General features: G+C 35.8%; 1 protein-coding gene across 1 annotated transcript; it reads right to left on the reverse strand.

Annotated features, from left to right (window-relative positions):
* Nucleotides 1-28,083: 28,083 nt before the first annotated feature.
* On the reverse strand, nucleotides 28,084-100,064 carry LOC131151971 (prolyl 4-hydroxylase 1). Its single transcript, XM_058103506.1, has 12 exons — nucleotides 99,843-100,064; nucleotides 98,489-98,536; nucleotides 83,152-83,217; nucleotides 82,599-82,642; nucleotides 77,854-77,919; nucleotides 65,130-65,204; nucleotides 48,190-48,264; nucleotides 37,485-37,555; nucleotides 37,340-37,391; nucleotides 36,872-36,961; nucleotides 35,140-35,232; nucleotides 28,084-28,340 (listed from the first exon to the last, which is right to left on the reverse strand). The coding sequence occupies exons 1-12, from the start codon at nucleotides 99,904-99,906 to the stop codon at nucleotides 28,233-28,235; spliced, it is 852 nt and encodes a 283-aa protein (XP_057959489.1). The 5' UTR covers nucleotides 99,907-100,064; the 3' UTR covers nucleotides 28,084-28,232.
* Nucleotides 100,065-144,179: the final 44,115 nt, after the last annotated feature.

Raw genomic sequence — 144,179 nt, forward strand, 5'->3', positions numbered from 1 at the left:
AAATCTAATGAGCCATGTTACTTGTATTCCTACTATTTGAAATTCCTCGATGAGTTCTTGGTGAATTGTTGTTGGAAATTTTGAAGTATTGTTTAGTTTCAAAAGAACTAGAAGAGAACTATTTAGTAGAAAAAGGCAAGAGTTGTGAGAACATTAGAGGGTTAAAAGCCAAGTATTTTTTGAGTGAAACACGAGTGTAGAGTGATTCACATTCTTGAGTGTAAATACGTACGGGAGAGAATTGTGAGGTTTTTTTTTTTCTTTCTAACTTTAACCTGCAGTAATCATGTCTCACAATAGTGCTAAGAGCATTGCCGAAGATGCTACGGAATTGGCTGATCCAAAAGTGTTTATGGAGGCCATGATGAGTGAGATGTGGCATGTGATGAGGTTGTAATTGGAGTATATTCACGAACGAATAGATCAAATGGAGAATACACGTGAGAAGCAGCCACAAAACGCCCCTAATGTGTGTAGAAGGGAAAGAGTTGAACCGAGGAGAGTGAGGGTTGAAGATGAAGAGCATTATGGGGCTGGTTTTGATGAAGAAGATGATCGGGATTCTATTGTTTGTAATAGGAGACATGGAGGGCGGTTTATAGAAGCTAGTAACCGAGAAGATAACAACTTGGGTAGAATTAAGATGAAGATTCTGTCATTTCAAGGTAGATCCTACCCTGATGCATACCTTGAGTGGGAGAAGAAGATGGATTTCATATTTAACTGCCACAACTATTCTAAAACAAAGAAAGTAAAATTAGCTATGATTGAATTTTCTAACTATGCTATTACTTGGTAGGATCAGCTTGTTATAAATAGGAGGCGGAATAGAGAACGACCAATAAAGATATGGGAGAAGATGAAAACAGTGATGAGAAAGTGGTTCGTTCCAAGTTACTACTACCAAGAGTTGTAGAAAAAGCTACAAGGTCTTAGCTAGGAAAGCCAAAGCGTAGAGGATTACTACAAGGAGATGGAGATTGCTATGATCCGGGCTAGTAGAGGAAGATCGAGAGGCTACAATGGCTAGGTTTTTATTTGGATTAAATCTAGAAATCCAAGATAATGTAGAGATGCAACATTATGTGGAGATGGAAGACATAGTGCACATGGCCATCAAAGTGGAGCAACAACTCAAGAAGGGGGGTGGATCACGTGCAGCCCATAACTCCACTTCTACCTCTTGGAAACCGAGTTATACCAAGTAGATGGACAAGTCACAAATGTCCAAAGCCGAGCCCAAATCCACGAACACCCGCCACGTTCCTCAAGGTAAAACTGACACTTCTACCTCTAGGAATCGTGATATTAAATGTTTGAAATGTTAAGGCAGGGGACACATAACAAGTCAATGTCCAAATGAACAGATCATGGTGTTGCAAGACAATGGTGAAATTGTGACCAACAATGACGATTCCAACACCGACGACATGCCACCATTGGAGGACATTTCCAAGGAGGAATATTTAACCCCTAATGCATTAACATTGGTGGCGAGGAGAGCATTGAGCTTGCAAGAAAAAGGAGTTGATGAAGTGTAACAGGAGAACATCTTTCACACTAGGTGCTACGTCAAAGAGGTATGTAGTGTGATTATTGATGGTGGTAGTTGTACTAATGTTGCAAACACAATTATGGTGGAAAAATTGGGACTACCTGTGTTGAGGCACCCTAGATCGTACAAGTTGCAATGGTGAGATAAGGGTGAACAAACAGGTGTTGGTTGCATTTCGAATCGGTAAATACGAAGATGAAGTGTTGTGTGATGTAGTACCGATGCAAGTGGGACACTTATTGCTAGGGCGTCCAAGGTAGTTTTATACGCATGTGAAGCATGATGGCTTTACGAATAGATACTCCTTTGTACTTAATCAACGATCAATCACTCTTGTACCATTGACACCACAGTAAGTATATGAGGATCAAGTGAGATTGTAGAAAGAGAGTGATCAAAAGAAAGAGAGTGAACAAATGAAAAAGAGTGAAAATCAGAGAGAGGCTAAGAAAAATGGGAGAGAAAAAGAAAATTAAAATTCAGCCATTGAAAGAAAATCAAAGAGAAAACAAAAGAATTTCTATGCAAAAGTGAGAGAAATTAAGTGAGCAATGTTTTCAAATCATCCAATGATTGTACTTTTGTACAAAGAGGCATGTCTAAACACTATGAACTTGACCTTGCTTTGCCTAGTTCTGTTGTTTCTCTTTTACAGGAGTATGAGGATGTCTTTCTCTAGGAAACAACACATAGGTTACCTCGAATCTGAGGGATTGAATATCAAATTGATTTTGTTTCTGGAGCAACAATTTCAAACTGACCAGCCTATAGATCCTGAGGAAACAAAGGACCTCCAATGGTAGGTAAGTGAGTTCTTGGAGAAAGGGCACGTGAGGGAGAGCATGAGTCCACGTGCCATTCCGATTTTACTTTTACCTAAGAAGGATGGGACAAGGAGAATGTGTGTGATTGCCCGGCCATCAATAACATAACGATAAAGTATCGTCATCCTATTCCTCGCTTAGATGATGTCGTGACATCCCAAAGTGCGAGTGCCCCAGGGTGGCGAAATAAAAATGTTGGTTTAAATTTTCAAGCACAAAAAGGAATATTAGAGTTGCCACTAACCTTTTAGTGTGGTTAGAACACTTAATTACTATCCCGTTAAGGGTAGAATGGGTCTACGTTACCAGAATTGCGGTCAGGAGTTCGGTTACGCAAGAGGAAGGTACGAGCACCCCCTATGCGCCCATTCTTACGAACGGTACCTAATTAATTTGGAATTATCCCTAAGTTAATTTAAAAAGTCTTTAAAATTACTCCTCTAGTGAATTTACCAATACACGTGCAAAATAAATAAATAAATAATACAAAAATACACATAATATATAAATATATACATATTCCCTCATAACTAATGGTACGTGAAGCCCAAAAGCTCATACCCTCGTTAAAATCATAGGGATGAAATCAAGAAAATAATTTATAAAAATAAATGTCGTAGTACATATAAGGCCAAATAACGAAAATACTAAAAATAGTGATAACAATATTAATAATGATAAGAATGATAATATTAATAAATAATAATAATAGTAATAATAATACTAATATTAATAGTAATAATAATAAATACCGTAATGATAACAATAATACTAATGATGATAATGATAATAATAAATAACAATAATAGTAATGATAATATTATTAACAGTAATAATAATAAATATAGTTAACTAATAATATACATATTTTAATAATATGATTTTTAGCTTAATATTAACACGTTGTTAAAGATATGCCCAAGACACACCTATGCCAACAATTAATTAAAGAAACAAATCGAACTTAAGATTATCGTATGGAAACCAATGAAAAGGGCAAGAAAATAATTGAACTTACAGAAACAAATTATTTCTAAAATTAATGTGTACCTATTCAATATCGCAATCAAAATTAATACACCACCCTAAATTTACAGTTATTAACATAAAATGAATATAATAACAACCAAACACCCTAAATACACACAACAATGAATATGGCCTAAAACCCTAAATACCAATACGGAAATAATATGGACTTCCTAAAATTAGAAAGAAGAAAAATACTGCAATAAAAACAAATTGATATATATATATATATATATATATATATATATATATATATATAACTTAAGTAAATATTATTACAAAAAGGAAGAAAAATCTTGCAAAAGAAATAAATTGATGTCAGATATATACATATATATATATATATATAAATAAGAACGATTAAATGTACAACGATCTACAATTACTATAATAATAATAATAATAATAATAATAATAATAATAATAATAATAATAATAATGATGATGATGATGATGATGATGATGATGATGATGATAATAATAATAATAATAATCACAATAATAATACTACTAATAATACTATACCCACCATATAATATTAATACTAATATAATTAATATAAAAATACTAATAATAATGAGCCAACAGAATAATAATATTGCTAATGATAGTAGACCCATTATGTAATAATAATATTAATGATAATATACAAACAATATAATAACATTATGAATAATGACAACAATATTACTAATAATAATATATAAATAATAATAATAATAATATTACTAACAAAAATATACAAATACTAATATGGTCAATATATATAAATACTTAAATATAACACCTACAAGAGAGAACTGAATTTTAATAATAATAAAGAATGAATAATTGGTGTGTGCATGTATGTGTGGCGGGTTATGGGCTCAGGTGTGTGTGTTTAAACTGTGAGATGGTGTTTTGTGTGTGTGTGTGTGTGTGTGTGTGTGTGTGTGTGTGTGTAGGCACAGCATGCAGAGAGGCAGGAGACTCACCGAGGGGCGCCGGAATCCGGGAGCTGCCGGGCATTGATGGTGGTGGTGGTTCGCAGAGGAGAGGAGATGGTGCACGGGTGGCAGGCAGCAAGGAGGATGGTCGTGTGTCTATGGTGCTGGAACATCTAAAGTGGTCTGAGGATGGTGGCTGTGCGGCTTTTCTGCTGTGCGCGTGAGCTCCTCGTCGGAACGTCATCAGGGTTGGGTGGCTGGAATGGCAGGAGGGTCGACTGAGAGTTGCAGTGGTGCTCGGGCCTCGGCTGGCAGCAGACTCGGTGGTTGCACGGGGAAGTGTGGCTGTAGCTGGGTTGCTGGAGAAGATGGAGACAGCCGGCTGGGAGTCTTGGGTTGGTGGAGCAGGGCTCCAGAAGAAGAAGAAGAAGTAGAAGCAGAAGCCGATCATGCCTTTTTGAAGGCTTCACCAAAACCCTAAACCTACTACACCAACTAATAATAATAATTAGTAAATAAAGTAATAATACTAATATTAAAAGTAATAATTAATAATAATAATAATAATAATAATAATAATAATAATAACAAGGATAATAACATTAATAATAATAATAATAATAACAAAAATAAGATAATCATAATAATAATAGTAATAATAATAACAATAATATATTAAAAATAATAATAGTAAAGTAATAATAATAATGCTACTTGAAATGAAGAATAGCTTCTCAAGAGGGGGGGTGAATTGGAAATCTTTTAATTTTATTTGATTTTTAAGTTTTCTAATTTTAATAACCCAACAAAATACAATATATAACAATACTTAAGAAAACTGGAATTTAAAATAATAATTCAATCAATGTAATCAATCAATCAATCAATAACATTTAGGCTTCTGTTGCTTTCCCTGTAACCTTTTATTATTCACTTTACTTGATTAAGATTTCCACAAATTAATCAATGTACTCCCCTTTTGGGTTTCCATAAAAGATTAATCAAAACGTACTTTCTATTGATCAAGAACTTAATTTAAATCCTGCAACCTGCACTTATAAATTTTATAACAAAAGCGAATAAAGTATGTAAATTAAAGTAGAGAGAAGGAGACAAGAGTTTTTACGAGGTTCGGCTTCAACACAGCTTACGTCCTCGCCTTTGGCAAAAACACTAAAGGATTTCACTATCTCAATTCCTTTACCTGGTGGAACAATACCAACTTACAATGCACTCCTTCAATTAGGCTAGAGCCCGCCTCTCCAAATAACAACCCCTTATTTGGTTCAACGATTCAACAACTCAGAATCGTTTAAAAAAGATAACGAAGGAATATGTGTACAAAAGAGAACTCTCACAGTAGAGTGAATAAATACACTAATCAGCTCACTTTATACCTTAAAGTAATTTAAATATAAGAAATTTCAAGCTCAATTACTTGGTATGGATTGTCAAATAATTTTCCAAAGAAGATAAAAATTTTGATCGTTGGAAAATTTAATTTCAGAATGTAAATCGATTTTAGATCAGAAAGTTTATCTTAAAAGAATTTCAGATCCTTTGAAAACAAAATTTTGAATACTCGAAGATTAGTTGATCTAAAACCTTTAAAAAAAAACTTACTTTGATCTAAAAGTCTTTGAATATCTCTGGATCAGAAAAGTTGTTGAAAAGCACTTAATCTGGAAACTTTAGAGGATTTCTCAATTTCAAAATTCTTTTGAATATTTCATCAAAGTTCTTTCTCTCTCTCTTTGTACTTTCTTTTCTCTAATTCAAAATGTTTGAGATTAGAACTATTTATAGAGTTTTTTTTGAAATCATCCATTACTCCCAAAGATTCCTAAAATTCATTTCCAAATTTTTTGAAATAAATATGTTTAAAAACATGGTTTAAAAAATCTTCTCTTTTTAAACCCTTTTTATTTATTAAAAAAAACTTTTTAGAGTATATATGTTTAAAAAAAATATTTTTGATTTTCCAAATATTTTGAAATAAATATGTTTAAAAACTTCATTATTTCAAAAAAAATTTCTTTTCTTAAACCCTCTCTTTTTATGGATTTAAGAAATATTCTTTAGAGTATATATATAAAAACATATTTTTGAATTTTTATGAGCTTCAAATTTCTTTATACTTAAGATTTACTTTGAAGTACTTACATTTGAGAATATCCTTAAAAGTATAATCTAGTCTTCAAAACTTGTTCTTTCACCATCTTTATAGTTGCATTCTTTCCTTTGAGCTTTTCATAATATGACTTCATTCTTCATGCTCTTTGTAATCCATGAACTTTCTTATACACTTGAGCTCTGTTATTTTCCTGAACACTTTTACTTGAAATATATTAAATATATTATTTCATTTGTTATCATCAAAATAAGAATTGTAAGCCTTATTATGCCAACAATATTGAAAATTTTGACTGTTGGGGACCTACTAGGGATTATTGAAAAAGTTTAATGACATTTTAACCAATTTAACCCTGTTTAAAAAATATTAACTACGGTAAAAAATTAGGGCAACCCGAGATATTCGGTCGACCAGAATAGGTTCGGTCGACCAAGTCTCATATGGTTCGGTTGACCAGGGGACTTTTGAATTGAGGTCTCGGTCGACCTGGAGAAGCAGACTTCCCAATTTTTTGAGATTCGGTCGACCAGGCCATTTTGAACTAGTTGGTTCGGTCGACCAAACCGCTGGAAATTCTCCCGAGGACCCTCCGATCGACCAGGTAGTTGGAGAACAAAAGTGCTCGGTCGACCAGATCGTCAAATGTTGACCAAAGAGGGTTTCGATCGACCAGGTCTCTTTGAACTACCTGGTTCGGTCGACCAGGTGGTCAAACTTTTGACCCAGGGAAATTTCGATCGACCAGGGCCTTTTGAACTACCTTGGCTGGTCGACCGAAAGTGCACCATGTGTGCATTTCGGTCCCGTTTCGAAACATACAAGCCCTATTCAAGTGCCTAATAAATAAATGTGTAAATGTGTGTGTCCTAGAGTCACTTGGGGTCCAATTTGAAGACACCGAAAAAGTCTGGTGTCAGTCGACCGAAGGGAAAACCCTAAGGTTTTTCTAAGGTCCTTTCTTATTCATGGTTTGTTTGAGCTTACGTATTATCATACATGTGATGTGTGTGAGCTTATTACAAACCAGATAGCCCTAATTAATATTACATACCAATTACACAAATGAATTACATATTACAACACGACGTAATTGGGTCTTCAATCTTAGCTTGCTTTGTGCACATCTTGATCATAGCAGTTTTGGTTCCTGCACAAAATCTCAAACACTCCTTAGATACAATGAGTATTTGTCATAATCAAAATTGGGCATGACCAATAAGGTCAACACCCTAAACTCTAAATCCTAAACCCTAAACCTTAAACCTTAAACCCAAAATCCTGTACCCTAAACCATTAAACCCTGAACCCTAAACCCTTAAACCTAAGCCTTAAACCCTAAACCCTAAACCCTAAACTCAAAACCCTAAACCCTAAACACTAAACACTAAAAACTCTAAACCCTAAACCCTAAACCATAAACCCTAAACCCTAAACCACAAAACCCTAAACCCTAAACCCTAAACCCTAAAACTCTAAACCCTAAACCCTAAACCCAAAACCCTAAACCTTAAAACATAAAACCCCAAACCATAAACCCTAACACCCTAAACCCTAAACCCTAAACCCTAAACCTTAAACCCTAACCTTAAACACAAAACCCTAAACACGAAACCTAAAACCCTAAACCCTAAACCCCAAACCCTAAACCCTAAAACCCAAGACACTAAACCCTAAACCCTAAAACTTTAAACACTAAACCCTAAACCTTAAACCCTAAAACATAAAACCCTAAACCCTAACACCCTAAACCTTAAACAATAAACCCTAAACCCTATCCTTAATCCCTAAACCCTAGATCGGAAACCAGTCGTACCATTGCTTTAGAAATTTTTTGCTACCCCAAAATAAAAAAACAAAATCGTCCAAATCAGAGTTCAAACGAAGAAGTTATGCCTTCTTCATTTTCCAATAATATTTAAAGTTTGATAGACCTTAAACCTAAAACCCAAAACCCTAAATCCTAAACCCTAAACCCTAAACGATAAACCCAAAACCCAAAAACCCTAAATCCAAAACCCCAAAACCCTAAACCCTATAACTCTAAACCCGAAACCCTAAACCCTAAACCCTAAACCGTAAAACATAAAACCCTAGACCCTAAAAACTAAACCCAAAACCCAAAACCCTAACACTAAACCCTAAACCTAAACCCTGAACCCTAAACCCTTACCCCTAAACCTTGAACCAAAAATACTGAACCCTAAACACTAAACCCAAAACCCAAAACCCAGAACCCTAAACCCTAAACCCTAAACACTTTTACTTGAAACATGTTAAATATATCATTTGATTTGTTATCATCAAAATAAGAATTGTAAGTCTTATTAGGCCAACACTACTAATAATAAATAAATAATAAAAGTAATTATAGTAAAGTAATAATAAAATAAAAATAATAAAAATATTAATAGTAAAGTAATAATAATAATAATAATAATAATAATAATAATAATAATAATAATAATAATAAAAATACTAATAATAATGATAATAATAATAATAATAATAATAATAATAATAATAATAAAATAAAGTAATAGTAATAATAAATGAAATAATAATAATAATAATAATAATAGCAAAATAATAATAATAATAATTGTCGCAACGTCCCGGCTCGCGTGTGCCCAGGGGTGGCGTAATAAAAATCATTTTTAATTTTCAAGGAAAAATAAAAATATTGGAGTCGCCACTAACCTTTAGTGTGGTTAGAACACATGATTACTACCCCATTAGGGGTAGAATGGGTCTACGTTACTAGAGCTGGGGTCGGGAGTTCGGTTACGGTAGGGGAAGGTACGAGCACCCCCTACGTGCCCGTTCTTACGAACGGTACCTAATTAATTTGGAATCATCCCTAAGTTAATCTAATAAGTCTTTTAAAATTTCTCCTCTAATGAATTTACTAATACATGTACAAAGTGGATAAATAAATAAATAAATAAGTAAATAAATAATACAAAAATATATATAAAATATAAATATTTACATATTCCCTCAGAACCAAAGGTACATGAAGCCTGAAGGCTCATACCCCAGCATTAAAATCATTGGGATTAAAAATCAAAAATAACTTTATAAAATACACTCCCAAATTTTAGAAATCTTATCAGTTTTCCTAAGTATGAAAATACTAGTTTGGGAGGTTTTGGATAATAGATATAATAATTTAAACATATTAATAAAAATAAAAAAAATAGTAATAAACTAGAATATTAGGATACCACAATACATACTAGTCAACATATATAATACAAGCTAAAATACTAAAACTAGCACAATACAAAAATACTAGATATAAATATATGATATTTGCTAAGATTGTAAACATACCAATAATAGTAGAATATAAAATATACAATATAGACTAAGATAATGAACATATCATAATATTAAAATACTACATGTATGTTATAAACAAAAATACTCAAACATACCATAATAATAATAATAATAATAATAATAATAATAATAATAATAATAATAATAATAATAATAAATATCCACAAAAACTATAATACGTAACAAATTACTATAACACTATATATTCTAAACATATAATATGATAGCATGATACCAAAACACCAAATATATTATATTACCTAAAATATTAAACTTAGCATAATAAATAATACCTTATATATTAAAATACTAAAAGTATCATAATAATAATAATAAATATATAGTATTACTTAAGACACTATATTAAAAGTTACCTAAAATACTAAATTAGATGTATGATTTTACTTATAAATCCTAAGTTGTTAAATACATAATATGACTAACATTCTAGAATACTAAATACACATACAATTATTGTTCTAAAATACCACATATACTACAACTAATCTACTAAAAATCCTAACATGATATATAACATGACCAAAATTCTAAAATACTAATAATATAATACAAAGTTAACATTCAATATAAGCACGAATAAAATAATAAAAAAAATATCTTACACATAAGAACCACAACAAGATAACAACCCGAAATCTAAGAATACATATTACACATGTAACTTGAATGTTGCGCACTAAAAATATGACAACAAAAATTATTACATTTAAATATTACAAATGAAATCTTACCTTGGCAATAAAAAGAAAAAAAAAATCCTACAATAATGAAGATAAACAAATTAGTATTTATAAATATGGACATTAATTATTAAAAATCCTAAAACAATAACCAAGCAAAATTTAAACTTTACAACCAAAACGTGTGTGTGTTGTGTGTGTTTTACTATGTGTGCAGTGTGTGTGTGCAGTGTGTGTGTTGCTGTGTGTGCTGTGTGTGTGTGCAGTGTGTGTTTTGCAGTGTGTGTGTGTGTTGTGTGTGTGTGTTCTCTGTGTGTGTGTGTGCAGTGTGTGTTTTGCAAGATATACACACAGATGCAGAAGCAAAATGAAAAAAAAAACTTAAACTTTATATAATAAAACACAAGTTGAATCAATATATGTATATATTTGTATGTGTGTGTATGTATATACAGCAGAGGGGTAGGGAGGTACTTACAGTGGAGGTACTTGCAGAGAGGGGATACTGTCGGAGAACTAGGGGATCTTGCTGGGAGCAGGAGTGGGTTTGTGCAGCGGTGATGGTTGGAGCAGAGACTGGCCGTGAGGTTGGCAGAGAGCGGTGTGGCGGCTTGCTGCATCAAGAATAGAGGCGGTGATGAGGATGGGAGTGCTCTGCTCGGAGGAGGCCACAGTGCTGTTGGCGGTGGTTGCTGGTGCTAGTGGTCCGAAGAGAGGGACGGTGTCGGCTATCTGGGGCGGTGACAGAGTGCTCCACGTGGCCGGAGCTGTGCAGAGGGGCTACAGAGCTGCGTGGCTTTCGGCTGTGGTGGCTGGGAGGATTGTCAGAGCTGCGTGGTCGTGGGGTTTGCTGGATGTTGGTGGAGTGTGAGGATGAAGGATTTTTTTTTTTTGTGTTTCCGCTGCGCGCCCCGTGTTTGGCCTCTGCACCCCTTGGCTCCTTGGGCCCCCCCCCCCCCCCCTTTATAAAATTTTTGCCAACCCTAGCGCCCCCTTCTTTTCCTTTTTCATTTTTTCTTTTTCTTTATTTTTTATATTTTTATGGTAATAATAGATATGGTAATAATGATGATAAAAATACTAATAATTAGTAAATAAAGTAATAATATTAATATTAAAAGCAATAATTAATAATAATAATAATAATAATAGAAAAATAATAAAAATAATAATAAAGTAATAATAATAATATATGAAAATAGTAATAATAATAATAATAATAAATATATCCAAAATAATAATAGTAAAGTAATACTAATATTACTACAAGTAATAATAATAAATAATACAAATAATTATAAGAAAATAAAGATAATAAAAATACCAATATTAAGAAAAATAATAAAAATAATAGTGATAATAAAATAATAATAATATTAATAAGGTAATAATAATAATAATGAAAATAAGAATATACCCCTTGTTCTATCTGGCTGGGGCAAAAATAGGGCGTCTACAATAATAATAATAATAGTAAAAATAATTTAATTGTATTTGGCCCAGGCAAAAATAGGGTGCCTACAGCTGCCCCTCTTTGTAGGTTTTGTTGCTTCAATATAACAGTAGGAACTCTCCTACGTTTTTTGTAGCAACAAGTCTGCAAAGATAAAAGATACCTATTTTAGTCAAGTCATACAACTCCCTAAGGCTTTTCAGATTAATCAAGTGTTGTTTATTTCTGCCAACCAGGGATGATATGCACTGAATGTAAGAATCCAGGCAAGAGTACACAACAATGACTTGCACTAGATGTAAGAATCCAAGCGGTAGTATGTAGACTTGACTTGCACTGAATGTAAGAATTCAGGCTGAGGAACACAGGGATGGCTTGCACTGGATGTAAGAATCTAGGCGGTAGTATGTAGGCTTGACTGGCACTGAAGGTAAGAATCCCGGCTGAGGCGAATATGAGGATCTGAGCCATGGGAAACATTGATGGATTGCTTCGAATGTAAGAATCCGAGCCGTAGCGGATACAATGATCCGAGTCATTGGACACAATGATGGCTTGCTGCGAATGTAAGAATCCGATCCGTAGAAAATATGATGCTCCGAGCCATGGAACACAATGATGGCTTGCTGCGAATGTAACAATTCGAGCCATAGCGGATGTGATGATTTGAGCCATAGGACACAATGATGGCTTACTACGAATGTAAGAATCTGAGCCATAGCGGATACGATGATCCAAGCCATGGGACATAATGATGGCTTACTTCAAAGGTAAGAATCTGAGCCGTAGTGGATACGATGATCCGAGCCATAGGACACAATGATGGCTTGCTGCGAATGTAAGAATCCGAGCCGTAGCAGATACGATGATTTGAGCCATGAGACACAATGATGGCTTGCTGTGAATGTAAGAATTCGAACCATAATGGATATGATGATCCAAGTCATGGGACACAAGGATGACTTGCTGCAAAAATAAGAATCTGAGCCGTAGCGGATACGATGATCCGAGCCATGGGACACTAGGATGGCTTGCTGCGAATGTAAGAATCTGAGTCGTAACAGATACGATGATCCAAGCCATAGGACACAATGATGGCTTGCTGCGAATGTAAGAATTCGAGCCGTAACAGATACGATGATACGAGCCATAGGACATAATGATGGCTTTCAGTGAATGTAAGAATCTGAGCCATGGGACACAATGATGGCTTGTTGTTTATGTAAGAATCAGAGTCGTATCAAATACAATGATCCAAGCCATTGGACACAATGATGGCTTGCTGCGAATGTAAGAATCTGAGCCGTAGCGGATACGATGATCCGAGCCATGAAACCCGATGATGGCTTGCTTCGAATGTAAGAATCTGAGTCATAGAAGATACGATGATCCGAGCCATGGGACACAATGATGGCTTGCTTCGAATGTAAGAATCTGAGCCATAAAAGATACAATGATCCGAGTCATGGGACACAATGATGGCTTACTTTGAATGTAAGAATCCAAGTCATAGCGGATACAATGATTGGATCCATAGGACACAACGATGGCTTGCTTCGCATGTAAGAATCTGAGCCATAGCGGATACGATGATCCGAGCCATGGGACACAATGATGGCTTACTTTGAATGTAAGAATCCGAGCCGTAGCGGATACGATGATCCGAGTCATGGGACACAATAATGGCTTGCTTCAAATGTAAGAATTCGAGTCGTAGAGGAAATAATGATCCGAACCATAGGACACAACAATGGCTTGCTTTGCATGTAAGAATCCGAGCCGTAGCGAATACGATGATCCGAATCATAGGACACAACGATGGCTTGCTTCGCATGTAAGAATTTGAGCCGTAGTGGATACGATGATCCGAGTCATAGGATACAACGATGGCTTGCTTTGAATGTAAGAATTTGAGTCGTAATCGATACAATGATCCGAGCCACCTCAACCAGTAACAAGGTGAGAAAGCAAAGTTTGGAAAATGGTTACTCTATTTGGAAAATGCACTTAGTGTAAGGTCTTGATGTCAATGAATGAATCCCCTTGTCTTTGGGATATGTTTCCCTAGTTTCAAAATAAATCAATGTGTTTCTGAGTTAGCTGCCCCAGTTTCCAAGTAAATTAATGTGCGCTTGGGATCAGCTACCCTAGTTCAGATATTAGCACAGCAGGAATCTCTCAATCAAGGATGTCAAACTATCATTCGAAAGCTTCTCAACAAGACAAGTGTGAAGGATGCTCTATTGCTGCTTGTGATTTTAGAATGCAATGATATGCTGCTATATGTATGCATGTTGCTAACTTATGATACTAGAATGTAGTGATATGTTGCTATTTGTATGCATATTGCTAACTTGTGATGCTAGAGTGCAAGGACATGTTGTTATATGTATGCATTTTTTTTATTTTTTATTTTTTTATTTATTTATTTATTTTTTTTTGTGCAATGCCTGAAATACATAATCATGCATGAAATGTATGGTAATGCGTGAAATGTAAGTTAATGCGTGAAATGCATGGCAATGCATGAAATGTAGGTAATGTATGACAATGCATGAATCTTTTCTCCCAACGCACCTGTGATCAACAATCTCATCTTTTATCTTGGCCATGTTTTCGAATTTCTACATGAAACTTGCCACATTTGAATGGATTTGTAACTGATCTTGGCTCAATTTTCTTGATTCATCTGGACATGGAGGTGATTGACTTGGCTCAAATGAAACTCGATCACAAAATCTGCCCCAGTTGAATGGTTCTATAGCTTTACCTTGTTTTCACATTCCAATCTGATAAGAAGGTTCTTGAATAGGTCCCACTAAAACTTAATTCTTTTTTAATAAGCAGATCTTTGAAACCTGACATGACATTTGCCCCAGCTAAACTGCTCTTTCTCCATAGGGATCTTCTTTGGATTGCATCTTTAATGTTTTAAAATCTCTTTAAAATTTAAATAAATAAGCATGCAATTAGATAACTCAATCTCAATAGGTATACGGATGGAATGCACAAACTTGCTTGTCTTTGCTTGATTTTCTATGCTTGTTAAATAGGAGACAAATTTTACTAGGACTTTGACACTAATGTAACTTTGCTAGCTTAGATAATCATATCAATGGGCAAACCTTTTTTTTTTCTTTTTTTTTTTTAACCTCATAACCATAACTCCTCCACTGTATCACCACTTAGAGATTCTTTCTTACTTATTTCAAGCTTATTTCAAACTCCCTGTCTTGAATTATGACTAGTGCCGTATTAAGTAGTTTGATCAATATTCCAATCTCAGGGTGAACTTTAAGACACGGGACGAAATGTAGGCTTAGGATTTAGGTTTTATCAAGAACAAGGAAACTAAGGCTCAAAAATCCCATCCCTTAATAAAAATTTCTGCTCCAATTTGTGGTGCAGTATTCGCAAAGTATTGACCGAACTTATCATTTGAACAAGCTGTCTACGTACCTTTTGCAGGATCAGATCATTACGTAGTTCAGACTCATCATTGAGTCTGACAAATCATTTGAGACAACAATGTATACCAATCTGGTCAGAACTTTCATTGGGACCGTAATGTAGGCTAAGGATATGGGTTAAAGAAAGAAAAATTTAAATAAGGCTCAAAATTTGTCAATCTTATCACAAGTATTCACTAGTCAAAGATCACATATGAATCATGTCCCTTATTTTTCTTTCTTCTTCCTTTCCTTCTTCTTTCTCTTTCTTTTTTTTTTCTTTCGTTTTTCCATCTTATTCTTTTTCTTTTACCACAACTTTGGTTTTTTTCCTTTTATAAAAGAATCTTAACTTCATTTTCATTTGAACTTCATTTGGGATTGATCTTTTTAAAAATGCCATAGTGTGGGATATGATCCTTTGACGGGTTGATTAAGAATTGAATTGTTCAGGCTCAAAAAGGGTTTGTAAGGGATTTCTTCTTTGACTTTCTTTTGGGTAGTAGAAAAATGGCCTACCATCATTTTGGTAGTGATCATTGCCTTAAATGACTTGTCAAACACTATGAAACCCAAACCCAGGTCGAATTTTTGATGAACTAACTTTTAAGAAAAGATTGGTTTATCATTCTGGCTCGAATGGGTTAGCAAGTGGTAAATCATTATTTGGTTCTTTAAGGAATACTGGTCGTCTAAAGATGACCACCCCTCATTTGATCAAAATATAATCATCATTCCTTTAAGAAACCAATCATAACTTAGATAACAAAGACAAAAGACTTTTTCAACGATTTCGTCAAGAAAATGTAGGACAAAGGTTGATAAGTCATTTTTGTATATTTCTCCTATGACTCTTCATCATTTTGAAATGCACATCCCACAAAGCTCCTTGACAACATCTTGAAGTGGCGTTCTTACTTAACTTCATCTTGAAGGCTTTTCCTTCATTTTTTTTTTAATTTTTTTTATCTTTTTTCTTTTGGCCCCATTGAATAGACTCTTAAAACCAACTATTGGCTCCAAGTCCTTTGTACTAACAAAACTATTTCCTATGTCACTTTACACAAAATGCAAGCAAAAATAGGTGAAATTTGGCATAGGGTGATGATCCAAGGAGGATAGGATGATATGAGACTGAAAGACATTCTTATTTCATTCAATTTCAAAATGATTTAACTGAAAAGTATGGATGCATTCCTCTTGTTATTACCCTTAGGTGATCAAGCACCTCATTTTTGTATCATGTGAGCTCACTTCTGAAGTTGAATACCAATCAATCTTCTAACCCAATGGCATTTATTACATTCCTACTGTGATTATGCAATGGGTTCCCATGATCCTAACCTTTCTCTGTAGAGAGATCGTCTTGTTCTACGCAATACTGGAATCCCGGATCTTAACTCTACCACCTTGGACTGTGATTTTGCAAACAATTGGAATGTGATTATTGACCAATTGGAAATGACTATGCATGCATGGTTATGGAATTGCTCATGGAATGATTATATTATGCAATGGGTGTTTATGCATGGGTGTAACTAGTGCCATCATATATACAAATAGAGATATGAACATGCATGCAGCCAATCATGCATCTCTATGCATGAAATTATGCATGAAGTGCATGAATACAATGCAACCTAAATGACTACTTTGCCAGAATTCTAGAAAAAATCCACTAATGAAAGATTTCAAGATCAAGACAACCATTGATGGGCCAGAATTTCAATTCAATTCTTCCCTTAACCATTCCTTTCCTTGATGATGGTCCATGTACCTTAGGTCCTACGAAGGGTCAGATTATGATCTGAGTTTGGGGTTGACCCATGCTAGTCAATCCATTGGATTTGTTCAATGTAAGCTTGTGGACTTTAATGTGCACTTGGAACTCGAGTATTTTAAAATATGGGATTCAAGCTATTTCATGATGGGATAGACCTTAGTTTAAAACGAGTTGGGCTTGGATTGCTTAGAAAATGTTGGCCTTGATTTTCAGGTAATAGGGTCGAGGCCCACTTTTGAAATCTGGGTTTGGCCTTTTTTGGAAATCAGGTCTGGGCCGAGTTTTTGCTTAGATTTAAAAATAAAAAATAAAAATTGGGCCCGAATTATTTGAAAAGGGTCAGGCCGACCCATATTTTAAAATGCTTGGACAAAGTGCTTTGTTTTTTGAAAGGATGGGTCATGGTCTCATTATTGGGCATTTTTTAGAATACTAGTTAAGTAGTATGCATGTCTAAAAGGGATGCAAAATGCATGACATATTACAAAGTATTTCAAAACATATATACAAAAGACACGGATTAAGTCACATGGAGAAGGATGTGGCTCCTCTCCTGACCTAGGGTAGGTATGTATATACAGGGTTCTTCATGGCTCTATCCTAGTTAAGGAAAACTATATACAAGTATATGTGGGTAGGCTCTAATCCCTATTGATAAAAAGGTTCCTAATCTAACCTCTATCCTCGCCTAAAGGGGTTTGGACAAAGTTTAAACTGAGCAGAGTGGTTCGCGGGTCCCCATAAGCCCTGCCACGTAGGGACAAACAATATTATACTCGTTTCTAATCTTAGTAGGTAAGGCCCGGGTATAGAGCGTGAAAGTGTGTGAATCCAAACTTAACCTAATCCTGCTACCCCACATGCATGTCACACGCTTATTCACAATTAATTACATGCTTATTCAAACACCCATGGAAACAAATATTTTTATTAAAGCAAAGATATTTTCAAATATGGAAACTAAATGTTTACATTACATCTAGGATATTTAAAAATATAGTAACAAACATTCACATTAAGTCAAGTATATTCACATATATGGGAACTAAATACATTAATCACTGATATCTACATACATGATAACTAAATATTCACAACAATCAAGGACATCTACCTATATGGGAACTAAATATTCACATTAATATAAGGTATCTACAAATATGGGAACATTAATTCACATTAATCAAGGATATCTAACTATATGGTAACCAAATATTCACATTAATTAAGGATGTCTACATATATGGGAACATTAATTCACATTAATCAATGATATCTACATATATGGTAACCAAATATTCACATTAATTAAGGGTATCTACCTATATGGAACCAAATATTCACATTAATTAAGGATATCTACTTTATGTGGGAACTAAATATTCACATTAATTAAGAATATCTACCTATATGGAAACTAAGTATTTATATTAATCAAGGATACCTACCTATATGGGAACTAGCTACTCTCATTAATCAGGGATATCTACATATATGGGAATATTACTCAAGGATATTTACAACTATTAACTCAAAGATATCTACAACTATGAAAACATATGTCTTTACGAAGTCAAACATGTTATCATTTTAACAAATTACTTTATTCAAATATAGGGGTATTTTATTTACAAAAGAAAGTGGAGTAATTAAAAGACTTAAAAATTTACATTGGGATAATTCCTAATTAATTATTGGCTTGACTCTAAAATGTCCCCAGCGGAGTCGCCAAGCTGTCACGACGTCCTGGAGCACGGGTGCCCCGAGGTGGCGAAATAAAAATGTTGGTTTAAATTTTCAGGAAAAAATAGGAATATCGGAGTTACCACTAACCTTTTAGTGTGGTTAGAACACTTAATTACTACCTCGTTAAGGGTAGAATGGGTCTACGTTACCAGAGCTGGGGTCGGGAGTTCGGTTACGCGAGGGGAAGATACAAACACCCCCTACGCGCCCGTTCTTTCGAACGATACCTAATTAATTTGGAATTATCCCTAAGTTAATTTAAAAAGTCTTTAAAATTACTCATCTAGTGAATTTACCAATACACATGCAAAATAAATAAATAAGTAAATAAATAATACCAAAATATATGTAATAAATAAATATATACATATTCCCTCAGAACTAAAGGTATGTAAAGCCCGAAAGCTCATACCCACGTTAAAATCATAGGGATGAAAATCAAGAAAATAGTTTATAAAAATAAATACCGTAGTACATATAAGGCCAAATGAAAAAAATTCTAAAAATAGTGATAACAATATTAATAATGATAAGAATGATAATATTAATAAATAATAATAATAGTAATAATAATACTAATATTAACAGTAATAATAATAAATACCGTAATGATAACAATAATACTAATGATGATGATAATAATAATAATAAATAACAATAATAGTAATGATAATAATATTAATAGTAATATTAATAAATATCCTTAACTAATAATATACATATTTTAATAATATAATTTTTAGCTTAATATTAACACGTTGTTAAAGATATGCCCAAGACACACCTATGCCAACAATTAATTAAAGAAACAAATCAAACTTAAGATTAACGTATGGAAACCAATGAAAAGGGTAAGAAAATAATTGAACTTATGGAAACAAATTATTTCTAAAATTAATGTGTACCTATTCAATATGGCAACCAAAATTAATACACAACCCTGAATTTACAATTATTAAACATAAAATGAATACAGCAACAACCAAACACCCTAAATACACACAACAATGAATATGGCCTAAAACCCTAAATACCAATACGGAAATAATATGGACTTCCTAAAATTAGAAAGAAGAAAAATCCTGCAATAAAAACAAATTGATATCAAATCTAAATATATATATATATATATATATATATATATATATATATATAAAACTTAAGTAAACATTATCACAAAAAGGAAGAAAAATCTTGCAAAAGAAATAAATTGATGTCATATATATATATATATATAAACAAGAACGGTTAAATATGTTGAAGATTAAACTTGAATAGTGGGACGGTGGCAGCAAAAATTTGATTGCAGCAGCTTCATCAACCGGCAGCCCACCTCTATTGAAATTGGGCAAGATTCGGCCACGAACCTCACAAAACCAGCCACAATCGTTGATTATTTTGATTTAGAATTTTCTATAAATAGGTGTGTGTATGTAATGTATTTAGTGGAGTGTTGAGAGTGAAAAACCAGTGAGCGAGAAAGTGAGAGTTGTCCTTTGAAATTTTTCTTTATTTATTTTTCCATATTGAAATACATTGTTTGGTATTGATTCTTACTGAGTTTCAGTTACAATTAGTAACTGAGTGTCCCTCTCCACCCATTAGTGGTATCAGAGCATCCAGGTACGCCAGAATTCGCCAAACAGAGGCGAACAGAGGAGAAATTCAATTCTCATCCCATTTTTGAAGTTGCTCAAAATCCAAAATTGAGCCTACCATTGTGCAATTCAACTCGAGAAGATTTCAACGGTGGAAACCACATCGTAAACGGACTTTGGGAGGCTTCGCACGCGCTCAAATGCCCCATCGGCGACACGCGCTCCGCACGCGTCTTCCTTGCCCGGTTGGCGAGATCCGACCCGGCCAGCAACCCGCAACCCGGATCCGTGACCCATAACCAGGATCCGTACGTGAGCCCCGACCTGCTTCCGACCAGCGTCCCAACTGCCGACACGCGGCACACGCAGACACTGCCACATGTCCTAACCGTAAGCTTAACGACGTTAACCAACCGTTAAGTTAAACTAGCTAATTTAAAAACCACCCAAAAATTCCTGTAGTTGGTTCAGTGATTTTTGGACCGGTTCTTTGCAACTCAAAACCGGTTCCTAAGGCTTTTCAACCTTTTAAACACATTGGTGGCATCAGATTTTCCAAAATCAGTCCCCATTTCTCTGTTCTTATATATTAAATTCGATGGCTAACGGTACTACCCAAGCGGTCATTCCAAAATTGACCCGAGAGAATTATGACAACTAATCAATTCAAATGAGAGCCCTTCTAGGTGCTCAGGATGTCATGGACATCGTTGAAGATGGGTATAGAGAAATCTCATAAAAAAAAAGCCAAAGCAACTATGTCGGAAGCTCAAAAAAAGACCTTGCAAACCAATCGAAAGAAAGATTGTAAGGCGAAGTCCATAATCTACCAAGGCCTTGATGAGGCCACGTTCGAAATCATCACCTCTGCCAAGACATCCAAAGAAGTTTGGGAATCTCTCCATTAAACACACAAAGGTGTAGATAAAGTGAAGAAGATTCGTCTTCAAACATTGCGAGGTGAGTTCGAATCTCTAAAAATGAAATCTACTGAATTTATTGCTGATTACTATACACGAGTTATGGTAGTATCAAATCAATTGAGAAGAAATGGAGATACTCTCAATGATGAGAGAATTTGTGAGAAAATTTTGCGATCTCTAGATCCAAAATATGATTATATAGCTGTGACCCTAGAAGAAACAAAAGATTTGGAAACAATGTACGTATGAGAACTTGTGGGCTCACTCCAAGCCCATGAGCAGAAAGTCAACAGAAGGAGTGATGATAAAGCACTGGAGCAAGCCCTCCAAACGAAGTTGTCCCTCACTGCAGATACATACGAAAAAAGGGGGATGTCACAGCAAGGAAGAGGACGAAGCTGAGGATCTCGTGGAAGAAATTCTGGAAACTTTGACTCTAGAGGAGGTGGTAGAGGTGGAAGAGGTCCCATTAGAGGAGGAAGAAATCAACAAAACTATGTCCCATGAGGCAAAGGACAAGGTAGAAGAGGAGGAAACAATAACTGCTCGAATGTAGACAAAAGAAACATTTAATGCTACAACTGTCATAAGTACGAACAATATAGCAATGAGTGTTGGGACGACAACAAGAAAAGGTTAGCGAAGAGGCTAACCTTGCTGAAACTGAACATGCAAATGGAGAGTCATTGATGCTGATGGCACACAATTCAACTCCCCAGGACCAAAGTGTTTGGTACCTTGATTCTGGAGCCAACAACCATATGACTGGTAGAAAGAACTTATTCTTTGAACTTGATGAGAAAGTTTAGGGGTAGATCTCTTTTGGTGATAATTCTAAAGTCCCAGTCCGAGGGAGAGGAGATGTTTTGATCAAATAGAAGTCTGGAGATCATGCTTACATCTCCAACGTCTACTATGTGCCAGCCATGAAGACTAATATACTTAGTCTCGGACAGCTCGTGGAGAGAGGCTATCGAATTAGCCTCAATGATAAGCAAATGGTGATAATAGACGCTCGAGGAAAGCTTATTACTCGAGTTCAAATGGCAAAGAATCGAATGTTTTCGCTTGTCATCCAACATGATACGCCAAGGTGTTTGAGCGTTATCATCAGATACAAAGACTGGCTATGGCATCTAAGGTATGGATATCTTAATTTTGAAAGTTTGAAACAATTGGGAAGCAAGAAAATGGAGAAAGGCTTACCCAATATCCACCATCCAAATGTAATATGTGAAAACTATATTCTGAGCAAGCAACATAGAAACAGTTTTGGAAAACAAGCCAATTAGAGATCTACCATGTCGCTCCAGCTAATACACACAGACGTGTGTGGTCCACTAAGACCATTTTTGAATGGACAAAATCGATACTTCCTAACCTTCATCGATGACTACAACAGGAAGACCTGGGTTTCTTGAAAAGGAAGTCAGAGGTGTTCGATAAGCTCAAAGAGTTCAAAGCTCTTGTGGAGAAATAGAGTGGCTACCGCATCAAGTCACTCCAGCCAAACCAAGGAGGAGAATACAGAGACGAAGATTTCCTAGAATTCCTTAGGCAACAAGGGATTCAAACACACTTCACACCAATTTAACCTACACTCCCCAGTTGAATGGTGTAGCCGAAAGGAAGAACCGCACAATCCTTAACATGGAAAGAAGCATGTTAAAGGATAAGAATGTGCCCAAGAGTTTTTGGGCAGAAGTAGAGTTATGTGCAGTCTATCTGCTAAATCATTGTCCTACGAAGAGTCTTGATACAAAGACACCATATGAAGCCTAGAGTACTCACAAGCCCAGTGTGAGTCATCTTAGGGTGTTTGGCTCCATTGCCTACGCCAAGATCCCAAAAGCAAGGACAAAGTTGGATGATAAAGGAGAGAAGTGTATCCTTTTTGGATATGGTGATAGCATCATAGGATATCGACTCTACAATCTCATCAACAAGAAATTTTTTCATAGTCGGGATGTCATCTTTGAAGAAAATGAATCCTAGAAATGGGACCAGGCTGAATATTCAAAATATGCGGAATTAACACTTGAAGGAGAAGAACCTACACAGACAAGAGAAGTGGCTACCGAACCACAAGTTCCCAAGCTACAGACACCTCCACATGGTTCACCACCAATAAAGCATGAAATCTTAGACATGAGACCTAGAGGAGCTCAAAATCTGGCTGACCTGTATGAAACTACAAAACCAATAGAAGAGTATGTTACTCTATACTGTCTGTTGTTGACCAGCAACCCGGTTAGCTTTGAGGAAGCTAACGAAGAAGACAAATGGAGAAAAGCGATGGATGAGGAGATTCAATCCATCGAGAAGAATAAGACTTGGGAGTTGACAAATCTTCCAAAGGGCCGCAAAACCATTGTTGTGAAATGGGCCTACAAGACCAAGAAGAATGCTCAAGGAGAAGTTCAGAGATACAAAGCAAGACTTGTCGCCAAAGGCTACAAGCAAAAAGAAGGGATTGATTATGGTGAAATCTTTGCCCCGGTTGCCAGACTTGAAACCATCAGATTATTAATTTCACTTTCAGTATAAAATGGATGGAAGATTTACCAGCTGGACGTGAAATCAGCATTTTTGAACGGTTTTCTGGAAGAAGAGATTTATATCGATCAACCACCTAGATATGTGAAGAAGGGCAAAGAAGATAAAGTGTATAAGTTGAAGAAAGCACTCTATGGCTTGAAGCAGGCACCTCCTGCGTGGAACATGAGAATTGATGACTACTTCCAAGAGAATGGATTTGAGAAGTGTCCCTACGAGCATGCGTTATACATAAAGATGAAGACAGATGGAAGCATGCTGATAGCCTGCCTATATGTTGATGATCTGATCTTCATCCGCAACAATCCAGAGATGTTTTCCGCTTTCAAGAGGAGCATGGTCAAAGAATTCAAAATTACAGATATTGGCTAGATGACTCATTTCCTTGGCATAGAAGTCGTGCAAAGGGAGAAGGGAATCTTCATCTCCTAGAGTTACTATGCAAAAGAAGTACTGAAGAAGTTTGGGATGCACAAATGCAACCCTGTGACAACTCCGGTTGAAACGGGATTGGAGTTGAGAAAGAATGAGCAAGGAGATGTTGACCCCACATACTTCAAGAGTTTGGTTGGAAGCTTGAGGATTTTGACATTCACTAAACCAGATATACTCTATGGAGTTAGACTTGTCAGAAGGTACATAGAGACTCCTAACCAGTCCCACCTGAATGTAGCAAAAAGGATACTCCGATATATCAAGGGTACCATCACCGATGGTATGTTTTATTCATCAAGAGGTGATTGCAAACTTATCAGCTATTTAGATAGCGATTGGGGAAGAGATCTAGATGAAAGGAAAAGCACGACGGGATTCACATTTTTCATGGGAGATACAGCGTTTACATGGTCTTCGAAGAACCAACCCATCGTAACATTGTCATCATGTGAAGCTGAGTATGTTGCAGCCAACTCATTTTTAGCACATTTAATTACTCAAAAGTCTTTAACCACACTCCCTTAACCTCCCATTTCACTACTTAATCAATGCACACATGTACTAAAATAAACGTACACACACACATACCCTATTTTTTTCCCTTGAGCATGACCCAAACCCTCATACAACCCACACCATACCCCCCTCTTTAACCTTGGAATCTAACCCCCTTTGCCATATGGTATCATCTCATTTTTTTTTTACTTAAAATAAACATAAAATAATGGTAAAATAATTTCTAATTTGGGGATTCCCTCCAATGAATTGCAATATTTTTTTGAAAATAAAATTAAATAAATTGATGGGAGCCTATTTAAGAGTCTTGGAGGAAAATTTCAAGGGGAGCTCATTTTGGAAGTGTTAAGATTTGAAGGGGAGCAAAAAGTTAGAATGGCAACAAATTATTGAAGAAATTGAAAAAAAGGTCCATGCTTAAGTTTAAGTTCAATTAATGCAATATTGATGGTTAAAGTTGGACGCTATTCCCTTTGGTAAATAAGTTTGAAAGTAGATGGGTATTGAAATTCAAAGTAGGTATCAATTTTTGTGTTGTTGTAAAGCTTGAAATCAAAAAATAATGGAAATAAATAAATAAGAGCTAAAGAGAGAGGAGTCGTGAGGAGAGAGTAAATAGTTGGGGAAAAGCACGGGGAAGAGAAAACAAGTAGAGATACTAGATACCCAGGACTTGGGCGCAACAACTTGACTTATCCAGATAGGAGGGGCTAGAAGGGTGATCGCTAGATGAGAAAGGGAACTAAGAAACAAGGCGGAGAATAGAAAGCTGGAAAAAAAAAAAAAAAAAAGAGTTGAAAGAGAGAAAATGAAAATAAGAGAGAGAGAGAGAGAGAGAGAGAGAGAGAGAGAGAGAGAGAGAGAGAGAGGGAGGGAGGGAGAGAGCAGAATTCAAAGTAAGAGGAGTGAGATATAGAGGACTTAGAAAGATATTTGAAAGAGAGAGAGAACTGGGAGAGAGCGGAGCTAAGGAAGTGAAAAATAGAAATATAAAGAGAGATCGAGGTGAGGGAAAAACAAAGAGAGAAAGCCAGAGAAGAAGAGAGAGAGAGAGAGAGAGAAAGGAAAAGGAAAGAGAGAAATTGAGGGGATAGGGTAGAGGAGAAAGAGGAAAAAAAAAAAAAAAAGACAAAGGAAAAGGGAGTCAAGGAGAGAAATCCAAAAGAGAGAAAAAAAAAAAAAAGCAAAAGAAATGCAAAGGATAGAGAAAGGGAAGAGTGATCAAAAAATATATATAGAAAAGAGAGAAGGAAAGAAAGAAAGAAATGGAGAAAAATAATTGTTGGAGCTTTGACGAGCTCTAGTAGAGTCGGCAGTGGCCAGGGGCCCGACCAAGGGTGGCGAGAACTGTAGCTACTTGCGAGTACCCGCAAAGGAGCGACAACCATGGTGTCTACATGGTACCCCCTCTTTTTTCGTGCATGGAGCAAAGGAGAGGAATGATGATGCAGTTAGGTGAGACGTGGCACTCATTATGTGTCACCATTTAGTTCACCCATTAAAAGTTGTTTTCCTATCTTTTTTTAAAAAAATTTGACCAAGTTGACTGGTTTTAAAAATTTCAAGAAAATAAAATAAAAATTTAAAATCAAAAAAGAATAAGAAAAGTTTGGAAATTTGCTTTAAAAATCATTAAAATTTGTTGAGAATCCTAAAAAGTAGAGAAAATTAGGGAATTTTTTTAGGACCTTTCTTGTCTATTTTTTATCATTTATTTTTAGTGTATTTTGACTTAAGATGACTTTTTCTTGCATGTTCCAAGTGTATTTTATGTTGAAATGCGATTGCAGGTGTGTGTGTGTGTGTATGTGCGTGTGTACATGCTCCTATGAGGAGGGACTTGATAAAACGAGGTTATGTAGTCCTTAAATATGTTGTGCATGTTTACTTGAAACTATGTTTGTATGTATGACTAATTGCATGGTTTTTTTGTGCATGTTGCATGTCTGTCTTGCAGCTTAGTTTATCTTGTTTGCTTGCACGTCTCTTTTATTTTTTACATGTGCTAGTGTCTTGTTTTCATCTGAATAAATCGACATCCATAATGAACTTTTCTCTGATCTTGGGGGTATGTTTTTGCATACCTTTGAGAAACTACAGGTGAGGGGAGTTTTTATTTCATGCAAGGCCTCCCAATATCTCTATTTCAGGTAAATAAGACATCTAAATGGAACAAAAATACAATAAACAATTAATTCCCATGAGGATCATTAGGCATTATGTCTTTGCATGCCTTTGGGAATCTTGAGGTGAGGGTAGTTTCTATCTTCTCAAGGTTATCCAATATTTAAATGGTAATTGAATAAAATGAAAGAACTTAAAATTCTGGATCAGTTGAATTTGAAGGAGATTTTAAGCTAATCAAATACCGTTCGATGAATGAGGGTGTGGAGGGTACTAGTACCTTCTCGCATAACTGACCCCCGAATTAGATTTTGATGACATAGAGACTAACTAATCAATTGTAATCTCCAACAATGGTACTACAGGTATAAGACCCAACAAGATTCCACTCCTAGGATAAGAGAACTCCAACATAAAAGAATATGATAGATAAAGAGCAGAAGCTCTTTACCAAAAGCTAAGCATATGGAAGAGATACAACTAGATACTCCACCTGTAAAAAGACCAAAAGAAATTTTACTATGGAGATCATACAAAAAGTCTTATCTAGGAAGGGGATGACAACTTCCATGAAAGTGATTCTTGATTTAATGAAATATCAATTTTACTTCTATTTGTTCGTTTCCCAAAAATCTCCTAAAATCAAGTCTAACCAAGCAACCCTAGAGTGTTCAAAACCCTACAATGGTACCTAGATCTAGTAAATAGGGTATCAAAATTAGCTTGGATCACAAAATTGTTATTAGAATCACTAACTGTGCTCCTTTCAATTGATACACCTCTTGATTTGATTAAATAGGGCTAGGATGCTCCTTTCAATCACAAGGGATTTCCGTCCAAAAATCATTATAAAACCAAATCAATCACACATGGCTTAGTATTTCAACTACTTGTTCCTTTTAGACAAGTATCATAGCCCAACATGCACTATTTGGATTACAGAATTATTATTAAAATGCTAGGAAAACTATTTTATCTTAGTTATAAGATTTAAGGATAAATTATAGTTAATAAGCTCTATTAATAAATTTTCATCCATAAAATTCTCACATGCACTAGCCTTCAAAATTATTTTTGCTAAGATCAAGAAGAAATAAATCTATAGAAGAAACCCAACATTCAAAAGGTATTTAAGGAATCAGGATGTAGTTCTCTGCCTCATCCATTTGGTAGCCGACCACTTCTCTCCTGCCAATACTTTACATCCTCCATGTATGCTGTTTGGGTCTGATTGTCCATCTAGCCCCTGAAAGAACGAAGACAAGTACATAGATGATTTTTCCAAAAGTGATAGTATTAATATTTGATCGCCTAAAAATACAATACATCAAGCAAAATAATCGTTGCACCTTTTTGTATTGCATTTACTAGTCCATATCTAAAAAGCATCATTTAGTAATTTTTTCAACAAAAAAACATTAAATTTTGGGGAAAAAAATATCCATGACTACAGGGGGTAGTAAAGCCAAGCAAAAGTTTTATTCAACCAGTGGGCATAAATGAAAAGAGTTTTCTCATCTCCTAAGATCTCTCTAAAATTTTCTTTGTTTTGTTTTTTACTCTGATAAAAATGCTATCAATGTTATGATGCCTTGATGGGATAGAAACATCAAAATCAAAGCGAACTTCTTCATGGTCACATGGACTATGGCCTGTGTAGATGTGGTTTTCGTCTGGGGACAAACTGATTTTACTATAATGAATGAAGTTTTACTTGGGTATGAAAAGTTATTAAAATATATAACTTGTGTTTTTCCCATAGAGTGACCCATTCATCGAGGGAGAGAAACCACGAGAACAAAGCATATTGAACCAAAAGGAATAAAGCATATGGAACCAATCGTACCATAAGAGGAACATTGCTTCCTTACTGTCATGAAGGGAAGGAACCCTTAGTATGTTGAGATTAGGACCTATAAAAATTGTCTGGTCTTTTTTAACTCCTATCATGGAGAGAATAATGGACAATTAGCTCTTATATCTCGACAGGAGATCCACAAGGTGCTTGTAAGAATTGTCTTATGTTTTCTAAAACCATTTGATGGTTTGGAACTTGATGGCCTAGGGGTGAGTATGCAAATAACAGGAAAGAAAACGGGTGGTTTTTGGCCTAGACAGAAAGTCAATGAGGACATTCTTCTTTCCTTGGATATATTTTACTTCAAAATCCCATTCAGAAAGCCAGTCTACCCATATGAGGCGTTGAGGGTATGGAAAGATTTTTGTATTGAATTGTAACATTCTTGGAAAGGAAGACGTGGTAATAATGGTTGTCCTAGTAGGTGGAATTGGAATTTTATATCTCTTATAACTGCCAAGATTTTTTTGAATGTGGAATATAAATGTATTCTAAGGGGTAGTTTGGTATCACTATAAAAAATTACATACACGAAAACAGAAATGAAAACCAAAAACTAGAAACATAAAATAAAAACCAAAAACAAACAACCTATTTAGTTAATATTTGTAAAAATAAAATAAAATAAAAACTTAATTAAAAAATTCTTATTTTCATCTTTAAATCAAAAAAATATTATCAAAATGTGATTAAAATAATAAAATACACATTGGAAAGTACTATAATAAAAATGAAAATTATTATAATTACTTTTACTTGCTTGCGATGCTTTCAAATTTTACTTTACAATAAAAATTTTATGTACATGACAATGGTAAAATAATAAAAATATTTTGTTATGGGATTTATTATCATTTTTTAAAATTTATATATATTTATTTTAATTATATTTAAATTCATATGATCATTTTATTTTTATTTGAATTTAAAAGAAAATGAGTGATCTTATAAAAAAAAATATTTCTGAATATTACAATTTCAATCAATAGGTTGTCAGACCAACTAAAAATCATAAAATCTAATTTTCGTTTTTTCACAAACAACTAAAAACTAACATAAACAAAAAACTAATAACATAAACATATTTTTATGGTCTACTTTAATATGCAAAAACATAAATAGAAAATAGAAAACAGTGATACCAAACAGGCCCTAAGTTTTTGAAAATGACTTGTAACCGCTATCCTTTTCTTTTGATTTCTTTGAATTGAAAGGCTCATCAATGTTCATCCTTGCTATCTATTTGTAAAATTTTGGTTCCTTCTGATGGGATTTGGAGGGAAAGTAGGTCTTTTGCCATTTTTTTGAGTTCCTACTTAACAATCCCTAAGAATTACTGAATTTGTATTATTGGAGGGAAAGCTGGCCATCAAATACAAAGAATTTGATTGAAGCTAACACTATCTTCTTCTTCTTTTTTTTTGTGAAGGCAATAATATACTACCTGACCATTTAAAAAGGTGAAATCATTAATAGCTCCTCATTTTCTTGGTCATCTTTTTAAGAAGAGGAAAATGTTATCAATGTATAAAAGGAATTATGGATGATTGGCTGAAGATCTTTACCATTGCCTTCTAAAAATATGATTGAGCATTTTTTAACCCAAAGGGCATAACCATCCACTAATAATGGTGGCTTGGTACACCAAACTTTGGCTTGTAATTAATAACCAATCTTAATTTCCCTCAAACTTGTTCTATTGTTTTGTTAACATAAAAGGTTGCACAAGCCCAAGTCAATGAAGTCTCCTTTATTAGCTCTTCATTTGAAGTTGCATCAATTCCTGCTTTGCCAACAAATAATGGGATGGATTCATGCCTATATCGTTGTCCTTGGTTGGACTGATGTCTTCATTTTTCTTGAAGGATAGTCTAACAAAGAAATCAAGGTTTAGCGAAAGGGCATTATTACATTTATGAGCTTAGATGACTCTTGTTGCATAATTGGGTTTTTATGGACTCATATGGCTAGAGTATGTCAATGAACCCTAGGACCAAGGGAGGAACCATTGTTGAGGTTTAATCATTCCTTTGAGCATCCAAGCTTTTGGGAGTTTATACAGTAGATCAAAGCAAGGTCATTTCTTATTAATGTGGATCCAAGGACTTGATGCTTTATAGTTAGTTTGGGGAAAATTCCAATAAGAATTGGTTTTCTAACTTTTTCAATGGCACATTTCTCTCCATTGGCACTGATTTGGGTAAAAGTGAAGGATTTAGAATTGTAGTGGGTTGAACCAATGTCAAAGAAGGTGATAACAGGAAGAGGTTTTTCATAGGTATTAAGAAGGTGGACCTAGGTTGTCGGGACAACTTGTGAGACTGAAAATTGGATTTCTATGATCATCTGCAATAGTTCTCTTTCTAACACAAGAGATGATTGATACTGAGGTTCTTCATTTTCTATTTCAGAATCTTTGAAGTATAAGCAATTGATTACCACTTTTGCGCCTTCTATTCTCAAATAAGGACTCAGTTTGACATATTAAGGAGTACTTCAATACCCGATTCACTACCTATATTTCTAAGTTTGGTATGATCAGTGAGTCAGTGCCCACACTCCATAACAAAATGGAGTTGTCGAGCAAAAAAACAAACATATTCTCGAAGTAGTCTTATCCTATTGTATCAAATGAATATTCCCAAAGTTTTTGGAGTGATGTCATGCTCACTGCTTACTCTCCTTTGTCCTTGGTCTTATATTTATTTAGTTTTATCCTTGGTTACATCCTTTGTTAATCAATTAAGTCCAAGAATGGATATTAGATCCTTGTGCTATTAAATGTATATTTATGTGAAACTCTTGTACTCAAAAGGCATATCGATGTTACAACCCTACTTTACATTGATTCTTTGTCTTCACCACCTTCTTTAAGCTTATCGCATACTATTTTGATTCCTTAAATCTTGCTGACTTTGATGAGTCCCTTCCTCTACCTAACCTAGATTCTATACCTAGTTCTTCTGCATCTTCTTCATCTTCTTGCCATTTGGATTATCCTAATTTGCAGGTGTACACATGATGACAATGCATAGGAGGAGGGCTCCTCCACCCTCCGCTTCTACGCCTCTTTTTCCCTTGTCTAATGATCCTATTTCTAAATGTGTTGATCTTCCTATTGTTGCCTCAAAAAGGTACACGCAATCGTACCCAAAATCCAATCTCTAGTTTTGTTTGTTATGATTGCTTATCACCCTTATATTACTATTTTATTAGTGAGTATCTTCTATAGCTCTTCCAAAATCTGTTTCTGAAGCTTTATACCATTTTGGTGGAGGACTGTAATGGTAGGAGGATGCATGTTATATAGGATAATGATACTTGGAAACTGATACCTCTTCGTTTTGATAAGTTTGGGTTTGTTGTTATAGTTAGAGAGGATGTATATTGTAAAAGTCAATCTAGATAGTTTAGTGACTCATTTTGTTTCTGAGGGATATACTTAAGTTTACATAGAACGACACATTCTCAAACTTACCTAAGTTTGTTCATTCATCTCCTTGTCACCATATGTCATTGGCATCTGCATAAGTTTGATTAGAATACGTTCTACATGGTGATCTTCAATAGGAGGTCTTTATGGAGGAATCACCTGAGCTTGTTATTCAACAATTTTGTTGGCTCAAGAAACTCTTGTATGGTAAGCAATCTTCTAGAGCACAGTTTGAGTGTGGTCTTCAATGAGGCACAATAGGTCACTCTATATTTTACCATCACACAACTTTTAATAGGATTCTACTTATTATGTGTGTGGATGATATTTTGATTATTGATGATGATAATCGAGGTATCCTATAGCATTTTTTTAGAAACTACTGCACCTCTACAATATAGGTGTATTTATTTGTATTTACTCTTTGAACTTACATTATTATATCTATTAACAATTTCTAAAGTTCCATAAAAGTATTTCATGCTTTACTACAAATTTCAATCATTTTTTAAATCGAAATTAAAATTGACATTGAAATCAAAATTTTCATTGAAACTTCCGTACTTTCAAACTTAAAAATTTTAGCCAAAATGAAATTTGACCTTGGATGAGACCAAACTATTGGGATCCAAACCAATCAATACACCCATAGACCTAACAACTTTGTGTCAAATGTGGGTGATTTGCTGGCTGTCCTTGGAAGATACTGAAAATTTTTTAGAAAGTTTCACCATTTCACAGTGACTTGACCTGAATCATCTTTCACTAGTGTTGTGACTTGTGAACTAGTTTCTTGATTCCTTAACAAATAATTGAGATGCAATCATTTGTATCTTGAGATACCTAAAAAGGAGCATCCAACAAAGGTCTCTTATATTGAGATTATTGGGTCATGATTATGTTCAAGAATATATAGATGCAAATTGGGCTAGGTTGCATGCCAACAAAAGATCTACAATAGGGCATTATATTTTTGTTGATGGTAACTTGGTATCTTGGAAGAGTAAGAAGCAAACTTTGATGGCCCAGTCGAGTGTTAAGTATTAGGCCATCACCCACACTATATGTGAGCTTATTTAGAAAAAGAACATGTTAGAAGAACTTGATTTTTCACATTATCAACCTATGGAGTTGATGTACTATAATCAAATTGCTCCAACCCCATGAACAAATGAAAAAAATTGAAGTTGATCATCACTTTGCTCAAGAGAATATGCAAAAAGTATTACAATGACTCAAATGAAGTTTGAACTCCAACTTGCTGATTTATTCACTAAAGACTTACAAGGTGCTCAAGAATCCATTTGTAACAAGTTGGAAGCATATGATGTCTGTGCTCTAGTTTGAGTGGGGGTGTTACTAGTTACTGTAGTTAATTAGGGTTACTACTATGTATGTTTTGTGTTATTGTTGTGTTAGTGTGTTAGTTAGTGCAGACCATTTATCCAATTCTTCAATGGTAACACCTAATGCACAAATCTCCCACCGCTGTAATAGGATCTAGGGATAGCATGACATACAATTACCTCCATATTTGACGAGGTCGTTTCAATGACTTGCACCTATGATCTTTAGGCTTGGCTGTGACACCTTATCATTGTAAGAAGCACGCATGCTAAAAAAATTAAAATTATTTTTTTCTCATTTAGAGAGAGTTTGTTAAGGTACCTAAGGAATTTCAATGGTGAATTTTAGAAAAAAAAATATGTATGTAGTAGGTATATGATGTCATTAAAGATATATATGATGAAGTAATGACTAGCATTAGGAATAAGGTGGGGGGAGTAGGGAATTTCCAATCACAGTAAGTGCACATCAAAGATCTAATTTGAGCCCTTGTATTTTCGCTCCAGTGATGGATAAACTTACTAGGAGTATCCAAATTGAGGTTTCATTGTATATGCAGTTTGCAGATGATATTATCTTGATTGATGAAATTAGGGGTTCAGTAGAATCTAAGTTAGTATTATAGAGAGAAGCTTTAGAATCTAGAGACTCTAGGATAAGTAGAAATAAGACAAAATATATGAAATGCAATTTTAGTCACAATAGGTCCTATATTGGAGAAGGTTGAACTGCATGGTGAAGAAATCAATAGAACTAGTAGATTTTGATACATTGGATCTATTATGCAAGTTGAACATAAAGTTAAAGCAAACTAGGTAAAATGGAGAAATGTTCTAAGTGTGCTACGTTATCGTAGAATACTCTTAAAATTAAAAGAGAAATTTTATTGGACGATTATAAGACCAGCTATGCTATATGAATCAAAATATCGGTGACTAAGAAAAAACATATCCAAAAAGTAAAAGTCGCCAAGATGAGAATGCTAAGATGGATGAGTGATACAACATTAAAAGATAAATTAAGAAATATATTTGCAATAAGTTAGGCGTAGCTCTTGTAGAAGATTAGATAATAGAGGGACAACTCAAATGGCTTGGGCACCTACAACATAAGCAAATAGTGAGCCAATAAGGAAGAGTGAGTTAGTTATTGTAAGGGAATATAGAAAGTCTAGGGGTAGACCTAAAATAACTTGGAATGAGATAGTAAGAATTTAATATTCCTGAGTTTGTCAAAAGAAATTGTCCACGATAACATAAATTGACAAAAAAGGATTTATGTGACCAACCCCACCTAATGAGACTTAAAGGCTTGGTTTGTTGTTGTATTTGATATCTACTTCTATTTTAGGTTGCACTAGGAGAACAAAACGTGCAATATCAATAGTAACTAAAGAAGAAAACAAACCATGCTCCAAAAAAGCACTGCATCTCCTTTAACTGGTTTCACGGACAACCCTGCCATTATCTCTCCACCACATTCACATTCTACAGAATCAACCTGAGATCATTGACAAATTAACATACACCATGGGATAAAAATATGTTCACAGCCATTTAATTAGGATGTAAAGGTACACTAATTAATAACAAACAAATTTCACAAAAGAAAATAGAGATAAAATTTAATTGTCATACAAATAGATTTTGAATATTATATTTTTTTATGATTTATTCTATAGATCCATTATATACAAAAAGTATTATCTAATAGTCATTTATTTAGAGTGTTTCATGATTTTATTTTGTATTGAGATGTTTTATGAATTATGAAGTTTTATATATTTTAGTAAAAATAATTTAGATCACATTTTGAGGTTTTGGAAAGAAAACATATGTAGCAATATATTTGTTAAAATAAGCTTACTAATAGAAAAATAAATTCATGGAAGTGACTACGCCTGTGAGGGTTATGATTATTACACCATCATATGTGCAAAAGCAATTTCAATTATCCATTAAAAATATGGTAGCATTGAGTTCACCTTATTTATCTAACTTAGTGCAGTTTTAATTGCTTTACAAATGAAAACATTTATTATATGCCATAATCATCCTAAACCCAATAGTTGCCCGAATTGAGGTAGTCATTTGAAGGGATCTGTGCTCAACAACTATAGCAAGTGCAATATTTTTATTTCTTGTTTAATCCATCTTTGGGATATTACCATTTTTTGCTTGATAAATATTCAATTGTTGCATGTGTTAGTGCTTTATAAAACACATTCTACAACACCAAATATTCTACTGCAATTTAAAACCATTTCCGTACCCTTAACCTAAGATGAATTTCAAATATACATTTTACAATGTATTGCAATGCTACTGACAAATCAATTAGCAACTATTAAAGTTTTTGTGCATCAAAATTTGGGGAATTCGAAAAAAATACTACTTTAATCCAAAGTACAATGAGATACATATGGAGAGATTTTACCGAGAACAAGATTGGTATTATAGACCCTAGACTGTAAAACAGTGAACAATAATATAAATCATGTCCAAGGATGGTGGTAATGACTAACATCTGCGGTTAAAATAACCAGGTAAATTCACCTGCACACACACAGGATAATTTTTTTACTTTCAATTCATTTGTTGTGTCACTGTAGTTTTTAATCATTTATTTTTTTTAAAAATATGCTTGCTTTAAGTTCACCATACACTTCTGAATTAATGTAATTTTAATCATCTTGATACATTTATAATGCCATGACCAACGAAGAGCCAATGGTTGGCCGAATTTACATGGTCCACTGAACGGGTCTGTGCTTGACAACTAAGCTATTGCAAGTGCAGTATATTATTCTTGTTAAATGAAACATCTTAGGTTAACCAATTCATTATTATCATTGAGCTTGAAAAATTAATTGTTGCATGTGTTAATGCTCCCCTTAAGACAACTTTCCACAGCATGAATATTCTACTGCTACTCTAATAATGTTCAGTGTCCATATCTGAGTGGTTTGGATCTCTTGCTGTAGATTTATAACTCCTAACGTGTGAAACAAGAGTTAGTAAATTGCATACATATTTATAACAGGCAATGGAACTACAGATTGTCATGTCAAATGCAAGTACATACCTCAAGAATAATAAAAACAACTGAACTTAAAAGCCAAAGTCCAAATTATAATTACCATAGGGAAGTAAGTTTCTCCCCCCTCAACATTGTCACTTAAATACATAAGCATTGTTGCAATTCGCTGACCACCACGCTTCAAGTTAAACTGTAATTTAAAAAATAATTGCACTCCTTTAGCATGGTGCTAAAACTGTTAAATTATATTAATTAATGACCAGTACAAGATTTCTATACTATTATCAAGTGAAAAAACTGATGTGCTGGACTTCAATTTTTGTTTCAGCATATTCCCTAGTCACTCTTCCAAATTGCAGAAAGGACTACTAATTAAAATGAACATCACTCTTCCAAATTTTGTTTCAAAATTGTACTTGGACTTTGTTATCTGAAAATACTCAACATTTTTCCATCATATTTATCTCTGTTAAATAAAGCTAAAGAGTCCCCGAAGCACAAGTGTGTACATGGGGACTAGTTGGAAATGATAATATATAGTAATCAAACTGTGGGAGGAGTAACTTACAGTATCCGAGAAGTAGTCATGATGTGGCTTGTAAAATTGATTTTTTTCATACCTGTGCTTCTGCAGATGTTAGCCTTGATACTAAAACAGATTAGTCTTCCTGTTCATAGGAGTTGATTAACAAGCAAATACATAAAATCCCCACCTTAAAACTTGAATAAGCTCTCCGTTTTCTACTGGTATTTGAGAATAGACAGAAATTCGCTTTTCAATTGCCTGCACATGCAGGAGACACAAAAATAAAACGTTTTATGAAGAAACTGTTTCCAACAAGGAGAAAATCTCAATGAATTTCTTGAAATGTCAATCATCTCAATGAATTTCTTGAAATATCGATCAACAGAACATGCTAAATCTAAGAAGTATAGAACATTTTTTTTTTTTCTTTATAGAAAAGATGTTTTATTGCAGAAGAGATAAAAAAACAAAAAAGGAGCACAAGAAATCTTCGTTATAAAAGATGAGAACTAAAAAGAAGAAACAGAGAACCCCTGAAAACAAACTACCATCCAATCACACAGAAGGCAAAAAATAAAAGCCCTTTTAAACAACCAGTTGCAAAGCCCACAACAATAAAATATACTGCATCCTATCCCAGAAAAGCATAGAACAAGACATCTTTTTTTCCATGAATGTACAAGCATTCCTCTCCAACCAAATATCCCACAAGACAGCAGACAGACCCAGCTCTCTCAACACAATCCAAATAGATTGTTCCAAAGCCTCCAAGAAAATGAACAATGAAGGACTAAGTGTGAAGCAGATTCTGAATTTCCAAAGCCAAGCAAGCAAACATCCAGAGATAGAGCCTTGAAAGGACTCCTACTAACACATTGAACTTAACTCTATTAAGAACAACTAACCAAGAAAGCCTTAATCTAAGTGTGAAGCAGATTCTGAACTTCCAAAGCCAAGCAAGCAAAGATCCAGAGATGGAGCCTTGAAACTTGAAAGGACTCCTACTCTGCAACACATTGGTCTTACTCTATTAAGAACGACTAACCAAGTACAGCCTTAATCTTCGAGGGGACTCTAGCCTTTGAAGTGACACAATGAAGCATGAAAGGAAGATTTTCAAGGACATACTCCCAAAACAAAAGAATTAAAAAGATTCGCAAGAATTCTCGTCCAAAGAGAACCCACAACTGAAAGTCCTCCCGGTGGACACACAAATTCCTTCCAAGCATAAAATAAAGAAGTAGCTCCAAAATACACTACCACAATCCCTGAAAAGAACATCTATATTAGCATCCCACCCATTAACCTACATGCCAAATTTACTTTTAATGACTATGCCAAAAGGAATTTTCCTTGCCAAAATCATTTTTACACATTAAATCAATGTTTTTAGACACCAAATTCCCAAGACCCCCCCCCCCTCCCCCTCCTTCCTAGACCTAAAAACAATTTCCCAGCTAATCAAATGATAAATCTCAACATTTTCTATCTGGTACACAAGAATCTTAAAAAAAAAACAATTGATAGCGAAGGATACTAGAGCTAGAAGACAAGCCTGAATAATGGTAATCCTCCCACCTAAAGAGAATAAAGCACCCTTCGAACCATCTAACCTCTTAGCCACCAAATCCACTACATAATCCAAAATCTAGCGGAACTAGGGTTACCACCCAAAGGCACTCCTAAATAAGTCAAGGCCAACATAGGATGACATATCCAGCTACTGCAGACAACTCCAAGGATCTAGACTCACTCAAGTTAATACAAGCTAAACCACCTCCCCAAACTGATGTTTAAACCTTCTCAAACAATTGTAAAATAGTGAGCACGTTTATAAAAGCCTCCTTATGATCTAAGAAAAAAATAGTGTCATGAACAAACTGAGGGTTAGAAACTACAACCCCCTCCCTGCCAACCCTAATCCCTCTCACAAGCGCACTATCTACAGCCTGATGAACCAATCTACTGAAGATATCCACCACAAGAACAAACGAAAAAGGAGAAAGTTGATCCCCTTGTCTAACCGCCATCAAATACCTAAACCACGACTTTAGTTCTCCATTAATAAAGACAAAAGAAGAGGCGTTCAACAACATCCCCTCATCCAACCCTGCCATCCCTCACAATGTTGTATTTTCCAGTACATCATTATGGATTGGGTTAATCTTTCTGGTGGGTATCCTTAATCCCCTCATCTCTTAAACCTACTTAATCTAAAAAATTCCAACTCACTCAAACATAAGCCTTTTCCTAGTCCACTTTAAACACAAAACCACTGTCTTTCAGCTCCAAACATCCCTAACTACCTCATTAGCTACCAAAAATAGCATCCACAATCTGCCTCCCATGCCCCTCCCTCCACAAAAGCACTTTGAGCCTCAAATATTGTATCACCAAACTCAGCCTATTAGCTACAACCTTAGTAATTAATTTTATAAAAACTTATAACTAGACTAATAAGGTCGAGAAGAAGTAACTTTCATATACCTATTCTTCTTAAGCACCCAAGTGAGATAAAAGTCGAGTTAATACTCTTACACAAAATCCCATTAAAATAAAACATGAAAAAAAAAATCCTCAAAAATCTTCATTAAATCCTCCGCAACCATATCCCAACAATTTTGAAAGGAAGCCATATTAAACCCATCTGGGCATTGCGCCTAGTGCCTTAACCCTATCCATCCAAACACAACCACTCTCAAAAGACATTTCCAACCAAACTATCTTGTCTCTACAACAAACTCCATTCTAACCCTCAAACATAGGCTACACCCATCCTCCTATGCAAATAAATTACCCCAAAATATATATATATATATATATATAAAAACTCATTAGCTATCAAACTAGAATCAGTAGTAATCTCCAATCAGTAAGTAAACACCATCAACCCCCCCCCCCCCCAAAACCCCCCGCGGCGGCACAGGGGCCTTTCTTCCTTCTTCAATTCCTCAATCATATACTTTCTCCTCTTTCCATTAACCAATCTATGGAAAAACATTGAATTACAATGAACCTCCCAACTCCCAAACCCATTTAAATTTAGTTTTAATTCCCAATTCCTTGTTTCCCTAAAAATCACCTCCTCAAACTCATTTTTTGACGACACCCTCGTAGACTTATTGCTCTTCTTAAGATTCCCTTCTTCTTCTTTCCTATCGAAAATATCAAGCTCATCAACATGCTCATTTTCTTGACCATAATATCCCAAAAATTTCAATATTCCATTTCTTTTACCCTTTTTTGAGAAACTTGAGATTTTTCATAAACCAAAAAACATTCCGAACCCTTCTCAGCTTCCTCACTCCAAATACTCCTAACTAGGGACTGAAAGGACTTGTGCCAAGTCAGATATTTCAAACTTGGATGGAGGAACCCCTTTAATTTTTCTAGAATATAAAAAAGGGAAATGATCCAACACTCCTAAGAGAGATGGGAAAACTCCCTCTTCCCACTCTTTACAAAACAAGAACCTATCTAACCAACTAGTAGCTGATCCTCATCCCCACGCCCCCCCAAAACCAAAAAAAAAAGAGAACGAAAAGAAAAGAAAAGAAAATAAAATAAAGCATTACCTCAAGAGAGATCCTGCAACCCACAATCCTTAATAAACCCATCAAAATTTTGCAAAATTCCAGTAATAATACATCCCCTATTTTTCTCACCAGGGAATCTCACCACATTAAATCCCTCCCAGCAAAACCCACCAAGGATAACAACACCCAAATACCGCATAACTCATCCCAAAAAAAGGACCTAAGAGCAGGCCTAATAGTTATGTGCTCAACACATAACCATGCATAAGAGAATTCTAAATTGCCATGACATCTAATATCATTGAAAACAAACTCTTCCACCCAAATTGATAGAAAGTGATGCATTTTTATAATGTAAAGATAAGAAGTCCAGCTTCAACAAACACATCCATATTTTCTTCCTCTCTTATGGTTGAGGCTTAAAAGTCATATATATGGGCAAACAGATTAAAAAAATGTATAACTGAATCAACCATACAAACGAGTAGAGCCTCTTGCCAAGTAATGTGAAGATAAACATGTAACCTTGCAAAGAGAAAAATCTATCCCAAAGAAATTAAATATATATATATAAAAGTATGTTTTAAATATTGTTTTGCAAATTAAGCAGAAAGGGTTTGTGGAGGGGAATTCCTGCTTAATTATTGTTAGTTTTTCATTTCTGTTTTTATGTTCTTTTTTATCAAAAAAAAAATCTTTTTTTTTTTTTTGCAACGGCTAGATTCAAAGCTCACTTTCACCATCAAATTTATTCAAGGAATGGGACAGCAAATCATTCCTAGAACCTTATATATCACTGGAACAATATCTAGGAGGTTGTTGTCTTTGATCGCTCATTATGTCAACATGAACTCTATCTTTTCCAAAATATTGGAAATTTCCCAGCAGTTGCCACTGCCGCTAAGGGTTTTCACAAAGATACGGTTGATTCCAAAACCCAAAGTTTACAAATATGTACAATTCACCTAGTGTCAACAAAATCAAATAACCATTGCAAATATGAAGTACACATATAAAGCTAATGATGAAGTTCTGCTTAGAGAAGTGCTATTATTAACTTTTCAGTCTAACTTCCCTACAATAGTTGGGGATCAAATCTTCTTTATATAAAATATTGTTATAATTAACATTCTGGTACCACATGAGTAGGCGCATGTTTTTTATTTTTTATTTTTTTTATTTTTTTACGTGGGGGAATAAAGGTATTTAAAAATGAAATGGCAATCAAGGTTTAGGAAAAGTATGACACTACGCTTTGCAAATAAATAATATTGAGTTCCTCATTCCAAACAAATTAACCACATCAATCACTCTAGTTAAAGTAGCACTGCAGAGGGAGAGAGAGCAGAAAGAGAAGACTCCTTCAAAAACAAAACATTCAGGGTGCCAACTAGTATGGATAGAGGAGATGCCAAAAAAGAAAACATTCAGGGTGCCAACTAGTATAGATAGAGGAGATGCCAATCTGCTATGTTTCTCTTGATGAATAATAAAATTCACACAAAAGATACAAATGGAAGAAACCTGTGTAAATAAGATATATATGTAAAGATACACTCCCTAAGGTCCAAAAAGGAAAAGAAATCAACAACTAGAAGGAACTAGAAAATAAAAGAAGGATTAATATGAGGGAAAAGATGGTTGAGTAGAGATCCAAATGAAAGGCATCAAGGGAAAAGAAGCCTGTGAACTACAAATGAATTTCCACAGCCTATGGGAGGCTATTTATTTATTCCTTTTAAGAATATTATTTCTTGAAGGAATTATTGAAATGATTTTGGAGCTTGCAATATATTACAACAACAAACCTTTAGTCCCACTAGGTGGGGTAAACTACAGAAATCATTTTCCGTCAATTCATACAATCAAGGGCATTTTCCTCGGACAAGTTAAAAGCTATTAAATACTTCCTCACTATCTCATTCCATATTATTTTAGGACTATCCATACCCCCTTCTACTAGCAATAACAGTAACTAACTCACTCCTCCTATGCAATATTTGCCTTGCTTTGTAGATGCACAAACCATCTAAGTCACCCCTCCCTTCTCTTATCAACCCATCCTATGTATAGCTTATTGCGAATATGTTCTTTCCTTAACTTATCCTTTGATGTTATACTACTCATCTACCTTAGCATCGCATTTTGATAACTTATACTTTTCGGATATGTCGTTTCTTAGTTATCCAACATTCAAATCTTTATAGCATGGCTGATAAATGTCCTATAAAAATTCCCTTTTAATTTTAAGGGTATTATATGATCACACAACACGCTCAAAGCACTTCTCCATTTTACCTCACCAGCTTTTAACTCTATGCATTACATTTTCTTCAATTTCTCTTTCAGATTGCATAATAGATCCAAGGTATTGAAATCTACTAGTGCTATTGATTCTTCACCATGAAGTTTAACCTTTTCTCCAATATTCCTCCTAGTATAACTGAAATTTCATTTCATACATTTTTGCCTCATTTCTACTTATCCTAAAGCTTCTAGATTCTAAAACTTTTTTCCATAATTCCAACTTAGATTCTACTCCACCCCTAGTTTCATCAATGAAGACAATATCATCTACAAATAACAAACACTATGGAACCTCATTTTAGAAACTCCTAATAAGTTCATCTATCACTAGATCAAAAAGATAAGAGTTCAAAGCAGATCCATGATGTACACCTATTACGAGTTGAAATTCCCTAGTCTCTCCACCTGTGTAGTCTTAACATTAGTTATTACTCCATCATACATATCCTTAATGACATTAGTATGCCTACTACATACACCCTTTTTCATAAAACCCACCATAGAACTTCCTAAATACCCTATCACAGTATTTCTCAATGGATTTCACTAGGTCAATAAAAATCATATGCAAATGCCTCTTCTTTTCTCTAAATTTTTCCATTAATCTTCTTGATGATAAATAGCTTCTATAGGACCCTCATAGGACCATAGTCTTCAATACCTTTCTAACAATTCATCGTATGTCTTATAAATTTAATTCCTTGATAGTTATCACAATATTAAATAACGCCTTTGTTTTTTTATATAGGTAATTCATGTGATTTTCCTCCATTCGTCTAGCATTTTCTTAGTTTTTATTATTGTGTTGAATAAACTAGTTAACCATATACTTCCATTACCCATAGGCATTTCCAAACTTCAATTAGGATGTTATCCGGTCCTATAGATTTCCCACTTCTCATGTTTTTTACGCCATCTTAACTTCATTAACTCTAACTTTGCAAATAAATCTTAGATTTTAGCCTTTTCCACATTTGTCACTTTTAAGTTTAAGCCTCTATCTAGTTTTCATTAAACAACTTATTAAAGTAGCCTCACCACCTCTCTTTATGTCTTCTTTTTTAACCAAGACATTATCATCCTCATTCTTTTTACATTTGCATTACCTAAGTCCTTGCACTTTATTTCTCTAGCTCTAGCAAGTTTAAATATGTCTCTTTCCCATTTTTGTATCTAGTCAAGCATATAAATTATCATAAGCTCTCTATTTTGCTTCACTAATGGCCTTTTTTTTGCATCTTTTCTTGTCTCCTCATACTTTTCAAAGTTTTCTATGTTTTTACATTTTTGCCATGTTTTATATCAAATTCTTTTGTCTTCATAGCCTTTTGGACATCTTGATCCCACCTCCAACATTCTTTATGGGCCAAGAATCTTCATCTAGATTCACCTAAAATCTCTTTGATATTTTTTAATAGAGCTAGCCACCCTACTCCATAGATTGTTTGCGTCTATCTTATCCCCTATTGTCCAATCACCCTCTGATAATTTTATCTCTAATTTGTACTATATATTTCTCCTATCAAATTCCACTTAACTAGTCCTCTCGCATTAATTTATGTTATTCTTTCTATTCCATTTGTTAGTGCATATATCTAACCCCAAAACTCTATGTTGTGTAGTCAAAATTTAACTATGATTTTTTAAATAATAAAAGAATGTATATTAAGAAAGAGAATGAACAATCATAGCAAAGATACTAAATCCTCAAAAAGTAAAGGAAACAAACAAATGCAAAAATAAATAAAATAAAATAAACAATACAAAAAGAATAAATAAAAACAAAACAAAAACATAAACTGCCAAAATCGGCCAAGAAAACCCCTCTTTAATCCCTTCCCATCTTAGTTCACCAAATACTTCAAATTAGCTAATTCCCTCTAACAATTCTTCACCTTAGATTTGCCCTTGTCAAGTCTAACTTCATTTCCTCCTTGATCAAACAACATGAGGCCCTAGTCATCAAGTAGGGAGTTTCAAGGTCCTTCCTAGAAATTTGTTGAACTGGAGCAGGCAGAATTCCATTCTTTACCTTCTGTTGTTCTTTAAGAACATCATTTTCAAAAATATTAGTTCGATCTAAGCCTTCTAAAGGAAAGGGAAGCACATAAGATAAATCCCCAAGGTAATCAGTAGAAGAATTGAAGAAAAATCCATGCTGATCCCAAATATGATCCAAAAGTAAACGCCTTTCACATTCAAATAACTACTCCCTACGCTATCCTCATCTAAAACATACCCCCTTCTCTTATTGTCCTTACTTGATTTAGCCCTCCCGATTGCCTCCTACACTATACTTACAACAACATCTTTGGAATCTCACTTGATAATTTTATGTGCTTTCTCACTAGGCAATCCTCCCTTATCTTGAACAAGTTTCTTGCATTCAAAACACATTTGCACTTCATTACGAAGAATGTAAACCTTTCAACTCCTCAAATTATTCGAACTGGTTCCCTTATCAACTGGATTTCCAACTAAGCTAAAAATAAAGTCCTAGGTACAAGAATTAAGATGCTTAGAAACAAAACCCCTAGATTCATCCTTAGAACCCTACTATTATCATTCTTCTCCTAAAGAGGAGAAGCATCATCCTCTAGAAAATCACAAAAGTTTTTAGAAACTTGCCTTTCTACTTCATCTCTTGCTCTTTATTGTTATCAGAGCATCTCTCCTCATGACCACCATGGATATTGTTTGAAAAGGAGCACAACTCTGAACTGATCAAAACATCATGAATCTTGCTCGAAGATGAGCAAAATTCATCTTGCTTTTGCTTTGAAAGACATGATCTCCCATAACCACACACGTCTTAAGCGAAAGGGCTTCATTATGATTGAGGATCTATAAATGCTTTTCGGCCTGCCCATTCATTTAGCCCATCTTTGTCCTACTTACTTTCTTCCTCACTAACCAAGCCCAATATAAAGTCATAAGATTGCTCTTGAGCTTCCTTGACCAATAAGCCCAACAAAGATTTCAGTAGGCTTTTATTGTTTTCAAACAACTAGCCCAAATCTATATTGATCAACAAAGACCCAGGCCCAACCCACTTGATCTTTGTCATCCCGTTAACCATGCATGGAACCTTAGCAGTCTCTGATCTCAACTACCCATCCAGAGCCTTTTCCCTTAGCACCGTAGATCACTCAGGCATGATGGACTAAAAGAATTCCACTTGCATTTTACCCCCACAATGAACACAAACCACCTCCCACACACTCTTAGAAATCAATCGACGTCCACTAAGCACCTATGCTTCATGATACTACCAGGCTCAAGGATTGATTCTCATAGGTCTTCTTACTAATGATTCCAATAGAGCCTGGCATAACAAAGCTCACCAAAGCAACAAATTCATCCCCAAATCGAGATCACCCATCACTTTTTGGTCCTTCAGGAACAGAAGTGGAATACCCTTTACCCCTCCATCCATGCCCTAATTCCAAGAACTTCCCTACTCTACTCACATGAATACCCATTCGATAATCAACATAAACCACCTGGAAGCTTCAAAATCCCTTGCTCGACCTAGTAGCTAGAGACGAGAATACCTAATAAAAACCATGTTGATGCAACTAAATAAAGTCGTACCCACTAATTGTTACAGTTCTTGTTAAGAACAAAAAGAGCTCCAACATTCCTTGCTCTATCCAATCTTAGACCAAAGGACATCCCTTTGATCCAAACTAAACAAACCCCCACCATCAATAATTAATGACATCATGGTATCAAGCGAAAATCAATGAGCAATTGCACAAGAGAGAATATCATCGCAAGAACCCCCTCTTTACATGATAAATGATCTCCCTTCCTAGTTAAGAAAAATCAATTTGGCTTTTATTTTGTCCACTCTTGAAGATTGTTAAGTGTTTTTATCTCTTATTAAGAGTATTCATATAACAAGAACATATGATATGGTGAAATCTAAGATCACATCATCGAGCTCATTTTTATCCGCACGTCCATGTCCTCCATGTATCATCTCTTATAACCTTTGTTGTCCTTTCAAATGTGTGCATTCCTCCTATAAATGTTTTCTCAAACCCAAGTCCTTTGTAAAATACTATCCATATTTTCCCAAAATTGTCCTTTAAAGTTTTCTGCTAAATCTAGTTAGGGGAGTATATGCACTAATATCAGTTCCACCTAAAAGCATAAGCCTTAAGGTTGTGGGCCGACAATGTATATCAAGCCTTAACAAAGTTGATTTGACAATTGGCATGTTTAACTGCTTGCAGTAAAATATAAATTTTAAGACAGTTCATACAGAACTGCAGAAGATGATGCATTGATAGTAATTAATGTGTTTAATAAATCAAGAACAATTTGACAATTGGCATGTTTAACTGCTTGCAGTAAAATACAAATTTTAAGACAGTTCATACAGGACTGCAGAAGATGATGCATTCATAGTAATTAATGTGTTTAATAAATCAAGAACAAACTCCTTGGGTCACTAAAAAGTAAAAACCTATTCCTGGATTGGAAGAATATCATGAGGCATTAAGGAATGGAAGTTCAATTGAGACATATCTACAGGGAAGGGTAACCAAGCTGCAAATCCTTAGCAAAATTAGACATTATATTAAAATAAAAGCGCAAAACAAGGATGAACCCCATTCTTTCTAAAGGATCTCGTAAGGTATCTTTGAAGATGCTTTGGCAAGGATTTCTTTAAGGTAGCATCCTGTCTAACAACCTCCCACCAAGATAATAATAATAATAATAATAATAATAATAATAATAATACTAGACAACACATTAACCAATGATTTAAAGGTTAAAAAGGAAATAAACAATGAAGCATAAAAAAAATCCAAACTATAATAAAATTTTCACTACCTAATAAAAGCATAAGCCTAGCAGTATTATGGCTACAACTACAATTGACAAAGAAGACACAGCACCACACCATAAAGAAAAGTGAAGTGCATTTTGCCTCTTTTTCAGCAGTTTAAGAAAACAGATATCCATCAAACATAAATGCATACATTATTAAAAAAAAATTAAGGGGATTAAAGAAATAAGGTAAAATCACTGTACAACCTGTACCATGGGATACTTCCTCTCCTCATGGCTCAAAAACATACCAGAGCTTGTCCTAACTTCACTCGTAATCCCCTAAAAGTAATAAATAATCAATTAGAAACTAAATATGAGACATTGGAAAGAAAAGTAAAAAAGCCCCTTAAAAAAATTCACATCGGATTGCAAAAGAACATGATTAAACACAAAATAACTCCATACGACTTTCTATACTAAGCATATAATAGTTTTATAAAACATCCTTATTTATTCAGCTTCACATCACAACTTTGTCAAACAACACCTTAACCAATATGAATAAAAGAGTGCAACTGCAAGATACTAAATATTTCAATTTCAATTTCAATTTCAATTATCCAGGATGCATACAACTAAAAATTAAAAATTAGGTTGACAGCAGTCCAAACCCAGCAAAGGTGCCTAAGAGCTGCAGAGTTTTTGTATACAAGGCAAACCATTCTTATTAACATCTTTTTCAGAAGACATCTTAATTAAATTTTTTCAGGCAGAAAAGAATTTACTGTAAAAAGAAGAAAAGAACCATACTCAAGATCAACAAGATGATACTGGCTCAAACTTGAAATTCCACCCACTGTCCAAAACTGGGGCCAATATACATGTTAAATTTATGTAAGTATATGCAAACTTCATGCCATAATATATAGACAATTTGCAAAGGACTGAAGTATCAGTGAAGAAAAACTGAATCAATATTGTTAGGAGGTTAAGTAGAAATATTTTGCTAGTAAATAGGTTAACTATTAAACAGCAGGGTGTTTATAGGTTAAAGAGTGATCAGTCTGTTCTCTCTCGTCAAGTTAAAAAAAATTCATCAGGTTAGAAAGGAATATACAAACCAGAGGATAAGAAATCTTCCCTTAAAAATGGAAGAAAAAAAAAAAAGAGAGAGAGAGACAAAATCCCTACAACAAAACAGCCAATCCCAGAGGCCAAGAAACATGTTCCTTTAAAATAACCAGCTGATAAGCCCAAAGGGAGAGAAACTCTAATACCATCCCAAAGCAATCATAAAGGCATCCTTTTCTCATGAAGATCCAAGTATTTTGTTCCAAACATAATCCCTGCAACACAGAAAAAACTACACCTACCCACAAAGCCTCTAAAAGAAATAGAAACAAAACCTACCACTGACTTTGACAAACCCAATCCTCACCAAACCTCCACACAAACAATCCATACCAAACACGCCAAGAAAAATTACAATGTGGTCAATAACTATCAAGACTTAAAGAATACATATCCAGATATGCTGCCTTAAAACGCCTCCTACTCAGCAACAGATTGTTAGTGTCAACTCCATTTAAGAACTAACCATATAAATATGCCTTAAAAAGGAAACTCTAGCTGTTCAAATTCAAAGATGAATACAGAAAACCCTACTAGAGCAAATCAAATGATTAAAAGGAAAAATCCTAAAGAATTCAAAACCCACACCCGAAATACATACCCATGGCAAAAGGATGACAACCCTCCAAGAAAGAAAGCAAAGAAAATCATTCCTCCACTTCCTGATCATTCAAATTTCTCTGACAATGGATATTCCAAAAGAACATATAACCATCAATGATCAAAAAATACGAAATACACTTTTTATGAACCATGGAAAGAGGAAAAGGAAGTGAGAAAAGATTAAATAGAAAAGTATCACCTGCTCAAATTTCCTTCCTATGAAAGCAACACACCTATAAGCAGTAAGCACTCACAAGAATATCATACCCATATCTGCATCCCAACCATGCAAAGTTTACTTACCTTTTGTGCCAAAGGGAGTTCAACTCTAAAGGAAACATCATAATTGTCTTCACCTTTTGACCTACAAACCACCTCCCACCTAACCTGATGATCTCTATTCTCCCCTACCCTGACAAAAAGTAATCTTTTCAATTTTACTCACTACCCTGAAGAGAATTCTAAACAAAGATAATAATAAGGAGGGATCACACAAGACAAGCCTCAATAAGAGTAATACATGCCTAAAGAGAATAAAGCCCCCTTCCACCCATCCAGATGCTTTTGACACTTCTTCTACAACAGAATCCCAAAAGACTGAAAGCCTGGGGTTGCCACCTAAAGAAACTCCTAAATATGTCAAGGGCCACTTTCTGAACCAAGGTTGATAGTAGGCTGGTAGCAGTCTCACTCTTTACTATATTAGCTTTAAGACCAAACACCAGCTAGGATCATAAGTACATATAAAAGACTCTTTCAACCTAAGTAACATGTGATTTGAAAAATTCACTATTTGCAATCATTGTTCACCCATTGCTACTGTTCACTGCTCTTCACAGATCACTCTCTACTTATAACTCAGGATGAAAACCTTACTGTCTGATCCTCACATTTTTGCTGTTTTTTTTTTCCATGCCTTTTTCTTTTAAGAGTTGAGTTTGGCTCCCCCCCCCCCCCTTTTTTGGTCAACTTCTCCTTTTTAAAAGTAAAAGCTGGGTATAATACATTTGGTAAACAGCTTTTTCAGCTTTTAAAAATCCTACTTTTAGCTTTTTGGGTGGACTTTTAAAAGCTATGGATTTGAAGCTTTTAAAAGATAAAAGCTAGCTTTTCTCCCAACAAATTATTCTATTCCATTGTTATTGTTAGCTTTTGCATTAATTACATGTTGTAAAAATAGAGATAGAGAAGAGAAGGAGAGAAGGAGAGAAGAAGGGAAAAAGAGAGGAAAGAACTGAGCAGTAGTTTCCTGGAGTTTACATACAGCTCTAGGTCTGCCCTCTTATAATAATAATAAAGTTTCAAGGACAAAAATACCCCCATTAACACAACCTAAATGTATAAACATCACCTAAACCCAGCTTGTGACAAACATTAGACAGCGCAGGCTTAAATAAAGGCTTTTTAAAAACACCGCCTAACTGATCGGTAGATTTCACAAAGGGAGTCCTCATGACCTTATTCAACACAGCATCCCTCACAAAATGACAATCTACTTCTATGTGCTTTGTTCTCTCATGGAACACTAGTTTGCTAGCAATATAAATGGCAGCTTGATTATCACAAAACACAACTATTGGCTTTGTTACCAAGAATCACATCTCTGACATACGAGACATCAGCCACATAAGCTCACTCATAGTATGAGTCATAGCTCGATATTCTACTTCAGCGCTAGATCTTGCTACAGTATTTTTTTCTTGCTATGCCAAGCAACAAGATTACCTCCCACAAATGTACAATATCCAGTAGTAGACCTCCAATCATCAACAAATCCAGCCAAATCTGCATCAGAGAATCCCACAATCTCACAATTTCTATTACATTTATACATCAAACCTTTGCCGAGAGCGCCTTTGAGATACTTCAAAATCCTACAAACAGCAACCCAATGTGGTTGTTTGTGATTTTACATGAACTGACTCACCACCCCCACTGCAAAATATCTGTTAGGTCTAGTGACAGTCAAGTAGATCAACTTGCTAACTACCTACCTATATCAACGTTTGTCTTCAAAGTCTAGTCCAACATCCCTAGACAACTTCACACTAGGATCCATAAGAGTATCAAATGGTTTAGCTCCCAGCAAGCCAATCTCACTTAGCAACTCCAACGTATATTTTACTATGGTCGCTTCTAGTGATGACGATATCATCAACATAACTACTAGAAGTACCACACCCATCTCCATTTTGTGAACAAAAATCAAATGATCAAAGCAGCACTAAATAAAACCAATTGCAAAAATTACATCACTAAATTTGTCAAACCAAGCTCAAGGATACTATTTAAGACCATAAAAGAAGGCATTCTTCACATTCAACCGATATAAAGGCCAAGCAAAATTAATTGCCAATGAGATCAATACGCGAACAAAATTTAATTGAGCAATCTGAGAGAGGGTCACGAAATAATCAATACCCTATGTTTGGTGGGCACCTTAGCAACCAATCAAGCCTCATGCCGTTTGATAGAGCTGTCAAGAAGATATTTGATGGTGTATACCAACGACGCCTAATCAACTCTTTAGCAAGAGGAAGATCCACCAACTCCCATGTCCCTCGAGTGGTTAAGGCATCTATTTCTACATCCATTGCATGCCCACCCAAGATTAGCAAGTGCTTCAACATGCAAGGAAGCGATAGAAACTGAGAAAATAGAGAAGGCAAAACAACGTATAGTGCTAGGAAGGTGAAGGACTGAAACATAATGAGCGACAGGATATGCAACTAAGGATTGTTGAGCACATCTTCGAGTACCTTTCTGATGAGCAATGGGTAAACCCAAGTCACATTGGGATGGACCTCTAAAATTATAATTTGAAATAGTGATGGGTAGAGGATGCACTTGCATGGTGGTAATGATGTTTGTGCTTGCTTTCCGTCGTTCATAAACCCTCCATTGTTTCTCTAAATCAATAACTAATGGATTTGGAAAAGGGGCAAAAACTTTCTCAAGAGGGTTAAGGGTGGGAATAGGAGGATCAACCCGGGGGGGGGGGGGGGGGGAGCATAAATCATTGATGGAATCAAAATAAATTCATGCAAGGAGGACGCGACACTAGAAAAATTGGGTGCCCACTCAAAAAAGATGACATAAGCACTAACATATTTCCTACAAGTGTGGGGATCATAACTTCGATGTCCTTTCTGAGTTCTCAAGTACCTATCAAAGACACATTTAATAGCATGGGGAGAGAACTTGTCCTAAACAGTATGTGGAACATGAACAAAACAAGTACACCCAAAGACACGAGGCACAACAAAGATAATGGATATTTGTGGTACACAAAGGAGAAGGGTATTTGTCCCCTAGAACATTTTATGGCATTTTATTAAGCAGAAAACAAGCTAGAAGAGCATTAGTCCAAAAGGTTTTAGGAACATGCATATGAAGGAGTACAGACCATGCTATGCCAAGCAAATATTTGGTTTTTCATTTAGCTAGTCCATTCTACTAAGGGGTATGTGTATATGATGTTTGATGAATAATCCCTTTGACCAAGCAAAAAATTGAAGCCCAATTTGAACAAATTCAAGTGTATTATTAGATTGAAAATTTTCAATACCAATGCCAAACTGAGTTTTTATTTCCTAGTAGAATTGAGTAAATACACTCAAAAATTCATAATTTGGAGTTGTTGAACTGTACAAAAAAGATTACTAAACTCCTCTTGGGACACAGTGGATGATGTACTCAACCCCCTGTGGAGTGGCTAGGTGCATTTGAAAGTGTCAATAGTAGAATAGCCCTTTGCAAGAGACTTATTAGCCCAAGCTAGTTTCCCAAGGAGATCCCAACAATGATTAATGGTATAATTTTCCTTGACAAAATGTGTGCAAATGCGAGAATTGCCACAATGAACTTCTTGTCATATTACACAACCACTATCACGACCACAATCGAAACCTCTCTCATCCTCCAAAGCTTCCATTACTACAGTTTGAGGTAGTTTCCATGGCCAACTTATCGTGGTGAGGAGCTTGAGTAGTCAGGTAGCACACACTAACACAAACAACACTTTCAGAACCTAAAAAAAATCCATAACTTGCAATTTCAAACTCTCCAAAATCCAAAACTTCAATAGGCAACTATGACTACAGAACTATGCTTACAAATGATGGGCACCATGGTGGACTGAGTCTTAAAGATCCCTTGCAAGTATCAAATGGGCCAATCACAAGGTCAAGAGCTAAGAAGATCAAGGAAGCAATACAAAAATTGGTGCAATCCACTTGGGCCGAGTTTGCAAATTTATCAAGCAAGACCCTAACATTCAAGATGAGCTTGGAAGAAGAAGAACCAGCTTAATCCATGTGATACAAGCTACAGAGGGGGGCCGCATAGCCTAGTGGTTTAGTGTAGACATTTTATTTCATTAAGTATAGGCATGTGGGCCTATTTAATTCATTAAGTGGACTTCTTTTATTAGCTATAGGCATGTAGTTTAGGGTGTTTTGGGCTTGAGATGTTCAGCCCATGTCTTTTAATTGATGTAGGCCGACCCTACAGTTTCATGGAGGGGTTTAAAAACAGACTTGTAACCACATTCTCCATAAGTTGAACGTGAATGAAGTTTTTCTGCATAGAGAATTTTCAGTTTTCTCTACTTGTTCTTGACTGAACTAAGAACTTATCAAAGGCAACCCCTTTGTGGTTTTCTCACCGAATCTAGGATCTTGAAACAAGATTTCAACGGGTCTAGAATATCTTGACTTGATTCTTGACTTTCTTGGGTAAGTTTTCAATTTGTTTGTGTTTAAAGGATTTCAATCCCACGGGTTCACATAATTTGGTATCAAAGCTTAGGCTCCAAATCAGGTCTAATTTATCCTTTTTAATTCTTGCGTTTGGGTTTTGTCTTAGGCGTGTTCTAGGGTTTTCTATTCTGATCTGCGATTCCTTCTTCATTCTTGTTAATTTCGTGTGTTTGAATTCAAATATGTGATTTTCACAATTGATTATTCGTGTACTTGATTCAAGAACTCGATTCAAGAATTCAGATCTGCGAAATTTTTAATTGATTACACGAATCTTTGCTTTAATTTCCCGATCTGTAATTTCCAAATCTGTAATTTTTGCTTTGATTCCTTCTATTTCCGTTTCTTGTTGAAATCAGATCAATCTTTTTCGAAAATTGCACTTATTGTTGCTGCTTGTGACCAAATCTGTAATAAAAAAAAATAGAGAAGGCAGCGTATTTAAAGGTTGCTGGATAGTTATTAAAAAAATAAAAACAACAATATGGACGGTTGAATTTGATGTTGGGGGAGGTGAGGGATAGGATGGATCAACAAGAGGTAGTGATTAGAAATCTGCAAGGTGGGCGAGATAGGAGGAGACGTGAGTCTAGTGTTGAAAATGAGCATGAGAACGAAGAAGATGATGAGGATGAGGAAGACATAGCATTTGAAGTTGGAATGGGTAGACTTAGAGGAGGTAGGCATGGAAGAGGACCTAGGAGAAATCCAAGGGGTCGAGATGGGGTAGATAGGAAACTTGGGAGCATCAAAATGAAAATACCATCTTTCCAAGGTAGGAATGACCTTGAAGTCTATTTAGAGTGGGACAAGAAAATGGAGTTGACTTTTGCTTGTCACAATTATTCAAAGGAGAAGAAGGTGAAGCTGGCGGTAATTGAGTTCAATGATTATGCAAATATTTGGTGGGATCAAATAGTGACCAATAGGAGGAGGAATCATGAGAGACCTCTAGAAACATGGGGTGAGTTGAAAGCTCTCATGAGGCGGAGATTTGTACCTAGCCACTACTATAGAGACCTCTACCAAAAATTACCAAACCTTACACAAGGGTCTAGGAGTGTAGAGGATTACCATAAGGAGATGTAGGTGGCTATGAATCAGGCTAATGTAGAGGAGGATCAAGAGGGCACAATGGTCAGATTTTTAAGTTGTTTGAATAGGGACATAGCCAATGTAGTTGAGTTGCATCATTATGTGGAGGTTGAAGACATGGTGCACATGGCTATGAAGGTGGAGAGGTAGTTAAAGAGAAAGGGGGCAGCAAGGTATACTTCAGTTTCTAGCACTCCTTGGAAACCAAAGTGGGATAGAAATGATCCAGCTATAGTAAAGGGGAAGGCCAAGCCACCTAAGGGAAAAGATGAGGGAACTAGCAAGAACAAACCCAAGGTAGATGTCCAACCTTCAAGGAATAGAGACATTAAATGTTTTAAATGTTTGGGTTCAGGGCACATCTCCTCTCAATGTACAAACAAGCGGGTGATGGTTATGTGTGGCAATGGGGAGGTGATGACTGAGAGTGACGACAATAGTGATGGGATTCCCAAGTTGGTTGATGCTAGTGATGATGACGGAGTGGAATATCCCGTAGAAGGTGAATATCTTGTTGCCGGGTGTGCTCTTAATACGCGAATTAAGGTAGATGAAATGAGGCAGCAGAGAGAGAACATATTTCATACTAGATGCTATGTAAACAACAAGGTGTGTGATTATAGACGGGCGAAATTGCACCAATGTACCTAGTTGAGAAGTTGAGCTTACCTTATAAGTTACAATGATTGAATGAATGTGAGGAGGTTAAGCATAAGCAGGTTTTGATAGCTTTTACCATTGGGAGGTATCGTGATGAGGTGCTTTGTGATGTAGTTCCTATGCATGCTGGCCATATTTTGTTAGGGAGGCTGTGACAGTATGATAGGAGGGTGATTCATGACGGGTTTAGGAACAGGTACAACTTTGTAAAGGATGGAAAAACAATCACGTTTGCTACTTTAACCCCAAAACAGGTCTATGAGGACCAACTGAAGCTGAAAAGTGAGATTGAGCAAAAAAGAAAGGGTGAGGCCGAAACACAAGAAAGAAAAATGAGAGAAAAGAAAAATGAGGGTGAGGCCGAAACCTCTAGAAAAAAGAGAGTGAAAAAGAAAAGAGACAGGTGGCTGAGAATAAAGAAAAGAGAACGGAGCCACGAGAGAAAAAAGAAAGAGAACCTGCAGAAAGAACGGGAAAGACAAAGATGAGTCTTTATACGAAGGAGAGTGAGGTTAAGAGGGCCTTCTTAGCAGTCCAGCCTATGATTTTTCTTATTTACAAAGAATCTTATCTTAATCTTGATGAAACTAACCAATCTTTTTCTAGTTTGGCTGTTTCTTTGTTGTAGGAGTTCGAGGATATATTTCCAGAGGAGATGCCGAGTGGATTGCCGCCTATTAAAGGCATTAAGCATCAAATTGATTTCATACCTGAAGCCATTATTTCAAACTAACCAGCCTATACGAGCAATCCGGATGACACAAAGGAGCATCAAAGGCAAGTTGAAGATTTGATGAGCAAGGGGTTTGTGAGAGAGAGCATGAGCCAATGTGCAGTACCAGTGCTACTAATGCCAAAGAAGGATGGGACTTGGAGGATGTGCGTTGATTGCAGAGCGGTCAACAATTCTACGGTAAAGTATCGTCATCCCATTCCTAGATTAGATGATATGCATGATGAATTGCATGGCTTAGGTATTTTTAATAAAATAGATCTTAGAAGTGGATACCATCAAATTAGAATGAAGGAGGGAGATGAATGGAAAACTTCTTTTAAGACTAAATATGGACTTTATGAATGGTTGATTATGCCATTTGGACTTACAAATGCGCCTAGTACTTTCATGAGATTAATGAACCATGTATTACACGTGTTTATAGGCAAATTTGTAGTTGTGTACTTTGATGATATCCTAGTGTACAGCGAGAACTTAGATGAACATATTGAGCATTTGAGATGTGTGTTCGATGTGTTAAGAAGTGAAAAGTTGCATGCTAATTCTAAGAAATGTAACTTTTGCATGGAAAAAGTTGTTTTTCTTGGTTATGTTGTTAGTACAAAAGGTATTGAGATGGATGAAGAGAAAGTCAAGGCCATCAATGAGTGGCCAATGCTTAAAGGCATCACTGAGGTAAGAAGCTTTCATGGTTTAGCTAGCTTTTATAGGTGTTTTGTTAAGGATTTTAGCACCATTGCTGCACCACTCACTGAAATAATTAAAAAGAACGTTGGATTTCAATGGGAGGAGATAGTGAGTAAGGATTTAATATCTTTGAATCTATCAAAAGAAATGGTCCATGATCGCATAAATTGGCGGAAAAGGATTCATATAGCTGACCCCACTTGGTGGGACTAAGGCTTGGTTTTGTTGTTGTTGTTGTTGTTGTTGTTGTTGGATTTCAATGGGGGATTGATCAAGCAAATGCATTTACTACTATTAAAGAAAGATTATGTTATGCACCTGTGTTAGCATTACCTGACTTTTAACAAAACTTTTGAGATTGAATGTGATGCCTTAGGAATAGGAATTGGAGTTGCTTTGATGCAGGATAGGCGGCCCATTGCTTTCTTCAATGAGAAGCTAACTGGGGTGGCCCTGAATTACCCCACTTATGACAAAGAACTTTATGCTCTTGTTCAAACTCTAGAGACGTGGCAGCACTACCTTTGGCCTAAGGAGTTTGTGATCCACACTGATCATGAATCATTGAAGCATCTCAAGGGTCAAGGTAAATTAAATAAGAGTCATGCTAGAAAAATGGAATACATCAAGACCTTTCCTTATGTCATCCGTTACAAGCAAGATAAGGAGAACATTGTTGCTGATGCTTTATCAAAAAGGTATGCACTTCTTTCTATGAGTGCTAAAATGCTTGGGTTTGAATATGTGAAAGACGTGTATGCCAATGACGCTGATTTTTTTTATGTGTATATGGTGTGTGATAAAGCGGCATTTGGTAAGTTTTACAAGCATGATGGTTATTTTTTTAAGGAAAGCAAATTGTGTGTGCCAAATTGTTCAATGCATGAATTATTGGTGCGTGAGGCACATGGTGGGGGGCTAATGGGACACTTTGGGGTCGGGAAAACCTTAGAAATTTTACATGAACATTTCTTTTGGCCTAGGATGAGAAGAGACGACCCTCGAATATGCAGTAGGTGCATTACATGTAGAAAGGCCAAAGCTAAGGTTTTATCAGATGGGTTGTATACACCCTTACCCGTTCCTAGTGAGCCATGGGCAGACATATCTATGGACTTTGTTTTGGGGCTGCGTAGGACAAAAAATGGTAGAGATTATATTTTTGTGGTAGGGGGCAGATTTAGTAAAATGGCACATTTCATTCCATGCCATAAAACAGATAATGCCACAAACATAGCTGATTTATTTTTCAAGGAAATAGTGCGACTCCATGGCGTACCTAGGAGTATTGTTTCTAATAGGGATGTTAAATTCCTTAGCTACTTTTGGAAGTTTTTGTGGGAAAATTTAGGTACCAAACTTTTATTTTCCACTACTTGTCATCCACAGACTGATGGGCGGACTGAGTAGTCAACGAGACTCTAACTCAACTCTGACGCACTGTCATTCAAAAGAACTTAAAAACTTGGGAGGACTGTTTGCCATTTATAGAGTTTGCATATAATAGGACTATGCATGCTACTACTTCTTATTCTCCCTTTGAAATTGTTTATGGTTTTAATCCACTTACTCCTTTAGACTTGATGCCTTTACCTATTGATGAAACGAGTAATTTGGATGGACAAAGGAAGGCCGAATTGGTGAAGTCAATTTGTGAGAGGGTACGACTTCAAATTGCACAAAAGAATGAAAAGTTTGCTTCCCAAGCCAATAAAGGGCGAAGGCGTGTAATCTTTGAACCAGAAGATTGGGTTTGGGTTCACATGCAAAAAGAAAGATTCCCAACCCATAGAAGGACTAAATTGCATCCTCTAGGAGATGGACCTTTCCAAATCCTTGATAAAATTAATGATAATGCTTATAAAGTGGATCTTCCAAGTGAGTATAATGTGTCTACTACTTTCAATGTTTCTGATCTTTCTCCCTTTGATGTAGGTGACGATTTGAGGTCAAATCGTTTTGAGGAAGGGGGAATGATGGGCACCATGGTGGACTGGGTCTTAAAGATCCCTTGCAAGTTCTAGATGGGCAATTCACAAGGTCAAGAGCTAAGAAGATCAAGGAAGTAATGCAAGGATTGGTGCAATCAACTAATCCATGTAATACAAGCTACAGAGAGGGGCGGCATAGCCTAGTGGTTTAGTGTAGACTCTTGAATTCATTAAGTATATGTGTGTGGGCCTATTTAATTTATTAAGTGAACTTCTTTTATTAGCTATAGGCGTGTAGGCTAGAGTGTTTTGGGCTTGAGATGTTCAGCCCATGTCTTTTAATTGATGTAGGCCATAGTCGGCCGTACGGTTCCATGGAGGGGTATAAAAACAAACTTCTAGCCGCATTCTCCATAAGTTGAATGTGAATGAAGTTTTCTTCATACAGAATTTTCAGTTTTCTCTTTATCAAAGGCAACTCCTTTGTGGCGTTCTCACCGAATCTAGGTTCTTGAAACAAGATTTCAACGGGTCAAGATCATCTTGACTTGATTCTTGGCTTTCTTGGGTAAGTTTTCAATTTGTTTGTGGGTTCAAGGGATTTCGATCCCTCGGGTTCACATCATAACTTAACCACCAAGAACAGTGCAGACACAACAAAGTAGTAAAGGCATTTAATAAACAACCTGGCAGTAGCTATTACGGCTGGCAGCAACTGGGAACGAATGCAGAGAAGAATGGGAAATAAATATTTGAACACCAATCAAAACCAACCTGCAATAGGTACAAGATTGCAAGCAATCAGTCACAAATAAATGTCATCAAAACAGCATCATCAGCAAACCACAGAATGACAGAGGAACAGCAGCGGCGGTGGCACACTAGAAACAGAGTATAACTGAGGTCACATCAGCAAATCACCATAAATGCACAGCTTCCTGCCAAGGATGCTGCACAACCTAACCCAGATGGAAGGTGTCCTTAAATGACACTCAAACCAACCAGAAAATCAGATTTGAGGACTGATTATGTGAGGATAAGGAGAAAGCAAAAAAACAGAGTATCAAAACCAATTCAAATAAATCAGATTTGAAGGAGATCAATGCTCTGATACCATGTTGTAAGGTTAGAGATGGAAGAAAGGAGAAGAGAAGAGGAAAAGAAAAGAAAAAGAGAGGAAAGAACAGAGTGGCAGTTTCCTGGAATCTATGTACAGCTCCAAGTCTGCCCTATTTTATATTATCAATAATGATAAAGTTTTAAGAACAAAAAATACCCGCATTAACACCACCTAATTATTAAAATAATATTTCTCTTCTAACATTACATTTCCTAAACATATCCACTTCAGTAAACAACAACAACAACAACAACAAAACCAAGCTTTAGTCCCACTAAGTGGGGTTGGCTATATAAATCTTTTTCCACCAATTTATGCGATCATGGACCATCTCTTTTGATAGATTCAAGGATATTAAATCCTTACTCACTATCTCCTCCCAAGTTATTTTAGGTCTACCCCTACCCCTTCTACTGCCCCCCACAGTAACTAAGTCACTCTTCCTCATAGGTGCACTATGTGGCCTATGTTGCAAGTGTCCATACCATCTGAGTCGTCCCTCCCTTATCACTATAGGAGCTACACCTAACTTTACCACGAATATGTTCATTCCTTAATTTATCTTTCAATGTTATACCACTCATCCATCTAAGCATTCACATCATTTTAAATATTTTTAGGCACCTTCCAGCCTTTTTACCAAACACTCACGCCCAGCTTTTTCTTTCTAACAGCTCCTTTCTCACAGGAGCTTTTACAACAATCTGAAACAGCTCCTCTTCTTCAGTTCCTTTCTAAAAGTTCCTTTTCAAAAGTTACAAGGTAGCCAAACAAAGCCTAAATGGTGTTCTCCTTCATGACAAGTTGGAGACTATAAGGAACAGATCAAAGGCAGAACATTTCTCTTCTCTCACTTGTTTGTGTGCAGCAACCTAATAGCTCGCTGCTGGTTCTGTTGGTTTGTGAGAGATAAATGACTTTCACTATGAACTAGAAAAGAGACTCAAGTGTTGAAGTGCTCCGAGTCTGTTTCCCCAATTTAGTGACTTGTTGACTGTTTCCCCAATTTAGTGACCTGCAAACTGCTGCATTTAAAATGTTTAAGGGTTTGTTTGCCATCATCCAGAGTCTGTAAAGCATCTAACTTTTTTGTGATCTCCTGAGAGATTTTTGGTTGGTGACTAATGCAAAAGCGGATTTATAGCTGATCAAAACTCTCCTAAAGTTACTGCCAGCCTCCTTTTGGAACTACTTTAGTAGGTCTGCCAATAGCCTCTATAACATTGAATGGCATGAACTATCTTATTTGGGCCCAGGTTGTAAAGGTGCTTGTCAGAGCTAGTGGGAAGTCACAGTTCTTGACTAATAATACCCTTTTCCAACTTCTGAAGGGAAAAAGGCCTGGCTTGGGGAAAACTTCCTAATCTTGGCTTGACCGTGGAGTAGAATGCAGCCACAAGTGTCCTCCAATTTTTTGGTTCTTTTTTCATTTGTATAAGAAAAGAAATTTATTAAGGAAAGAGACTTGCTATGGATGCCATTCATGACGCCATAACAAGAAAAAAGGAAAAAGAAAATTTTCTTTTTTCATTTGTATAATAAAATGGAAATTTTCTTTTTTCATTTGTATAATTAAAGAAAATTCTTTTTTCATTTCATTTTTTGCTATGGACACCATTCATGAATCATATTCTGAGAAGAAAAGATTTTTTTTTTTTTATTTGTATAAGAAAAGAAAATTATTAAGGAAAGAGGTTTAGTTTCTTTAACACTGCAAATCAGCTATCAACGCCATTTATGAACCATATTCTCAGGAGAAGAATGTTTCAAGAGTATATCAGCTGTACGAAAATATGTTCAAGTTGAAAATGGATGAAGGTGATTCACTGGATAGCCCTTTGAGGATATCAGCTGCATAAAAATATTTTAAAGTTGAAAATGGATGAAGATGGTTCACCGAATGATTAGTATACAAGCCCCAAGAGGAATGGATGAGGATTACGTTTGGTTCGAAGAATGCCTATTCCGAAGAATAAATTAGCTATAATTAATTACAGTAAGATAAAATATTTTGTTACCATAAAATATTTTGTTACCATAAAGCATATAACAACGTGAAACTTTTTATGAATCCATAACAAGTAATAATAGTCAAGGAATAAGTATTCCAAAGGGGTCTTCGGAGAGATACGATACATCGGAAGGAGTCGTCGACTCGTCGGAGAGAGACAAGAAGCTGGAGGAGTCGTCGGAGAGATACGGAAGCTTGGAAGAAAGAAGCTTCGTTGAGAGAGGGGAGTTTTGACGCTCGTCAAAGCCACTGTTACTTGTTTTTTTTTTTTTGAATATTTTAAATCAGGTGCTCCCAAAAGGCGTACGCCTTCCCATATGAGGTGTAAAAGGTGTGATTTTTTTCCTGAGGCGTACGCATTTGAGGATTTACGCCTTTCAAGTTACGCCTTAGGCCGTTTTATGCTCAAAATGCCTCAGGCAGCGCAAATGCCTTTTAAAACATTGGAAAACTCAAATGCAAAAAATTTGGTGTTTCCTGTGACCAGCCCATGATCATGTACTGAGAAATCAGGCTGTCATTGTCATTGCTCGTTATCCTGCATTCCATGAGAGAACAAAGCTTATTTAAGAGTAGAATGCCCTTTCGTATCAGATGCTGTAATGCCAAAGAAAGTTTCTACACCCTATGTTGGATCAGAAGAGCACCAGATGATGTATTCACTAACATTGTTCATGCATTTGCAGCAAACTAAGCATTGGAAACACATATGCCCCTGCCGGCTGGGTAGAGTTGCGAGGTAAAGTAGAAAGAATTAATTCATAACAGTTGGGGATTATTTGTCAAATTATTAGTCATGTAAGGGTATTCTGTAAATAAATAATTAATATAAATAAGTCAGCTCATCCAGTCCCAAAAGAGTGTTCCCTCTCCTCCGAACCCAGTTCTCTTCACTATCTCACGTGTCTTCTCTCTTCTCTTGTTCTTCTTTCTAACCTAAGTAGCAAATATAAAGTACATCCAACAATGGTTTTCCCAAATAATGAGTTGAAGTGGGTTTTGTTAAGGATCATAAATACAACAATCTGATGCTTTTTTAGTGGTTGTCATGTTGCCGACAGACAGCTTGTAGAACAAATTCAATGTAGCAGTCACAAAAAAGACGAGGAAGATATCAACATAGTAGGTAAACTGATAATTTGCTTTATCTTAGAGCCTGTAGTGGAGGAATACTGAGGAATACAGAAAATAATGGAGGTGGTGTTGCACACAAGCAATGCAGGAAAGAGAGGGAGAGAGTGTCAAGAAAGAAGAACAGGCAATTCTTGAAATCAGCCTTCTAAAGAGGGAAGAAGGGATCACCTTGCTAAAGGCTTCAAGAACTCCTGAAAAATACACAAGGCTGCCATAAACAAAGGTTGCAAGTCTGACAGCAGACCAAAAAAAGTGAACCTGAACCTCCATCTTTTCTCCAAATTGCAGCATCCAAAGCAAATATAGAATAAAATTCCAATTCAAAAGTGGAAATGCTTTTTCAATATCAAGATCGCATGTGGTGCCCAAGACCTTACTTTCAGTTCAAAAATCCACACAATCGCTGCCAGTCAATACTACATCCAGGATTCGGCACCCTTCCAAAAAGGTAGTTTGGGTGTTTCTCACCAACTTCCCACGCTTTAAAAGTTAGAGAGCAAAAAGCTTATCACTAAGAAATCAAACTCATAGTGTTTTTTTCTCATAATCTGCATTCTGGAAAAAAAAAAAAAAAAAACCCTCAATGTCCCTCTCAAAACATCCCTAGAATTTTGGAAAAATCCACTATCATAATTTCAGCCCTGGGGCTCTATCCCCATTCAACTCTTTAAACCTGCCAGTTCCTGTCCCTTACCAAAAAGGATGCTCTCGACAGAACCTGTCAAGCATCTCTAAAAGTCAAAGAACCAAACCATCCAATCTCAGTCTTCTCCACGGGGCATCAATGTGTGATTTCTCAAAGATCTGGAAAAAAAGTAGAATAATTTGAGTTACAAGGGTTTTGGTTATGCTTATGCATGATTTAGCCCTGTGTACACGCAAGGGAGAGCTAAATCATGCAAACCAAAAAGACCCTAAAAGCTATTAACCAATACTGGTCGTGAAATGCAGGGATGAAGTTCCCATCTTAAGATTTAAATATATTTTCACATGAAATATACAATCAGGGAGAGACCAACCATGTATTTCACCAAAGAAATACAGAAAGGCCAATAACAACTGACAATCCATAATAACTTAGTATCAAACAAGTACAAAAGCACCACACATATCCCATAGGCAAGAAATGAATCAACTTACTCTTAACAAATAAAAAATTATATCTATTTATGTTTAGAAAAATTTAGCTGGAAGTCCATAGTACTGACTGATAACACAACCTGATTCTTTTGGATGAATCACATCAACAAACTGATGATAGAAGCCTTTATTATAAATGAGACGTCAATGAGAAAGATATATACCATTGACAGATGGGCAAATTTATTACGCATACCTTCCCCGTCTTGGTATCCACAACAGTAGAAGTCTGTAGGCGAGGTTTAGCTGTAGCCATGAGATAGTCACATTCCTGCAACAGAGATGAAATTTTCATTTTCAAACTCAACTTTGCTAATTCATCTGTATACCTTCATCTTTCAATTGTTTCACCAATAAATTCAAGAAATTTTAGTCTTACAAGAAATTTAAGAGATTAAGATCCCTCCAAAACATTGTCACTCACTCTCACACAGCATGAGAAATACCATCTTATGTGGAAACTCTTTCCAGGAAGAAGGATGACCACACTAATGGTAATAATCTTCACTAATTAATTCGAAAGAAGGCACGAGAGTTTTAGTTGGTAAGAAAACCCTGACATAGCCAAAACTGTGGAGAAGTAATAACATGTTCTTAATTATATGAAACTCCTACAAGTGATGCGTCTGGCTCAAGACCCCAATCCAATGCTTACAGAAATTCGATAGAACCTTGCTCCAGTCACAACTGAATCCTGCTTAGTCATGAGAGGTACACAACTTCACAATATGCTTAAATAGTATACTATTCACTAGAGAGGAAGATACAAACTTCTCGGCATTGCCCTGTAAAATAATGTCTTCATATAATTATTTCAGTTTGTGTTGGGATTAGACATTTCTTCCCAAAAATACATTTTAGATTATAATTTAAAAAATCTATACATATTTAAAACTTACATAGATGCTTCTCAGAAGTTTCTAATCTTTGACTATTATACATCTCCCCACACCTGCTCTCATTAAGGATGTATATAACCACGACACATCGCCAAAATTTTTAAGAGAGAGAACTTCTAATATAAATGAACTCAAACACAGCAAGACACATTTACACAAAGATGCAGCACCAAACAAGACCTGTTCCACTTTTCTTTTCTTTTTTTTTTGTATTTTCTTCATTGTTTAAGAAAGTAAGATTTTAGGAAATTTTTATTTAATAATGTATGGTTTTAGTTTATATAGTTTTCGAGGACATTTTTTTTATCTAGAAGTGCAGGATTTTAGTTTTTCATTTTTTTTCTAGAATACTTTTCTTACACTCAAAACACAAGAACAAACAAATGATTCCTATGTATTGTACTTGTACTTTTGTACATAAATGGAGTTGAATTGGAATATGGTATTGTCTTGGACATTGTTAGAAAAGAATATGTTATTTAGTATCTAGGTTGGTTCCTTCTCCTATGTTCCCCCTACTCTCTCTCTCTCTGTTAATCTAATCCCCAATCCCAAATTTCATGCCCTTCAACCATCGTCTCTAACCTGTAGTCTTTTTTGAGATAATAAAGAAGATATATTAAGGAAGAGAATGTACAATCATAACGAGGATACTAAATCCTCAAAAAAAAAAAAAATACAAAAAGCAAAAACTCAAAAATAAAAAAAATGAATAATAAAAGAAAACAAAAATAAAATCTACCTTGATCAGCCAAGAAATCCCCTCTTTAATCCCTTCCCATCATAGTTCACTGAACACTTCAAATTAGCTAATTCCCTCTGACCCTCCTTCACCTTGGATTTGCCACCATCAAGCAAAACTTCATTTCCTCTTCGATCAAACAACATGAGGGCCAAGTCATCCAACAAACTCTGAGATTCCATGTTCTGTCTAGAAATTTCTTATTGAACTGGAGTAGGCAGAATTCCAGCCTCAACTTTTGGTTCATCTTGAGGACCCCATCTTCAAACATATTAATACCCTCTAAACCTTCCAAAGCAGGAGGGGGCACATAAGATTAATCCCCGAGGCAGTCAATAGAAGAATCAGAGGAATATCGACATTGAACCTGAATAAGGTCCAAAAATAGACCTACTTCGCATTCAAACCACTACTCCCTAAGCCGTCCTCATCTGAAACATCTTATAAATGAAAAAAAAAAAAAAAGCAGCCCAGTGCACAAAGCTCCCGAATATGCAGGGTCCTGGGAAAGGGCAGACCATGATGGGTCCATAGTATGCAGCCTTACCTTGCATTTTCGCAATAGGGATTCCCGTCTCTTAATTTCCTTAATATCGCCCTCTCACCAATTGGCTCTCGCCGCTCTCCCACTATACTTAAAACACCTTTGGAATCCCTTTCAATAATTTTATGTGTTTTCTCACCAAATAATTCTCACTCATCTTCATTATGTTTCCTCCCTTCAAAACCCAATTAAAATTCTCAGAAACAAACTCTCCCTTACATCCCCTGGAACTCCCCCTATGATATATTCCTCCAGCTGTGGAGAAGCATCATACCTTCCTACTTCCATCACCTGCCCTTCATGTTTTTTTTTTTTTCAATAGAAAAAGTACTTCATTAGATAGAGAAAGAATTACAATCAGGAGAGAAGAAATCTACTTAACAGAATCTGGGAATCCCCAGAAAAAAAAAAAAAGAAATAGAAAAAGAAAAACACAAAATGTCAAAGACAGCAAAAGAAAATCAGAATGCCCTAAGAAGAGACTGCCAGTTATGCTGAACATTTGAAATACACATCCCCTTGAATTTCCAATACCCACATAAAGAAGCCATATAATGAACCTTCTTCCACACCAACCGATATGGTAACTTCTTCCCTAAAAATATATGCAAGTAACGTTCCTTTCACAAGCCCCAGAACAATGAAAATAAAGCACCATTCCATCATGCAATTCCTTCCTTCTTCCTACCAAACCCCAGAAAAGATATTGCCATGAACTCCTCCACTGTTCTGGAATTGGCTTTCTCCAAAATAGGTGAATAGCTTGTTCCAAACATTCCGTGGAAAACTGCAATGCAAGAAAAATATGTGAAACGGATTCTGAACAATCAAAACAAAGCATGCCTATATCAGAGAGCCTTTAAAGGTCCCCCCTCATCTGCAGCAAGTCATTAGTATTTATCCTATTAAGCATAACCAACCAAAGAAACACTTGATTTTTTTTTTGGGGGGAGGTGACTTCAACCTTTTGTAGTGTGGAAAGGAGAAATTGGTACCAACCAGGAATTCAGTGAAAGATTTACAAGAAAACACCCTAAGAATCCAACACCCAATTGACTACTATCTTCGGAAAATACGCTTCAATTATTCAACATAACCAACAAAGATGACTCAATAATTTCCCTATGATTCAAGGATCTCCTAAGTATCGCTTACTCTTTATTTTTATCAGAGCATCCCTCCTCAAGACCACCAAGGATGTTATTCGAAGAGAAGCATGAACAAGGGCTGATCACCTCACCTTGTACTTCATTCAAAGATGAACACAATTCATCTTGCTTCTGCTCTGAAGGATGCTGAACTCCTATAACCTTACAAGTTGTGGGTGGAAAGGCTTCCTTATGATTAGGGATCTATGGAGACTTTTGGGCCTGTCCATTTAAATGGTCCATCTATGCATTTGTAGAGATTCTCTCACTACCCAAGCCCAGTTTTAAGTCAAAAGACTGCTTTTGAGCCTCCTTAACCAATATAACCCATCAAAGAGTTTAAGAGGCTTTTGTTATTTTCGAACAGTCGACCTAAGTCTGTTGATCGACAATAAGCCAAGCCTAACCCACTCTAGCTTCATCATACCATCTTCCACGCAAGAAACCCTAGTCAACTAACTATATATTCATTGTCCCATCTTCCACACGAGAAATCCTAGCCGCATCTAATCTCAACTACTCAACTAGAAACATTGCCCTTAATGTCAGTTGTTTGTGCGTGGCAAATTGAATGAACTCCTCTTGCAATCTTCCCCCACAATGAGCACAAACCACCTCCTACACACCCTTAGAAATTGATTGACCTCCACCATCACCTATGCTTCCAGAAACGACTTGACTCCATGAGAATTTTTGTAAATCGTCTTACTATTTGCTCCATTAGAGCCTAGCCGACAGGAGCTCTCCAAAGCAACAAACGCATCCCCAAATTGTGACCGCATCCCCAAATTGTGACCATCCATCCCCTTTTAGCCCTTCAAGAACAAAAATGGAGTACTTTTTACCGCTACATCCATGCCCACTTCCCCACACCCTAGTAGCATGAATCCCCATCCAGTAATCAACATAACCCACTTGGAATCTTCTAAAGCCCTTGCACCACTCAACTAGTAAGAGACAAGAACGAACCCTTGCGGAAGCCCTAAAGTTGCAACAGAAGAGAGTCGTACCCACTGATTGCCCTAACAATTCTTCTCAATAACAAACAAAGATCCAACCTTCCCTGCTTGATCCAACCTCAGATTGAAGGACTTCCCTTCTATCTCGATAGAATGAACCAATCTAACTACTACATGATATCGAGTGAAAGAGAGATGTACGATAATAGGATGTTCTGTGAGAGAGAAAACCATTGCGAGAACCCCTTAGTTTTCAATATTAAAGTAATAATAATAATTTTGAAATTTTTTTAAAATTGTAGTGGTGTCCCTAATTTTTCAAACACATCTTTCCCGAAAGATTTTTGAGACACCTCCACTACCATCATAATCAAACCCCCCACTCCCCCCCCCCCCCCACACCCCCAAAAAAAAAAAAAAAAAACTGCTTCCCCTAAAATTTCGTCACTATCCAACCATTGGACAGCCCCTATGCATCAACTAAAGCATTCCCGACCAATCCTCTCCCCCCCCCCCCCCTCTAAAAAATCTCCAACTTCCTATGTTTTTTCTCATCACAACATAATACCCACCTCTAGATCTACTCAATTAAAATTTCATTATTGGAGGAGCCCTACTAGCCACCCACAAACACCCCACATGCCAACTATAGGGAGTCACTGAACTCCTCCTGTATTTTCCAAACTAGCAAGAAATTGCCTTCAACCGCAATATTTTGGGTTTTCTCCACGAACGAGATATTTTGATTATGCACGTGATATTTCGCAAGCAAGTTTGATAATTTCATGTGGAAAGTGAGAAATTGTCGCTGTCAGCACTAAAAATCAAGTTCTATTGCTGCATTTTGTGAATTTACAAAGTGAGTTTACACTCAAGATGAAAAATCAATTGAATATAGTTCTTCAAAATTAAGAATTCAATATGTGGTTTGCAAATTTTGCTGCAAATTGTTTAAGAATCCTTGGGGCCATAAAATTGCATCACGATGACCAATGTTAAATTGTCTATGAAGGTTGAATTATTATCCAATAGGGATCAGAACATGGAAAATGCCTTGGAGATTATTGCCAATGCTTTGAATAGGCTAACAACCGAAGTTGCAGACTTAGGTCAAAGGCCCGTGGATTTTCCTACCAAACAAGAAGGCGCACTAGCTGTTGTCCACTATACTTCTGAGCAGCATGAAGGCAGAAATGATCATTTGAGAAATGGAATTAAACTATATCTCAAATTTGGATAGTGATGGCTCTCCTGATGAATTTGATGATTGGGTGTATTCTTTGGAGTACTATCCCCGACGGTATGGCATGAATGAGTCTAGAAAATTGTTTTTGGCTGAATCAAAATTGTAAGGAACTGCTAGAATTTGGTAGATTAAACGATAAGAGATCTTTAGAAGAAGGAGATTTGGTGAGATTACAACATGGAATGAGATCAAGAAATCCATGCCAAAGCAATTTGTGCACCCCAATTATCCACGGCGTTGTTCATCTCCAATTCTTTGAAAAAAGAAAAGACAGTGACAAAGTACCCCATTAGATTCTATAATTTGGCTACTTGTGCTAACGTAGAATGGAAAGAGGATGTGATGATAGCTTTGTATAGGAAAGGATTGAAGCTAACCATTGCCTCAAAGCTTGTCGCATGTCATCTCATTACAATTGGGGATGCTATATAGGTTGCCACTCAGATTGAGGAGGATATGCAATGTAATCCTCCTAGAGCTACGTCAACCCTTTGGTTTGAGAAGAGTACTAGTTGAGTTGTATGAGAGAAAGTAGTTGAGCAATTAGGTAAAGGAGTTCAAACTAACACCCCTTGGAAGAGATCTTTAGAAGAAGGAGATTTGGGGAGATTACAATATGGAATGAGTTGAAGAAAGCCATGCAAGGGCAATTTATGCCTCCCAATTATCAGCAGCATGTTCATCTCCAACTCTTTGAAACCAGAAGAAAAGACAATAACAGAGTACCCAGTAGATTCTGTCATTCGGCTACTCGTGCTAACATAGAATGAAAAGAGGATGTAATGATAGCTTTGTATAGGAAAGGATTAAGGCTAACCATTGCCTCAAAGCTTGCTGCATGTCATCTCATTACAATTGGGGATACAGTACAAGTTGCAACGTAATCCTCCTAGAGCTACATCAACCCTTTGGTTTTAGAAAAGAACTTGTGGAGTTGTACAAGAGAAAGCAGTTGAGCAATTAGGTAAAGGAGTTCAAACTAACACCCCTTGGAAGAGATCTTTAAAAGAAGTAGATTTGGTGAGATTACAACATGGAATGAGATCAAGAAAGCCATGCAAGAGCAATTTGTGCCTCCCAATTATCAGCAACATGTTCATGTTCTTACATTTCTTTCTTACGAACCATTGTTTGAATTTTTCAAAAATTGGATTCATGTAACAAGAGAAAGATTTCCCATCTCCAACTCTTTGAAACAAGAAGGAAAGATAATGACAAAGTACCCTAGTAGATTCTATCAATTGGTTACTTGTGCTAACATAGAGAATGGAAAGAGGATGTGATGATAGCTTTGTATAGGAAAGGATTGAGGCTAGGCTAAGCATTGCCTCAAAGCTTGTCTCATGTCGTCTCATTACAATTAGGGATTCAGTACAAGTTGCCACTCAGATTGAGGAGGATATGCAACGTAATCCTCCTAGAGCTACATCAACCCTTGTTTCGAGTTGTACGAGCGAAAGTGGTCGAGCAACTATGTAAAGGATTTCAAACTAACACCCCCTTGGAAGCCTCCTTATCATTTCGAAACAAGTTCCATTGGCCAACCAACACTCAGATGCTTTAAATGTCAAGTTTTTGGGCATCAAGCTCCACATCCTAACCAAGTCATGGCTTTTACGGAAAAATAAGATCATGATGATACACTTAAGTAATTGAAGCTAAAAGAGAAATCCCAAGTGACTTTTGAACTTGTGAAATCCCAATGATGGCAATGTGACGATCTATTTAGTGCTTGGATATATGCTCTCTTCGCACAAGGCTGAAGAAAAAGAAGATTCGAGATTGATCATCTTTCGAACTCGAGCAATCTACCAAAGCAACTTTTGAAGAAGCTATGAAAAAGTTAAGTTTGGAAGAGACATCTCATCCCATACCGTACAAAATTGCTTGAGTGAAAAATGCCAAATTGAAGGTCCATGATCATTGCTTACATAACCTTCAAGATTAGTTACATTATGGTGACAGTGCAATGTAATACCCTTCCTCTCAAAATTTGTCATATCCTCTCTTGGGCCATCCATGGTTATCTAATAAAAGGTTAAGCATGATTTATATGAGAGTTTTTATCCCTCATCATTGACAACAAGAAGTATATTGATGCCATCTCAAGCTCTCCCACTTAGCAAGTCGGTTCCTTTCTTATGAAGTAAGATGATTCTATTCATGGTGATGGACTCCTTGGTACTTTCCCCAACTTGACAAAGTCAAGTTCTTTTTGGAAGGATGGGATTAATGCAGGAGTAGAAGTTGGTATTTGGACGGATCACTTTGACCCAATTTGGAGGCCTATGTTGAAAAATTGGATCAATGGTTTATTGGGTCCGAAACCCAAATGTGCTTAGTCCATTAGTTTTTTAATTATGCGTGTTTAGTTTGGCTTTATTAGGATTATTTATTATGGGGCTTGTTTGTTATATTTGGGTATTATAGGGGTATGTTTGTAATTTCATCCAGTTTTTTAGGCATAAATGTGTAATTTCATGTATTAAAGGCTTTCTTATGAATAGTGTATGAAATTCATGTAGAAGTTCATTACTAAATTTGGATTAGAAGGGAACAACCTGAGATATCCCCCTTGTATTTCCTCTCTCCTCTCTTACCCTTCCTTCCTCTCTTCAATTTCTGTTAATTTCTCCTCATGGCTGCAGATCCTTGATGTTGCATTGCATCACCTATACTATTTAGATGGCCACCATGGTCGATCGATTTGTCATATGGCTTCCTCAATTTCTACACATGGTGTTTCTCTAGATTAGTCACACACTCGTTCCGGTTATCTATCCCTTCAAAATCTAATAACAAGTTTTTCCCATTGTTTAAGTTTGTTTCTCATTTTGAGTGCTCAACATGTTAGTTAGGAAAGCTTAATAGGACATCTTTTCCATCTAGAGTCGAGTCCCATAGAAAATAATTGTATTCTAGATTCAGGTTTCCTAGTAAATTATTGCTTTCTCTTATTCATTAGATATTTGAGGCCCGTGCAGAGTCAAGAATTTGGCATCTCATCAATGTTGTGTACTTGGTGGAAAATTTTTCACATGAGAAGGTCCAAGGCGCCTGGGATTCACTCTTGAAGTCCTTCTCTTTGTCGATGTTGTCAAAGATTAAAAGGCTTTAAGTGGGATGCTCTAAGTACTCCCACCCTCGCTCCCTCCATTCCACCCCCTTCCCGCCCTCTCTCTCTCCTTGCCTCCCTCCCCTCCCGCCCTGCCCCCCTCCCTATGACCCTCCCTCCCTCCCTCTCTATACATGGTATCCTCTCTCTCTCTCTCTCTCTCTCTCTCTCTCTCTTTATATATATATATATGGTATCCTCTATTTTCATCCCTACCCCCCCTCTCTCCCTCCCTTCCTCCCTCTATGGTATCCTCTATTTTCATCTCTCTCTCTCTCTCTCTCTCTCTCTCTCTCTCTCTCTCTCTCTCTCTCTATATATATATATATATATATATATAATATCCTCTATTTTCATCGACCATGAAATTGTTTGACGGCCATGATGGAGAAGAATCTCTAGTGATTAGTACAAATCCAAGGTAAATCCTTCAATTTGAGATAAGAGAGATTGAAGGTAGGAAGATTTTGTGGTTTTAATTGAGAGGAATGAGAAAAGAAATCGATGGGTGAGGGATCCTATATCAGTGATACAACGGATTTTGCTAAATGTGACTTCCATGTGGTCTCGATGGAATAGAATTGTTGGAAGAAAGAGACTCGGACGCTTTGATTGTGTGGTGGCAATTAGGCCAACCTAGCTTGGCAAAATTCTCGAGTTAGGAGTCCAAAAATATCAAATTTTTGTTCCCAAAGGGTTGGAAGGAGGTAGCTAGAGAAGCTTTGTGGACAGGCTACAAGATTTGGTAGGGACAATTGTACCAATTCATTCTAAGCTTGAGAGGGTTGATATAGAAGAGGCAAAAAAGGGGAAGACTTTATGGAGCGAGGTTGTTAAGGGAACATCTACTTTGGAGTCCTCGGCGCATGGATGGAGGTGCTCAAATTGCAAGAACACAAAGGCTTCCATCGTAAAGGAAGTCCTACAGCAATAGCACCACTGTGATAAAAAAGAAAATATGATGACAGCAGTTCACCAAGATAAAAACTAGGGTTTTCTAGGAGTGGATAATCAGCCAAGGAGGAGAAGATTGGGCCAAAGAGTAGTGGGCCTTCTCTTCCTTGTACTGTAGATTTATTGGGTAATGGATCTCATCATGTTATTGGGCCTAAAAATGATGGGCTTCAAAGTAATGGATTTTCAAGTACAAGTAATGTTCCATGAGCTTGCTGAAGAGGGCAGGGCAAGTTTTAAGGATCTCAATAGACTTGGACCATTTGAACAGATGGGTCCTAGGTTAATCAGACTGAGGAATGGCATTCTCTTCTAACAAAACAAGCGAAGAGTCCAGTTTCAACTTGTAGGGGACTCTCATATAGATAAAGGGGTTTCGCCCTACGATAATATGGATGCTATGCAAGGGGATAAGAGGAGATATTATGAATTGGCAACTTCTTATTCAATTGTAGCTAATCTTTTTTCTAGAAATTTCACTGCAAAACCAAAACAGGGGATAAACAACTTCTCAATAATCCTCATGAGAAACAGAAGATGCAATCAAATGGAGGACAAAATAAGAAGGTTAAGAGGATGTTCTATTTTTTAGGAGGGGGAGTTGGTTGTGGACTTAGCTGTGACTAATCATTATGGGGATGGGTTATTCCCTACTCCAGTGGAGGAGACTAGTGCGCAGGATGTTGGTGCTCAAAAAATTCTGAATGCTATGGGAGAATGGCTGGCTGACCCAGAAGGGAATGAAGTTCAATTGGATGGTTCTAATAGAAAAACAAAAAATCACATGAGAACTAAAACTATTTGTTGAAAGAAAGATCTGAAATTTTTTTGATGTATTTATTACATTCTACCAAAAAATAAAAACTCAGTTTGCATTGATATTCAAATTTTTTGATTGAGAACACACTTGAATTTGATCAAAATGTATAGTGGTATTTTTATTTGGCCAAAGGAATTATTCATCAAACATCATGTAACGTAGTAGCTAAATAAACAAAATTGACATTTACTTGACATAGCACAATCTCTACTCATTCATATGCATGTTCCCAAAACCTTTTGGACTTATGATCTTCTTACCACCTTTGCTCAACACGATGCCCTCTAGTGTTCCAGGGGGACAAATTCCCTTTTCTGTCATGTATCCAGAAACGTCCATGTTCTTTGTTTTGCTTCATGCCTTTGGGTGCACACGTTTTGTTCATGTTCCACATGCTAGCCAGGACAAGTTCACTCCTTATGTTGTTAAAAATTTCTTTGTCAACTACTCAAGATAAAGGATATAGGCGTTATGATTCCCCCACTCGTAGGAAATATGTTAGTGACTATGTCAGCTTTTTTGAGATGATACCTTATTTGTCTAGTGTCAGTTCCCCACTTGGATGAATTTATTTTGAGTCCAATGATTTTTTGTCCCCCTCGTGTGTTGATCCTTTGTTCCTACCCTTATTCCTCTCAAGAAATCTTTTACACATCCTTCAATCAATCAGTTACTGATACAAGTATACAACTTAGCCAACGCTTCTACCCATCACTCTTTCGATTTTTGGTTCTGAAGATCCATCCTAGTGTGTCTTGGATTTGCCCATGGCTCACAATCCTCAGTTGCTTATCCTATTGCTCATTATGTTTCAATTCTTCACCTTCCTAGTCTTATGCATTCTTTTACCTTTCTATTTCCTCAGTTTCTATCCTTTCCTCACATATTGAAGTGCTCGCTAATTGTAGATGGAAGTATGCAATGGATGTAGAAATCAATGCCTTGACCACTTGAGGGACATGGGTCTTGGCAGATCTTGCTCCTATTAAATAGTTCGGTGTCGTTGGGTTTACATTATCAAATATCTTCCCTATCCAATGGCTTAAGGCAAGAATGGTTGCCAAGCAGTACACCCAAACATATGGTATTGATTATTGTGAGACCTCTCTTGTTGCTCGACTAAATTTTGTTCATGTATTGGTCTCCTTAACAATTAATTTGATTGGCCCTTATACCAGTTGGATGTGAAGAATGCCCTTTTGTATGGAAATTTACTAAATTAGGTATACAAGGAGCAACCTACTAGCTACTGGGTATCTTGCTCAGGGGGAGGATGGTAAAGTATGTAGGTTGAATTTCATATATGGTTTTTATGCAGTTTCCTTGAGCCTAGTTTGACAAATTTAGTATGGTGGTCTCTGCATTTGGCTTTATTCAATGCTAATTTAATCATTTGGTATTTTTTTGCAAAAAGGAGACAAATATGGTGCTTTTAGTAGTTTATGCTGATGATATCATCATCACAAGAAGTGACCAGATAAGGATGGTGAATTGTGGATGTCAAGCAATGGCTTCAAGCAAAACTCAAGTACACAAAGTGATCCATTGCACACAGTCGAAGGCCAAACTCAAGTACTGACTATAGCACTAAATCAACCAAACCATGCTTTGAGAACCATAGAACCATTAGGATAGACTTTTATTGTATATACCCAGCAACAACCAACCGCAGATTTGTCAAAGGGAAGAGATATCAATTCCCAAGTATCATTGGTCATGTAATGCACTGGCCTCTTGTCTTCGCACAATCGCACCTCACATTACTCATTGGACTGCTTTATTTCAAATCCTGCACTATATACGAGAGATGATTTTTCACAATTTGCAGTGACCTTTGACTTCTTCCTTAGAGCTTTGCAGCAAAGCTAATGCTAATTGATCTGGGGATATTTCTGACCATAAGTATACCACAGGCTTTTTAATTTTTGGGCAATTCTCTTATTTCCTAGAAGAACAAGAACAATATGTTGCTTACAAAGCTGAAGTAGAGTATCATTCCATGGCTCATACTACTAATATTGTCTAGCTTTGTTGGCTTCTGTTTGAATGGCATTTTCCATCACCTCCCCCCGTTACTGTGACAACAAAGAGGCAATTAAGATCTCTCACAATTCTACCTTCCATGAGAGCACTAAATATTGACATTGATTATCATTTTGTTTGCCAACATCTTGAACTGGGCACCATTGTTTTACCTTCTCCAAATTGCAGCTTTTCTTTGCAAAGTTCCACATGGCTGCTTGTTTCCTCTTTCAGCTCAAAAATATCTGGATGCTGTGATTTTTGTCTACACTCGCATAACATGTTTAAGGCGGATGTGAGAGAATGTATTTTTTGACTATTATTTTCCATTACAATATCTTCATCTATATGAAGCACCAGTAAACAAATAAACCCATACAACAGCCAGAATATTGAGGAAACAAACAAAGACATGGCAAGTAGATTGCTCAAAAATATAATCTAAGAAAGATCATTTTAGTGTGTTCATACCTCCATACTCAAAAAATTATGGAATACAATGATTCGTGGCGACCAGCTAACTATTTCTGGTTTGACCTACATGACAAATACAGGGCCAAAAAAACAAAAAACTGAAAAGATGTAAGTGGTAAGTACAGAGGCATAACTAGAAACTAAAAAGGTACTGAAACATAGTAATCTTCAGAAGAAACCTTTTTAGTAGAAAACATATTCAGCTCCATTTTTGGAATGCGCTTATTTCAAATATATTAAGTGTTAGGTGACCACTTTACTTAAAAGCTTAAGCTAATAGGTTGTAGGCCAACAACATATATCAAGCTATAACATTAAGAAATCTAAATATGGGGAATATATATATATCTGTTTTTCTGCTTTTATTCTTGAGGACTTTTGGTTCTCTTTCCTTTTCACATAATAAATTTTTTTTTTTTGCAAACAACAAAAAAAAACTGTGACAAGTGACAAGCTTTCACACTCTTCCAATATATCCATGCAGGCGGTTGGCAGCGCTGCCTATGCCCCACACACATCATACCAGTTGTGATCATTATAATATAGAACGACAACAAGGTTAACAAAAGCACCAAAAAATAAATTTTAAAATATTTTATTAAAACAAAATAGCATAAATTAGAAAGTTCTAAAAAGATTAATTAAGAAACAAAATAACATAAATACTGGGATTCTACTTTTTCTTATAAGAAAAAAACATAATAAAAAATTTATTCAGCCCAATTTTTTTAAATTGAGAAAAGGCTTTCCGTCTCAAGTACTTTTTCCGAACCAGGCCCAACTTCCATCTCAGGCTTTGCAAGATGTTGCCGCTGGCAATCAAGCCCAAAGCTCAGTTAATAATTTTAATGGGCAGCCCATGGATTGAGTCAAATTTCCTTCTCTGAAGCAGGCCCAATATCCATCTCCAGCTTTGGAACATGTTGGGACCAAAAATTGTTCTGTTTCACAGTTGGAGACACAGAAGCCAGCTACATCCTCTTTAATAAATTTTAAAAGATTGTATTAAAACAAAATAGCATGAATAAGAAAGTTCTAAACAGATTAATTAAGAAATAAAATAACATAAATACTGGAATTCTATTTTTGCTTAAGAAAAGAAACATAATAAAAAAGTTATTCAGCCCAATTTTAGTTGAGAAAGGGATTTCCATCTCAAGTACTTTTTCCGAACCAGGCCCAACTTCCATCCCAGGCTTTGCAAGATGTTGCCGCTGGCAATCAGGCCCAAACCTCAGTTAATAATTTTAATGGGCAGCCCATGGAGTGAATCAAATTTCCTTCTATGAAGCAGGCCCAATATGCATCTCCAACTTTGCAACATGTTGGGACCAAAATTAGTTCTGTTTCGCAGTTGGCGACAGAGAAACCAGCTGCTACCTCTTTACAGAGGAGAGATATCAATCCAGTAAGTCCTGAAGGGCAGGGGACAGTAAAAGCCACTCTTGATTCAAACAACTCAGGAAGTATGGTTGATGCTTCTGTACAAGTGGGAGAGGAAATCAGCAAAGAGGAGAAAACAACCAGTGAGCCTCCAGTGGGGCGTGGGGGAGTGAGGTTTACAAAGTATGAAGAAGCTTGTGTGGGCAAATTCAGGGGAAATTAAATGTTTTGGGGAGAAAATCTATTGGTAAGGGAACCAAGTCTGATACGTTTAGGGGCCAAAGGATTTATACTGATCGGAAGGTGGGGTGGATGAGTGTTGAAATGAGAAAAATATTTTAAGAGACTTGAGATAATTCTGGTGGGATAACCCAAAAATAAAAAAATAAAAAGAGAGAGATACAGAAGGAAGTTTATGAATTGTGGAAGATCCATATGTTAAGAATGGTGCTACAGGTGAGAGTGTTAGCAAAGGTCCAGAAGTAGGGGATGTCTCAGATAATGACAGTCAAGTCCTTGGTGCATTTGATTGTCATGGGCGGTTGCTTTTGGATGAGACGGAATATTTCTGACTCATCTGATTTACCTGGAGACATATCATATCTGCCGCCGTCTCCAATGGAAGGATAGAAGGAGATAACTTTTGAGAATGACGGAATGGATAAAAGCAACTGTGTAAAGATGGAATTCTGCCCACCCCTGTGGAAAAAATTTCTGGGAAGGATAAATTGCTGGGAAGGATTTAGAAGCTCAGCAATTGATGTGTAAGATGGGCTTGCTGCTGATTGATCCAAAAGGAAATGAAGTTAAACTCGATAGTGATAAAAGGTGAAGAATGGATAAAAGGAACTAGCAAATTCAAAGTGCTTGGTGAACTATGATAGAAAGGGTTTGAAGAGGGGGTTTCTTGGTTAATTCTTGTCAGATTTTTTTCTTCCTTTTTTATTTTTATTTTTTATTTTTCGAGGCCTTGCTGTCCTTGCCTAGGTTATTATTGCTATTCTTTTTAGTAGGTCTTTTCTTATCAAAATAATAATAAAAAAATAAAGTTCTATGACAACTAAAGAGGGCTGCATGACGCAAATGTTGAATTCTCCTTTTACTCTATAGGGTTGTCAAGCACATATGGGCGTAAAAGAATACTTCAATAGGTTGGGGATGATGATTGTAATTCTATATTTTTCCATAGGATAGCTAATGGTAAAATGAGGAAATTTTTTTAATTGGAGAGTTGGATGAGGGTAGGGGGAGTTTATCTCGGACCCTAGCTGAATTGCTTCTGAGATCACTGAGATTTATTTTAATTTGTATTCTGAGGATGGTAGTAAACTGATGGTTGCAGGTTTAGATAGGGATCCCCAAAGATGAATTGCTTCTGAGCTCACTAAGTTTTATTTTAATTTGTATCCTAAGGATGGTAGTAGACTGATGGTTGAAGGTTTAGATAGGGATCCTTTGTCTGGTGATAAGGTAGCTTGTTTAGAGAGCCCTACGAGCAAAAGGAAGTGAGGAGCATCGTCTTTGGGATGGAGAGGGATAATGCTCTAGGGCCGGATAGGTTCCAATTGGCTCTCTTTCAAGACTGTTGGGAGGTGGTTAAGGGTGACTTGCTTAAAGTTTTTACTTTTTAATGAGTTTTATGGGAATGGGATTTTAAGCAAGAGTATATTAACTCCACTTTCATAACTCTGATGCTGAAGAAGAGTAGATCCATCAAGATTTTTTACTATAGACCTATTAGTTTAATTATTAGTGTTTATAAAATTATCACTAAATTTTTAGCTAACAGGTTGAGTGTGGTGCTAGATAGGAGTTGGAATTTCTTGGACAAGATTTTTACAAGGAAGAGGTGTGGCGAGAGGTGGCGTTCATGGACAAGGGATCGTTTGTATAATGTGAGTTACTTGGTTTTAGTGAATGGTGAACCTAAATCTTGATTTAAGGCTACGAGGGAGATTAAGCAAAGTGACCCCCTTTCCCTGTTTTTGTTTGTTTTAGTGGATGAGGTCAGTGGGTAGGGCTGTGGATAGAGATTTAGTGAAAGGGTTGGAAGTGGGGAGCGAGGGGGTGATGGTATTGCATCTTCAGTTTGCTAAGGGTACTGTCTTCTTTTTAGAGGATTATAGACGAAGCTTTTTGAATATTTTGGGTGTTCTCCATATTTTTGAGAAGGCTTCTAGGCTTATGATTAATATGGGGACTATATTGCAGCTATTAATGTGCCAGATGAGAGTGTTAGGGAGTTGTTGGGGAGGGAGATGGTTATTGTTTCGCCCCTTCAGTTTGTTGATGATACTATATTCTTTTTAGAGGATCCTAGACCTTCCTTTGAAGGCCCTCTCTCCAGACAAGTGTGTACTTAAAACAAAATGTTCAGAATCTGTATCGCATCTTTTTATACACTGATTTGCTTGAAGGTTATGGAATAAGTTATTTGTTCAGAATCTGCATCGCATCTTTTTCTGAGGACGACTTTTCATCAGTTTCTTTTGTCAGTTTTGGCAGGAAAAAAGTAAAGGGTGGCACTCAGGAAATGCACGTCTTTGCAGTATCTCGGGGATTGTGGATGGAGCACAATGCATGCATTTTTTAAGGAAAGAAGCCATATTTGCTGGTTTGGGAGAAGTTCATTATTTGGCTTCTCTTTGGTGTGTGGGTCATAATAATTTAATTGGTGAGATTTTTGGACATTCAATGTGATTGGCCTAATTTGTTGGATTGCTAGATTGCGCTGGTTTTTGTTTGTTCTTTTTGTCTTTCAGCTTTTTCTGTTTCTTCTGGTTGTTTCCTGACTTTGCTAAGGAGATGGCCTATTCTCCTGGTTGTACATTCTTAATCTCTTAATAAAATTCTTCTTTTTCTATCAATATATATATATATATATCAAAATTTAGATTGGAGAAAGATCAAGTTACTTGAAATGAAAGGGTCCTAGCTTATGGAACAGGAACAGGAACAGGATTGTTATAAGGCACATGCTCCAAAATAGAGTGTATGCTTATATAGAATAAGCAAAAATTGTGAATGGCACATTGGCACCTAGATTTCTAAGATAGGACGATTGTTTCTAAATTAAGTTTTTTTTTTATAAGAAAATTATATATGTGCTGACACTTCATTTTTTTTTTAATAAAAATAAACAAAATACAGGAAAAAGATTCAATTACAACTTAAGCTTGTGAGACTTAATATTCTGAAACAAAAAAGCACCAATGTTCTTGAACAATCATACCAATTCTTTTTTTATTTATGCCTCTATGCCCAATCTAAACTTGTTTTTCTCAACGAATGCTGAACATGGAAGAAAAATAAAGGACCAAACATTTGATTATCTAGTTTTGGTACCAAGATGCACATACATAACCAATACGTAAAATTTCAGCTTCTTTGTCATTGGCCCAACCTGAAATATTTTTAAACAGAAAACAAATATTAGAACGAGCCAAGAGCACAGAAAATGCACACAACTCTTCTTTTTATGGGATGATACAATACCCAACCATGTTTTCAGAAACATCCACATTTATAAAATATGTGGATAAAAGTAAATATGCCACTGCAATAATTGTGTCATTGATTATACATAAATTATGGCAATTGCATGTACTACATGACCAAATATTTGGAAATGTTCTTTATAATGTATTAGCCTTTAAAAATGTAAAATGCGAATAATAATCCATGTTACCCATCAAGAGAAAAAATAAAAATCATGTTAAAGTTTAATGGAATAGCTCCTTTTTACCACTTTTTCCCAAATGAAGCAAAAATACCAAAATGTCCAAAACTCAAAAACATAAATTGCATTATTCAAATTGGCTGTCAGAAATTCTTCAGGCAGAGCTTAAATATGGGAACAAATTTTCTGTTCTGTGCATATTATAAACAGAAACTACTAGGAAACATACCAACCTCCAGGGAAATGAAGATAACCATAATTCCCACTTTCACGCATTCTTCTAGAGGGAAACTCAGTGCCTGTACAGGACAAGTTCATGTGTCTTAAAGAGCTCATACAAACAATACAGATACATTATGATCAAGACATCAAAATAAATTTTACACAGTAACATAATATTGATGTGCTCCAGACACCTGAAAATTGAAAAAAGAAAAAACAAACAAACATGAAAGCAACAATAAAATAAATCAGGAAAAAAATGCCAAGCATAAATTTTTTTATTGGGTAGGGGAAGGGGAGCAAGCAGGAACCTCAAGAACTTACTTCCGTTCCTGAACTAGTCATGTTCTTAAAGTAGCATTTCAGCAGCAAGAGGAATCAAAATAAGATTAACAGTAGCAATAGTAGTACCAGTGGTAGTAAAATGAAGGACTAATGCTAGTAATTAAACAAAAAAGCACCAGAACTTTTTAAGCTTGACTCAGTTGTAGGTTTTCTCTGAAAACACCACGAAGCCCTGCTCATGTAGCTGGTAAACATAGGCCACGTGCAACAACAAATGACATCATTCCCAAACCATAATCACCATTGCTTACTACCTTCCTAAGTCCTTGAAGAAGTAAAGGATAAGCAATTTATATTTCTCAATACTTCTTTCTAAAAGACTCCTGGTCATAAGATTATCAATTGGGCATAATCTACTAACGTTTGTCAACTAGTTTTAAAGAACAGCTGCGAGCGTTACATAATGTCATATGTAATGGTTTCTTGTGTTCCTAATACCGTTACACAATCACAGCCACAGCGACTGTTACAGACCACGACCATTAGGGATGTAATCAATTCGGTTCAGTTCGGTTATGGGCCAAACCGAACTGAGCGGTGTGGTTTTGAACTTCCCAAAGCGAAACCGAAAACCGAACAAGCTGCATTATCCTGCGGAGAACCGAACAATGGCAGTTCGGTTACAGTTTTTTCAGTTTTTAACCGATTTTTTAATTATTTAACAATTATTTTTCACAAGTTTTGAGTTGAGAAGACAGGAGAGGGAGGCAGTGCCACAGAGGCCGCCGGCCGTCGACGGCCATGGTGCAGCACAGGGCACAGCTGCTCTGCCTGGCATCGATTTCGACTCTTTTGAGTGTCTGAGAGGCTGAGACTGAGAGTCGAGACTCGAGACTCAAGAGACGGACTGACGGAGAGAGACTAAGAGTCTGAGAGAGAAGGCCATGAGGCAGTCAGGTAGAGTCGGCGTGTCGCAGACACAGAGAGTGAGAGACTGAGAGTCGAGTCTCGAGAGACGTACTGATGGAGAGAGACTGAGAGTCTGAGAGAGAGCTGACAGGCAGTCAGGCAGAGTCGGCGACGAGTCGCAGACGCAGAGAGTACTCAGAATCTCAGATACTGAAAGTCTGAAATTGAAAACCTAGCCTAGCCCCCGACGACTCCATCTCTAGCCCAAATTTATATATATTAAGTTATTAACTATTAAGTAATTATATTAATTTATATATATATATATATTTGCAATTTAAATCGGTTTTCCAATTTTTTCGGTTCGGTTATGTTTTGAAACTGAAACCAAATACCAAAAAACTGAACCGCTTGTGATTTCGGTCTGGTTTTTGATTTTTCGTTAATTTTTGTACACTCCTAAAGACCATTACGTAAAGGCCATTACGGCTGTTACATAACCACTACACAACTTTTACGCCAAAAAATTTATTTTATTTTTTGCTTTATCTTCTCACTTACATTTTTTCCCCGGTTTCATAAACCATTCTCGATATACTATGTGGCTCAAGGAAGAAAAGATTATAATGAGGTTGATAATGATACAAAATTTACTATTTTTTTTAAATAATCACAAGAGATGCATTAATTAACAATTTGAAAATACTAACTTGTTAGGAAAATATTTTATTTTGATAATTTTAGCAATTTGATATTTACGTTCCATATTTTTCAACTTCAGCTTATTTTCTTTTCTAGTTATTGTATATTTGTATGTCTTATGTGTGTAATAGTTTATCTAGTGTCTAACGTATATTGTTTTACTATTTAATTTATCACACATAAGAATTTATCATGCATAAGAACAATGAGAAAGTATAAATACACACACAATTATTTTTTCAATGGCGGTTTAAAGCAAATGTAAATTTCTTGCCCCAACCAAAGAACTTAGTTGAACTAAAGGATCCAAAATAAACTAAAACTCTTTCTAAGAAGAGGTTAAAAGCTTAAAGCATGCAAATACACTAATATGCACAAGGTTGTGCATGCTTGAAAGAATTCACAGCCATTACACCCACTCCCTATTACGTAACATCCGCTACTCCCACTTCCAGTTAAACTCGATACTATTACATTATGCCACCCATTACCACAATTTAAAACCCTGCACATTACTATGTTAGCTACATAGCCTACATGTACACCCAGCACATCATCTCAAGAATACTAAAATGGAGTTTTACATACCCATAACCATAGTTTCAAAAAACAGCGGTTTGCATAACAAGTAGCAGTCTTGGTCCTTTCAGGTCATACATAACAAACACCAGATAACACATCTATGAATTAGTGCATATGGCATCAACAAACTTGTTAAAACTTATAGAATCCATATTTTGACTCCAAAACCTTAGGTACTAATGTCTTAAATTATTTTTACAAAAATTTTAGACCAAGTTACATCGTACACATGTACACATAATACACACTCAACATGTTAAATGTTATATTGGTTCTTTTCTCACTAAAAGGAGAAAAGAGTTCAAGCAATTACTATTCACTATTTTATTTAGTATAATTCTAATCTAAACTACAAAATCATAAATGTAAAGGATGGAACATACATTTCATATTTTATTTTATTTTTTTATAACAAATGAAGATATCATTAATAGATAAGGAATTTACAAGAGGGAGAATGAGATATCTCCCAAGACAAACTGAGACACTCCAAAACTAAACAAATAAAAATACCCAAGAGAAAAGAGATTAAGTCAGCGTGTTTCTCCAATCTCTTTGAAACTCCTGGAAGCTTACTTCTTTAAATAATTCCATAACTGACAAACCACATTGAGGCAAAGTACTTAACATTTTTCCCAGACCAGCATCTATTTTAGTATTACATTCCATCCATAAACCCCATAATACTATGAAAAAACCACGCTTCCATAAAGTTGCCCATTCCTTCCTTCTACCAAAGCCTACGAAGGATCCGAAGGAGAACAAACTCAACTTTCTCCCATAACACCAAAAAGCATATTACATATACTCCAAGCAAATTCACATGCAAAAGAAGGTGGCAAATTGTCTTAGAGTAATAGAGCACACATATATCGGGAGAGAGAGAGCCTTCATAGGCCTCCAATTTGCAACAAGTTATTAGTATTTATAAGTACAACCAAGCAAGTGAAAGACTTTCTTTCAGGGGGAACCTTAGCCTTCCAAATAATAAAGCAAAGTGGGAAAGAAGAGTTAGAATGAATCAAAAATTCAAAACAAGATTGCAAGAAAACACTCATGACTGGTCCAAAGACCAAGAATGGAACATCCCTCCCTGAAGTTACTCCCATTCAATAAAGATGACAAAAGATGACAATTCCACCATCCCCCTATCATTGAGAAGTCTCCTAAAGTGGAGATTCCAGGAAACCAAAGGGCTGCTCAAGTCACCAACAAAACAAGAAATGGCTTTATTTTGCCTAGAACTTAAATGAAAGAGACAAGAGAAAGAAGTGGAAAATGGTGCGTCTCCCAACCAAGGGTCCTTTTGAAAACGAATATGAGAACCCCTTCCTACCTCAAGTTTAGTGTTGAGGGGTGAAAAAAGGATAGATCTAAAAAATGGAGCTCCACGGACTCCCCAAAGAGCATCTTAAATTAGCATTGGTATTCCACCATTTCTCATCCATCCCAAACTTACTTCTTATTACTTTATGCCAAAGAGGCAATTCTTCTAGAGGGAAGCGCCGTAGCCATTTAGCTAGAAGAGCGGCGTTTTTAGAGACTAGTTTACCAGGACCTAAAACCTTCCTCCTTTTTAGATCTAAAAACCCCAGCCCAGCTCACTAGACCTATGACTCCCCCCACTAGACCACGAAGACTCTCTCATTATCCCCTCAAGATTGCCAGCAATCCCCACTGGAATCTTAAAAACAGACAAGAAATATAACGGGATGCTAGCAAAGCAAGCCTGAATCAAAGTAATTCTACCCCCAAATGAGAAGAGGGCTCCCTTCCAACCACCTAATCTCTGTCACCCTTTCCACTACTGGGTTCCAAAGATCTGCAGCTCTAGGGTTACCTCCTAAAGGGCAACCTAAGTAAGTCAAAGGTCATTCCAAAATACCACACCCCACTTTGTTAGCTCACTCTCTGACACGCTCGACTGTCGCATTCATAGCCACTAAACCACTCTTCCCCATACTAATTTTAAGCCCAAACCCCTTCTTGAAAATATGAAGAATGCCCAAGATTCTTTTGAAAGAAAGACTGTGATCATCTAAAAAGAAAGTAGTTTCATCAGCAAACTGGAGATGAGAAACCACTACACCCTCTCTCCCCACTTTTAAGCCTCTAACCAAACCCCTCTCCACTGCCCTAACCACCATCCTTCTCAAAACATGCTACAAGGACAAAGGAAAAAAGGGGGATAGAGGATCTACTTGTCTAATACCCCTCAAAGCACCAAACCAAGATTTTGGCTCACCATTCACAGTCACCGAAAACCACACATTAGACAAACAACCCCTGATCCAGCAACGCCAAAAAACACCAAAACTCTTTCTCGCAAAAACTCTATCCAAGAAACTCCAACTCATTCTATCATAGGCTTTCTCAAAATCTAGTTTAAAAACGAAACCCCTCTTCTTATTCCTACAAATATTCTCCACCACCTCATTGGCAACTAAATACATTTCATATTTCATAGCATAATCACATAAAAGCATAAACATCTAATTGCAGGGTATGCAAGATAGAGCAAAGACTAGAGACTGCATGCCTTCTGTTTTTCAAGTTTTTTTATTATTAATATATAAAAGGGAGAACTGGAGCTGAACATAACTCCAGGAAACTGCTGCCTCCTCCTTTCTCTTTCTTTCTTTCTTCTTTTCTTCTGTTTTTCTCTTCTTTTCTGCTTCTCGCCTCCACCTCTAACTTTACAGCATGGTATCAGAGCTTTAATCTCCTCAAGATCTGAATTTTCTGGCTGGTTTGACAGTCATTTAAGGTCACTTTCATCTTGGTTCTGCTGTGCAGCATCCCTGACAGGATGCTTAGTGTGTTCATGGTGATTTGCTGGTGTGAGGTTATGCTCTGTTCTTGGTATCTGCTGTTCTTGTGTGAAACTCCATTTCTGGTATCCGCTGTTGCTGTGTTGCTGTTCGCTGGTTGGTTGTAGCATGATGATGATGTGTGCTTGTGATTGATTGCTACAATATTGTATCAGTTTCTGGTTCTTTCTATTGGTGTTCAAAGATTTTATTTCCTGCTCTTGCCAGCACTCAGTTCTAGTTGCTGCCAGCCATCATAACTGTAGCTTCTGTGCTACCAGGTCGTTAATCAAGTGCCTGCGGTGCTTGTTATAGGCTGCCCACTTCCACATGATGAAGTAATTCCTCATAGGACGTTACAACTTATGTTCCATAGTTAGAGCAGCCCTCTTGAAGTTCTGAAGTTCTGCTTTGCACTTGTGTGTGCTAGATTTCGCATTGTTGCTGTGGAGCTCATTCCCAATACTAGTGTGCCCTTATGGTGTTTTTGATGGCCTCTACAGAGAGAGCTTTGACTAATAACATTAACATACATATCACAGCCATCAAATTGGTCAGATCCTCCAATTACCTGTTATGGTCTCAAGCAGTGCGGACATATCAGGGTCAGGCGCTGATGAGCACATTGAACTATCCATGTGGCTGAAAGCCCTCACAGCCCAGGCACAATGACCAATTATCAGGGGCGCGCTCTACCACTGAGCTAATAACCCATCGTGCGGGCCTCCCACTGAAATCTGCTATGCCAAAAGCAAGAGAAACCCCATCCCTCTCTTTCCTTTATACGTCCCCATGTCGCCACATGGGAGGGACATGGGGACCTAAAAAAAAGGGATCCTATCAACTTGTTCATATTAATGCAAAAGAAAAGTCCAAATATTGGCTGCATTCTCCTTCGTCACTAGACTCCAAGGATTACGAAGATTGGATGAAAGAGAATATCATATTGCTTGTGTGGTTGTGCAATAGAATGCAGCCATGAATTGCTGCAAAAGCAATGTTTCATAGAACAGTGAAGGCTATGTGGATTCTTTGGAATGATCTCGTGGAAGCTTCTCACAAAATAAAAAATCAAACTCGTATTTTTGAATATATGAGAAGTTTTTCAAATATGACCAAGAATTTTCCATTAGTGAGTATTATAGCACTCTAAAGGGTATGTGGGAGGAACTCGACAATTATCAACCAATTAGTTCCGACATTGAGATGATTAAGAGGCAACAAGCAGAGTTCTTAGCTGCAAAGTTTTTTAGCTGGGGTGAGTCCAAAGCTTCAACCCATCTGTGATCAAATTCTTGCCAGTGAATCCATTCCATCAAATGAATGAAGCATATGCTAGAATCCAAAGGATCACCAAAGATGGCTTTCAGTCTTCTTCTCAAGCTTCCTCATGTGATAGTTTAGCCATGGTTAGCACTATGTTTAACTGTGGTTGGGGAAGTGTCAGAGGGCAAGGATAAGGTTTGGATGGCAATCATGGCAAAAGTAGTGTATCAAAGCAATGAGTTCACAAAAGCAATTCTCGCATTTGCACACATTGTGGCAAAGACAATCATACAATTCATCGATGTTGGGATCTCCATAGGAAACCTACTTGGGCCTATAAGTCTCTTGCTGAAGGTGATTCTACAATTGCCACTTCTAGCGCACCTAGCCCCTCCACTAGGGAGTTAAGTACATCATCTACCATGTCCTGAGAAGAGAATAACAATCTTCTCTGCATGGTTCAACAACTTAACCCAGTCTTCTTCTTCTAGTGCTACTGTGGCCCATTCAAGTACAACCCGTACTTCTTCCCTCTTCATCCTCCTCACCATGGGTTATTGACTCTGGTGCCTCTTCCCATATCCATATGATAGTCCTAATTTATTTCAATCCATAAAACCCACTACTTTACACTCCAAGGTTACTCTTTCCAATGGTTCGATTATGGAAATATTCTTTCATTTCCTTCTAATCCTCTTTCTCCTGTGTTATATCTGCCTAAATCTCCCTTAAACCTCTTATCAATTAGTCAGTTAACTAAATCACATAATTGTTCTGTGACCTTTCCTTCTCATTGTGTTATTCAAGATCTCCAAACAAAGAAGAGGATTGGTGATGAGCTTGAGAAGGATGGTACGTACTATTTCGAAGGTGGTGGTGGTAGATCCAATTCTTGTCACAGCTTCTTCAATTTCTAGCCATGGATCAATGGCATGCTCGTTTGCGTCATCCACCACTTTAAAAATTGCAACAAGTCTTTCCTATGCTCAAGTCTATTTCCTGTTTTGAGTGTTTTGTGTGTTAATTAGGAAAACATACTAGGACATTTTTCCATCTAGAATTAAGGCCCGTAGTAAGTCATTGTTTTCTCTTACTCATTCAGATATTTGGGGTCCATGTGGAGTCAAGAATTTGACTGGTCATCAATATTTTGTGTCTTTTGTGGTTGATTTTTCACGCATGACCTAGATCTATATGTTTAAAGACAGTTATGAATTTCTTAATGTATTTACTCAGTTCTACGATGAAATAAAAACACAAATTGGCATTAGTATTCAAATTTTTCAATCTGATAATGCACTTGAATTTGTTCAAAATGAGCTTCAGAATTTTTGCCAAAGGAATTATTCATCAAACATCATCTGTACATACCCCTAGGCAAAATGGAGTAGCTGAATGGGAAAATAGACATTTACTTGACATAGCACAGTCTCTACTCTTTCATATGCATGTTCCTTAAATCTCTTGTCACAGCTTCTTCAATTTCTAGCCATGGATCAATGGCATGCTCGTTTGCATCATCCACCACTTTAACAATTGCAACAAGTCTTTCCTATGCTCAAGTCTATTTCCTGTTTTGAGTGTTTTGTGTGTTAATTAGGAAAACATACTAGGACATTTTTCCATCTAGAATTAAGGCTCGTAGTAAGTCATTGTTATCTCTTACTCATTCAGATATTTGAGGTCCATGTGGAGTCAAGAATTTGACTGGTCATCAATATTTTGTGTCTTTTGTGGTTGATTTTTCACGTATGACCTAGATCTATATGTTTAAAGACAGTTATGAATTTCTTAATGTATTTACTCAGTTCTACGATGAAATAAAAACACAAATTGGCATTAGTATTCAAATTTTTCAATCTGATAATGCACTTGAATTTGTTCAAAATGAGCTTCAGAATTTTTGCCAAAGGAATTATTCATCAAACATCATCTGTACATACCCCTAGGCAAAATGGAGTAGCTGAATGTTAAAATAGACATTTACTTGACATAGTACAGTCTCTACTCTTTCATATGCATGTTCCTTAAATCTTTTAGACCGATGCTCTCCTTATAGCCTGTTATTTGCTTAATAGGATGCTTTCTGTTGCCCTTTTTCGCCCTATTTCTTTTTTTTTCTTTTTTTTTTTTTTGCTAAGCTAGGATTATCAAAACAAAGCAAAAAAAATCAAGGAAACACAAGCAAACAAAACCAACACTGAAAACACAAACAAAGAAAGAGGCAGAACACCAAAGGAAAAGGGAAAAAAATGGCTAAGATGGGGAGCAGGAAGTCTGCAAAAGTAGCCTTCTAAACCCCAGGAGGGGAGGGGAGGGAAGGGAGGGGGGGTTGGGTTGCAGAACTTGAACTGGATAGTGAACACTCCCTTTAATATGTCTTGAAGCTGCTGCCCAAGCACTGCAGGCATTAATGGAATGAGCCAGTCCATATGCATGAAGTTAAAAAATCCTGAGAAGCCCAGAAGAGAGTTCCTTGTATCCTTGATCATCTGACCATAGCTCCAGCTGATAGATCTGTTAGGCTGGTTATCTCATCGATAATATATTCTGCATCTCCTTCAACAATTTCCAAAGCCATGCCCTTTGTTATTGCTTTGCTAATGGCAAATCAGGCAGCAATAGCTTCACCAGTAGCTGGATCCACTGCTGGGTAGAAATTTGCCCAGGCTCCAATCACATGCCCCAAAGCCAAGGTCTTAAATTTCGATTTCGACTCAAATTTCGAAGCTTCAAAAGTACGGAAATTTTGATTTCGATGTCAATTTCGATTTCGATTTGAAAAAATAACAGAAATTACTTTAGAAATGGTTAACAAACATAATAATACAAGTTTTGGGACTAATATATAATATATTACAAATTAAATACATCTTTGTTTTGTATGAGGTAGAATAGTTGTAAAATAGTATGTGTATCAAACATATTTGTAAGATAATGCACATTAAACATATTCAGTTAATACAAATGAAATTCATAAATAATTTAAATATTATTTCTTATACAAATAATGATAATGTAGACATGAATGGCTAAATAAAATGTTACTATAAGCTTATTTTTTCATATAATTTCAAAAGAACTTGTAATAATCTTTTGTTTCGATAAAATAAATAATATAAATTAAAAGAGAAATTTCACTTCACTCTTAAATCTCTTAAATCTCTCATTTGAATTCTGATAAAATTTCATTGTATAGTTAAAATTTAGACAAATTTTGAGATTTCGACAAATTTCAGATGATTCGTTGAGATTTCGATGGAAATTATGCAAGACGGAAATCGAGCCATTTCGATTTCGAGGGTGATGGAAATCGGAAATTTCGACAATTTCGTGGAAATTTAAGACCATGTCCAAAGCATCTCTAGCTACAGCCACAAACAAAAAAAAAAGAATTTTAACGAAAGACTGCATTAAAGTTTATTTTTGTGGATCCACTTTGAGGGGTCCAGGTCTTAGTTCCTACTGATTTGATTTGTGTGGGAAGTGGACGTGAGTTATCATGGTATCAAATTGATCTTCCCTTTTTTGCCTTATTCTTCCCACAATCCGACCAAACTACTTGTCCTCCACGTTCAGAGAGCCACAAACCATCTGGTCAAGCCATTGTTGAGCTTCAATGTCCTTCCCATTTAATCTCCTTTATGGGAGAGGGAATAGCAGGCAAAATACAGTCCCTTTTTCAATCAGTAACCCCCGCAAATCTTTACACACCCCATCATCCAAAAGGAATAGAGATACCATCTGAACCTTCTAACGGAATTGCTGGCATGATAAATAACAGTAAGCCTCGTATTTCACACACCCTCATAGGCAAGTTGAGTGATAAGGGTGAGCTAGCTAAGATGAAACATCAGTCTGGATATTCAATTCCACACAAGATCAATCCCTGTATTATATGGACTCTTGTGAAATGAGCTCCCTCAATAGGGATTGCAGAGCTAGCCAGTCAGTTTGCAATCAGGCCTTTCTGTTATCCAAAAAATAAATATCTCATAAGCAAATTCACTATCAAAATCACTCTCATCATCGAACTCATTATCTCACTTATTTTTTGCCCTTAACTGATCTCCTTCATTAACCTTAATCAGAACTAACTGAAATATTTTATTTCTTTTTTTAAGTTTTAGGAATGTTGTTTTGTCTTTCTTTTAAAAGGAAAGCATATGTTTGTCCAGAAATGAACTTCTACGAAGACTGACAAATTTAGTTTGATAGCAGAATAGTGGGAGATGGTGTAAACATGGCAGCCGTAGTTTTTACTTTTCTCCAACTGATCACTGGAGTGGCTTTGCCTTTCTTGGGTTGAAGGTCCCATGAGAAACTCTTAGAAGAATGCTAGTTCTGAAATATGCTGGAATATTCTAGGGTAGGATGACACTTTGTACTAGAAGCTGCTTTGGGAAGATCAAATATATTTTTGAATTTTTAATGACTTGCTTGTGCCAAATGGATTCACAAGATATTTTTGAAACTTTGAACATTCATCATAGTCCACTGTGGCCTCTTATCTATGAAGCTAGTCTTCTTTCCTCAATTTTCTGACTGATCATTGCACACTGTGACAGTTAATTTTTTTTTATGACGAAATAAGTGGTCTCTCTCAAGTTTTACCAAAAAAACATGGATCGCCCCTGACTTTTGAAAAATGCTATATTCTTTGACATTTAAATATAATGACACTTATAGTCTTATACCCTCTTTGTTAGTCAACCATCTCTTATGAAAACAGTGATGTGTTGCCTTTATTTGGAACAAACATATGAAAGGATTTGGTAAAAATGAATGCAATAGCCAATTCTCAGCAGGCTTTTCGTATGTCTGCAGACTACAAAGCTGTGGGCAAGCATCATTTTTTGAACATTAAGGTATGTGTCTTTATGGTAAACCCCACCAAAGCTAGAATATTTTTCCTTATTTTTTTAATGAATGCTCCCCTTGAAGAGATAGTTCAAAACCAGTCTAAACCACTGCCAAAAAAGGGTGGATATGTCACATTGCAAATCACACTACTAAGATTTTAAAACTTTTATCCCATGGAAATTGAATTATTCTGTTCTATTTTATGTAAGATTTGAAATAAGCCTACTCTGATTTTTGCTCCCTGAAGCAACTGTGCTCTATTAATCTCTTAGGGAATTCAAGGGCACCTTCTTCTCTGCAGTGGCTCTCCAATTAAACCATATATTTTTGCAACAATTTTGTTTCTTGGATGATCTTTCATGGGACATCCAAAGCCCTTCCTCATAGAATGAAATAATAATTTGTACTAGATGATAAAGATCTTAGCATGTTCATTCGGGCTCTTCTCCAAATACATATATGGGCCATATCACAAGGCATGTCTATCACATCTTCCGCAGCTTTCTACACAAACCCAGAAATAGAAAGTGACTGCTGACAAAAATGCTTCCAGCTGGCTGAACCCAAGCATCATGTTTTGGCACATTGACTATAGAGGGGTTTTTTTATCAGATTTAAAGGACAGCTTCTTCGAGGGACCCAGAGATAGCTAGTGCATTTGTAAATTCCAAGCACAGAAATCCCAATCAAAAACACCGCACAATGCTTTGAGTGTGGTTTTTTTTTTTTTGGGGGGGGGAGAGGAAGCTAAAGCACGTAAAGTGAGTGGTTGATCAGTAATTGTATCACTCTTTCCTTCTTTTTTGCCCCTAATTGATTTCCCTAGTGAAATTTATTCAGAACTAACTGCAAAAAAAGATGATACAAGAAAACTCCTTTCACTAATTTTTGCTTTTTTTATTTCGTTTTTCCTTGCTAGTACCTTTCTTAATAACATTTTTCATACAAAATGACAGAAGAAATAAAAGAAAACTTCATAATTCCAAAATTGTGAACAATGACGTTCATAAAAAATAAAATTAATCTTTTGAAGAAATTAAAACTTAAATAAACTCAAAGTTGAAACTTGTTTAAGTTTAAAATTTAAATCATGACACACACTTAAACTAATAAATTCAAGTAAAATAATTTAATATTCAGAATACCATGAGATTGTACTGAACTCTTGCATTTTTATGTTTTGAACATCTTTTTTCTCAGAATTTGCATCATTCAGTTAAATTTTAATACCAAACCAAACTGGCATGACAATATATGGGATGAACAGAAGCAAATTAAAAGAAATAGGTTTTTTTTTTTTTTATAGAAAAAGAAAATCATTAGATAAAGGTAGAATTTACAAGCAGGAGCGAGGACATCTCCTTAACAAAGTCTATAATCCTCAGGAAAACCAAAAAAGAAAATTGCAAAAGTACAAAATGACAAAAGAAACTCAAGATGCCCTAAGGAGAGACTTCCAATCACGCTGAACTTTTGAAAGTTCCTCCACCACCGCAAACCCCAGTTAGATTCAGGCATGATAACTTTTTAGTTATTGGAACACACATTCCCTTGAAATTTCCATAGCCCATACATTAAAAAAAATCCATAAAAAGAATTTCTTCCCACACCAACCAATATGGTAACTTCTTCACTGCAAATATAAATGCATTACATTCCTTCCACAAACCCCAAAACACAGCAAATAAAGCACCATTCCATAATGCAATTCCTTCCTTCTTCCTCCCAAAACCCAGAAATTGCCAAGAACTCCTCCACAGTTCTAGGACAAACCCAGCTTTCTTCAAAGTAATTGAATCCTACCATGCAAAATCGCAGTGCAGGAAAAGGTGTGAAACAGACTCTGAACAATTAAAGCAAAGCATACAAATATCAGGAAGGAGAGCCTTTAAAGGTCTCCTCATCTGAAACAAGTCATTAGTATTTATCCCATTAAGCACAACCAACCAAAGAAACACTTTGATTTTTGGGGGAATTTTGGCTTTCCATATAACCTTGTAAAGAGGAAAATATAAAAATTTGTCCCAAAGAAGAATTCAAAGAAAGATTTACAGGAATAGACTCCCGAAGAATCCAACAACCAATATCGGCCATCATTTTCGGAAGATACCCTATAATTATTCGACATAATCAATAAAGAAGATAACTCAATAGTTTCCCTATCATTCAAGGCTCTCCTAAAATGAAGACATGGAAATTATGTCACAATAGCCAAGCTACTGAACACAAGATTCCATCTGGTGAGGAAGTAGGCAGAAGCAGAGCATATTCAATCATGATAAAGATACAGATGTTGAAATAGCAAACAAACACGTGAAAACTGGGAGCAGTATGAGAAGGTATTTGCAGCTTGAAGCCTTGAATCAAAGACATTCAACCCCTCATCTAAAAATCTGGACAATGAAGTCTGGATCAAGGAGAGAGATGGAGAAAGAGTTGATCGTATATGAGTGATGAAAGAACAGACTAAATGGATGACGGATATCTGTGAAGCATTTTTTTTTTCTGGGAAGAAATAAGAGGGCTGGTTCCAATCACCCTCTGTTTACAGCAGAACCAACCAAATAGCAGATTTTTGCAAATTGCAAAGAGGAACCTCAGAAGATCTAACAGGAACTTCTGAAGGTGATGCAAAAGAGCTGAAGGCTTGGAAAGGCTTTGGTTATAGAAAATTGGCTGAGGATATTCTGGACACATTCCCCCCTTCCTGTTTTTTTATTAGTATGGAAGGAAAATACAACAACAACAACAACAAAAAAACAAAGCCTTACGTCTCACTAGGTGACGTCGGCTATATGAATCTTTTCTGCTAATTTATGCGATCATGGACCATTTCTTTTGACAAATTCGGGGTTATTAAACTCTTACTCGCTATCTCATTCATAGTTATTTTAGGTCTACCCCTACCCCTTCTACTGCCCCTCACAGTAACTACCTCACTCTTCCTCACTGGCGCACTATGTAGTCTACGTTGCAAACGTTCAAACCATCTCAATCGTCCCTCCCTTATCTTGTATAGGAGCTACACCTAACTCATCCATCTAAGCATTCTCATCTCGGCATCTTTTACTTTTTGGATATTTTGTTTCTTCGTCGCCCAACATTCCGATTCATATATCATAGCTAGTCTTATAGCCATCCTATAAAACTTCCCTTTTAATTTTAAGGATATTCTATGATCACAAAGCACACTTGAAGCATATGCTTTAAAAAACACATGTTTCAGCACATGAAGCATTTCAAAATGGGCCAATAATTTCAAATGAATATTTCAATTAAAACAATATCATACTACATGATTAGATATTAAATTCAATAATAAGTTGTTTAGTTCATAAAAATACTTGTTATGTAATAATGAGTATTAGATGTATGTGTTTTAGTAGTCTTAAGCATGTATCCTTCTCCTTAGCATGATTAGCAATCTGCAATTTATAAACTCCATATATTATAAAATTGTCATGTCATGTATACATTTTCTTCAACTTCTTTTGTTTTAAATTATGCAAATCATATATTTTAACAATTTACAAAGTTTCATTTAAAATGTCCACAATTACTATAAGTTTCCATTATTTCTATAAACAAAATTGAAATTTTGGTCCAACTTTGTCCAAACTGAGACCTTCAAAATTTCCTTGGAGATCAAAATTTAATTCTTAAGAAGGGGAGCTTAAGCGCAATGGTAAGGTTGTCGCTGTGTGACCTGGAGGTCACAGGTTCGAGGCGTGGAAACAGCCTCTTGCAAAAATGCAAGGTAAGGCTGCGTACTATAGACCCATTGTGGTCTGCCCCTTCCCCGAACCTTGCATACACGGGAGCTTTGTGCACCAAGCTAACCTTTTTTTTATCAAAATTTAATTCTTAAATACTAATTTGAAATTAAATAAGAAAATCTATGATTTGAAGACGAAAGATTGAGAACATGTACCATATGTGTCTTCCAATCTTCGTATAAATGCCAACTGAAATAAAGCACCTGCAAACCCAATTCTGAATGTCACTTATATTACACTTTTGAATGTGTAATAACAAATAAATGCACTTTGATCTAACAAGGCCATGTTTTACAGCCATATTTAGATAGATAACAGAAAGAGTCTCAAACTACAGCTCAACAGTTACCTTCAGCTTCTTACCAAGAGAAAAAAAAAAAAAGCAGAAGCAGAACTATAACCTACAACTCCTCTTTAAAGGAGCAAATTGATATCTTGCTTCCAACTGCAGTGAAAGGGTGGGCAACTTTGAAAGGGATAAATATCATTCAGATTCTGTCTTTTAAAAGAGATCCACGTGATTGGAATATGGACATTTTCATGAGAGTCTTTAACTGCCTGACAACCAAAGGTGGTGAATGTTGAAGGGAAGATAAGAGTCAGAAGGACTTTAACAGAGAACAATCATTTTTCAGTGAAATCATTTTATGTGAAGTTCATGGAAGACAGGACTGCTAATCAGGACCAATCTTCTTATGAGAACCCTACTGACATTTCGAGGTTTGCTTGGAAAACTTATGGGGTAAATATTTTAACAATAAACAGTTTAAAGAAATGAGGCATTGCTTGGTCAGAGGTGTTACTTGTGCAAAAGGCAGGAGAAGTCAGTGAAACCCTTGCTGGGTCAGAACTTTGTGGTCTCTGGTCTATGCAACTTTTCGGGAAAATGAGTTGTTGCAGATACAGTCCAGGGTGAGCCTGCTCCTCGGAGACTTTTAAGGCTGCTGAAACTTCTTTTGGGGGGGGTGGGAGAGGGGCGGCGTGGGGGGCGAGAGAGAGAGTGAGAGAAATGGCCACTTAGCATTTCAAGGTATCGCCAAAATTTTGTTTGGATCATGAACACACAAGTTGTTGATAGCGTTAGCTTTTATAATATCGTTAGCAATTTTCAATTCTCTGGTCAATTAAAGAAAATAGATTCTGCTGCATCAGTAATTTTTGCCATTGTTGGTAACAACAGACCAGATCAAATCTAAATCACAAACATGCTCAGCATATCACATGTTCGTTAAAAGTCCTAACTTGAAAAATGCTACCCCGAGCTCGTTTGAGCACAGAAGATCTATTCAGTATCAAACATATATACACACATATGCATACACATACAATTTTTCAATTTCTAATAATTTCCTCAGCTTTCTTAGCAAACATACGGACGTTAAGAAATTGAATAACGCGGCATCAAAATCAAAACTACCAACCACATAAAAAAATAAAAAGAAAAAATTGAATGAAGAAGAAAACCAAAAGAAGATAATCAAAATTGATAATTGAGAACAGAAACATTACCTATTATCATTCCAACAGTAACAAACGTCAACAGACCGAAGATAATTTTCATAGCAGCCGCCATGCGCTGATTTGAAAAGAGGGAATCTAGCGAGAGAGAGAGCGCGAGAGAGAGGCCCGGAGTCCGGAGAATCTAAGAAGAATTCGGTGAATTCATATCCGACAGAAGAAAATTATAACGCCCGGTGTTTTCCATTTTTTCTACTATTACTTTTGTAAGGTAAATTACAATCCCACGGCTTCAGGTTTGACTGTATTTTGAGCGTTTCTTGACTAAGACGACGACTTTAAAAAAAAAATGAAATAATGTAAATTTTAAATTATTAAAATAGGAGAGAATTGAAATTATTTACAAATCTATAATCAATAATAATATAATATTAAAATAGGTTATACTTGTTTCTGACCTCCTCCAAATCTCAAATTCTATTTTTTCAAATTTTTTATTTTAAAATTTTAAAATTTAATTTTTAATTAGTTAAAATTCTTTCTCTTATAATTTTGGCTCATAAAACATAACATCACTTCGATCTTATAACGGCGTAAATCACTTTTGACAAAACTTTTCTTCCCTCCCTTCTTTCTCTTGCAAATCTCTCACTTACACTCCAAGAAGATAAAAAACCAAAATTAGGACCTTTAGTGTCTTTCTCTAGAAACTTAATTAAAGCACCTTTATTTCTGATAACAATGAAAAAAAATCAGCAAGATACACATTTATTATGGTATCTCCAATTCTTTAATTTTATGCAAATGAGTATAGCAAAAGATGAAAGTAGATGAGGCCAAGGTTCCGGTTTGCATAATTAAATTCTTGAAATTTACCTACTTTTGGAGTTGTGGGGTCGGCTTCAAGGGACACGAGATTAGTCACGTGGACCGTAAAACGGACATGTGGAAACCCGGTACGTAATCCAAAAAAAAAAAAACAAAAAGAAAATGTTCCGGTTTGCATAATTAAAGTATGTCAATGTGATGGAGATGATGGCTAAGGTGACCACACTAAGAAAGGGTGCTCGGCCATGCTTAATTTTTATTCTTTTTTTAGGAGAATGATTTAACAATGATACTTTTAGAATCTCCTAAACTTTAGTTGTGCCAATCTTTTTTGGACAAATATGATTGTGGAACTTTATTTTTTTTGTTAATGACATTTGATTTTTAAATAGTATAAATATTAATTATCTTATTAAATTATAAATTACTAGACAATTTCAAATTACTAAAATAAGTTTAGCTTCAAATATTAATCAAATTATTAAATTATAAATTTACTAGACAATTTCAAATTACTAAAAATAATTTCGAAAAAAGTAGCACAACCCTTTAGGTTTCCACCAAAGTTTGGCTTAAGAATAATGTTTGAAACAAATGAAAAATATTACCAAAATTTTTAGGTGTATATCTAATTAATTACCTGGTTAAATTGCCTTACACTTGCATAATGAATTTTATTTGATGACACTCAATTTTAAATTTTTATTTGCCATGATAATGCAAATGTGGTTTCATTTATTTTAAATTTAATTATGAATAATTATAAGTAAATATACTTCAAGCTCAAATTTTAGTAATATCATTAATAGATGCAGTATTTGTACACTTATAACATAATTAATAATTATGAATAAAAAGTATACCCTTCTTAATAAAACAAAAAATTTAGTAATGAGGGTATATCATATATGTGTGTGTGTGTGTGTGTGTTAAATTACAAATTTACGAGGTGGTTTATTTTTATTTATGCAATGATTTTTAAATAACAACTACATGAATAAAGTTGTGTTCCCATAATAAAATAAAAAATTTAAAAAGAATAGCAAATATCATCTTATATTGACGGATACAAAAAATTTAGATCAATTATGATCAGCAAAGAAAATTTTAATTTAATACGTTAATTGTTACAAAAGTTATATTACTAATTTATTTTACACTTCCAATATATTAATAATTGTATTTATGGATCAAATTCAATATATTAACCAACTTATTAAATTATATATTAATTGAACAATTTAAAGTTATTGTTTAAAAAAAAAAAAACACCCCAACACTTAGGTTCATTTAGTTTGTGGAATAACTATTCATTGGAATAAGATAGAATATAGTAAAATTTTGGAAATATAACTAATAGTTATTCCTTCTATGTTCCTTATTATTTCATTCAATGTATAATAAGAAATGAATAGACATTTTCATGGTAAAATTAGGAATAGTTATTCTTTATCTATGTTTTGTTGTTGACTCATAAAAAAAATTCACATGCTTATTTGCTTTACAATATCAATATAATTTTTTTATAACTAATTACAACTAGCCTATTATAACTAACTTATTTTTAGGAATATACATTTTATGAATCAAACATAAGGTCAAGATTTGCACCAAAGTTGAGTATAAGGAAAATGTTTGTAGTATATGGAAAATGTTATTAAAATTATGAAGTTGATGTCCAATTACTTGGTAAAACTTTGTGATTTAGCATAAGAAATTGACATTTTATATATTTTTATATTTAAGAGTACTCTTAGAATCATCCCCCCCCCCCTTTTCATAGCGCATAACATGATGTCTCTACTAGTAATCAAATGCAGGGCAATTAGTATCTTTCAAATAGCCCCTAGCCCATATAAATAAGTCTCGATTAATAGCATTTAATGATTTTATATGTTTTTTCTCTCCCTCGTTGTATTTGTGAAAGAGGAGTACAAGTTTTGTAACAGGAATAAATAAAGTGTTTTCATCACCAAACCTAATGGTTAAATGAAGTCCTCAAATGTCGATGTTAGGGTAGACAAAATGATCAACATAATTGCCCATGAGATTGTCGGAGCTCACAACAAAGACATTGGTGAATATCTAGCAAGTACACAGGCCAAAACTTATCAATCAATGCAGCATAAATCTCGACAAGGAGATGGTCAAGGAGGGTAAGACATCAGTAACACCAATTTAAACAAGGTGTCACATGAGCTGGAGGCCAAGGATGGCCTCAAAGGAGGTGACAACAAAGGGCACAAGAGAGTTGTGCATCATATAGGTAGAATCGTCCAATAGGTTGCTCATGTTGCCATTAGTGGGCTTGTAGTCCTTACTCATACATCTTGGAAAGACTAAATATCCTCCTTATAAGGTATGAACCATTAGCCTCAAGGTTTCATAGCCTAATTTTGATGATAACAAACTACTTAAATGCCAATTACTTTGAGCTTAAAAGTGATACACAAGTTGCTAACGAATTCAACTCTTTCATTTTGTATTTGATTGTATTTTCTAAGTTGATTTATATGTAATCTCTAAAGAAAATGAATCAATGTAAAGACCCGAAAAAATTAATTTATGAAAATAATAAAGGAAAGGAAAAAGAAAGAAAAGAATGGGAAAAGGAATTTAAAAAGGGGCATCAGCAGGGACTCATCGACAAACTCATGGTCTTCGTTGACGAACGTCCTTCTTGGTTCCATTGATGAGTACACATGTCTCGACGAAGAGAGGATATTGAGAGCATAGAATTTCAAGCTATTAAGGGTTTGTCGACGAACCCATTATCTTCGTCGACTAACGGTTTTCAGTGACTCATCTACGAAACCATTCTTCATCGGCGAATGCCCTTTTATGACTCGTCAACAAGTATACGTGTCTCGTCGATGAGGCCACGTGAACAGTCATCTATATAAAGGTTCAAATCAAATTTTCAGTGAGGGTTTTGTTTCTTTTTCCTCTTTCTCTCTAACTTTCGGTTTCCTCTCCCTTCTCTCTTCAATTTTGGCTTGATTCTCGCCCGAATCAACAACCCAATCATATGGGGTTAATACGTGACATTAGCTAGCTATCCATTCAAGGTATGATTTTAGTATTATACAGATATAGTAGATGATTTATATGTATACAGAAATCTAGTATGACACGGTATGTTATATGGAAATATGATTTATTCAGATTTATATAGAATAGTTTTACCTGATTTATTAAATGCAATTAAATTATGTTCATATTTTCCTTACTTATCAAATATAGTTTAATATGTACGGTATATGATATAATACAATAATACTCATGTTGCCACACATTGATATTAGTCTATCTCCCTTATTAAGAGGTGTCTCACCCCAACAATATAAACATTTCAAGAAACCCAGATCGACGAGTGGAGCAAGCTCCGAGATAGAGAAGACTATTAGTGCTACCCTAGCTAAAGGGTAAGTAGTCGAGTCAAGTTCAGGATGGATTTTGTGTGATCCTTAGGTTATTATGGTATTTTTTTTGGGAATGTATATGTGTATTTATGGATACAGTAGAACTTTGGCATTGTATGGTTAAGGATATTTTGGTTTCCGCTGCATAGTTGTCATGTATGTATAAACAGGTGTATCCTTGATTCCCTTGGGGATTGGATTGATTTTGTATATGCTTTACGGTATCAAAGTTATTATTATTATTATTATGTGGAAGAAAAAATATATAGTAGAATTTTGGGGTCATTACAGTTTGTTGTCAGAGCCTAGATTGCTAGGTTCTATAAACTTTAGTGTACAACGGAAATAATACTAGAGTATAGGAATAGATTTTGGAGAGAATAGTACATGGGGTAGATCAGGATTTTAGTAAGTCAATGCTAGGAAATTAGGAGGAGAATTTAGGGTTTTACTTCGCAATCTGCAAGCAGGATTTCCGTAGTGGTTTCTGTGTCTTTCCTGGAGTGACGATTTCAGGAAAGTCATAGTAAAATATTGTCGGGTTGTGTTTCTAAATTGCATGATTGAATCTTAAATTGAGAAGAAGGACGTTAGGTTAATTAAGGATATGAAATTTTAGTTAGATAAATATAATAGTTATGTTATGAAAATAGGGTTCTCAGATCATGTTTATTTTCTTTTCAAGATGGACCCTAGGGGTAGCAGTGCTCACGACAGTGGTAATGATGGTGCAGGGCCCTCTAGTATGGGCGGAAGTGATTTTGACGCAACTTTGAACATTGTAGCTCAGTAGGTTATAATTGAGTTTGCATGGAGCTCTAGGGAGCAGGGAGGCCCATCAGTAGGCCAAGGCTACACTATAGAGCAGTTCACCAAAATGAAGCCTTCGGATTTTTCAGGGAGTATAGACCCGATTGCGGCAGAGAACTGGGTGTAGAAAATGGAAAAGATACAAACTGTACTGCGCTGCACCGATGAGTAAAGAGTTTTATACGCCACCTTCATACTGACAGGGGACGCTGAGCATTAGTGGTCAACTGTGAGACTCTTGGAGGAGTAGCGACCGGTACCTATGACTCTGACCTGGAGCTGGTTTAAAGAAATATTCTTTTATCGATAATTTCCTACCACCACTAGAGAAGTTAAAGTGGAGGAATTCCTAAATTTGACTTAAGGACATCTAACAGTTCAGCAATACGCAGCGAAATTTATTGAACTGTCCCGCTTTGCTCTGTTCATAGTCTCGAATAAGGTAAAGAAGGCAAGGAAAATTGAGAGAGGTCTGAGACAAGAAATCTATGAATAGGTGGTAGTTTTGAAGGTGTAGGATTTCACTAAGCTGCTTGATAGAGTCGCCATAGTAGAGGCGAGCAGGCAGAGGTGTAATGACCTGCCTATTATTCCATATTTATTTTTTTCCTTCTTTTCCACATAGTAACATACGTAATAAACTTGCTAAGCTGTCATAGTCGTCATCCACCTGGACCCATGGGTACAAGGGATATACCTGTTATACAACTCTGATACCTAAGCAGCGAAAAACATAAAATCACGGACATGCCATAGACCACCAAAAACCATGCCAAAGTTCTACCAAACCTGTTATATATATATATATACATATACATACATCTAAAAAAGACCAAAAAGTATCCTAGGGTCATAATCACAAAAATCCATCTAAACCCAGCTCATCCACTTACCCTATAGACAAGGTAGCTCAAACCACTTCTACTGCTACGGGCTCTATCCGCCCTCCTACCTGGATTTCTTGAAGTATTTGTAATGCTGGGGTGAGACACCTCTCAATATAAATGTGTGGCAACATGAGTATTTTTTGTGATATACATATAAACAGTACATAATTCATATCAGGTCTAAACAATTGTATCATAATTGAATAAAACATGATTTAACATAACATAGTTTAACATACTAAATTCTTGTACTGGAAAATCATTTTATATAGACATATCATACTTAAATTATACCCAAGATAGATAGATAGTTAGTTATCATCATGTCTTACCCCCCACAAGACAAGGTTGTGCGGCCTGAAGGCTGGACCTAGCAATGGCTGGCTAACCATGCTAAGTTAATATCGATTACAGTGTAAATACAATGGGCCTATTCCACCTGGACCGGGCTACCAGGTGAACTACGACACTCCCATAAAGCCACATCGACTGTCATCTCGCACACTCTACATAATATGTGTGGTAGCACTAACATAAACGTAAACATACAATTACGGTACTATGCTTCGTGAAACTAAACTAAGCTATTCGGGTTGTGATAACATATAATACATTGCATGATATTGAACATAGCAGTTTCATATTTCAAGGTAAACATAACATAAACATATTTCATAAATTCTTACATATCATACATAATCACAGCGTCAACGTCGGTACAATTCAAACGTAAAAATCACGGCATTTATGCCGATATAATTCATAATATAAAAATCACGGTATTTACGCTAGTATAATTCATAATATAAAAATCACGGCATTTACGCCGACATAATTCATAGCATAATAAACATAAATTCTTAAAACCATAGTTTTTGTACTATTTTTATGGTTTTCCCGAAAACTACTTTAACATGTTTATCTTGGAAAAATCATAATATTTCAATATAACATAATTTTCATGAAAAATATTATACTCATGCCACACAAATGTAAGTAGCATCCTAAACTCATAATTTGTTCTGAAATCATATTTTCTTATAAAATGTGTTAAAACCATTTCCCTGTTCAACAACAGTATTCCCAAACATAATTCTATATCATACATATTTTCCTAAAAATAAATGTTGTTTAATTCATAATAATTTCATGAAAAATACTAACTTAATTTATTCCCTTACCCGACTTACTTAGAAGCCCACAAAATATTCCAAACTTACACTCATGTGTTCCCCAGCTCAACACCCCCAAATTGCATTTTTCCCAACAAAATTTCAGTATTATTCTATCTAAAACATTTTCCTTAGTCTGAAAAACACCAAATGCCTTATAAAATTCAAAATAACCAACTTACCCAGATTTTGGGATAGTGCCCAAGTTGGCCTAACCAACAATCTACTCCTACAGACTTGAAGAAAATCTTCTCAAGAGTAGAGTAGCTGCTTCCGATCATCAAATCGGCAAAAATCAAAGCCAGAAATTTAAAGAGAAGGAGAGAGGAGCGGGTTTAGAGAGAGAGAGAGAGAGAGAGGGAGAAGGATTTTTCATGAAAATCTCACTGAAAACCTGAATTTTGCATATTTATACAGGCGACTTCGTCGATGAAACACGTCACCTCGTCTACGAGTTTAGGAAGGGATTTCGTCGACGAACTCCTAACCTTCGTCGACGAATTTCAAGCTCTGCTATAACCACTTTCGGTATTTTCCCGTCGACAAGACATGTGACTTCGTCAACGAAGTAAAGAAGGTGGTTCGTTGACGAAGAGAACAAATTCGTCGACGAACCTTGCTTAATCTCCTTTAAATTTATCCTTCTTCTCAATTATTTAATTATTAAAATTTTTAGGTCTTTACATTCTCATCTCCTGATAAAATTTCTTCTTTGAAATTTACTATCTGTATTGAACACCATCCTTTGAGGAAAATAGACTACTTATTTTATTACTTACCCTCACTTGTGGCGAAGGAATACCGTGGTTACATTCAGGGTTCTGGGAGATTACAAATACATAAAATAAAAATTCTCTCAACCAAAATACTACATATTAACAGAAAATTATTACACGTACTAACTAATCTACACAAAAGAAACTTAACATACTTACCTACAACTTTTCCTGATTACTACTAATTCTATCGTATTTTTTCCTCAAGCTCCCATGAAACTTCTTCCACCGCATGATTCCTCCACAAGACTTTCACTAATGGAATTCTCTTATTACACAATTCCTGTTCTTTCCTGTCTAAGATCTGCACTTGTACCTCCTCATAAACCAGTGAATCTCTGAGTTCTATCCCTGCATAACTAACCACGTGGGAGGGATCTATGACATATTTCTTCAGCATAGAAACATGAAACACGTCATGTATTCTGGATAAAACTGGTGGTAAAGCTAGTCGATAGGCAACTGACCCCACTCTCTCCAGTATCTTGAAAGGGCTAATAAACCTAGTGCTCAGCTTACCTCTTCTCCCAAACCTCATAGTTCCTTTCAATGGTGCTATTTTTAGAAATACATAGTCTCCTACTTCAAATTCCAATTTTCAGCGGCGATTATCAACGTAACTTTTCTGTCGACTCTGAGTTGCACTAATTCTATCCCTAATAAGTTGGACTTTATCATGCGTTTGCTGCACTATTTTTGGTCTAAAAGCTCACCTCTCACCTAGCTCATCCTAGTATAGAGGAGAACGACATCTCCTACCATATAGCGCCTCGTAAGGTGCCATACTGATGCTGGTTTGATAATTGTTATTGTATGCAAAATCTACCAGCGGTAAATACTAGGTCCAACTACGCCCAAAATCTAGCACACATGCCCATAGTATATCCTCTAATATCTAAATCATTCTCTCTGATTGCCCATCCGTCTGAGGATGAAATGTCGTGTTGAATGATAACTAAGACCCCAGAGCCTCCTACAAGCTCCTCCAAAATCGTGACGTGAAATGTGGGTCTCGATCTGATACTATAAAGGCACACCATGTGATCGCACTATCTCTTGAATGTATATTTCTACCAGTCTGTCCATGGAGTAGTTGATTTTTCATAGGGATAAAGTGAACGGTCTTCATCAGTCTATCAATGACCACCCAAATAGCATTCTGTCCCTGTCGCGTCGGGGGTAAACCCATCACGAAGTCCATAGAAATATGATCCCATTTCCACACCGGGATGTAAAGTGGTTGTAACTGGCCGACCGGCCTCTAGTGCTCAACCTTAACCTGCTGGCACGTCAAACACTATTGCACAAACTCAATAATCTCTCTCTTCATACCACTCCACTAGAAATGCTCTCGTAAATCCCTATACATTTTAGTGTTACCTGGATGTACCACTGCAGGGACCTATGAGCCTCCTCAAGGATCGTCCTTCTAATATCCTCATCTGCAGGCATGCACAACCTAGTACGGAACCTCAGAGTTCCATCATTAGAAATACTGAACTCCTCCCCTTGTTCGTCATGTACCTTCGCTATCAACTCTACATCATTCTTCTAGGTTGCTTTAATCTTTTTATATAACATAGGCTGCACCACCAGGTTGGCAATCAATGCCTGGGAATCACTCTCTACTAATTCCATGCCAAGCCTCTCCAAGTCCATCTGGATCGGGTGCTGAATTTCCACTACTGATAATGTTGCTATCATGGACTTTCGGCTCAGCGCATCAGCCACCATTTTGCTTTACCTGGATGGTAACTGATGGTGCAGTCATAATCCTTGATGAGCTTTAACCATCTTCTTTGCCGCAAGTTCAACTCTTTTTGCGTGAAGAAGTACTTTAACCTTTTATGATCTGAAAATATTTCACATCTCTCTCCGTACAGATAATGCCTCTAAATCTTCAGTGCATGAACCTCTGTAGCCAATTCTAGATCATAAGTGAGATAATTCTTTTCATATTCTTTCAATTGTCTAGAGGCATAAGCTACTACTTTGCCTTACTGCATCAATACACATTCGAGCCCCTTCAAAGACGCGTCACAGTAGATTACGTAACCACCACCTCCTGATGGAATAGTTAATACTGGTGTTGTGATGAGCCTCTGCTTTAATTCCTGGAAGCTTTGTTCACAACTGTCGTCTCATTCAAACCTGACATTCTTTCTAGTTAGTCGTGTTAGAGACCCTGATAATGCTGAAAATCCTTCTACAAACCGATGGTAATATCCCGCCATTCCTCAGAAACTCCCGACTTCCTGTACATTCCTCGGTCTAGCCCAATTTACCACTGCCTCTATTTTGCTAGGATCAACAGAAATTCCATCTCTTGAAATAACATGCACCAAAAACGTAACTTTCTCTAACTAGAATTCACATTTACTAAACTTGGCATACAATTTCTTTTCCCTAAACATCTGAAGTACTAGCCTTAAGTAAATCTCGTGCTCCTCAAAACTCCTTGAGTATACCAATATGTCATCAATGAATATCACAACGAACTGGTCAAAATACTGGTGAAAGATTCTATTTATCAAATCCATGAATACAATAGGAGCATTTGTTAGACCAAATGGCATAACTTGAAATTCATAATGCCCATACCTGGTCTTGAAAGCTGTATTTGAAATATCTTCGGTTTTAACTTCTACGTGGTGATAACTTGGCCTAAGGTCAATCTTGGAATAGACCCGTGTACCCTGAAGCTGATCAAATAGGTCATTTATACGGGGTAGAGGATACATGTTATTAATTGTTATTTTGTTTATTTCTCTGTAATCTATGCACATCCTCATAGTCCCATCCTTCTTCTTCACAAATAACACTGGAGCTCCCTAGGGCGAAACACTAGTCTGATAAACCCTTTATTTAATAAATTCTACAACTACTCCTTTAATTCTCCCAATTCCAATGAAGCCATTCGATAAGGAACTTTAGAGATCAGTGTTGTCCCTAAAAGTAAGTTGATAGTAAAATCTATCTCATGATCGAGAGGCAACCCAAGTAGTTCCCTTTGGAAAATTATCTGAAAACTCCTTAACCACTGGAATTACCTACACTAACTGTGGCGGGGCGCACACACATGATCCTACGAATCTGAATTCCTACTTACTTAGGGGTCTAAAGATTACTTCTCTTTAATAGCAACAATGCTAGCATAATCAGCTGTCCTCAATCCATGCCCCAATATCACGTTGACCCCCCATAAGCCTAACACCACAAGGTCGACTAATGATACTTTCTCCTAATAATATACCCTTCTACAACCCATTTCTAATCCAATCGGCATAATTACTAACAACTTTAAATCTAACAACCATGTCTCAATCCCAAATAATTAAACATATTCCAATAATACAAACGAATGAGTGGTACCTGAGTCAAATTAAAAACAATAGCTTATAGAGTAAAACAATAAGAGTACCTGACACAATGTCTCCGATAGCCTCAGCATCTCCCGGTGCTGACCGGTAAACCATGCCTAATCAGTATTTCGCTGCAGACCTCCATGGGGCGCCTGGGCATTACCTCGAAGCTGTCTAGGAATGGATGCTATAATATGTTGCGCACGACAGACTCGTGCTATATGACCCAGTTTACCACATCGGTAGCAAACGTTCTTCCCTACTTGGCATTTCTTGTATGTCTTTTCCAACATGTCAGGCAAACAGGATAGGTATGCCCGCTCTGAACCTCACAACTCCCTATCTTCTGCCTCTGACCACCGCTAAGTACACCTTTCCTCCTTGGACCTCGGCTGGGCCCTACTTGAAACCCGGGAGGCGTAGGCCTCTTTCTCTGATTCAATTCCATAAACTCCTCCACCCAAGCATCCCAAATAGAAGGGAAAATGTATTGCTCACTGGAAAATTCTTTAAAATGATTCCACGTCAAGGTCGCTGGTACTAGCTTTTGCTCCTTAAGTATCTTCGCCGACATCCACCAACGCTTGGCCTCCCTAGACATCTTAAAAACAGTATACAACACCTTCTATTCTTCTGCACAGTGAAGACTTGCCAATATATCCTCCAACTTTTGGATCCACTCCTTTACAATAATTGCATCAGCCCTTCCCGTAAAAGTCAAGGGATTCATACAAGTAAATTGCTCAATAGAGCAGCTCGGATCAGTTGGTGACCAATATTGTCCCCCAGGATTCCACACAATTCCAGTCATAACCTGTTGACCTATACTACGCAACATCTTCTTAGAGTAGCTGCCACCAATGCTGAAAGTCCCTACTTTGCCACTACCTCCAGCATTCATGTTGCTGCTACTGGGATCCATCCTGAATAGACAATAATCATAACTTAGGGACCCTACCCTTATAATTTATGTATCTAACCAAAACTCTTAATATCCCTCTACCCTAACATGCCTATCTTAATTCAAGATTTAGTCCTACACTTTAGAAACACAACCCGACAATAGTTTACTATGACTTTCCTGAAATTGTCACCCTAGAAAAGACACAGAAACCACCATGGAAGTCCTGCCTCCAATTATAGAACAAAACCTCAAACTCTTTTTCCTATACTCTGGTATTGTTTACTCTGCACTCTAGAGTCTACAGAACCTAGCAACCTAAGCTCTGATACCAAACTGTAACGACCTGCCTACTTTTCCATATTTATTTTTTTCCCTTCTTTTCCATATAGTAACATACATAATAACCCTGCTAAACTATTATAGTTGTGATCCACCTGGACCCATGGGAGTACTAGGGATACACCTATCATACAACTTTGATACCTAAGCAACGAAAAACATAAAATCACATACATGCCATAAACTACCAGAAACCATACCAGAGTTCTACTAAACCTGTTATATATATATACATACATCTCAAAAAGACCAAAAAGTATCCTAGGGTCATAATCACAAAAATCCATCTAACCCTAGCTCATCCACTTACCCTACAGACAAGGTAACTTAAACCACTTCTACTGCTACGAGGCTCTATCCGCCCTCCTACCTGGAATTCCTGAAATGTTTGTAATGCTGGAGTGAGATACCTTTCAGTAAGGGAGAAAAATTAATATCAGTGTGTGGCAACATGAGTATTTTTCGTGATATACATATAAACAGTACATAATTCATATCAGGTCTAAATAGTTGTATCATTATTGAATAAAACATGATTTAACATAATATAGTTTAACATATTAAATTCTTGTACTGGAAAATCATCTTATATAAACATACCATACTTAAATTATACCCAGGATAGATAGATAGCTAGCTATCGTCATGTCTTACCCCCCCACATGACAGGGTTGTGCGGCCCGAAGGCTAGACCTAGCAATGGCTGTCTGACCATGCTAAGTCAATATCGGTTATAGTGTAAGTACGATGGGCTTGTTCCACCTGGGTCGGGCTACCAGGTGAACTACAATACTCCCATAAAGTCACATCAGTTGTCATCTCCCACACTGTATATAAGATGTGTGGTAGCACTAACATAAACGTAAACGTAAACGTAAACATACAACTACGGTAATATGCTTCGTGAAACTAAACTAAGCTATCCGAGTTGTGATAACATAAAATACATTTCACAATATTGAACATAGCAGTTCCATATTTCAGAGTAAACATAACATAAACATATTTCATAATTTCTTACATATCATACATAATCACGGCGTCAACGCCGGCATAATTCATAATGTAAAAATCACGGCATTTATGCTGATATAATTCATAACGTAAAAATCACGGCATTTATGCCAGCATAATTCATAACGTAAAAATCACGACATTTACGTCGGCATAATTCATAACATAATTAACATAAATTCTTAAAACCATAGTTTTTGTACTATTTTTATGGTTTTCCTGATAACTGCTTTAACATGCTTATCTTGGAAAAATCATAATATTTCATGTTGACTCTATGAGTCCAATCCAGTTTTGATAATGACAAATCACTTGACATTTGATTTGTGTATTGAGTTTGTGAACAGGAACTATATTAAGCATGCACGAAAGGTTAACAAGTCATGGAAGCCATAAAGAATAAAGCATACATATTTGGGTAAGATCCATGAAACTTAAAGAGTACAAGAATGAAGATGCAAGCGACAAGTTCAAGAGCGTTGTGGGAATGGGTACTTAGAACCAATGTATTTACATTTTCATATGATTTAATTTGAGGCTCAACATATACCCTAAAATGACTTTAGGACTCATGCATTTCATGAACATCATTAGGGGACATTCATGGACTTAGAAATATTTTTAAAACATCAAAAAATATTTTTATAAAAGAGCCAAGAAAGAGAACAAGGTAGAATTTCAAATTGTAAAGAATAAATTCAGGAAATAGGAACTTCATACGACTGAACTCAACGGTTAGTCACCTAAAGTTGCCACTTTAGAAGACCAAAGTTAACCTCAGTCGTCTTAAGAATTTCTTCAAAAGACTGAAGATTAAGTTCAGTCGCCTGAAGAATTTTTGGTGAAACACAAAACCTGGCAGAAGCACCTCAGAAGACTGAACTCAGGCTTCAGTTGTCTGAACCCGACACTTCAGTCATTTAAACCCCAAACTTCAGTCGTCTGACCCTGTGTCCAGGTTATTTTTTTGAAACTTTAAGAAACTTCAGTCATCTAGGTCTTTGGCCTCAGTAGTCTGAACTTGCGGGAAAGTTTAAAAATTTATTTTTTAATGAAAGAACACGCGAGCTATTTCTTTGATCCAACAGTTAGGATTGATTCTAAGGGTAAGACACCTATTTATACATCATCTAAACCCTAGTGCTAAAGCTAAGATCAATAAGAAGAGAAGAGAACATCTTTTTGAAAGAGAATTGAGAACTTTGAACACATTGCTATATGATTGCCTGTACTCCAACTTATACTCATCAAGCTTGCGCAAATCAACTCAGAAAAACGAAAGGGATTTCTTATACACATCTTGATTTCATATTGGTATTGAGGTTTGGTGAATCGATCTGCTCATTAATAGTTATTCTCATAGAGTTTCTTCATCTATACTAATTTGCTGATTAATATATATTTTTCAAAGAGTTTTTCATTGCAAAATCCATTTTTGAATATTTATTAAGAGGTTGATCTTGAGTGTGCATGTATTAAATCATCTTAATAAGATTACCACTTGAGAAAAGCTTTTGTCATTGATTAAATATTTTTGAGTCAAGTGAGTTTTCATTCAAAGACTTGATATTGTCAATATTACAAAACCACTTGGTTGAATATCCATAGTGTTCATAATGATATATTATTGAGGGATATTTTCTGAAAGATATTATATTGGTTTTTTGATCTTTGGAATACATATCTAGTATATATATTTGCATATTACAAACATCATTGTGTGATTGAATATTTGAAAGAAAGTTGTTGATTTTGATTGATATAATATTCAAGACAAAGTTTTTGAATAAGTTCACATTAGATATATTTGTGCATTTTCGCAAAGTGAACTAGAACCCTAATATTCTCCAAAGCTTTTATATAAATATTTTTGGGAGATTTGATAAAAAGGGAAGTTAGTGAATCATATTCTTGCATATAACGATTATATCATTACATTTATTCTGAGCTTCAAGTTTCATCATATGATTATGATGAAGCAACATTGAGTGTTTTGTAGATTTGATATTATCTTGTAATCCAGGTTTGGGTTGTGAACCGGGTTTGAGGAGAGAGCTATATCTCTTGTAAGCAGCGGATTAGGAGGAAGTTGTACCTCTTGTAAGCAACAGATGTAAGGGAAGCTCCATCCCAATTTAAGGAGCAGGGATTATAGTGGAATCCTTGAGTGGGTTGCTCAAGGCGAGGACGTAGGCCGGGTTGGCTGAACCTCGTAAAATCACATTTGCATTCTCTCTTCCCTTATCTCTTTATTTTCCACACTGCATTTCATTACTCATATTTCATGTGTGTATGTTTGAATAACCTCACACAAACTTGATAAGTAATGAGTTAAATTTAGAAAGAGGGACTGAGAGGTAAATAATTTTAAAGAATTTTAAAACACCCAATTCACCGCCCTCCTAGGATTACACACTTAAATCAACATTTCAATATAACATAATTTTCATGAAAATATTATACTCATGCCACACAAATGTACATAACCTTATAAACCCATAATTTATTCTAAGATCATATTTTTATATAAAATGTGTTAAAATCATTTCCCTGTTCAACAATAGTATTCCCAAACATAATTCTATATTATACATATTTTCCTGAAAATAAATGTTGTTTAATTCATAATAATTTCATGAAAAATACTAACTTAATTTATCCCCTTACCTAGCTTACTGAGAAGCCCACAAAATATTCCAAACCTACACCCGCGTGTTCCCTAGCTCAACACTCTGAAATTGCATTTTCTCCAACAAAACTTCAGTATTATTCTATCTAAAACATTTTCCTTAATACAGAAACACCAAATACCATGTAAAACTCAAAATAACCAACTTACTCAGATTTTGGGATGGTGCCCAAGTTGACCTAATCAACAATCTACTCTAGCAGACTTGAAGAAAATCTTCCCATGAGTAGCATGGTGGCTTCTGATCACTAAATCGGAAAAAATAGAAGCCAAAAATTTAGAGAGAAGGAGAAAGGAACGGGTTTAGAAAGAGAGAGAGAGAGAGAGAGAGAGAGAGAGAGAGAGAGAGAGAGAGAGAGAGAGAGAGAGAGAGAAGGATTTTGCATGAAAATCTCACTAAAAACTTGAATTTTGCATCTTTATACAGGCGGCTTCGTCAATGAGACACGTCACCTTGTCGACGAGTCCAGGAAGGGATTTCGTTGACGAACTCCTAAACTTCGTTGATGAATTTCAGGCTCTGCTTACTCTCTCAGTATTTTCCAATTGACGAGACACATGACTTTGTTGATGAAGTAAAGAAGGTGGTTCATCGACGAAGAGAACAAATTCGTCAACAATTCCTACTTAATCTCCTTTAAATTTATCCTTCTTCTCAATTATTTAATTATTAAAATTTTCAGGTCTTTACAAGAGGGGCGTTGAGGTGTAGGGCTAGAGGAAGAGACCCACGCCTCCTAGATCTTAGGCAGATTCTAGCCTCGACCCATGGAGGAGAGGTGGATATTGCTGGGGACAAAGGCAGGAGATGGGAAGCCATTAGATGTAGGGTGAGCAAACTTATCTCGTTTGTCCCAATTGTAGTAAGAGACACATGGGAGAGTATCGAGTAGGGAGAAATGTTTGCTACCAGTGTGGTAGACCAGGTCACTTGACACAAGATAGTCGTACATAAAGGAGTAATGCTCCCGCTCTTAGACCATTTCGAGGAAACATCCAGGCACCCCGAGGAGGCCAGTAGAGAAATACTGCACAGGCGCGGGTCTACACACTGACACCAAAAGATGCTGAGGTAGTTGGTGATGTGGTGACATGTACTATTAATATGCTTTCAAATAAAGCTATTATTTTATTTGATTTAGGGGCCACACATTCTTTTTGTGTCTGTGGGATATACTAAGTTATGTAGGGTAGAAACACATATGTTAGACACCGAATTAGCAGTAGCTACATCGACAGGGTTGTTGACCCTATGAGTCCAGTCCTGTTTTGATAATGACAAATCACTTGCTATTTGATCTATCTATTGAGAATGTGAGCAGGAACATTACTTAGCATGCATAAAAGGTAATGAAGTCATGGAAGCTACGAGGATTAAAGCATATATAACCTAGCACAATCTATGGAACTAAAAGAGTAGAAGAATGAAGATGCAAGCGTCAAGTTCAAGATCATTATGGGAATGGGTATTTAGAACTAAATGTATTTACAAATTTCATATGATTTAATTCGAAACTCAAAATATACCCTAAACTGACCTTAGGACTCATACATCTTAGGAAAATCTTTTAGGAGTTATTCATTGACTCAGAGACTTTATCTAAAACCCCGAAAAATGTTTTATGAAGAAGCAAAGCAAGAAAGCAAAAATGGTTTTTGAAAACAAAATAAAAAAAAAAGAAAGAAGTTGGACTACCTAGACGACTGAGGATTACCCTTAGAAGTCTGAAGATGCAACTTCAGATGTCTGAAGAATTTCCTCAGAAGACTGAAGAATTAGTTTAGTCATCTGAAGAATTAATTTTGAAACCCAAAACAGGTAGAACACCTTCAGACGTCTGAACCTTCAGTTCAGTCATCTGAGCTGGGACTTCAAAAGACTGAACCCATAGTTCAGTCGTCTGACCTTGTATCGAAACTACGACTTTCAAAGCTTTCAACAACTTTAGTTGTCTGAACCCGAGAGCTTAGTCATTTGAACTTGCAGAAACTTTAAAAATCTAGTTTTAAGTGAGAGAACAAGTGAGTCATTTAAGTAATCAAGTTGATTCAAAGGTCAAGACTTAACCTAGGGTCGAGAACACTTATAAAATCAACCTTTAAACCCTAGTGCCTCACTTTTTGCATATGATTGAGGAGCTTTGAATATTATTGCACATATTTTGAGAAGTTTTGAATACTATTGCTAAGAATCATTGACATTTACTTGGGCATTTGTGTAGTGACCCAGAGAATTTATAATATTTAAATAATAAAGGAAAGGAGAAAAAGAAATTAAAAAGGGGGTAAACAGGTCTTCGTCAATGAACGCTTCGCGTTTGTTGATGATGCAACGTATTGGGCTCATCAATGAGGGTACTCTTCGTCGACGAGAAAATACCGAGAGGGGAGTTTTAGGTATCTCTAAATTTCGTTGATGAATGAAGGGTTCATCAACGAATTGCCTATTGACCTCGTCGATGAGTTGATGTGGCTTGTTGACGAAGGCCAATGTATAAATAGGCCAAATCTTCATTTTTGGCCGAAATCTCATGCACAAATCTCATTTTCTCTCTCCTCTTTGATTCCCTACCCTTCTCTCCAAGATCTTGAGCCATTTTTCAGCTGGTTCGATGATCTAAAGCCACCACGACACTCCTGGGAAAATTCTCTACAAGTCTACCAGAGCGGATCATCGGTGGGGCTGAGTTGGAAACCATTCCAGATTCGGGGTAAGACTTTCTACTTAGCATTTGGCTATTTGACAGTTGTAGAAAGCATAGTACGCATAGAAATACTGAACTTTAGTTCTGAAAAATGTCATTTGTAGGGTGTTAAGTGGGGAGCCCTGCGGGTGGAGGAGTATTTCTTTTAGGGGCTTTTCAAGACTTAGGTAAGGGGATAAACTAAACTAGCTATTTTATGAAAATGTGTGTATGTTATTACAGCATCTGATTTCTAGAAAATAAATATATATGTTTTATATTTGAGAAATACTACTAGAAAAATGATGGTATGTTAAATATATGAAAAACCTATTTTGTGTGGCATGAGTAGAATTTATAATGAAATACTGTTTTATAAGAATATGATAATGATGTGAATGTGTTTTGCTGGCGTACGGGTTGTGCTATATGTATGATTTGCTGGTGTACGGGCCATGCTATGGATATGATTTGCCGGCGTATAGGTCGTGCTATGGAGATGTTTTTTCGGCGTACGAGCTGTGCTATGGAGATGTTTTTTTGGCGTATAGGTAGTGCTATATGTATGATCTGCTGGTGTACGGGCCGAGTTATGGATATGTTTTGCTGACGTACGGGCCGAGCTATGGTAAAATGTGAAATACTGGTATACGAGCCATTGATTTTCATGATATACGTATATATGCAAAATGATATGATGATATTGATTTGGTTATTAATGGTATGAAATATCCATGTATCATAGTTTCATTATATGTTATATGTTATCAGAACCTGGTTGGCTTGGTTTAGGCTAGCACTTGCATGGTACTGTTGCTATGTGTCTATGATTATCATTATCGTGATACTGTGTTAATGCCGCTGTACGGAGTGGTGTGAGATTGGATGGTTGATGTGGTTTTAAGAAGTGTGTGAGCCCCTCTGGTGTACGGACTAGGTCAGGCAGACCCATCGAACTTATAGATTGTACTCTTGACTTGGCAGTGGTCGGCCAACCATTGTCAGGTCCCGCCTTCGGGCCACACAACCCAATCATATGCGGGTAATACATGACAACAACCAGTTAACCTACCAGGAATGTTATTGTATTATTATTATTATATGAGATGAGTTATGCTATGAGAATACAGTATGTTCTGTCATGTCGTGATTATATATGTTTTCCCAGAAATATATATACAATTTTACTGGTTATGTTCATGATTATATATATATATATTACATAAATACTCATGTTGCCACACACTAGTATGTTGACTCTACGAGTCCAATCCTGTTTTGATAATGACAAATCACTTGGTGTTTGATCTGTGCATTGAGTTTGTGAATAGGACCTATATTAAGCATGCACAGAAAGATAACGAGTCATGGAAGCCATAAAATAAAGCTGATACATTTTGGCAAGCTCCATGGAAATCAAAGAGTACAAGAATCAAGATGCAAGCGACAAAGTTCAAGAACATCTTGGGAATGGATATTTATAACTTATGTATTTACATTCTCGTATGATTTAATTTGAGGCTCAACATAACTTATAATGATTTTAAGATTTATGCATTTCATGTATATTATTAGGGGAATTTCATGGACTTAGAATATATTATTAAAACCTTGGAAAGTACCTTTATAAAAGAGCCAAGAAAGAAAGTAAAATAGATTTTTAAATTAAAAAAAAAAAAAAGGAAAACTGAGAAAAAAGGGACTTCAGTAGCCTGAACTCACCCTCAGTAGCCTAGAGAATTTCTTTAGGAGCCTGAAGATTAAGTTCGGTAGCTTGAAGAATTAATGGGAAAACACATCAAGAAGGACGAGGTACTTCGGTTGCTTGAACCGGAACTTAAGTCGCCTGAAGTCACTTTAGGAGCCTAAACTTCAACTTTAGTAGCCTGAAGTCACGAGAAAGTTTAAAATTCAGATTTTTATTAATAGAACACGCGCTTTTACTTTGATCCAATGGTTGAGATCAATCTTAAGGGTAAGACACTATAAATACTAAATATCTAAACCCTAGAACAAAGCTAAGACACACAAGAAGAGAAGAACACATCTTATTGAAAGAATATTGAGAAACTTGCTCTTATTGCTATACGATTGTCTACACTTCAACTTTTACTCATGAAGCTTGGGCAAATCAACTCAGAATCTTGAAGGGAACTCATTTACTCATCTTGTTTTTCATTCTAGTATTGAGGTTTGATCATTCAAGTTAATATTTTCAAGAGTTTCTCATCCCATCACTTGTTATTGAATGTCGTTATAAAAGTTTGATCTTGAGTGCGCATATACATATAAAAATTACTTTTGAAAAGATCATTACTTGAGAAAGTTTTTTAGTTATTGGTTGATTGGTTTTTGATTCAAGAGTATATATATATATATATATATATATATATTGTTCATAGAGCTTATTATTGAAAAATCTATTTTTGATTAAGTATTAAGAGAATGATCTTGAGTGTGCATATATATATTGAATCACTTTGATAAGATAACCACTTGAAAAGAGCTTTAGCTATTGATTAAATATTTTAGTTTTAAGTGATTTTTTCCATTCAAAGACTCGATACTTTTAATAGTACAAATCCACTTGATTAGATATCCTTGGAGTTCTTAAATTCATATATTGTTGAAGGATATTTTTTGAAATAGATCACAATGATTTTTGACCTTTGGAATACATATCTATATATATATATATATATATATATATATATATATTTGCAGATTGCAAAGGTTGTGTTGTGATTGAATATTTGAAAGAAAACTTTGTGATTTTGATTGATTTGATATTCAAGACAAGGTTTTTATTAATAAGTTCACATCAAATCTATTTGTGCATTTTTGCAAAGTGAACTAAGAACCCTAAAATTCTCCAAAGCGTTTTAAATATATCATTACTTGGGAGTTTTGGTTAAAGAGGGATTTGTGTGTTGAAGCATATAATACATAAATGATTTTATCGTTTCATTCATACTGATCTTCAAGTTCTATTATATGATTATGTACTAGGACTTTGAATTGTACTCACTAGCTTTGTTAGAAGCAACATTGAGTGTTTTGTAGATTAAATTGTATTCAAGGTTTAGTTTGAACTGGAGTTGAGGAGAGAGCTGTATCTCTTGTAAGCAGCAGATTAGGAGGGAGTTGTACCTCTTGTAAGCAGCGGATTAGGAGGGATTTGTACCTCTTGTAAGCAGCGGATTGTAAGGGAAGCTCCATTTCAATTTAAGGAGCAGGGATTATAGTGGAATCCTTGAGTGAGTTGCTCAAGGCGATGACGTAGGCCGGGTTGGCTGAACCTCATAAAATTGTGGTTGCATTCTCTTTTCCCTTATCCTTTTCATTTTCCGCATCGTATTTCAATTTCCTACTTGCTTGTGTATGTTAAATAACTTTACACGCATTTAATTGGGTAAAAGGGAATTCATTGATTTAGTAATTCAAATCAACATCAAATTCCAGCCATTAATTAGTTAAACATACCCAATTCACCCCCCTCTTGGGATTACACCTAAATCAACATAATATTAGTTTATTTCCCTTACTGAGAGGTGTCTCACCCCAAAATTTCATGAACTTTTCAAGAGCCTCGGATAGGAGAGCGGATAAAGCTCCGTTGAGGTAGATACAGTTGACCTGCCCTTTCTGAAGGGTAAGTTGTTTGCTAGGGTTCGACAGTGGGTTTTTAACTATCGACCCTAGGGTTGGTTTTTGGTTTATTTTAGGATATGTATTATGGATATAGTAAACTATGATATTGTATTAAGTGATATAAAGGTATGTACATGGTTTTATGATTTCCTACTGCATAGGCTTCCGTTATATGTGTATGATGTATCCCTGGTACCCACGGGTATAGGTGGATTATGATCTACTTGGTTTATTATAGTGGTTTTATTATCATGGAAAAAAAAAAAAATTAAGCAGGTCATTACAATTTGCATATTCAAGATCTGAGGAAATACAAGTGCAACCTCTGCTAAGTCTAGGTTTGATCTTAAGGTTTGGAAATTATTTTTTTGAGCTTTCAACTTTTATTAATCAATCATCTTCTTCATTATTCGTTTAGTAAAAAATCATTTTGGGAGCAAGAAACATATTTTCCCATAGTTATTTATTTGAAAAATATTTTGGGAATAGTATTCTAAAATTTGATTCATTGTGATATACAAAGTTATATTTTTATTCAAAGAGATCTATCTTATTGGTGCAAAAAGTATTTGAAAAATATTGTTTGTTTTATCTTTGAAATATTCAAAGTCATACATTTATTCAAAGGTTTGATCTTACGAATTATTTGATAGCAAGAACTTAGATCTTCATAATATTCAAGACAAATTTTTTTACTAAGATCACATTTTGCATCCTTGTATCTAGTAAATTGAACTAAAACCCTAAGTTCTCCAAAGCATCAACTTATATAATTATTTTGGGAGATTTGATCAAAGGGAAATTTTGTGAAGCATGTCCTTCATATAACGATTACATCGTTACATACATATTGAGCTTCAAGTCTTATCATATGAATATGTGTTAGGATTTTGATTGTACTCACTAGCTTGTGTAGAAGCAATATTGAGTTTTTAAAGAATTCTAATTCTATATTGTAATCACGGTTCAGGTTGTGAACCGAGTGAGGAGGAAGTAGTGCTTCTTGTAAGCAGCGGATTGTAAGGGAAGCTTTGTCTTGGTTAAAAGAGCAGGGATTTAGTGGAATCCTTGAGTGGGTTACTCAAGGCGAGGACATAGGCCGGGTTGGCCGAATCTCATAAAATCGTGTTTGCCTTCTCTCTTCCCTTTTCTTTTTAATTTCTGTTTGCATTTCATTATCAACTTTTGCATGGTTTTATGTTGATTTATATTATACGCACTTGATAATTAATTGGGTAAAATAGAATTTATTGAGATAATAATTTGAATTAATTTCAAGTCATTGCAATTAATTTGTTAAATATTGAAATAGAGATTAAGCGGTAAAACAAACTTAATTTTTTTCAAAATACCCAACTCACCCTCCTCTTGGAATTACACCTGAATTAACATTTAGTATCAGAGCGGGTTTACATAGACTTAATTGTTCAATTTGTAAAAAGATCACATGACACACATTGGTATAACTCCATTCGGTGAGGGACACTTGTCCACTAGACCACCAATTTTCCGTGGTGTAAATTACACCTACTGGAAAAGAAAAATGAGTATACATCTTTTAAATGTGGATTGGAAAGTATGGAAAATTGTTTCCAAGGGAAACCATGTCCTTATGAAAGTAGTTGATAAAGTAAATGTACCCAAAACTGAAGATGAGTATACTGAAGAAGATTCTGTGCAAATAAATGCTACTACAATGAATTTGCTATTATGTGCACTAGATGTAAATGAGTTTAATAGGGTGATAGCCTGTAACACTGCTAAAGAGATTTGGGAAAAAGTAGAAGTCGCATATGAAGGTACTAAGGAAGTAAAACATAGTAGGATAGACATGCTCACTAGTGAATGTGTGGCATTTAAAATGACTGCTGATAAATCTATTCAATCTATGTACACTAGATTCACACACATCACGAATTCTTTAAATGCTCTTGGTAAATCTTACCCTACTTATGAGTTGATAAGGAAAATACTTAAGAGACTACCTCTAGTTTGGGAAGCTAAAGCTATTGCAATAGCAGAAGGGAGAAATGTGAAGGAGATGTCTGTTGATGAACTAATTGGATTGTTCATCACCTATGAGCTTGCAATAAATGAGAGGAAGAATGAGCAAATAAAAGCAAAGAAAGCTACAACACTTAAGGCACCATCTCACTACTCCAGTAAGGGAAGTGATTTAAAATTGGATGAAAACATGGCACTTATCACTACTAAGAAATTTGGAGAGTTCATGAGAAAGAACAAGAAATACACCAGAAAATTCAAGGGCTCAAAAACAGAAAAGGGAGAGTCAAGCAGAAGGAAGCAAAAGGATGATCCTCTCATATGTTCTAACTGTAGAGAATTTGGACATATCAAGCTAAATTGTCCCCAGCTGAAGAAAGTTTCTAAGAAGAAGAAGAAGAAGGCTCTAAAGGTGGGCTGAGACACTTACAGTACCAATAGTTCAGAATCTGAATCCAGTGATGATGAGATTGCGAAACTATGTCTAATGGCTTACGATGACCACGAGGTACAATCTTTTTGTTCTACTTCATTTTACTATTCAAGTGATTTAGAAAATGAAAATAGCATGCTTTCTTGTGGTGAATTGCATTAGGAACATTTGTATACCCTTAAAATGCTTGAGAAAATGAATAAGAAAAATTCTGATTTGAAATTAAAATTGAAAGAATTTTCGATGTTAGTTGAAAGTCAAAATGAATCTTGTGCATATCTCATGAAAGACAAGGATTTGAAAAGTGAGGAGTTAGAAAAGAATTTGAAAGATAAATCTAAGATTATTTGTAAATTTACAGAAGGTCAAAATATTTGAAAAACTCCTAGGAGCTCAAAGAAATTCCCTAGAGAAGGAAGGTCTTGGTTTTAATGGGAAGGAGAATCTAAAATAGAGACATCTCTACATGGGATATTTTGTAAGAAAGTCAAAATCGTAGTTCCAACTAAAGACTATCATAGAAATATTACATGTTTTAAATGTAAGAGGTTGGGGTCACATAAAATTTGACCGTCCTTTCAAAAATAAAGATGTCAAAATTAAGAAAGTATGGAAAGTCAAAGGAGAATTGAGTACTAACCCCCATAGACCCAAGAAAATCTGGGTACCAAAAGTAGTTATCTGATTATGTCCTGCAGATATGCTTGATATTTTCCTCCTCGAAGGACAAGTGGTATACGGATAGCAGATGCTCATGACATATGACAGGAGATAAAACTAAATTCGCATCTACCATATCCAAAGATGAAGGATTTGTTACATTTGGTGATAACTCCAAAGGTAAAATCATTGAAGTTGCTAAGGCTGGTAAGGAACCTTCACTTGTCATTGATAACATGTTATTAGTTGATGGACTGAAACATAACTTATTGAGTATAAGTCAACTATATGATAAGGTTATAAAGTCTCATTTGAACATGGCAAATGCACTGTAGAGAACAAATCTAAAAACAAAATATTGTTTACTGCTGATCGTCATGAAAATTTCTATACCACTAGTCTTGACAATCTTGCTTCTCAAAATGTTACTTGTTTTTCTGCTATAAATGAGATTAGTTGGATTTGGCATAGGATACTAGGACACGCAAACATGGACTTAATATCTAAACTTGTTAAGGGAGAATTAGTTAAGGGATTGCCTAAGACTAAATTCATGAAAGATAAAATCTATGATGCTTGCCAACTAGGAAAACAAGCAAGAACTAACTTTAAGAAGAAGAAAGTAATCTCTACTACTAGGCCACTTCAAATGCTAAACTTAGATTTATTTGGTCCAAACCCAACTTAGAGTTTAGGAGGAAAATCATGCGCATTCGTCATAGTTGATGAATGGGTACTATTTTTAGGTCACAAAGATGAAACATGTGAACAATTCATAAATCTGTGTAAGAAAATTCAAAATGAAAAGGGTTATACTATCACTAAAATCTGAAGTGATAGGGGTAGAGAATTTAAAAATCAAAGCATGGAAGATTACTGCAATTCATTAGAAATAGCTCATAATTTTTCGGCTTCTAGAACACCACAGCAGAACGGTGTAGTTGAAAGAAAGAATAGGTATGTACAAGAAATGGCTAGAACTATGCTTAACGAACACAAACTACCTAAGTACTTCTGGGCTGAGGCAGTAAATACCACCTGCTATGTTCTAAATAGAGTTTTGATTAGACCATTTCTAAATAAGACTCCTTACGAATTATGGAACGACTATAGACCAAACATATCATATTTTCATGTCTTTTGGTGCAAATATTTTGTCCTTAGAGACAATGAACATTTAGGAAAGTTTGATGTGAAATCAGATGAATGTATCTTTCTAGGGTATGCTTTAGATAGTAAAGTCTATAGAGTATATAATAAACGAACATTAGCCGTTATAGAATCCATTCATGTAGTATTCGATTAGTCAAATACCTTCTCTAAAAGGACTGATGAAGATGAAATTGAGATAAATAAGGAATTTGAAAAAATGTCTATTAAAAATGATTCAAAAAAGAGAAATGAAATTAAGGAACCATCTGCTAAAACTAATCAAATTGAAAATGAGGTTAATGAATTACCTAGAGAATGGAAGTACATAAAGAGTCATCCCATTGATCTAATAATAGGTGAACCATTACGTAGCCACGCGATCCTCACTTAGGAATATGATTAGTCATTTTGCCTTTTTGTCTCAAGAAGAACCTAGGAATGTGAGTGAAGCAATTGAGGATGAATCTTGGGTGATGTCTATACAAGAAGAGTTAAACCAGTTTGAGAGAAATAAAGTATGGACATTAGTTCCTAAACCTGAGGATAAGACAATTATTGGAACAAAATGGATATATATAAGAACAAGAAAGATGAACATGAGATAGTTGTTAGAAATAAGGCAAGACTAGCAGCTCAGGGATATAACAAGGAAGAAGGAATAGATTTTGAAGAAACCTTTAAAACTATAGCTAGAATGGAAGCCATTCGAATGCTTTGAGCCTATCTACTTTTAAGGATTTCAAGTTGTATCAAATGGATGTCAAAAGCGCATTTTTAAATGGCTACATAAGTGAAGAGGTATATGTAGAATAACCCCCAGGTTTTGAAAACCATAAGTATCCAAAACATGTTTATACACTAACTAAAGCCTTATACGGTTTAAAGCAAGCTTTTAGAGCTTGGTATGAAGCTAAGCGGTTTTCTACTGGATAATGGATTTATTAAAGGAAGGATAAACACAACACTTTTCATAAAGTCTAAGAAAGATGACATACTCCTAGTTCAAGTATACCTAGATGATATCATATTTGGAGTAACAAGTAAAGACTTGTGCAATGAGTTTGCAAGCACTATGCAAAATGAATTTAAGATGAGCATGATGTATGAACTAAATTTCTTCGTAGGACTTCATATTAAACAAGCGAAATATGGAATTTTTATAAATCAATCAAAGTACATTAGAGATCTGCTATAAAAGTTTAATATGGAAGATGGAAAAAATACTAGGGACACCTATGAGTTCTTCTTTGAAATTAGACAAGGTATACCTGTAGATGTCAAGCCCTATCGTGGAATGATCAGTAACTTACTATATCTGATTGCCAGCAGACCTGACATAATGTTCAGTGTATGTTTGTGCGCTAGATTTTAGGTTGCACCAAAAGAGACACATTAGTTAGCTTTACCTAATAGGAACTATTGAACTAGGGTTATGGTATCCTAAATATACATCCTTAGAGATTATCAGCTATTTAGATGCTGATTTTGCTGGTAGCAAAGTGGATAGAAAGGGCACGAGTGGCACATGTCATTTCTTAGGACATTCTTTAGTCTCTTGGTTTTCCAAGAAGCAGAATTAAGTTGCTCTTTCCACAGCTGAGGCTGAATACATAGCGGCAGGAAGTTGTTGTGCTCAAACGTTATACATGAAGCAACAACTTATGGATTTTGGATTAAGCTATAATACAGTTCCTATAATATGCGACAATATGAGTGCAATAAACATTTCAAAGAATCCTATATTACATTCACCAACTAAACATATAGGAATTAGACATCATTTTCTTTGTGACCATGTGTAAAAAGGAGATGTGACACTTGAGTTTGTATGCACAGATGAACAATGGGCAGACATATTCACGAAACCACTTGTGGAGGATAGGTTTATCCAAATTAGACGTGAATTAGGCCTGATGCATAGTTGAGAAGTTACCTAGATTTATATTAGATGACATAATTCAGGGGGAGCAACATCACTTAATATTCACAATTGGTTAAAAATTTCAAATTTAGCTCATTTGTTCCCATTTGGTTCACATTTGGTATTAAACTTGTATCATGATGAGTGCATATTAACTGACACATGTTAATCCTCATATAACCTTTGAACTTTAGTGACTGTTTTTGCTAGTCCATGTCTATGAATTTTGACACACTGTGGATGTTCACATTGCAATTTAATTCAACAACACATTTTTTTTTTTTGCATTAGCAAGGGGGAGAAGTAAATTGAATTAACACAGGAAGACATATTTCACAGTACAAATTTTGAAATCTAAAGGTTGCATATTTTAAAAAAATTCAGATTTAATTATGTCTAAACATTTTTGTTATATACCTTTTTGTTGATGTCAAAAGGGGGAGAAGAATATAAGGGTATAACAAAAATAGTTGGCAAAAGTACATAAGTACATGAGTTATACATGCAAAACTATTTCCTATTGTGAATTGTGTATGAGCATATTTCATATTGCTGAATATTTGATTGTGCATTATTTTAGAGGGAGCTGTTAGGCGTAACCCATTTTATATTTTTGCTCATGTATTTGTCATCATAAGAAAGGGAGACATTGTTGACTCTATGAGTCTAATCCTGTTTTGATAATGACAAATCACTTGGTATTTGATCTGTGCATTGAGAATGTGAGCAGGAACATTACTTAACATGCACGGAAGGTGATGAAGTCATGGAAGCCATGAGAATTAAAGCATATATATATATATATATATATATATAACCTGACACAATTTATCGAACTAAAAGAGTAGAAGAATGAAGTTTAAAACGTCAAGTTCAAGATCGTCATGGGAATGTGTATTTAGAACTGAATGTCTTTACATATTTCATATGATTTAATTCGAAACTCAAAATATACCCTAAACTGACCCCCGGACTCATGCATCTCATGAAAATATTTTAGGGGTTATGTATTGACGTAGAGACTCTATTTAAAATCCTGAAATATGTTTTATGAAGAAGCAAAGTAAGAAAGTAAAAATGGTTTTGAAAACAAAATAAAAAAAAAAAATAGAAGTTGGACTACCTAGATGACTGAGGATTACCCTCAGAAGTCTAAAGATGCAACTACAGACGACTGGAGTTTTACTTCAGACGCCTGAAGAATTTCCTCAGAAGACTGAAGAATTAGTTCAATCATATGAAGAATTGATTTTGAAACACAGAACAGGCAGAACACCTTCAGACTTCTGAACCTTCAGTTCAGTCATCTGAGTTGGGACTTCAGAAGACTAAATCCATAGTTCAGTCGTCTGACCCTATATTGAGACTATGACTTTCAGACCTTTAAGGAACTTCAGTCATTTGAACTTGAGAGCTTAGTCGTCTGAACTTGTAGAAACTTTAAAAGTATGGTTTTTAGCAAGAGAACATGCGAGTCTTTTAAGTAATCAAGTTGATCCAAAGATCAAGACTTAACCTAGGGTCAAGAACACTTATAAAATCAACCTCTAAACCCTAGTGCCTCACTTTTTGCATATGATTGAGGTGCTTTGAACATTCTTTCACATCTTTTGAGAAGTTCTGAATACTATTGCTAAGAATCATTGCTTGCACTGCAAAGAACACACATTTACTTGGGCATTCGCATATTCAAGATCTGAGCAAATACAAGTGCAACCTGCTAAATCTAGGTTTGATCTTAAGGTTTGGAAATTATTTTATTGATCTTCTTCATTATTCGTTTAGTAAAAAATCTTTTTGGGAGCAAGAAACTTATTTTCCCATAGTTATTTATTTGAAAAATATTTTGGGAATAGGATTCTAAAGTTTGATTCATTGCGATATACAAAGTTATTTTTTTATTCAAAGAGATATATCTTATTCAAAAAGTATTTGAAAAATATGGTGCAAAAAGTATTTGAAAAATATTGTTTGTTAAATCTTTGAAATATTCAAAGTCATACATTTGTTCAAAGGTTTGATCTTATGAATTATTTGAAAGCAAGAACTTAGATTTTATAATATTCAAGACAAATTTTTTAATAAGATCACATTTTGTATTCTTGCATCTAGTAAGTTGAACTAAAATCCTAAGTTCTCCAAAGCATCAACTTATATAATTATTTTGGGAGATTTGATCAAAGGGAAATTTTTTGAAGCATATAATTCATATAATGATTATATCATTACATACATATAAAGCTTCAAGTCTTATCATATGAATATGTATTAGGATTTCAATTGTACTCACTAGCTTGTGTAGAAGCAATATTGAGTTTTTGTAGAATTCTAATTCTATATTGTAATCGCGGTTTGGGTTGTGAACCGGGTGAGGAGGAAGCTGTGCCTTTTGTAAGCAGCGAAGTGTAAGGGAAGCTCCATCCCGGTTAAAGGAGCAGGAATTTAGTGGAATCCTTGAGTGGGTTGGCCAAACCTCGTAAAATTGTGTTTGCCTTCTCTCTTCCCTTATCTTTTTAATTTCTATTTGCATTTCATTATTAGATTTTGCATGATTGTATATTGATTTATATTATACGCACTTGATAATTAATTAGGTAGAATAGAATTTATTGAGATAATAATTTGAATTAATTTCAAGCCGCTGCAATTAATTTGTTAAATATTGAAATTGGGAATAAGTGGTAAAACAAACTTAAAGTTTTTTTAAAATACCCAATTCACCCTCGTCTTGGGATTACACCTGAATTAACAAGGGTTAGTAGTGAGGTGTCGAAAGGTAATAAGAGGATATCCAGTAGATATTTAGGGGAGAGTATTACCGGCTGTACTAGTAGTGTTAGACATGCATGGATTTGATGTGATATTGGGAATAGACGTTGCTAATTATGCCAGCATTGACTGTCATCAGAAAGAGGTGATATTCATACCTCTTGGAGAGTAGGAGTTCAGATTTGTGGGGTCGCGCGTGCATTTCTCACCTTAGCTAGTGTTACCCATTCAAGCGAGGAGGTTATTCCTGGACGGATGTTAGGGGTATATAGCCTATGTAAAAGAAGTGCCAGAGAAAGAATTGAAGCTTACCGATATTCTAGTGGTGAGAGATTTTTCAGATTTTTTCCAGGGGAGCTACCCGGATTGCCTCCCGACTATAAGATTAAATTTTCCATTGAGTTACTTCTAGGGATGACACCGATTTCTAAAACTCTTTACAGAATGACTCCAGCAAAGTTGAGAAAGTTAAAAGTTCAGTTGTAGGACTTGTTAGATAAAGGATTTATTAGACCCAGTGTATCACCTTGGGCAGCGCTAGTTCTGTTCATAAAGAAGAAATACGGGTCGATGAGGATGTGTATAAACTACAGAGAAATAAATAAAGTAACTGTTAAGAATAAGTATCCTCTTCCCCGTCTAGATGACTTGTTCGATCAACTTCAGGGTACACGGGTTTATTCAAAGATTGATCTATGCTCTAGGTGCCATCAAGTGAAGGTCAAGGCAGAAGATATATCCAAGGTAGTGTTTCGAACCCGGTATGGCCACTATGAGTTTTTGGTCATGCCATTTCAACTGATGAATGTTTCTACTATATTTATGGATCTGATGAACAAAATTTTCCTTTAGTACTTGGACCAATTTGTAGTGGTTTTCTGATGCAAATCATAGCACAACTTCAAAGGAACTTGTTCAAGTGCCAATTGGGCCGGTTACGAGAGCACGAGCAAGGAAATTTAAAGCTGCCCTCAACGGACTGATTCAAGAGGCATGGACTCTAGCAAATTCGTGGAGGCCCATTGAGCATGACCCATGTGAGCAACAAAGATTCATCAACATGATTGAAGCTTTAGAAGAATATGGCCAAGGCCAAGCTTAAATTGACATGTTTACATGTTGTAACAATGGTGTGCTATTCAAATATGGGGTTTGACGCTTGGACTTTTGTGTTATATTTGTAATCATGCAAGACAACTTGTTTGCTTGCATGGTCTTAGTAAGTTGTTGAGTTGTTGAGCCTACCTTTGACTTTTGCGTTATATTTAAGTTGTAATCTTGTAAGAAGTCTTAGTAAGTTGTTGAGAGTTGTTGAGCCTAATTTTGAATCTCAAAAGAAGTCTTAGAAAGTTGTTGAGAGTTGTTGAGAGTGATTTGAAATGTTTAATGCTTTTTCTCCCAGGCTATGCCTATAAAAGCATTCTTATTATAAGAATAAAAGACATTCATTCAGTAAATTGTGAGAGCATTTTCTCTGCAGTTCTTTGAAGAACTATTCGACCTTATCGGGATTTCCTGTGGCTTTTACCAACAACTTATCAAACGATTTTTTTTCACCACCGTTTGTGGCATCTTCCTTATACCAAGGTTCTTGTTTCGCACTAAACAATGGGTTAAGGTCGTATATACCAAGGTTCTTTTTTGTTGTAAACAAAGGGTCGAGGTCTATCATTCAATTCTAAATTTAGAACGGTCTTGGGTTCCTTTTTTTGTTGTTGGATCTCGTTATTTTGGTGGGAATTCGCATCATTTGGTATTAGAGCATAAGTTCTAGTTCAGGTTTGCCTATCCCTTAAAACCTTTGTTTTGTTTCTTTATTCTATGTTCTTGTAGTTTCCAAATTCTGTTCACATACCCTAGTTTAGCCGAATTTCCTCTACCCCATTCTGCTCATATTTTGTTTGTTCTAGTTTATTTCAAAATCTTATTCTATTATTGTCAAAAGCCAGTTGCTGATCATTAAAAAAGAAGAGGAAGAAGAAGAAGAAGAAGAAGAAGAAGAAGAAGAAGAAGAAGAAGAAGAAGAAAACGAAGGATCATAAAAAAAAAGCCACGTATTTTGTGCTTTTGAAAATCTAATCAGTCATGTTCCTTGTATTCCTACTATCTAAAATTCCTTGATGAGTTATTGGTGAATCGTTACTGGAAATTTTGAAGTATTGTTTAGTTTCAAAGAACTGGAAGAGAATTATCGAGTGGAAAAAGGCAAGAGTGGTGAGAACATTAGAGGGTTAAAAACCACGTTTTTTTTTTAGGGAAACACAAGTGTAGAGTGATTCACCTTCTTGAGTGTAAACACGTAAGGGAGAGAATTGTGGGGTCCTTTTTTTTTCCTTTCTAACATTGCCCTATAGCAATCATGTCTCACAATAGTGCTAAGAGCGTTGCCGGAGATGCTACGGAACTGGCTGATCTGAAAGTGTTTATGGAGGCCATGATGAGTGAGATGAGGTGTGTGATGAGGTTGGAAATGGAGCAGGTTCACGAACGGATAGATAAAATGGAGAATACATGTGAGAAGTAGCCACAAAACGCCCCTAATGTGCATAGAAGGGAAAGAGTTCAATCGAGGGGAGTGAGGGTTGAAGATGAAGAGCCTTACGAGGTTGGTTTTGATGAAGAAGATGATTGGGATTCTATTGTTAGTAATAGGAGACATGGAGGGCAGTTTAGAGAAGCTAAGAACCAGGAAGATAACAACTTGGGTAGTATTAAGATGAAGATTCTGCCATTTCAAGGTAGATTCGACCCTGAAGCATACCTTGAGTGGGGGAAGAAGATGGATTTTGTATTTGACTGCCATAACTATTCTGAAACAAAGACGGTAAAATTAGTTGTGATTGAATTTTCTGGCTATGCTATTACTTGGTGGGATCAACTTGTTATAAACAAGAGGTGGAATAGAGAACGACCAATAGAAACATGGGAGGAGATGAAAACAGTGATGAGAAAGCAGTTCGTTCCAAGGTACTACTACCGAGAGTTGTACAAAAAGCTACAAGGTCTTAGGCAGGGAAGCCGAGGCGTAGAGGATTACTACAAGGAGATGGAGAATGCTATGATCCGGGCTAATGTAGAGGAAGACCGAGAAGCTACAATGGCTAGGTTTTTATTTGGATTAAATTGGGAAATCCAAGATAAGGTATACATGTAGCATTATGTGGAGTTGGAAGATATGGTGCACATGGCCATCAAAGTGGAGCAACTACTCAAGAAGGGGGGTGTGTCTCCTGCAGCCCCTAACTCCAGTTCTACCTCTCGAAAACCGAGTTATACCAAGCAGATGGACAAGTCACAAACGTCCAAAGTCGAGCCCAAGTCCGTGAACACCTGCTTCATTCCTCAAGGTAAAACTAACACTTCTACCTCTAGGAATTGTGACATTAAATGTTTTTAATGTCAAGGCAAGGGACACATAGCAAGTCAATGTCCAAACAAGTAGGTCATGGTCTTGCATGAAAATGGTGAAATTGTGACCGATAATAAAGATTTTGACGACAACGACATGCCACCATTGGCGGAAGTTTCCGAGAAGGAATATTTAGCCCCTGATGCATTGACATTGGTGGCAAGGAGAGCATTGAGCTTGCAAGCAAAAGGAGTTGATGAAGTGCAGAGGGAGAACATCTTTCACACTAGGTGCTACATCAAAGACAAGGTATGCAGTGTGGTTATTGACGGTGGTAGTTGTACTAATGTTGCAAGCACAATTATGGTGGAAAAATTGGGACTACCCATGTTGAAGCACTCTAGACCGTACAAGTTGCAATGGTTAAATGATAGTGGTGAGATAAAGGTGAACAAGCAGATGTTAGTCGCATTTCGAATAGGTAAATACGAAGATGAAGTGTTGTGTGATTTAATACTCATGCAAGTTGGACGTTTATTGTTAGGGCATCCATTGCAGTTTGATAAGCGTGTGAAGCATGATGGCTTTAAGAACAAATACTCTTTTGTACTTAATCAATGATCAATCACTCTTGTACCATTGAGTCCGTAGCAAGTATATGAGAATCAAGTGAGATTGCAAAAAGAGAGTGAACAAAAGAAAAGGAGTGAAAATTAGAGAGAGGCTGAGAAAAATGAGAGAGAAAAAGAAAATCAAAATTTTGCCATTGAGAGAAAATCAGAGAGAAAACATAAGAATTTCTATGCAAAAGTGAGTGAAATTAAGCGAGCAATGTTTTCAAAGAAGCCGATGATTGTACTTTTGTACAAAGGGGCGTGTTTAAATACTAACGAACTTAACCTTGCTTTGCTTAGTTCTGTTGTTTCTCTTTTGCAGGAGTATGAGGATGTCTTTCCCGAGGAAACACCACATAGGTTACCTCCAATCTGAGGGATTGAACATCAAATTGATTTTGTTCCTGGTGCGACAATTCCAAACCAACCATCCTATAGGAGCAATCCCGAGGAGACTGTAGACACCCTATTTTTCCCCTAACCAAATAGAACAAGGGGTTCCCTTATTGTTTTATGATTATTAGTATTTTTATTATTATTAGTATTATTATTATTATTATTATTTTATCATTATTATTTTTAGTACCTTTATTATCATTATTATTATTACTATTATTTATTTATCCTGTTATTATTATTATTATTATTATCATCATTATTTATTTTTGTTATTATTATTAATTTTGTTAACATTTTTAGTATTTATTATTATTATTATTATTTTATTATTATTAGTAGTATTCTTATTATTTCATTTATCCATATTATTATTATTATTATTATTATTATTATTATTATTATTATTATTATTAATTAGTCTTATTATTATTATTATTATTTATTATTTTCATTATTATTATTATTATTATTATTATTATTATTTTTATTATCATTATTATTAGTATTTTTTTTATTATTACTATTATTTTATTTATTATTATTATTATTTTATATATATATATATATTGTTACCTTATTATTATTATTATTATTATTATTATTATTATTATTATTATTATTATTATTATTATTATTATTTCCTTATAGTAGTATATATTATTTCCAAAAAAAGAAAAATACCAAAAACCAAAGAAGGAAAATTGTTTAGGGTTTCGGGGATATTTTTTTTATATAACAAAGGAAGCCACAGCACAGAGGGGGGGAGCCAAAAGAGCAAAAAGAAAAAAAAAAAACCTAAACTTCTCTCTCTCTCTCTCGCTGCCACCGCCTCAGGGCCATCTCACACTCTCCATCTCATTCTCTCCGTCTCTCACTGGCGCAGCCATCCTGCTGTTCCCTACTTGCCTAAGCCCTCGGCCCAACTCCTTCTCTTCCTTCATCCCTCGTTCCCTTCTGTCTTGGCCTTTCTCCTCTCAGATCCCTATTCCAGCCATCCCTCTGTAGCCGAGGCATCAAGCCAGCCTCCAAACTCCACGAGATGCCAGCCATCTTCGCACTCCTGCAGTAGCCTCTCCAGCTCCTCTGCCCCAAGCGCACACGGTTACCCAGCGGTTCTCCGGCAGCCAGAAGCCCCGACCTCACAGCAACAGGCCGGCAACCCAGTCGAACGCCGGCCGCCTGTTCCAGACGCAGCTCACCGGCGAGCCCCTGCCAGCACAGCAGGCCTCTCGGCCAACACCAGCTGCACCACTTCGGAAGAAGCCACGCCAGACCAGCGACTCACGGGCTCTTCTCCACCATTGTCGTCGTCCACCCTCCACGCCGTCGCCGTCAGAGATCATACGGAGACAAGCCACGAGCAGCTCTAGCCATGCCAAGCTCTAGCCTGCTCCCCCCACGGCCACGATCACCGGCTCAACACCAGTTTGCTCCTCCAGTTCTGGCTGTACTCACAGCCAAGGAAGCATCTTTTTTTAGGTATGGTGATTACCGTTGCTGGTGAAATTGTGATTTATGCATAAAAGAGACTGATTTTTGCAATCTAGGCAAGAGAGTTTTGTGGTGTGTGGTGGTGAGTTTTGGTGGAGAAGGTTGCAGTTATATTATTATTTTGTTTAGGTTGTGTATTTTGGTATATAGAGTTTTTGCGTTATTATTGTTGTATTATTATCGCCATGATTATTGTTGTATATTATTGTTAAAACATTTGTTATCGTCATATTTGTATGTATGTGAATTTTTTATGTTTTCATTGTCGTTATTAATTTCAATGTATACATGTTTATATTTAGGGTTTATATTGTTTATATTGTTACAAATAATTGTTGATTATGTTAAGCAGTTTATATATATATTTAGCTACACGTGTTTCATGATTTGACATTATTATTACAGGTTACATATCCTTGTCGTGGTAATCGTTTAATTTCTTTTGTGGTACACTAATTGGTTTGTCTCCATTGTTGTAGGACCTTTTTTATTGCCAAGGTAGGATTTCAATTGTAATATTTATTTTTTAGTTTGAATCGTAATATTTTTATGGTGTTAATATGATATATTTTGGATTATTAATATTGTTGCATTAATGCCGTATATCTTGGATTTTTCCCTATTGCTATGTTAATTACGTATATATATTAGGGTTTTGATTCATTCATATCGTTCATGGTATTTTTAGAATTGTTAAGATCTTTGTATATTAATTTTAGGGTTGAGTGTTTCCATAATTTCATTGTCTTGTTGCCATATTCATAATCGTGTAAGTACATATTAATTTTAGAATTGATTTATCTCCATATTGTATAGTTTACATATTAATTGTAAGATCGTATTGTTTCCTTAATTATTTTCATATTGTACATTTCATCATTAACCATATGTTAATATTAAAGTATGTATTGTATTATTTAGGGATGCTTATGAGCACTAATATTATTATTGTTATAATTATTATATACATATACATACGTGTGTCAATATTGCATATCCTAGTACGTATTATTATTATTATTATTATTATTATTATTATTATTATTATTATTATTGTGCAAATATATATATATATATATATATATATATGTTAAGGTGGATGGTATTATCGCTATTGGTGTATATATACATTTGAGTTACGTGTTATTATTACCATATATTAGAGTACATGTTATTTATTATCATACGTATATATATACATACGCTGAGGTCTTATTATTATTATTATTATTATTATTATTATTATTATTATTATTATTATTATTATTGTTAGTACTATCATTGCTATTATTTTTACCGTTATTTATTATTATTATTATTATGATGTTTATTATTACCATTATTGTTATTATTATTTTATTTATTGTTATTATTATCATTATTATTTTTGTTATAAAATATATATATTTTTTATTTTCATCCCTATGATTTTATTGCGGGGGGTATGAGCCTTCGGGCATCACATACCCTAAGCTCTGAGGGAATATATGTATATATTTATTTATTTCTTTATTTTTCATGTATAATTATAAATTCATAAAAAGGAGTAATGTAAAGATTTATTAGATTAACTTAGGGATAATTTCAAATTAATTAGGTACCGTTCGTAAGAACGGGCGTGTAGGGGGTGCTTGTACCTTCCCCTCGCGTAACAGAACTCCCGAGCCCAACTCTGGTAATGTAGACCGATTCTACCCCTAACGGGGTAGTAATCATGTGTTCTAACCACACTAAAGGTTAGTGGTGACTCCGACATTCCATGTTTTTAATTGAAAATTAAAACCTGATTTCTAATTTCGCCGCCCGGGGCACACGCGCTCCCGGGACGCCGCGACAGAGACAAAGGAGCTTCAACAATAGGTGAGTGAGTTGTTGGAAAAAGGGCATGTGAGGGAGAGCATGAATCCATGCGCCGTTCCAGTCTTACAGGTACCTAAGAAGGATGGGACATGGAGAATGTGCATTGATTGCCGAACCATCAACAACATAGTGGTAAAGTATCGTTATCCTATTCTGCACTTAGATGATATGTTAGATGAACTGCATGGTTCTTGTGTATTTTCTAAAATTGATTTAAAGAGTGGTTATCATCAGATTAGAATAAAAGAAGGATATGAATGGAAAACTGCCTTTAAAACAAAGTATGGTTTGTATGAATGGTTAGTCATGCCTTTTGGATTGAATAATGCTCCGAACACCTTTATGAGACTTATGAATCATGTTTTGCGTGCATTTATAGGTAGATTTGTAGTTGTCTACTTTGATGATATACTCATTTGTAGCAAAAATGCGGACGATCATGTAGTACATTTAAAATCTGTTTTAGATGTCCTTAGGAAAGAAAAGTTGTTTTCTAATATGAAGAAGTGTACTTTTTAAATCGATAAGCTTGTATTTCTAGGATTTGTTGTTAGTACACAAGGTATACAAGTTGATGAAGAGAAGGTACGTGCAATCCATGAGTGGCCGAGTCCCACAAGTGTAGGTAATGTTTGTAGTTTTCATGGTCTTGCTAGTTTCTATCGGCGGTTCATGAAGGACTTTAGTAGCATAGCCGCACCAATTACTGAAGTGATCAAGAAGAATGTTGGATTTAGATGGGGAGAAGAACAAGAGAAGGCGTTCCAATTAATCAAAGAGAAGCTAACCAACGCCCCCTTATAGTCGTTACCTAATTTTTTGAAAATGTTTAAGATTGAATGTGATGCTTTAGGTATTGGCATAGGCACAGTTCTTATGCAAGAAGGATGACCAGTTGCTTACTTCAGCAAGAAACTAAGCGGGGCAGCCTTAAACTATCCAACTTATGATAAGGAGTTGTCTGCATTGGTTTGGGCTTTAGAGATGTGGCAACACTACCTATGGCCTAAGGAATTCTTGATTCACATTGATCATGAGTCCTTGAAACACTTGAAGGGACAACACAAGCTAAACAAAAGGCATGCATGTTGGTTGGAGTTCATTGAGACGTTTCCATATGTCATCCGATATAAGCAAGGCAAGAAGAATGTGATCGCTGATGCACTTTCTCTTAGGTATGCATTACTCTCCACACTTGATGCAAAATTTCTTGGATTTGAGCACATTGAAAACTTATACGCTGATGACCACGAATTCTGTGAAGCATACCGGGCTTATGAGAAAACCGCTTGTGGTAAGTTCTTTAGGCTTGACGGATTCCTATTTCGAGAGAATAAGTTATGTGTACCAAATTGTTCCTTAAGGGAGTTGTTAGTGCAGGAATCTTATGGTGGGCGATTAATGGGACATTTTGGAGTTGCAAAGACTTCTGCTGTTTTGCAGGAACACTTCTATTGGCCTCACATGAAAAGAGATGTTGAGAGAATTTGTGGTAGATGTGTCACATGTAGGCATGCCAAATCTAGAGTGAGGTCCAATGGTTTGTATACTCCTTTACCAATTCCTAATGAGCCTTGGATTGATATTTCAATGGACTTTGTGTTAGGATTGCCTAGGACTAAACATGGGAGAGATTCAATTTTTGTGGTTGTGGATAGATTTTCTAAGATGACACACTTTATTCCATGTCACAAAATGGATAATGCCTCACATGTTGCTGATTTGTTCTTTAGAGAGATTGTGAGATACATGGCATGCCTAGAACAATTGTTTCGGATAGAGATGCTAGGTTTTTGAACTATTTTTGGAAGACTTTATTGTGTAAGCTAGGTACTAAGCTATTGTTTTCTACTACTTGTCATCCACAAACTGACGGCCAAACTGAAGTAGTAAATAGGACTTTGTCTACTTTATTGAGGGCAATCATTAAAAATAACATCAAAACACGGGAAGAATGTTTACCATATGATGAGTTTGCTTATAACATATCTGTTCATTCTGCTACTAAATTTTCACCATTTGAAATTGTGTATGGATTTAATCATTTGACTCCATTGGATTTATCTCCTTTACCTTTGACTGAGCATGTTAATTTAGATAGCAAAAAAAAAAAGATGACTTTGTAAAGCAGATTCATGGGAAAACACTACTCAACATTGAGTGAAGAACAGAGCAGTATGACAAAAAAGCCAACAAGGGGCGTCACAAACTGCTTTTTGAACCCAGAGATTGGGTTTGGTTGCATTTGAGAAAAGAGAGATTTCCGGCACAAAGACGTTCCAAATTGCTTCCAAGAGAAGATGGACCTTTCCAAGTCCTAGAGCGCATCAATGACAACGCTTACCAGCTAGATTTACCTCTATGTGCCACTTCTGATGTTACTGATTTGAGTCCTTTTGATGTAGGTGATGATTTGAGGACAAATCCTTTTCAAGAGGAGGGGAATGATGCAAATCATAGCACAACTTCAAAGGAACTTTCAAGAGGCATGGACTCTAGCAAATTTGTGGAGGCCCATTGAGCATGACCCACGTGAGCAACAAAGATTCATCAATATGATTGTAGCTCTAGAAGAATCTGGCCAAGGCCAAGCTTAAATTGGCATGTTTAAATGCTATAATAATGGTGTGCTATTCAAATATGGGATTTGACTCTTTGACTTTTGTGTTATATTTGTAATCATGAAATACAACTTGTTTTCTTGCATGGTCTTAGTAAGTTGTCGAGTTGTTGAGCCTACCTTTGAATTTTGTGTTATATTTAATTTGTAATCTTGCAAGAAGTCTTAGTAAGTTGTTGAGAGTTGTTGAGCCTAATTTGTAATCTCACAAGAAGTCTTAGTAAGTTGTTGAGAGTGGTTTGAAGTGTTTAATACTTTGTCTCCCAGGCTATGCCTATAAAAGCGTTCTTATATTAAGAACAAAGCACATTTATTCAGTAAATTGTGAGAGTGTTTTCTTTGCGGTTCTTTGAAGAAGTATTCGAACTTATCGGGATTTTTCATGGCGTTCACCAATGACTTATCAAATGGTTTTTTTTCCACCACCGTTTGTGGCATCTTCCTTATACCAAGGTTCTTGTTTCGCACTAAACAATGGGTTGAGGTCGTATATACCAAGGTTCTTATTTTTCTTAAACAACGGGTCGAGGTCTATCATTCAATTCTAAACGTAGAATGATCTTGGGTTCCATTTTTTGTTGTCGGATCTCATTATTTTTCCAGGAATTCGCATCATTTTCATTGATGATATATTGATCTATTCAAGGATTTTCGAGGAGCATGAGACACATTTAAGGCTGGTACTTTAGATACTCGGAGAAATAAAGTTGTATGCTAAATTCATGAAGTTCGAATTCTGGTTAGAGAAAGTTGCATTCCTTGGGCGTGTAGTATCCGGGGATGGAATCTCAGTAGATTCTAGCAAGATAGAGGCAATGGTGAATTGGGAAAAACCAAGAAATGTTCAGGACATCATAAGCTTCTTGGGTCTGGTAGGATATTATCTTCGATTCATAGAAAGATTTTTTATGCTATCAAGGCCTCTGACACTACTAACTAGGAAGAATGCTAAGTTTGAATGGAATGATGATTGTGAGCAGAGCTTCCAAGAATTGAAGCAGCGGCTCGTCATTGCACCAGTATTGACTATTCCATTAGGAAATGATGAATGTGTAATCTACAGTGATGTGTCTCTAAAGGGACTTGGATGTGTTATGATGCAATAAGGGAGAGTTGTAGCATATGCCTCCCGAAAGTTGAAAGAATATGAAAAGAATTATCCTACGCACGATTTAGAGTTGGCTACAGTGGTGTACACATTGAAGATTTGGAGGCATCATTTGTATGGTGGGAGGTGCGAAATATTTTCAAATCATAAAAGTTTAAAGTACTTCTTCACATAGAAGGAGTTGAATATGAGATAGAGGAGGTGGCTCGATCTGATTAAAGACTACGATTGTACCATCAGTTACCACCCAAGGAAGGCTAATGTGGTAGCTGGTGTGTTGAGTCATAAATCAGGGAGTGTATCTGTATCAGCGATAGTAATTGCACATCAGATCAGAATGGATTTGGAAAGACTTAGGGTGGATCTTGTAGAGGGTAATCATCAGGCGTTCATCGCTAATCTAGTGGTGCAGCCCACATTGTTGGAAAGGGTTAAAGCTGCTCAGGTGAAAGATGTGGTGTTAATGAATATTATGGATAAGGTGCAGAGCGGACAGGAAGTAGAGTTCAGTATTTTAGATGACGAAACTTTTTAGGTTCCATACCAGACTTTGTGTGCCTGCAGATGCTGAGATTAAATGAATCATTCTGAAGAGGTGCACCGTTCCTTGTATATAGTACATCGAAGGAGTACGAAAATGTATAGGGATTTGAAGTTATCCTTTTGGTGGAGTAATATGAAAAGAGAGATTGCTAAAAAGAGAGATTGACATGCAGCAGGTGAAGACTGAGCATCAGAGACTGGCAGGGCCATTGCAACCACTTCACATTCCCAAATGAAAGTGGGAACATATTGCTATGGACTTCGTATCGAGGTTACTACTGGCACAACATGGACATGATGTCATCTGGGTAGTCGTTGATAGACTAATGAAGACAGCTCATTTTCTTCCCATTAGAGTAAATTACTCCATGAGTAGATTGGAAGAGCTCTATGTATAAGAAATAGTCAGACTGCATGGGGTGCCTATGTCTATTGTTTCTGATTGGGATCTATGTTTCACGTCTCAATTTTGGAAAAGCTTACAGAGAGCTTTGGGGTCTCAATTGGCTTTTAGTACAACTTTTCATCCTTAGACCGATGGACAGACTGAGAGGACTATTCACATTTTGGAGGATATGCTATGTGCCTGTGTACTAGATTTTGGTGAAATTGAAGAGAAGTAGATATTGGGGTCAGAGATAGTATAACGGGGTTATGAGAAAATCCAGCTTATTCAGGAGAGAATTAAGACAGCTCAGAGTCGACAGAAAAGCTATGTAGATACCCTTCGATGAGCGCTAGAATTTGATGAGGGTGATGAAGTGTTCTTGAAGATTGCACCGATGAAAGGGGTGATGAGATTCAGGAAGAAGGGTAAGCTTAGCCCTAAGTATATTGGGTCGTTTGAGATATTGGAAAGAGTTGGCCCAGTTGCCTACAAGTTAGCGTTAACCCCAGCACTATTCAGAATCCACAATGTATTTCACG

This window comes from Malania oleifera, chromosome 3 (genome assembly GCF_029873635.1).
Source record: "Malania oleifera isolate guangnan ecotype guangnan chromosome 3, ASM2987363v1, whole genome shotgun sequence".
NCBI lineage: Eukaryota > Viridiplantae > Streptophyta > Magnoliopsida > Santalales > Ximeniaceae > Malania > Malania oleifera.

Bases quoted from the DNA above. Each gene is read 5' to 3' on its own strand.
- LOC131151971 (XM_058103506.1), bottom strand. From the start codon at position 99,906: ATGGCGGCTGCTATGAAAATTATCTTCGGTCTGTTGACGTTTGTTACT. The intron at 77,920-82,598 runs GTATGTGCATCT...TTTGTCATGTAG, and splicing joins AAATTTTACGTATTGGTTAT to GTCAAACCAGAAATAGTTAG. The intron at 28,341-35,139 runs GTTTGTTTTCTT...TCGTTCTTTCAG, and splicing joins CAGTGCTTTTTTGGAGCATG to GGGCTAGATGGACAATCAGA.